The sequence below is a fragment of the Perca flavescens genome, chromosome 13, assembly GCF_004354835.1.
Source record: "Perca flavescens isolate YP-PL-M2 chromosome 13, PFLA_1.0, whole genome shotgun sequence".
Lineage (NCBI taxonomy): Eukaryota > Metazoa > Chordata > Actinopteri > Perciformes > Percidae > Perca > Perca flavescens.
This window is the reverse complement of record NC_041343.1, coordinates 15,386,724-15,490,793: the sequence shown is the minus strand read 5'-3', so window position 1 is coordinate 15,490,793 and position 104,070 is coordinate 15,386,724. Positions and strand designations below refer to the sequence as shown.

The following is a 104,070-nucleotide window of genomic DNA, read 5'->3' as shown; positions in this document are numbered from 1 at the left end:
TCTTTTCTTAACATGCTGAATTCACAAACACACACAGTACTATCATCAATGCTGTATTTTTCTTTTGAGGCAAACTTTATCATTACCAGTTGTTTTGGTCGAGCGAATGCATGTTAAAGCATTACTTTGTTCAGTAAATGCTATTGCTATTCCCAGATGCCAAGACAATACTTATGTCAGAGGTTCTTTTGATATGTTTGAAAAAGTCCAGCAAAGCAACACTTGACCTCGTCTCTGTGCCTTTTCACAGACAAAGTGAAAAGAAATAGACGCGCTGCCGCTAGGGTCAGACTAGCAACTCTCTGTTGGCTTGCGAGCTGGAAAAACCAAATTCTGGTCAGGCCAATCACATCATGTATAGAGTCGGTGGGCGGGCTTAACATAAGGATGGCAGAGTTGTGACAGTTCCACGTGAATTCCCTGCAAATTGAAAACAAAGAAGATGGCTGCTGCTGCTGGCGAACAGCGGTCTTTCGAATCGGCTTTGGCCGCGACTCTGGAAGACTTGGAGTTAAGCTTTTCTTTGAGAAAAGAACAAAGAACGACACTGAAGTCATTCTTAAAGGAAGTTTTTTAATGTTTTGCCGACCGGATAGGCAATAGTTTAATCTATCAACTAGTGTTGCTCTGGTTGGCTATGAGGGCAGAGGGAATTTGAAAGACAACCATTTATCCCGCCCCTCGGATTGAGCCCTGCCAATGGTGAGTTCCCAGACCCAACATCTTGATGTGGGTCTGGCTTGGCTTGTCAGGCTAGAAACGACTGGCAGTAAAGCAGGCATTCCAAACAATGCACTACTGTCCAAATGCACATGGATCTTGTTGTATGTGTGTAGGCCCACATATAGGTAGGCACCGGTGTCGCTATTATGTTTCACAAAAGTGCATCTGCTTTGACAAACAGTCCACAGTGAAGCATACGTATATATATATATATATATATATATACTGTTTACAATCAATTTTACAGTAGACTACTCATCCTGAAGAATTACAATATTACACAACGTGAATCATATACGGTTCCACTGTAGACACACTGTAGGTGCTTGTACAACACACTGCAAAATGCTGAAGCACGCAACTGTGCGATGCCTGCCTCAATCTCTGTTTCCCAATGAGCCCAACAATGGCTGTGGCTGTTCTCTGATGCACACAGACATCGTCGAGCAGTTTCCAGGAGATATCTGTGGCAAGTCCCTTGGTATGCCCCCCCACCCTCCTCCCCACACACTTCTCTTCTTCTTCCACCGAGCCTGGCCACTGCTGTCGTCAGGGCCCTCAGACGGGAGATAAAAAAAGAGGCTGTTGTTGTCTCCTTGCAGGAGAGATGGACGCCTGTTTCTCTCTTTTTTTCTGCCTCACTCACAGAAGGGGAAGTGAAGGGGGAAGAGAGATAAAAAAACAACAGTGTGGAGGAGAGAAAGAAAGCTCTGCTGCGTGCTGTGGCGTTCCACCACACCACCAATAACCCCCCTCCCCTCTTCCACCACCAGCCCCATCCACAGCACCCCCAGTAGAGAGAGAAAGAGCGAGAGAGGAGAGAAGAGAGGGGGGCCGGGGCCATGTGATACAGAGAGCATGCGGGCACAGCTTCACCCCCAGGCAGAATAAACGGGGGCCTGCTGTGTCTCTCCTGCATGATTAATCTGGCTGAGGGGCAGGAGGACTGCCACAGCCCTGCCTGCATTAACTCCCTACTCTCCAGGTCCGCATGAATACACACACAAACTCACACACCAGCAGTAGACCCATGGTCAGACACAGGTTGATATACACATAGTGCTGCATGTGCTAGTAAAGAATAGTGACTGTCACTGAAGTGGATTCTTATTGGGGTATCAGATTCTGGACCCATTAAGTTTAACTGTATACTTGTCTTTTGCCAAGGGCACCGTCTCACTGCCGTTTATGCACTGACACAACACTAATCCTTCTTCGTGTTGCCAAACTGTAAAGGACACCATGATGTGAGGCCATTCAATAGTGTTGTTTTCTAGGTAGTTCTGGGTTTCTGTGACTCATCCTCTCACGTGACCTCTGTCTCCCAGGCAACATTGTGGATGTTTGCTTGTGCCGGTCCTGTCTTTTGTGTAATTCATACGAAACAGATGGTCCAGGAAATGTAGCTTACTCTTCAAAATTTTCCCAGACAAAGAGTATCTGGCATGTGATGGTCAAATTTTCAAATCACCATGACCGCTTCTGAGGATTGCACAGCAGGCCTGTCATATTGTCTCACAGTATTCCACTCAGTTAATGTAGACATGAGACATGATACCAGAAAAAAATGTATACTGTAACCATCACTCCCACGACGGGCAGGACTGATTTCTTCCATGGACTGTCGTGGAATGTTTTAGCCCTGCTGTAAAGCAGGAAGTGTTGTGAGGACTGGGGATTGTGCTGCAAGACCAAGCACCAAAAGGCAGGCAGAGGGTTAACATCCTGCTGTCCGCTCCACATTAACTGGAAAGGAATGAAGTGTCAAGCATGTTTTCACCACAGCGAGACGGTCAAAACCCTACCCCATCCTCCTCCCACCAACCAGTCACCCCTCAAACCTTCTCCCCCCATCACTCACCCACCTCCCACTCCCAACAACCTCCCAAAGCCATGACCAAATTATTTTCCAGCCTCCCGAGATTTGCTTTGCCAGACAAAAATCTGCAGCGCAGTCCTGATTCAGTGCGCAAGCATACTCAGCCTCCCTCGTCTCTCTCTGTGCCTTTCTGCAACCACCAAGAAAATAGGTCTTCCTTTTTACCAACTTGGCCTCTGTTGAGACGGCTCTTTGTGTTTTAACTTTACAGATGTGAATTGCTACCAGCCAAACAACTTGCCTGTCTCTGTGTTTACCTTCTTAATTTGAACAGTGACTTGTAAAAGTGCCATGTTTTGCAATAATTAAATGAATACAGGTATGGTACTAATACAGGTGTTCTGGATTGAAGGGCTTGAATGAAAGTATTGAATGAGCAACCAAGACAAGGAGAGGGAGGAAGCACAAGACAAAGAAAGAGGACGGACACTCAATGATTGAGAGAATAAGTGAAAAGGGGAGTAGAATGAGAGTGAGGAGAGACAGAACGAGGGAGGGAGAGAGAAAATAAGCCCCACCAGTGAGCAGGCCACACAGCCCTGCCAAACTGCTTGAAAAAAAAGCCCCCTCTGTTTTATTTATAGTGCGCTGTATCCATGGCAACCAGAGAGGTCAGGCAAGCTGGGCCTGCGCTTCACCCTGCTCTGGGGATTAGGATTTCACAGAGGTTCTCAGATGTGAGGAAGGTGGGCTAGAGCAGCCCGCTGCTCGCCAACGCAGCCCTCCTGCCTTTTGGTGGAGTCTGGGCCCTTCAAGGGAAGAGAGGGGGAGCAGCCGAGAGTCATGGGAATACTGTGAGAATGGTGGTTTGTGGTGATGGCGCTTGGAGGAAGGGGACTAGCACGGAAGGGAAACATACACGCATGTGAGCAGTTTAATTCAGAGGCTGCTTTGATTAGGTACCTTCTGTTACAACAAGGCTCATTGGAGTTTAATCTATTTTTGCTTTGTTTCTTATAGTAAAATAAAAAAAAAGGCCATGCAAAGTCATGGGAAACTTTGTCATTTGGCAAGATACTTTAAACTGTTACATATGTTAGTTTAATATTTATTACCATGTGGTAATATATAAGTGTAAGTGAATGAAATTGAGAGAATGGTGACAAAAAAATCAATAACTGAAATTCACAGCAGAATTTGAAAAAGTCGCTTGAGGTATATTCTTTGCAGTGTTCTCACTAATACATTTACTTTGCCAAGCATTTTCCAAGAATCAAGGCTAATTTACTTCCCCCACTTTTAAAAAAAATAAATTGTGGGCTTGTTATTTTCATCCCAAGAAAGACTCCTTCCAAAACAGCTAAGCCAGTTGGAAGTTGGAAGTATTTGGATAAAAGAAGCAGAGAGAGCTAGGGCAAGAGAGAGGGAGTTCTAGAAGAGATGAGGAAAAAGCTGATTGCCCTCCAGGAAATGGTTGGTGTGACTACAGCAGAGACCTCCAGATTCCTCCTGGGGCAGAGGACGTGCGTTGCTAGGAGATGGTTGTTGGGCTGGTGTTGCCATGCGTGGATGCTGTTCCCTGCCATGCTCCGATGTGCAGAAAGACAAGGATTCAATACTCTTTCAGGGAGCATGCGTGAAAGGGCCTTAAGAGCCATGGAGAAAAGAAAAAAACTGTGGTCCATCATAATCATCATCACCACCATCATTATCATCAGGGACTACTGGTAATTACTTCCCCTGTCTCTAGGGGGCACCCTCAGCACCTGAGTCACAGGACTAACAGAGCAAGCTTTTACTCCCTAGAACTGTGACCAATCCAACATTTGTGGTCGCCAGGAATAGATGTCACAGGCACATGATCATTGGAGCTGCCTCGGAGATGGTCACTTTGTCCTCCTTAGAGCTGAGTATGGTTTTCGAGGGGGAAGGAAGACAAGGTGCAAAGGCACTCAAGTCGCTTGGAAATCGGGCAGCTATGGGCTTGCATGGTTGCTATTTTGTTTGTGCAACACCAGTCAGAAGCACTGGTTTAGATGATATACAGTTTGGATTGGAGTCAAACATAGCAAAATACAATAAGTTCTAAAGGTTTTGAAGCATATGCAGCAGCAACTCAACAGAGAGAAAGCAGGAATATTAATGCTGAGTTCAGAGATCAATGATTGTATTATTCAGATACATGTACACAGAGATTACAATGTGACAGAGGGTGATTCATTCAACAAAATAACCATTCAGGTGCGCGAAGACCTTGACATGTGAATCTGAACTGCTTATAATTTGTACAAGATGAACTTCACTTTTAAAGAATATGTATTGAACTGACTTTTAATGTTGATTCATGTAGTCTGAGCTTTGACTTGTGAAACACCTCATATCAAAGGAAATGCATTCCTGTATCACCATTCAATTACACTTTATGGCCCGTTATATTTTTGTAAATTAAATAAAATGAAAAATATCTTTTTTTTTCTTTAACCATCTGAGAGTGTGCAAGTTTGCAGTTTGCAGTCTGCATTTCCAGTGATTTGGCTTTGGTTTTTCCTCCATTTCAACATATTCAAAACACCTGAAAACAACATTTTACAGTAATAATTTAAATATGAGCTTTGTTGGAAAGTAGGTGAGCATTTATGTAAGGTGAAATCTGAAACAGGGGAACTAACACAGAAGTGGATGATGAATATTTAAATACTTTTGGGGCTGAAATAAATCACTATAACACCCTATTTGTGTGTGGGCCTTAAGTTATGTGATGCTCTATATAAAATGATATTCAGGTAGCAGCATAGTTACAACAGAGCCAAGTCTATTGACAGAGTATGGCTTCTAACGTTGTGTCCATCTTATTTCTACAGCACAAGACAGTCTTGAACACTGCACCATTCTGTAGCAATGCAGATACAGTGTTGTATCTCTATGAGCAACAAGATGATTATATACTATATATTGTTATATTTACACTCACCGAGGTTCACAGGAAGTGAATTATATTGCACAATAGATTTTCAGTGGACGTTGTGTTAGAGTAAGTAGTGAGACAAGTACTTCAACCTGAGCAACCAGGTTCAAGGCCCTCTATTGACTCACAGCCCACCTGCTCCATGGCTGCTGTTCTGCAGCCGAATCTTCTACATTCATTTATTTATTTAAGATGGTGATGTAGAAAAGAAATAGCCACATTTCTCTTCTACTCTGACATACATTCCTGCATTTTTCAAAGACTTATTATTTAAACACAATAATGGAAGGAATAAAGGAAGCTTTAACAGTTGTTGCTTTTGCTTTTCTGAACAGCTGGTAAGGGGTGTACAGTGGATGTTTATACCTGGGAATAATCCTCTCTGGTGCACAGGAACTGATATATTACCAGAAGCAACAGGAACAGCAACAGCAGCTTGTTTGGAAATCAACATACAGTAAGAAGATCTCAGCAGCTAGCACAAGCGCTCATGACCACCTTGGCTGGACACATTAAGAATGGTTACCTGCAGAAACAAAAACATCCAACAAATTATGTTTGAAAAAAAAAAGGAGTTCTCAGATATGCTTACAAAAGCCAAGCAGCAAGAACATTTAAAGTTTTGTGGACACAAAAAAAAACAATTAAGGCACAGAAGTCTCCCATTTGTCCAAACTTTTGTTTCTACACAGCTGATGCTTAAAGCCTTAGACATATTCTTAAGGGCAAACAGAATGACAGCACCTTTATGTGTGAATGCTCCGAATCATACGGGGATGAAGCAGCGGTTTAGGGTCTAAAGGGGTTACAAGGTGATCAGATCCAATGACTGAAATACACACAAGGTCTTTTGTGCACCAAGCCTTTCTGATAAGTGGAGCCCCTATCTACTCTCACTGAACACACATCACTCCATGGAAGCAACCTGATACAGATACTGCGTGTAGCGCTGGACTGATTCTCCAACATTCACCTCATTTCATTTGATTCAACACCCAAAGTTTTCTTCACTAGCATCTCTTACATATTTTCTTCTTCAACTAAGACCAACTTCACTCAACTACAAATACTCTTCTTCTTCTTCTTCTTCTTCTTCTTCTTCTTCTTCTTCTTCAACATGGGGGACTAATATTTGGAATGACGATACAGGGGATGCTGCAATATACTAGCTGGCTTCTTAGTAGTCTTTTGTAATGTTTCATTAGATTACATTGCTGCAAATTTTTTTTTTTTATATCTATTTCATATTTATATTTAATTACTTGCTTTGCGCGAGAATTTCCAAACCAGTTTTGTATGTTATAAGACAGAATGGAACACATACAATTTGATTTCATTCAAAGAAGGTGTTGGCTGCAAAGTTCCTTGGCATCCTAATCTATTTATTTTATAATTATAAATGTGTTGGTATGCATTTAGCACAATCATTTACTTTTTTGTTTGCGTGGGAATTTTTTTTCCATTCAACATAAGACATCTTGTGGCTACACAACTTTAAAGTGAAATGTTTCTTTTTTCTGTTGTTGTTTTGGCCACACTCCCCTGTGTTTATACTTCTATCCATCTCTCTCATTGGTATTGTCCAACCATTCTGTTGATGTCTCTCTCTATTTTGCTCATTTTTCTTTTTCCTTTCCCAGCACAGGGTGATTGGGGACTTGTGTTGGTCTGTGGAGGCAGGCTGTAGCCAGCTCTGTGAGGGGCTCAACTTGGTTCTGCTCTGGTTCTGATGCTGGCTGACCAGAAGGCCCCCCCGGCTCAGGCCCGACTCCAGAACGTGCAGGATGGGCAGTAGTGGAACGGACAAAGGACTTCATTCTCTATGGTGGGGGGGAGGATGGTAGGATGAAGGGGGTGTTAGGAGAGGAGGAAAGTGAGAGAGGGAGGGGGGCTGGCGAGCCCAGCGCAAGGGATCTTATCCTCTCGGCTCAAACACATGCCACCAGCTGCTGCCCCCTTCCTGTGCTTTCATTAAAAAGCCTCCCTGTGCTCCGCTGGGTAATCCACATGCTTTACTAAAAAAGTGTGAGGTAAATAAAGTATGTCTATCCATTTCTCTGGCTCTACCATCTCTGTTTTGCCATCTCTTTCCATTCATTGCTCCCTCTTTCTCTCTTTCTATGATGTGCTCTGCTGGGCAGTAGAGAGCAGTCCATTCTCTGCATGTGTGTGTGTGTGTGTGTGTGTGTGTGTGGGTGTGTGTGTACCTGTATGTTTGCCCATGGAATCTGTCAGACTCTCAGCGTTTCCAGCACTCAGCCCAGAGCCAAGGCAAGCATTGCCAGAGGGAGTGTCTGCAATGTAGGGCGCCCAGCAAGCTGGACGCAGGCAGAATATCAACGCCACACGGCAGACACTCCTCCCAGCAGCCCACCTGCTGACTTACGTGATCCAAATGCAAGGAGGAGGAGGAGGAGGAAGAGGAAGGGGGGGTTAGGTGGAGAGAAGGTAGTGGGGGAGGATAGGTTGCAGGAAATTGCCAGGTAGTTTCCAGACCCACTTCCCTGCGTTGCGCCCAATTAATCAGGGCTACATCTGTGTTGGATGGACCTCTACCCCAAGGGGAGGGGTTGGAGCAGAGACGTTTTTGTTTTTGTCTGTATATGCACACCCGTTTTGTGTTTCTGTGCATGTGAGTGTATGTGTGCATGCTACCTGTCAGAGTGCACAGTGTGCGTGTTAGATGGTAGTGAAGGGAGTTTTGTGTGTTTTTGTAAGTATTTGCCGGCAAAGACTGGAGGAGGTTGTTGATGCTGGGCTTATTCCAGCCTTGCAGTCAAGACTAGAGTCATGGACAACCTTCTCTGGTTCCCTGTCCTCTTCCTTTTCCATATTATTCTCCTGTTTTAGTGTCAGCTACCCCACCAACCACAAATCCCCCTAACACATGCAAACATACACACACACACATCCCTCTGCGCTTTGCTGGCCTCGCTAGGAAAAGGATCATTTTTCAGCACCTGTGTAGCTCCGTGCCTGTATGTTTACTTCCTGAAGCTTCTGGCACACCTGGACTTGAGCTACCCCTCCTTCTTTCATCTCTGCTCTCCAGTTTCTTTTTTCTTTCTCCCCTGTTTGGCTGTTATGTCTCCAGTCTCTTTCCAGGTCTATTCATATGAATAACAAATTAAATTGAATAATTTGAGGCCAGTCAGTGTGTCAGTTTCCACAGAGAAAACAGCAGCTTCTGCTGGTTTTGCTTATTCTTAGTAAAGTCTGATTGGACGCACAACCATGTTTTCGTCTTTATTTTAATTCTCTGTAACACTTGGCAACTCTCTTTGTCCTAACATTTTTTACCTTCTGATATAAGATTTATTTAATCCAACATGGCTTGCGAAGGCTTGCAAAAGGCATGACAGTGTCAGTTTGACCGGATGGAGGTATGAGCACAATTTGCTGTCATTGGGGGTTGTCGTTCATACTTTTAAGAAACCCCAAACATGCATGAGCAAGATTTCATACCCCCTTGATTTGTCACATGTATTTCATTTAACTGCAGTCTTTTGTAATCCAGCGTCTGCAGTTTGGGTAATTCAGTGCTCTGAATCAATTGATTAAATCTGGCTTTTCAGTTTGAGAAAATCTTTTGACTTCACACAATAAAACCATGAGGACATGTGCTATCATGTCTTGGTGCGTATTAATGCAAGTGTATGTCGCTCACGATCCTTTGTGGAGGCCTGGCATAGTGTGGTGCAGTGCAGAGTGGAGAGGAGAGACAGCTGCCCTGACAGATGCCGGGAGGCAGGACCCCACTGGGAAGCAGAGGGAGGGAGCTGGCACTGTCTCACCCCAGCGGAAACACCATAGGCTGCAGAGGAAGTGGGCAGGGGGACAAACCAGGGACTCAGTGTGTGTGTGTGTGTGTGTGTGTGTGTGTGTGTGTGTGTGTGTGTGTGTGTGTGTGGTCTACTTTAAGAGAACTAGGGAAGTTGGTCATGTACATATGTATTTTCTGGATGTCTGATACACACACACACACACACACACACACACACACACACACACACACACACACACACACACACACACACACCGTGTCCATATTAGTCCAACCTACTGATAACATGTAGGAACAACGGAGTCAATCTACAGCCATGGTTGAAAGTGGAAAACACAAATATAAAGTAATGAATCCTTGAAGAAAAACAATACTATTGGTTCCCGAAATAGCTCACTATCCATAAAAGTAGGCTACTTATTTATATTGTATCAGTTTACTGTCAACTCATTCTCACTACCAACTCGTCAGAGACAGCAGCTTGGTCAGTGGCACTCAGCATCTGATACCGACTCACAATACACCCTTTAGCATCTGTATGAGATGCACCAGGCTTTCAACTAACTCCAACGTAAACCAATCCGTAGCAATCTTAGATGCTCAGAGAAACTGCTCGGCCGCAGCGCTGTAAGGTGATGTTGTATACAGAGTGACAAAGTCCATGGGAATAAAGCATTAATATAATACATCCATGGGATAAAGTGCGACAAAGTCAAGGTCAAGCTGTTTGACTCAAAGAAAAACAGGGCTTTCAACCAAGAATGCTGTTTCACTCGTGAAACCAAAGTCAAAGTTGATTTATTTAAACTTAACATTCTTATGTAGGCCTAACGTACTTAACTAACGTTGGTTATGTAAGAAACTTATCTATTTGAACTCAAACCAAAATAATTTCAGAAAACCTGACCAAGTTTTGTTGATACTGTGATATTGTGAAGCTGCTATTTTGAGAATCTTTCTTCCTTAATGTGATAAACTGTATGTCTTTGAAATTATTATTTGAAATATTGTCTGAAATATGAAATATATATGACTTTGAGGTGAGATATGTGGAATTATCATTGTCATATGTAACTTTTAAATGTTTCTGAAACTGTAATTTTTCATCTGATGATCATAAATGACCCTGTAACAGCAAACGTGGCTAAGAACGCCGTTTTAGTTTATATGCATGCCTTTGCCCAGGTCAGATTTTTTTCCTGCAATGTCAGAAAATGATTTATGGCAGCCAGAACGGCTCTACAGTCACACATTCTGATAAGTCACAGATTTTGCTGTAACACCGGAAAAGCCTGTGTTAGTGGGTATCCAGCCAGGTAGGTAGCAGGAGATTTCTTTATATAGGCCTTATTGTATTTTTATTTTATTTTAGAAGTTATCTGTTGTAGTTATGACTAATACTGGGGCAGGGCCTTCACAGAAAAAAAAGAAAATTAAATGATGAACAACTAAAAGCTTAAAGGGAGGGTGACAGACAGCTTGGCTTTCAAACAATTACAATTATGGGATTGTAAAGGATTCAAAACCAACTCCGAATTGGCCCTTGGTATGTCTAATTCATTCATAAAATACTTTACAAATGCGCAATGTGATTGTACGTCAGTAGCCTATGTTAAATTGCGCCCCCACCTTCTATTTAGCGCCCTGTTTTTATTTCAGTCCGTGTTTGTGTTGGCCTACAATTTTCTTTTTGTCCCCCTTTACTTGTGTAAAGCATCCTTGGGTTTCATGAAATGTGCTAATAGAATCTAAAGAAAAAAGTTATTATATTGGTTACGACAACAAACTCTTAAGGCTTTGGCTTGTGACACAGTGACACAAGATTAGCTCATGAGACATCCAAAGTACCTTATGCAACACTTGAAACACAACGATGCATCTGTAACGTATTCTCTTATTGTAAATGAATGACTTTCTTTCTGAGCAAAACATTCATTGCAACTTTATGACCTCCCGGTAACGCTAACTCTACACTACAGCACCGCTAGAATCAACACAAACGGAAAGTTACAAATAGACACGTTAAGTGTAATCCAATAGTTATTCAGTCAGAAAGAAAAAGCAAGTTAATTTGATTAGAGGAGCATCGGGAGTATTGACTTTGTTCAAAATGTATTGTTTGTTGATCATGATCTATCTATTATACAATAATTTACCCTCATTTGGTAAGGCTTTGGTAAATTTGCCAGTATGTGTTAGTCAGGATCAGTGTGTGTACAGTATAAATGGGTTCAAATATTAATAAAAACCTAACATAATATACGTTTATGTCAGACCTGAGCTGCCGAAGGCTCCATTAAAGCTTGTTTTCAACCTGTATAAATGATACCATCTTAATTAAATCCTCTCCAAAAATCTTTGAGTAATAAATGAAAGCATCCTCACAGTTATTGTCCATAAATGGTTGAATGAACTCAAAGTGACACTTTGACACGCATGTGGCGTACTTCAAGCCTGAGATTTAAAGCAGCTGTCCTGGAATTTACATCTCACTGCTGTGATGGCTGACCTTAGATCATACCTTCTTTGAAATGACATTAAAAAAATATGCACCATGGCCTGACCTGAAGTCTGCTTACTAGTATTCCAGCACAGTGTTCATATTTGGTCCATACAGCAGTGGTTCTTGTTGGCAATCCTTGCATTTCATTATGTACACAACATATACTATTGAATGCATTCAGTAAATAATATTCTTTTGGCTTTGTGCATGTATTGTGGTGTTACTGATTACATATGGACCAAACTGTCTTTTGTTTGCAATTTACTGGACAGATTGTAGCCTATACTCCATATTAATGAAGACATATCTTTATACATTTTGCAAATGTATAATAACTTTTAAAATGCTATCCAACCCTCTGAATTAAAACATTGTCAAAGCACCTGGCAGAGATTACAACTTTGGCTTTTGACCGATATATTTGAAAAAATGTTGAATGATAAACTTTTCAAGGATTTCAAAGATTTACGTATGATCCACTTTTCTAGTTTATGTCCAACCACTTTCTGGATTAATGCAAGTATAAGTACAAGTCATTTGGTTCAATAAACCTATGCAAATACTTGTTGAGCCTAAACAGCAATGATTGGAAGGCTCTGAATTTAAATGTATAGGATTCGATGAAAGCTGCTGACAGTCAGCTCATACAGAATAAACAATCAGCACTGACGCAGTATTAAAAACTCAGATGATACTAAGTTAGTAAGTAATGATGAATATCCAGATAAAGTCATTGCATTCATTTTAATTTCTGAACCAGTTCCAATCAATTGCAGTAAATTGATTTGCCTAAAGAAATGTGCCCTACAGCTATTTTCTGCTTCCTTGGCTCCAGAAACAACTAATGACTAAGTGAATTAAACAGAACACAAAGCACAGCATAACTGTATGAGTATGTAACTCTAGTGCTGCATGTCTGCAATGTAGGCAGATTTTTTTAGAAGGTTCATCTTTTTTCTAATTTATCATAACACTTATTGTTATGTAAATCAGATCAACAAGAGCTGTGACAAAGATACAAAATGTGTAATCTGTTGCAAGTGTGGGATAAATATAAAAGAGTTTACTCAGGTATACTTCTATACTTGTTTTATGTGTTCAGAAATGATGTAAGTTCTGTTACATTAGTTTGCTTTAGTGTATTACATATATTTGTCAGGAACCAAAACATATTGTCATTCAATGAGAAAAGGTGTATTGTACCAGATTTAGCAACCGGCTAATTTCCATCTGCAGTCCCTGAGCAGGTAGATACAACCACTAAATGCAATTAATACAAATAATCCTGTGCAAAATACAAAAAAAATATTACATTTAAAATTCAATCATAGAGGCAAACAGATTTCAATCATAAAATCCAACACTATGCAATATATACAAATAATTGTTCCCACTCAGCCCATTACTAGGCTATATGTTCTGATAAAAGCAAAACTAAAGCAGAAATCCAATAAACGTGCCAAGCACTTGAAGTAGGCCGGTCTGTGTATTAAGCCATATTTTGGCAAAAAGATGACTCTTTGAAAAATATTGAGGGTGCAGATGGACAGAGGAGAGTGGATGCGGCATGTGCTATTTAAGAAGTTTCTGTGGACATTTTGACACTTTTTTTGAACACTGTGAAAACCATTGGATTGAATAATGACATATTCAACGTGAATGACCACCACATGTTGCAGTGCTCAGCCAGGGAAGAAAAGCAAATCTTGCAAGCCTACAGTTAAGAAATACTTAAGAAATACTAAACTACTTTGATAAAGTACACAAGTAGACGTGATAAAAGAAAATGTTATAACATTTTTGTCACATTTTTATACTAAAATATACTTTCAGCATGGAAAATGTATAGTTATTATTTAGGTAAAATGTCTCACTTGCAAAAATGGGTCACATTTCTTTGATACAAATGATACACTTTTAAACCTTTCATTGATGTGACCCTGGTGTATAAATCTGGTGACAAACAAGAGGTTAGCAATTACCAACCTATTAGCATCTTTGCGGTCATCTCAAAGGTCATTGAAAAGGTTGTAGCAGAACAACTAATTGCTCACCTTGACTCTAAGGCCTTTTTACACCCTATGCAATTTGGATTCAGGAAAAAACACTCAACTGAAACAGCGTGCTGCTACTTCCTTGAACAAATTAAAACAAACTTAGATCAAGGTGCAGTGGTGGGAGCAGTTTGTCTTGATTTAAGCAAGGCTTTTGATACGGTTAATCATGAGATACTATTAAGCAAACTACAATCTTTCAATAAACACACAAAACTGGTTAAAATCTTACCTGAGTGGACGACATCAGTGCGTGCGGATGAACAATACATTATCCCCATTGAAAAGATGTACCCTGGGGGTCCCGCAAGGGTCAATCTTAGGGCCGCTGCTTTTTAGTATATATGTAAATGACCTTCCACTAGTATGTAATGATATTGATTTAATAATGTATGCAGATGATACTGTGCTGTACACTCATGGGAAGAATGTCACAGAGGTTACTTTAAAATTAGTGAATGTAATGCATAGGGTTGTTGAATGGTTACATAACTCATGTCTCACTTTGAATACTGAAAAGACAGTAACCATGTTTTTTTTTTAAATAGATGCAAACTTAAGGAATGTCCTGAGGTTTTAGTAAATGGGCATACAATTAAAAATGTGGACGAATTCAAATATTTGGGTGTCACCCTGGACCCAACTCTTACCTGTAAAAAACATGTTAAAAAACTGAGTAGTACACTGAAATTTAACCTTATAAATTTCAGACATATAAGAAACTCTCTTACCATTGAGGCATCAAATACCTACTTAAGTGCAAAGATTGTTCCACACTTTTTGTATTGCATGACAAGTTGGTCTCAAGCAGGTAAGACAGTGTTAAAACCACTTGAATCATTATATAAAACAGCCCTTAAGATTCATGATAAAAAAAAAACACGCCAATATCACCACTGCAAAAATAATCACTAAGTACAATATTTAAAATTTTGGAAATTTGATAATTCTCAAAAACTCAACAGAGCTACTCGGTCAGCCACTAGAGGAGAGTGCAATATTCCCAACCGCAAAACTTCATTTGGCAAATCATCCTTTTCTTTTGTGGCCATAACTCAGTGGAATACTCTCCCCACACATCTTATTAAGTGTACAAATCCTCAAACCTTTTCGAGTTTGATAAAAGCATGGTTACTGTCACAACAACAGTGTACACATTTATGAGGTGTGTGTGTGTATGTGTGTGTATTGGGAGAGGTAAGGATTTTGATTGCATAGCTTTATTGGTGTGGTGTGGGGGGTGGGGGGTTGGTTTTAGGAAGGGGGAACAACTGAGCACATGATAGTTTTAATTGTAAATTAGGTGTGACTGGTTGTAAATGTGTATATTTTAATGTTTTGTATTTCACTTGCATGGAATTTTTATTGTGTTAATGATCTGTTAAGGGACTACCGGCAGAAAATAGCACTTGTGCTACAACCTGGCACAATGCATCTCTCCTTGTTCTTATACAAGGTTAATGTTAACTTGTGCATTGTCCCTGTTTAAATAAAATTAATCTGAATCTGAGATTTGATGCTCAAAAGGTTATACAGTGTGCATGTGGGTGCAATTTTTTTTTAATATAAATCTGAACAGAGTCTGTAGGAACACCAGTATCACCAAACTTTTAGAAAACAAAACCCAGTAGACATGAAGATGTAAAGTTCAACTAACAAGCCCACAACCATACACACGCAATCAAATAATTACTGATTTATACTAAGCAGTAAAAACTGATGTAAGCGTAAACGGCACAACCATTAAGTGCCATTTGTAGCATGTAGGACAGCAGGAAGGAATGAGAAGATGACAACATAAATAGTCTGCCTGTCTGGACCTGCCTGAACTACCAAGAGCTTCAGTAGTTTAGCATCATGCACAATCTTTTCAAGAATCTTCTTACAGTTTTTACCCACAGAAGTCTAATTAATATATTTGAAAGCAGTTTTAGGTTGAAACTACAGGTGAAAACAAAAGGGGCACCGTTAAACAATCCGATCACGATTGTTTTGTGGTTTGTATTCTATCATCTACTGGCTTGACCTCTGTGAGTTGACTCTGAAAGCAGTTACAAAGTGACACTAAGCAGGGTCAGTTCACAATGTTCTAAAGGTTTAATGAGGGTTTAATGAGACACACAAGAATATATACCTTTTCAGATAAGAAAGAAAGAGGCACCAGAGAAAGGGAGGATTGATTCAAGGCAGGTTCACGCAGATAAATCTTCAGGAAAGAAAACAGTGTAACAATTTTATGATACCAATTAAAACAGATGAGAGAGGCTTTGTTCAGAGGTTTTACAAAATGGAAGGTATGTAACATATTCTCAATAGGCACTTTCGAGTATTTAACTCTGTGTCAAATGTATTCATTTAATTTGATTGAAGAAAAGGTGTCTCTTTCGCAGATGTCACTTTCAAATGTTCTAATCCAAGTATGGAAGTGTTCAAATTCGCATTGTGAATGAATTATATGTCAATCCGGCAACACTACAGTACAGTAATTACAGTGCACAATGAGAAAACCACAGCACACATAGCATAGCATGTCACAATCACAAGTGTAAATGTAACCATGGCCAAGTACCTCAGGGGTCCCCAATGCTTTCATCAAGTTGTTAAAAAAGTTGGTAAAAGATTAGACAAGCCAGATAGCAGCAGGTGGCTCCTCTGGTCTGAACTGCGGAGGCAGTAGCACGGCTTGTAGGCAGCTGCTTGCTCAGTGTCACCAACCAAAGACCCCAAGTACTTTGAACCAAGAACAAAGCATTGATTCAACTCTTTATATTTCATCTTTGGAATATTAAATTAATCCAAAAAAAACATTGAAATACTTAAAAAAAAAAAAAAAAACTAAACTAAATGCCTTTAAAATAATTGCTGTTGGTTGCTGATTGGTTGTTGTTTTTATCTTGCTAACTCTAGGAAATAATGACGCAGAAATAACCACTTCCTGCTTATAATAACTGCTAACTGATGGAGTTTTATTCTTTGTGAGAACTGAAAGTTATAGGAAACAGCTGTTTTGGTGTGCTTGTGTATGTGTGTAAATGCCTATGAAGGGATGTGTTTGTGGGTGTATCTTTAGAGTGTGTATGTGTTAGGGATGCTGGAGGCCTGGTTTGCATGCAGTGTGCAGAAGACTAATGCAGCTGCAGGGCCTGCACAGTGGGAAGTGTTGCCATGGTGAGCCGGGCTGTCGGGGCCAGAGAGACCATCCTCAAAGTCTACATGGTCATTGCAGCTGTCTTGGTTTAGTGCGTTCTAAGTATTGGTGTGTTAGTGCATCATTGTCCACAAATAGTAACTAAAATAAATATCAGAACTGTGGTTTAAATCCTTGCAACACAGTAACAGCTGTAGCAGTAGCCTAATGCACAAAGTCAGTGGCTACCTCAAACTGTGCTTCCTCCTTCCCCCTTTCCTTAGACACAGCAGTTGACAGGGTAAGAAGTCCTCAGAGATCATGTCCACTGGGACCAGTACCACAGAGGCAGAGCCCACAGAGAGCCACAGTGACACTGTCCAAGTACAATGTGTCTGTTATGGTCATCCATGTGTGACAAGCTAAGGAAGGATAATGTTATTTTTTGTTCATCAGGGGAGTGTCAAAGAAAGCAGGGTGCTGGGGAAATATGTGCAAATAGCCTGTAAAAGGAATAGTTGGCCATTTTGGGAAATATGCTTATTCACTCTCTTGCCGAGAGTTAGATGAGAAGAGCACCACTCTCATGTCTGTACGCTATCTATGTAGCTGGAGCCAACAGCCTGTTAGCTTAGCTTAGCACAAAGACTGGAAATGGGGACACAGCTTGACCGTTGAATGTTTGACTTTGTCCAAAGGTAACACAATTCACCTTCCAGCATCTCTAAAGCTAAACACATTACATATACATATGTAATACTAGTTTGTTTAATATGAAAACCTGGATCTGGTAGGTGGATTTTGTTGTGTTTGGAGAGTTTGGAGGTAGCCATATTCCCCCCATTTCCAGTCTTTGTAGTCAGCTAAACTAACCTGCTGCTGGCTGTAGCCTTCTAATCCTCTATGGAAGATTTGAAATGCCAATAAAAACAAATCAAACAAAGAAAGTGACCAGTGACCGGCGCAGACCAAGACCTACAAGCAATCAAAAAGAAACAACGTAGCTCTAAGCGACACATGCAAGGTCGGGCGGTGCTTGGTCTGTTTTGAAGAAGGAATCAAAATGGCTGCTTGGTCACAAACTTTCTTAAATAACAGCTAAACACTACCCTAAAATGTGTTTCTGGAACCTTCTGAGGTGATAAATAGGCAATACAGTTACAGAGTCTGGATTCATTTTTGATTAGCAAGGCCTAGTTTGACAGTTTGATTATGACACAGTTAATGCATTTTGGCATTTAAAATCTTCCATAAAGAAAGCAGCATAAAAAAAACTAACACTGTAGCTCTGACTAAAAAATGGCAGCAAATGGAACTTAAAGTATTTCTGAACTTTGACAAAATAATTAATCAACTAAGACACGCTTATAGCGTTTTCCAAAGCTTTCAACCACAAAGCATGGAATTTATCAGCAGATGACATTGGCTCAGATGTCATTATATCATATTTCTGAACTGACAGAAATCTCCTCACAGTGATATTTCTGGTGACTACTGTCCCGTATGTGACCACCGTCTACTCAGGATGTTGCATCTCTGCTTCCATTTAGCGAGAGCTGTGACACATGAAAAGATGTGAAGCTAAGAGGTGAAGTCAAGTGTCTGAGCAGCTGGCTATCACCCAAGTGAAGTTTTCTCAAGCGTAAAAGTCAAAATGGCATCACTGCTACCATTGGCAAAATCGTACAGTGCAGTGCAGTTGGACTGGAACAGGTAATGGCTGAAGGGTGTTCTTCACTAAGGGGGCACCTTAGTTCTGATATTAAGACCTTCTTGAGGAAGTCCCGTTAAAGAATATGATCATGGTCAAACAGATTGCACTCACTGTGTTTTGATGGCAGCTAGCGCTATGTCTGCACATTTGTAAACATATGTCAGCTGTTCACACAACAAAGTTTTCAAAAGCAAAGCAGAGATATTTTCTGTCTGATGAGGTCAGGTACATAAAAATCTGCATCCTACCAGTTTTGTGTCACCATTTTGACCTTGTTATTTTTCAAGTTTGTAGTAGCTTTTAAGGTCCAACATGTGTAATGCACTTTCAAAACACATAATTCCCACATTCAAATTCTACAGGAACTACTCATATCATATTTCGTTGCGTAGGATGAGCTGAGATGCTTGATTAATCACAAATGATGACATGAAACAGGAAGCAACTCTACAAACGTCAGCTCATAACATTCAAAATATGCATTGCAAACCATAGGCCCAGTAATTTAGCATCACAGAATAGTTTTTATGCTAATCTAAATTGGAAACAAAGAAGACATTTGTCCCCCTTGAAATCACAGAAATGTCATACACCCTGCTGCAAGCATCAAGGTAGCCATTGTGACTTAATGGTGCCAATTGTGATGTAAAGTTGCCTATTGTGATAGTAAAGGTGCACACTATGATGTATGGCAATTTGTTTCACATTAGCATATTGGATATTTTATAAGACCAAGAACATTTCTTTGTTTTTGTCTTTGGGCAGAATGAACTATAGCCATCATGAGCCTGAACAAAAGAACAATACAAACAAAACTAATATTAATCAATTCTGGAAAAATTACTTCCACACTGATTTGTTTTTTTGTGACGCTCAGGAAGCCTTTTTATTCACTTCAACTCAGTAAGGGGTTGAAGTCAGTCTTTGAACATTTCTTTTTTCACAAATGTCTTTAATTGTTTCAGTTGCCATTTGGGTGGAAGCATGATGTAAGTAAGTTTACCTAGAACATGTGGTAAGACACAGTGGCTATGAAAACGACATTAAGACAGATTTACATTTACAGTACTTTCCTTAGCACTGCCATTCATGTTTATCATTATTATCATGGTGTATTAAGAAAAGGTCCTGTAGCTTTATATTCATCATATGTCATCATATGTAAGTTCTCACATTGTGAAAAAAGTTTCTGGCTTATTGGTTTATGAATATAGGTTTATCTATACCTATATAGAAAATACTAATCCTAAACTAGTTTAAAAAAATCTAATTAAAAATCTCACATGTAGTGAGCTTCAGTGGCTTGTATTAATATGATGATGAATGACGCATCCAAAATTAAAGGGGAACACCAATAATTTTACACATCAAAGCCTGTTTAAAGATCTTGGTAAGTACTACTGCATATGTGAAAAAAGTTGGATACCATCTTTGTTGCTCCAGAGGGACATATGTGAAGTCTGATTAAATTGCCTTAAGTGACATCACATGAGTCAGCACTGGTTGGAGCTGAAGACTACAGCATAACACACCTGTATCTCCGACCAAATTGTCACCAGTTAAATTGCATTGTGGTAGGTTATTTAAAGGATAAAGCATGCATGGAAAAACAGCTGGATCTCACTGATTTAGATTTTTTTTAAACTGTACAATAGAGTCCGATAATATTTTAGGACTGCTAGTCCGAGTGTTCTTTTGTCACATTACATCATGACATTTTTTTTTACATCAATGTCGCTAAAACAAGTTCATTTTCAGCATATAAAGAGAATCACACCCTCCTGTAGTCCCATTGATGATGATGGCGAGCTTGTTTTATATACTCCAAAATTGTCTGGCTGTATCTTGGCCTTTTTTTGGGACACTGTTAGTGTATACGTACACTCGTGGATACCCAAGTGTTGTGTGAGAGGACAGACTGCAGCAAAAGTATTGGAGGGACATTCACACACATCTCCTCCCTGCACAGGAGGATCCATTCCCTTCCAAACACACACCATCGCCTGAGGGGCAGAGTGACCGCTCAAGCAGCGCCTCAACACACACACCATATGCACGCACACACTCTCTGAGGCACGTTCATGTAATGCCGTTGCAACATTCTATCCAATTGATTAGAGAATACAGAATGCCAAATGGACTGGCCACCAATTAATGATTAGCACTCACCGAGCGGCATTAAAGATTCGCTGCACTCCAAACAAAGGGTGATTTAGCTCAACTGCTCTACAAGATCACACTTAAGTAATTTTACATTTTAACAGAATATCCTCATCCATCCATCATTTGTCCATTTCAAAGTCAGACCGCATTTTCCTGCTGTTGATATTTCCTTCATGAACAGAACTGGAAGCCTCATTAGCTCTTATGTAAAAAAAAAAAAAAACACCCATACAATAAGAACATATGCACAAGCACTTCCTTTACTCCATTTTCCTACAATCTCTCTCAGTGCCCTGCTGTTTCTATCTTTGTCTTACTCTCACTTTGTAGTTCTACTATCTCTTTTCACCTGCCTCTCTCTTCTTTTTATATTATAGCTGTATACCTTCTCCTTTCTCTGCCTCACGTCATCCTCGCTGACTTCTTCCCTCCGGTTTCCCACTCTTTGTGGGCCTCGTGCCTGACACCTTCGCCAGCCCTTTGACATGCTCCACTTCATGTTACGAGCATCACATGTCACCTCACTGGGTTTTGTGTGTGTGTGTGTGTTCAAATGTGTGTACTAGGGTGCATGTGACCGTCGTTTTGCGCAGGAGGTGAGTGTAAAGAAAGGAGAAAAGAGAATGAACAAGGAGGGAGAGTTTACGCATTTAGCCTGAGTTTGTTAATAATTAATGTGTCACAGGTTTGCAAAATTGCCTCGTGCTCCCTCTGCTCAATCCTCCCTTCTTACTCTCTCCCTCTGGCTTTCCTTTCTCTCGTTCACTCTGTCTTCTCTCTACCTCCCTTGTGGCATGGGCTTCCTCACCCTCTCCATCTCAATCTTTCCCCAAACACAATGCTCAGGCTGGTGTTGCTGTGTGCTTTAAAGAGAGGTAGAAAATGCTAATATACTTGTGGGGGAACAGGCAACAAGCGTCCAGCCAAGATGCCCACCGTGACTCTGTCTCTTCCAGACCAACAGTGTGGGCAGTCCTGGTGACAGTGTGCTGCCATAACAACAGGGAAGATGTTAAGCTCACAGCGAAATTTGGTACCACTGTCAGTGAAAATGTAGGTGCTTTCACTGGCTCAAATATGTGTGTTGTAGACCTTGCTGATGAGCTCCTTGTAGCCTTCATTTTAAATGTACACGTGGAATAAACCACAGATTTGTCTAAATGTTTAAAGCCTTCTAACACAACTAAATGAAAGACATTATGTCTCTCCCTCTCTCTCTTCTCACTGCAGTGCCCGTCACTATGCCAGCCGTCTAATGCTTCAGGGTGCTGGACTGCGCAGGCGACAGGTGACACGGATTTCAATAAAAGGGATTATAGATGTGGGGACTGCAGAGAGGAAAAACAACACATTCATGTACGCATTTTGGGCAGAAGCATGACTGTGAATATGCAGTAGTTCACATAAAAATCAGTATTGTGTTGTAACATTATGATACATTTTATTTGTATAGCAGCAATTACAGATTCCTACATGAAAAAAAAACAATCTGCTTTAAAAGTGCAAACAAAAAACAATATGAGTTGGTGATAAAAGTCTTCACACAACCTGAAAGATAATTCCTCTAATCACCTGACTCATTCACAATGTGAGTGTGTAAACTAGTTATATTTTCTCAGCTGAACCAATTCTAACAAATTTCTGTGGACAACTTGAGTGCTAGCATTGGAATAATCAATTGAAAGGCAGGTGGCATTTGATCAACATGTTAAACAAAAAGTTTTGATAAAAACCAGTCATTTGTTGTACACATGGGACTTGAAAAATTAAATTATTGTTCTCAATCAGTTGAAAAACACAAAAATGCATTATATGTGAATATGTGTGTAATATATGTTCTCAAAAAGTATACATTACACCTTTAAATAAATGACTATATCATTATTAAGTGTGTGCTGCAATTAGGCTTGGACACATAGAGGCCCAGAAACAGCAATTTAAATGAAGAGCCTCTCAAGCTTTTCTAGTATTTGAAACCCTTTACAGTGTGTCTATTGTCAGGTGCTGGACTTATGGGTCTCAGTAGGTGGACAGAGGGCCATAGTGTGACCTGCTCAGGACAGCTGCTGACATAATGAGGCCAGTAAACAAGCATCTGTCTCCCCCACTGAAAAGTGAACCCGCTCAGACCTGGCCATTTCTCTTCCCTTCTCCCTCATTGTCAGTCTGATCCGGGATGGTGCAAATGGTCGAACTGGTGACCATAAAAATAAAGAAACTCCTTTAAGATTATGGACATAATGTAACCCTAACCCTCTCGTTATGGCTAGGTTAATGTGGATGTTTGAGATATTTTACGTATACAAGGAAGAGACAAAGCTGAGTTTGATGATTACAAAGCACAGCAACAACCCATGCACAAAGTGGCAAACCAACTACAGACTCTTTTGAGGTTTTGTTAGGTTTGATAGGTTTGTGTATTTGTTTAAATAGGTATTGATTCAGTCAGCCATAGCTTTACATTATGATCATAGTATGTATGTACATTTTTATCCTGATAATAGTATTATTTGTACAATGGCTTTCCACAGAACACTATTAAACTTTAAAATGAACCAGATTGCAAATCACAAATACTAAAAGTATAATTAATAACAATATTTACTCACTATTGTTCTCGTAGTTTCGCAATCCTGAATCCATCATGACTATTTGTGAAGCTCGTTAAGAGTTGAAATCCGCAGCCCTGTCGCCTAATAAAACATGTTCCCATTCAATGTAACTGCATTCTCCATAACCTTTTGAGGGAAATGTATTTTCCAGTGACTGGCGCAAGTTTGTGAAATGGTGGCTGTTTTAAACATGTGGTTAACTTTGTGAATTGAAACAAAACTACTTGGTTGGTTTTGGAAAAAAGATGGTTTGGGTTAAAATAAGTCTGTTTGTACAGTATGTAACTTGTTATGCACATAAGTTAAGTATGTGATGTAGGTTAACATTGACTTTTGGTTTCACCCGTCTCCTGGGTGAAAGTCCTGTGTTTGTTTGACCCATTCATCCATTCTGATCTCCTCCCTACGCAGACTTTCTCAGACTTAGAAACATATTCCTGATCAAAAACAAACGTAATCCGGGACAAAATACTTTTCTCTTGAAACGTAATTGACAATTATGGGCTGACTCACAACAAAGGACAATACTTTGTCTTTTAAACGCATATTTCTCAACAAAACTGTGAACAAACTTCATTTAGTGCTGTATTAATTTGCTTTATCATTTGCCATTACTGTATGTCTAACAATTAAAAAAATAAACCATGAAGACGTTTGACTCTATATTCAAATACATATATGAGTATGTGTGTTACATTCTCACCTACAGTATTACTATTACTTTGCTGTCTGCAGAGGGAGGCTGAACAGGGGGAGATTTATTGCTCCATAAGACAATAAAGGGGGTTGAGGTTGTTGGTGAGTGAGGGAAAGGAGAACTGTTGAGTCTATGTAGTATGAGTCATTGTTGGCAACCTGACTCTCCAGCTTGATTGTCTTGTTGATCTGGCTTTTGGCTTGTTGGCGTTCTCGCTATATCCTCTCCTGAGCACCTGCTCCATGATATTCATGAGGTTTGTGAGCTCCCTACTAATCCTTGATTCAGCAGTAGTGAAATTCACATTTGTCACTTTTGGAATATATCAATTACTGTATTATCAAATATTATGAATTTTGAATGTTTTGTCTTGCTAGATTGACATCAGGTAGCTTTATGTTTCATCACCCAAGTTCTGACTGTCTTTAGAGGAAGTTCAGTTGGTTTTGCCATGGATATCCATGATGGGACCTTTTACATATAAGATACTTAGTTGATGCTTTTTATCTTGAGAAAGACGAGATACATGCAAATTTGGCTGAAATATGATTCATATGTTCATACATTTTAGAATGCAGTTTATCAATTAAGGCTAGGAGCGTTATGTGTAAGATTAATGTGATTTTATAATGAAATTATAAGACAAAGAAGAAATAAGAAGTAGGTGAAATAAGAGCTTTGCTGATACAAAGGACCACTGAACAGTGTAACATAGAAAAATCTACAGTAAGAAGAAGCAAGGCTTTACATGGTGAATGTTTGGATTTTTGGGGGTGTTACAGTGACTCTGCAGTTCAGGCTATAGAGGGAAGGTCATTACTGCATTTGGGAGGTATAGGGTTGAAGAGTTGGGCTGGATGGAGTGCTAATCAGAGAAGGAAAAGAGGGAAGCAGAGCGTAGAGTACGAGTGGCGTGTAGGGCTGGAGCATCGCCTGGAGGTATGGGTTGCGGCTCCCTTGGCTGCACTATATGGCTGCACCAGGGTTTACAATCCATTACAAACAACCACAGGCAGCCAGTGGATGGAGCGATGCACAGGCATCAACAACACAGCAAGCAGGAAGGTCTGTAAGCCATGGTTTTAATCAAAATGGGGTCAAATGGGTTTGCTGGTTTCACAAATTTAATCTTTGTGAATACATTTGATGATAATCATTGAGCCTTTGTTTTGTGCTTCTGTTGGGTGCATTTTATAAATAAGTTTTGAACTGCACCAGCCCACACTCCAGAAAACAAATGAAGAACTCTGTTTTCAGCAGTACTTCACTTCCTAATAAACATGACAGCAAGAAGTAAATGATTTTGTGTGAAAGTCAGATTAAAAAATTCCATTTATTAGAAATGGTTTGTGAAAATGTCGGTAAATGAAATGAAGGGTAAATTAATTGAAATTTTGTATAAAATTCTACTACTGTATAACATTGAATCTATCAAGGTTGTTTTCCCAATATACTCTTTGGTACACACTGACTCCTACTTTACGGCATATTACAGCAGTGATGCCTCTTGCGTTTCACAGCAATGCAGAAACAGTAAGCTGCTGCGTGTTCCAGGGTTCAACATGAGACAATATACTAAAGAGCTTGCCTAGAAATCTAGACGCACCCTAGCGGCAGCAAATTTTATTTGCAGCCAGGTGGCACTCTCCGTTGACTTGCGAGCTGGAAAAACCAAACTCTAGTCAGGCCAATCACATCGTGTATAGAGTCGGTGGGCGGGCTTATGGCTGCTGCTGCTGGGAACAGCGGTCTCCTGGAAGACTTAGAGTTAAGCTTTTCTTTAAGAAAAGAACAAAGAACGGCATTGAAATCATTCTTAAAAAAGGAAGATGTGTTCAGAGTTTTGCCGACCGGATACAGCAAAAGTTTAATCTATCAACTAGCTTCACTGCCTTCTTCGTTGCTCTGGTTGGTTGTAGCGCTATCCTATTGTGTGCAGAGGGAATTAGAAAGACAAGCGTTTATCCCGCCCCTCGGATTGAGCCCTGCCAATGGTGAGTTCCCAGACCAACATCTTGACGTGAGTCTGGCTTGTCAAGCTACTAAAGAGCTGCTTGTCATCCAGAAATCTCACCCTTTATATCTTAAGATGGGTTAATTATGTTGATATAATGTGATAATGAATGTAACACCACTGAAAAAATGTCTGACTCTATGTTCAAATACTAAAAAGCATAAAAACTGCATGAATGTATCCTATCAGTGTTGCCTGTGTAACCAAACCCGTATATAGCATATTCCTCTGTGCCATAGACCTCCATTGTTTTCCAAATAAATAACAAACATACTGTAAATGAGCCACATCTTTACACTAGGTGATATGTTTCTTCATTAACATGAACATGGGCATGGCATATTATTTTTGAGTCAGTCCCACATACACCGTTCTGCTGTCATAAATACTCACTCGAGCCCCAGAGGTGTGGCTGAAAATAGAGGCCAACAAATACACTATTTACTCTGGTTTAAGTAATGTTAGCTAAAAACTACAGTATCCAGCTGTTGTAGGAAATTACTGAGCCATTTAAAAAAAATATGAAACTATATATGACCTACAAAGCTCTAAGCACCATCATATCTTGAAGAGCTCATAGTACCTTATTGTCCCACTAGAGCACTGTGCTCCCATAATGCAGAGTTACTTGTGGTTCCTAGAGTCTCTAAAAGTAGAATGGGAGCCAGAGCCTTCAGCTATCAGGCTCCTCTCCTGTGGAACCAGCTCCCAGTCTGTGTTCGGGAGGCAGACACCACATTTAAAAGTAAACTTAAAACTCTCCTCTTTGATAAAGCTTATAGTTAGGGAGTGAGGAGATGCAGCGTTCGCTTAGGAGGAGGGTGTACATCTAAAGACACGGCACTCCTTCTCTTCTCTGCTTCTCTTCATAGTCGTCAGATTAAACTACCATATAATCAAAATAGAGGGAGGCAGGCCAGTACAGCCCGATCCGGCAGGGGAGAGTTCTAGCCCGACCAGGCTCCTCTCCCCAACCTGTCTCCTGTTTTCAGACTGCCGGGGGACATCCTTGACCCTTGACCAACTGCTACTTTGCTCGTTTGAAAGCCATGATGTCTCTCTCTCATGGGTGGGCCAAATTCTCTGGGCAGGCAAAGCAGAGAAAGGGGAGGTAACCTTGCTCCTTATGACCTCATAAGGAGCAAGATTCCAGATCGGCCCATCTGAGCTTTCATTTTCTCAAAGTCAGAACAAGATACCCAGGGCTTGGTTTACACCTATCGCCATTTCTAGCCACTGGGGGACCATAGGCAGGCTGGGGGAACTCATATTAATGTTAAAAAACCTCATAAAGTGAAATTTTCATGCCATGGGACCTTAAAAGAAAGTTTTTCCTCCCCACTGTCACACTAAATGCTTGCTTGGTCTTTGTAAATTATAGAGTGTGGTCTAGACCTACTCTATCTGTAAAGTGTCCTGAGATAACTATTGTTATGATTTGATACTATAAATAAAATTGAACTGAATTAAATTATATTTGCAGCTGATTTATGTTAGGAACCAATGGGTGAAGCTGGAAAGTATTGAGAGACAGGCTTAAGTGTCGCTAATATTGGTCTTTTCATTGAATTATTGTTAATATATTGCCAGCCTTATCCTTTGAGACTATAACTGAATCTTGGTAGAGCTAGAAAACAGTAGGTGATATAAGTTATAATGGTGAGTGAAAACCACTTTTGATAATTATAAATCAGAGTTTTGGAATACAATATGCAAACAAGGGCAACATTCAGAAAATTTACATTTTAAGTTTAACATGAAGACATAGAAGAAGTAGAAGAAAACAAATCAGCAGTCGGAAGTACAAGTGTGTGTGTGTGTGTGTGTGTGTGTGTGTGTGTGTGTGTGTGTGTGTGTGTGTGTGTGTGTGTGTGTGTGTGTGTGTGTGTGTGTGCATGTGTGTGTGTGTGTGTGTGTGTGTGTGTGTGTGTGTGGGGGGGTGACAGCAGAGAGAGCAAGGTTAGAAAAGCTTGGGGCAATCTCAAGGTGCTTTTTTAAAAAGAAAAAAAAAAGTATTTGGAAAACAACTCTGGCAGCTTGAACCACACACACACACACACACCAACAGGGATTTTTATTTATTTTACGTGGGGGAAAAATAGATTTTCCTAATTAGCACGAAACACAAAGTACTATTGAGGCTGATGAGAGTGGCATTAGCTTTTTTCATAAAAAATATTTCACAATTTGATATCTTGATATGATGGTGGAGCTGGATGAAAAGTTAAAGCAATCACCAAAGTCAGTAGGATTCATCCGCTGGGGACCATTAATGTCTGTACAAAACGTCATGGCAACCTAGCCAATAGTTATGGACTGACATTGCAATCCATGGCTAAAAGTCATGATCCTCCTGTACTGACTTTGTTCTTGTTATCAAAATTAAACAACATGGTTTTCAGCAAGCAAGACACAAAAAGCCACAATAGCCGTGGGATGGTAGTTTTACACCTCAGCTACAATTACCATCGCCAAACAAAACATCCTTTATAGGTCTTTCTTCATTCTACAGAGGGGCAGAGTGAGAGTTGCACAGACAGCAGTAGAAGATCAAAGATGGAACACAGTGTTTTCCCATTTGGCCGAGACCTGGAAAAATAAGTCAGATGTAGCAAGAGAGAAAAGAGTGGAAGCAAGATAAAACAGAGTAGAGAATGGCAAAACCCGGGTGGGGACACGAAAGGGGCAGGGAGGGGACATGTCATCTGGGCATAATTGGCGGTCTTTGTCAAAGGGGGCCTTTGATTTAATAGACGGGTGTAGTGACTAAACCACTGGAGTGCAAACAGTGAGGAAAGAGCAGTGGCGGATCTGAGTCTTCTGGCCAGCCACCCCTCCCCCTCTGTCTCTGTAGACAACTGGCTCACTGCCTGTTTTCCTGACTGCTTGCCCCCAAGCCACACTGCATACCTCACACCACGGTGGACAGAGCACACTGCTACACACAACGCAGAGGCATTATCAGTTCCTCAGCCTTTAAGAGTTCACCTTGTCTGACGACAGGTGAGAAAACTGCTAAAAAAAGTTTTCAATGACAGACATGTCCTGGGATATCTCCAAAAGTGTATGCCATGAATTTGTTTTGTATAGGTTTTTTTTGTTGTTCTACTTCAGTGTTTCCAGTTGACTTTTCTGGACTTTTGCTTGTAGCTTCAATCTAATCAGTTGGCTGCCAGTTCACATTGTTAACATTGTTAAGATGTACAGAGTTGATATTTGGAATTCAGTTTATTTACATATTTTATCTACAGTATATTTTTTACATATTCATGTAGCTGCTGTAGGCTACGCTGTAGCTGATGTGTGCCTCCTATAAAACAAGTCGGGGTTACAGCGGCTATGGAGATGCCTTGTGGGGACCGCAAGAACTGTAACTCTTCAGGTTTGTGCTGCTAGTGTTTTCTCCTTCTGATGCTGGTGGAGATTGTTGACAGTGAAAACAATAAAGGCTCAGTAAACGTCTCCTTTTCAGTTACCAGTCTTGTTTATGTAAAATTACGTTCCCATACAATTAAATTGCATTCTCAACTACATTTCGAAGGAAACGCATTGTATTTTCTTCCGGATTACGTGTGTTTTTAATCAGAAATATGTTTCTAATCAAAGTCTGCAAGGGGAGAAGGTCAGGATATATAGATGGATGGGTCCAACACTTTGGACTGGACTTTTCATCCAGGAGACTGCTGTTCGTGTCCCGTGTGAAACCAAAAGTCATGATTTTACTATTGCCGCGATATTGCGCAGGTAGAACTCTATATCTTGAGTTAGTTATTTAATTTTTCTACATGCATAATAGTCATACTTATTAAAACATTCAACAAGTAGCAAAACAAGTAGATGTGCACAAGGATCAGCATGTCGTATACAACACTCAAAAAGGACACATATGCTGGTAACTGATGGCAAAGAGATTTATAAATAAACCCAAAATCAATACAGATGTCTTCTCACGTTAGGACAAGGCCCACTTTTATCTAGTGCTGTATGCATGTCTGCAGGTATCTCTGGTAAAAAGTCTAGACAGCATCTCGGGGGTTAGGAATGGATGTCTCACCTCACCATCTCAAACAGAGAAAGACATTCACCAAAATCTTGTGCTTCACTGTCAGTTGTTTTTGGCATTAGTGCACCTGATGTTCAAAACTGTTGTTCATACATCATTCACAATTTTCAAGTTTTGAAACTACCCACAGGTTTAGGAGTCTAGGCCAATAAATAAAAGCCTGAAGAAAAGAAGGAAATGACAGGCTGCACTTGAACTGACCACTTGTAGTTATAAAACCTGAGCTTTGGTATATTCAGCCTTTTTTCACAACGCACCGCTAGTATTCACCCACACCCTTGAAAGCTCAAACTGTGCATTTACTCACCTTTATGTGATGTAGTGCAGTGTCTCAGCAGTTTTACATCACATAAGTGCCTGTAGTAATGAATAATGTGTATACAAATGTAAATATTGTGCTTAACTTACATTACCATCCATATAACCTCAGGGTTTTATACAGCAATACTATGCCATGCCATACTGGTCTCAATATTTCCCCATTTATGCTTTGCCACATATGCACTATACTGTATCGCAATGTGTTTAGACCAATTTTGTGAGAAAGGTGCCAGTGCTCTGGTAATAAGGGAGCTAAAAGGTGGAACAGAGGAAGGGTGGTGGGGATGTTTGATGATGGGGGTGGCAAGGCGTAAGGCTGCGTCAAAGCTATGATTAGACCCAACCAAGCTACGCTCATATTGATTGGCACAGTGGAGACACTGGGCTGCCTTCCACCACACTCTAATGAGAAGCCGTAACCTCCACTAGTCAGCAAGGTCACCAAAGCCTACTGTAATTGCACTTTCCCTAATGGCGTCACGCACGCACTCCAACCCTCCAACCCCAGTAATGACAATTACCATTATGTCATGGGCTCTACATGGGCCTTTCAATCATCCGTCACTTTGGGAGAGAGGATGTTAGTCAACTACCATTAGAGAGATTCAAAAAGTGCAACATCATATTTGACTATGACACTGAAACCTTTTTCCTAACCATAATGCTGCAATAGACTTTATAACAATACACTTCACCTCCTCTGGATTCACTAATACTTGGCCCTTTCAAGGACAGCGTGATTATGACTATTAATGATGGTGTCTTTCCATTGTTTATTCCTGGTTTGCTTCTTTCTTTCTATCTTTCTTTATTTTCTTTCATATAAATGATATTCACAATGTGAAAGACTACACAGTGGAGGGTTTTAGGTCATTTCATTCTGGGTTTGTTTTTTGATTTGTGAATTTGAGTGTCCCTGCTTACTTGTTTACAAATGTCTTTAATGTTGAGATTAAAAGTTTTTTTTGTTGTTCTATAAATGGCTGTGGACTCCACATTATGTGCTGCCATACCCTAAGTGCATGTGTCAAACGGTGCAATGAATTTCTAGATCAAAATGTGGCAAAAACTAAAGAATTGATAACAGACTTCAGAAAATGCAGGGCCAAACCGGAATCGACCATCATACATGATGATGATGTACAAATTTGACAATAATACAAATATCTAGGAAGAGTGTTTGACTCGCAGCTGAAATTCAATGAAAACACAGACAGTCAAGTGGGGACAGCAGATAATTTATTTGTTAGGGAAGCTAAACTTGTTCAGTGTCTGCAAGAAAATCTGAAGAACTTTTTCATTTGTGTGCTGTTTTAATGGGCTGTCTGTGGAGGACAAAAACTGTTTAAATAAAATTCTGCTCCAAGATCACAGGAGTCCAGCAGAAAAGACCTCAGCTCTCTCTGAAAGAAACGAGTGGTTCAGAAAGCTGACCATACACTTTCTAGTGAATTTTTAGTTATGCCATCAGGCTGGTTCTATTATGTGCCTGTATGGAAAACAAATCGTTATGCATATTCTTGTATTCCTTCAGCTATCAGGCTGCTAAACACAACCTGTTGATCTGTGCACTTGTCACTGGCATGTTGATTCTGATGTTGTGATTGTTGTCAATTCAAGTATTTATTTACATGGATGAGATAGACTGTAAAATTGAATTTCCCCTTGGGGATTAATAAAGTATTCTGAATCTGAATGTGTCATGAAATAACAGGAATTAAAAATTGCTGGTCGATTTTTAGCTAGTTCCTGTCAGAGCACAGAGATGATATTGGATGTGTTGCAAAGCAGCTGCCATGACTCACTATAAGTATAATCAAATGAATATTATCTCTTTGAATATAATTTATTAGCCTCCTGATTCAGACTTGTATATTTTTGGCGTAAATGTAACAATTAAATGTCATTACAAAAAAATATAATTTTCAGCAATATGTACTGTTGATGATTATACAGGAATTTGAAAAGTAGTTGTTTTCATGGTGTCTGCAGAATTGATAGGGTTGCATAACCGACAATGTGGATCAGAAAAGAGGTTGGTCATTGTATTTACATCAGAAGTTTAATATAGATAGTTACTTTCAGTTAAGATTATCATTGAGGGGCCAAAATACAGCTTTAATACAGTTTGTTTGTTTGTTTATTCCTACTTGATTTAATTTAGTGAAGAGTAATTAGTTTCCAGTAGAACAATGCCAAATGGCTCTGTGGGTGTTTTTAATGGCCTACTGTGTTTGGCTTGTGTTTGCTATTCAGTTACTGTTGAAAAATCAATGTTTCTTTTCCTTGTTTTTCTAATGTGCATCACGGTCATTCAGTTTGTTTTACAGAAAAATTAAGAAACCATATGGGTTTTGAATAAATTGCAGTCATAATTTGAGTTAGTCTAGTGTTAAGTCTTTGCAGGCTTTCTGTTTGACTAGTTGCTGTGGAACAACAATCGGCCTGCTGGTCACAATTATTTATTCTCCTCTTGTGTTTATTTTGGTATATGTTGAGTGTGAGTCTTTTTGTTGATCAGTAGGGAAAACTGGTACCCTAATAATGGAATAGCAGATGTTACACTGCCATTATTCTGCAGCAATTTCTCTCTAATAACAGCTGCACCACTAGTGCTAATAATTTCTTTCAAGAAATTCTCTGACAAATTTCTTGTAGCTAACGTGACCAAACTATGAAGAACTCAGCAAGGGTCGCATATTACTAGTCAAGTAAACAACGTGTATTCTCGACTACATGCTATACTTTGGTGACATTTTATTAACTCTTTGTCAGGGTGGTCTGCCTAAATGAAACCAGCAGAATAATGTTTGATCCTTAGAACGGCATTAATGTTTCAAGGATTTGTGACAACGTTGAATCATATTTTTAAGGTTATTCTTGTGATACAATTATTTTTTAAATGACCCCAATGACCAAAAAGACATCTAATTTTTCAGTACATACAGTACGTGTTCATATTTATGTTTAGTAGTCCATGAAAGCATCCCTTGGGTAGATGAGAGGGTGGTAAAAGGTTAATGAACTTCTTTTTGAAAGATGAGTGGCCTTTTTATTAAGACGGACCCATTGAATGCAACAAGTTAATAGATTATTATATTATTATAATTGGCATTAAAGGCTCTGCTTCACAGGTTTTACTGAATTTGAGTTTAAGTGTGCTAAGGGACCACGCAAATATATTAGTGAGGGGAGCGTCTTTTTAATTTTTGCTATGTTTGTTAAGAGAGCAGGGAAGGATGTCTCAACGTTTTTGTTGTGGTGGTTTTATTTTTTATATTTTTGTTATATTTGCCATAAATATATTATTTTGCGGGGAGGGTATTGCATTTTGTATAAGTCCAAAGGAGGAGTAGGTTGTTTTTTTTTTGATTTTTTGTAAAATAATTCAGCCCCCTTCCCCATTCACAGATTACACAGAATAATAATGGACCAAAAGTATGTCACATACACATCCACCACCACATGATAATGTTTCCATGTAAAAGCAGAACCAGTGCGGACAGAGGGAGGAGTGCATCATCATCATCCTCATCATCATCATCATCAGCAGCAGCAGCAGCAGCAGAAACAGCAGCAGCAATGTGAATGTGCAGCAGGAATGAGTGTGAGGCATTAATAGACCAGCTTATTATCAGATTGATTGTAAACTGCGTGCTCATGGGTCAGCTGATAGCACGCATGACTTAATGTCCTTAATGTCCTGTATGCAATGCTGCAAGCTCCATTATGTCAGAGTTTGGACTTTTTGACTTAATCCTAGCCCCATCTACAGAGTTCATTATGGAGTCAGCCTGGAGCTGACAAGCCATAAACTAGAATAATGCTATTGAGGCAACCTGCATAACTAGTGTTTAGTTGATATGTACTTAGTACTAGTGTGATTCATAGTTTCTCTCTGAGATGATAAACTTTTTTGGTTTTCCTTTCAGTTATTAATGAAAAAGGTGACAAGACATTTCTGCAGACAATAGGCCACCAAAGGCATGTGCATACCTGATGAGAGGCTAAGGTTTATGCTGTTTGGCGGAGAACGTGCGCTCTGCCGCTCAGATTTACTGCTGTGTCTCTAATTTCAGCAGGTTCACATATTTAAGTGAGAGCCAGGGTCATAAAAAACAGGGAGGGAGAAAGAAAAAGTAAAAAAAAAGATGGCCTGGGTAGGTGGTATCTAAATCAGTGAAAGCACAAAGAGGCAGGCGTCTGAGAGGTATTGACCCTCCATTGATCGTCAGAAGCTGCGTGGTGGTATTGACCAGAGAGAGACCCGAGGAGGCAGCACACAGCTCCACCGCTGAGAGAGAGAAAAAAACTGAGAAAAACAACCATATACACTGCCTACTCTGACCTTGTGGGCCTTTGCAGCCCACACCCCTCTTCCCCCACCTCTGTCTGTGTGTGTGTGTGTGTATGTGTGTATGTGTGAGTGAGACCCCTGTAGAGAACCATGCAGAAAACTCAGCTTTATCTTATTGAGGCCTTCGAAGCTTCACTGTAGCGCTGGTAAACACTGCGGCAGATAACTGTCCACAGGGCCTTCTGCTGACTTTGCCACACACACACACACACACACACACACACACACACACACACACACACACACACACACACACACGCAGGTCTGTTCCTCACAGTGAAGCCGTCAGGTTCCAATTCCATATGTAGACCTGGACCTCTAAAATCCTCAGGATATGTCAATATATTTGTTATGATCTTGACCTTATGAATTATCACCTAGTAAATATATGTGTTCCCACTGTCAACAAAAGGAAAAACTAAAGATTTTAATCTTTTCCAAAACAAAGCATTACTTTTTTTACAGCATTCTAATTGAAAGATCTTTTGCTTGACAACAGGTGTAGCGGCCATTTTCCCAGAAAAAAGGTGGTACTCACTGCTCACACAGTAATTGGCAAGCAAGAATAGGTAGCAGAGAGTTGGATCATTGATGGCAGCAATGGTTGATTAAGGAGGTGGAGGGGGGGGAGGAAGCAAGAAAAAGGCATAGGGGGAGAGACAGAAGGTGCAAACAACATTTTGTCACTAATGGCTTTGATTCTGGTCAATAAACAAGCATTATTTATTTGTATACATGCAGGAATAAGGTTTGCATCAGCACCGTGCAGCAATAGGAAACTGAGCTTGCAGCTCAAAATCCAGGAAAGTCATGGGGTAAAAAGCAGGGGGAGAGGAGGGGGGGTCATTAAAGTGAAAACCAGGAGCCATGGGAGGCAGAATTTTAAATGACTCCCCTTGTAGCAGGACCAGCCCAACAGAAGGACTAAACCTTTCTCTCTCTCCCTCTATCCATCTCGCTCTCTCCCTTGCAGAGATGCAATTAATTCGGATAGAGCGTGCCAAGTGTGCAGAGATAGAACGAGCGGGATGCGCCCTCGCACATGCCAGGGGGAGGACATTTTCGCATTCCCCAGAACAAATACAGATTTTGAGGCTTTCGGTCCAGCACGTCGTGACCAAACTTCATCTCATCATTTCCACCATGTCTCTCTGACTTTTTAAGCGAGAGTTCAATCCTTCAGCAGCCCTGAAAGAAAGAAAAAAATCTCCCTTCCACCTGCACTGCTGCAGTAAAACCACCCAAACTTTTTAACCCTAACACGCTCAGAAGCCAATCAATTAAATATACTGCAATAACCCAAATTTTAAAACCACTTTGAGAACATGGAAGTGGAAACATTTGTTTTTTGTGATTGCTAGGATATATCCCTTCTGTTACCCAGCTGTTGATAGGCCAGGATTAGGGGACTGCAGGTGGGAAAGTCAGGGTTTGGGAATGGTGTGCTGGAGTGAGTCATGTCATGGTACACAAAGCACGTACCATGCAAAGTGCAGGAGGGAGTGTAGCTCAGGGCCAGGGAGGCCATCGATATCAGGGAAATTGATCGTAATCAACCAAGTTACAGAGACTGAGCAGGGATTGGCCGACGACCATCTTTCCCCTCTTCTCCTCCTACTCTCTCCTCTTCCTTTTCCGTCGTCTTCTTCCTCCATCTTATACTGTGTTTCCTGATGCGGTTTCCATCCAGACTGAAGAACAAATGTCAGTCTGGAATTAAAAACAAAACACATAGGGAAAGGTCTGTATACTTTGCTCATCCAATCACATAGACAATTTTTATATTCTTCATAAATTGATGTATTTTTTAGCTTTGTTAACTAATTGTGATGAATATGACTTGTCTGGGAGAATTACTGTGTGGCACATCCTCTCTGTATAAGTCAGTTTGATAAAACAAATCAAAAAGGAACCACACAGGAAGAAAATACATTCTTAAAAATGGTTGCATCTTCTCTTCTGGGGCTCCACTATAATTTCTCATTTGAAGACAGTGGCATACCTGGCAGTGCAGCTGCACCGTTAAAAGCGCTGGCCCAATTATAGCATATCACCTAGCCTTATGGTTTCCATGGCTGCACGATGCATTTTCCCGCGGGACGCACCGTGGAGAAACGAGTGTCTTATCAACCATCACCCTGGTAATAACACTCCCTCCAGCCTTTGCCGCATGTGTCAGACCTTAACGAGAACCCTGGGTGAAATCTCTCTCCCAGTCCAGCCACAGCCATTGATTTGGACTTAATCTGTTCCTATGCGTCCTTGTGTGTTTGTGCATGTGTGTGTGTGTGTGTGTGTGTGTGTGTGTGTGTGTGTGTGTGTGTGTGTGTGTGTGTGTGTGTGTGTGTGTGTGTGTGTGTGTCTGTGTCTGTGTGTCTTTGTGTCTGTGTGTGTGTGTGTGTGTTTGTGTATGTGAGAAAGAGAGAGAGAGAGTAAAAAAAAGGGAGACTATGCATGTCTTTGTGTCTGTTCGGAAGTGTATGTGTCTATGTTTCTATATGATTTAGTGCATGAGTGAGTGTGTATGTATGTATGTAAGTATGTATGAATGTGTGCGTGCGTGCGTTTGTGTGTGTGTGTGTGTGTGTGTGTGTGTGTGTGTGTGTGTGTGTGTGTGTGTGTGTGTGTGTGTGTGTGTGTGTGTGTGTAAATTAGCTTTTGCTACACTCAAACAATTCCCTTCTGCACACTCAAATGAACATCTGTATGCAATACAATATGTAAAGTATGGATCTGTACTGCATAATTGAACCATGGGTATTCTATTTTTATGGTTGATTCAGGTGTTTCTATGTACAGTGAATAACAAATCAGTGAGTGGGAAAAAGAACTTAATACATTTCATTTTTGCCTAACTACAATCTAAAAGACTTTAACATTCATGAGGGTGAAAATTATTTATTGAGATTTACTTAGTATGAGCACAGACCTGGATTTGATGGCTCTTGTGGTCAAAGGCTCGTGGCTTGAGCAGGTCTTGGCAGTGTGCACTGCAGGAGCACATCCCAGTCTACCCAAGCATACAAACAAATGCATACTAATCCAGCTATTCAATCCCATAGATGGCCCTGTTCTCCTGTTGGCGTCAGGTGCTTGGAGGTCTAGTGTATTTCAATACATTTTTGTAAATTAAGATATAAATTGTAATGGATTGTGTAAAATAATCACACACTCGCTGTGGTTATTATTCAACGTGCTATAGGCTACGTGTAAAAAGTAGTTTCTCATCGCCCACCTTGATTAAAGGAGAATTCCGGCCAATTTTTACGTTAATCTTGATCGCTATAAATATGCGAGTACAATTGATAGAAAAAAAAAACGAGCTGAATCGGTGCGGTCAACACGGAGTAGCTGAGTAGCTTCCACTCAGCTAAAACGGCAGTTGTCGGGGCAAGTTTTAGAGTGCCTTTGGGCCTTTTAACAGACACAAAATGCAATTAAAATGTCTGTGCAACATGAACAGGGCACTTACGTGACAAGATGTGTTTAAAACTGAGACATTGTTTAAATTCACCTACCCTGTCTCTATCCTGCTGGTAGCTAGCTCGCCCTGCTAGCTGCTAGCTGTTAGCTGCTAGCTGCCATGTGTCTGAGTTGAAAACGCATCTTGTTGTCACGTGAGGGCCTTGTTCATGTTGCCCAGGCATTTTAATTGCATTTTGTGTCTGTTAAGAGGCACAAAGGCACTCTAAAACTTGCCCCGACAACTGCCATTTTAGCTGAGTGGAAGCTCGTAGACGTAGCTGCAGCTACTCCGTGTTGACCGCACCAATTCGGCTCATTTGTTTTTCTATCGACTGTACTCGTATATTTATAGCAATCAAGATTAACGTAAAAATTGGCCGGAATTCTCCTTTAAGCTTCATCCGCTGGACAGGCATTGTAAGACAATTCTAATAACGTTGGTTATTGACCTGTGAGTCATTTTTATTACATCAGATGCTTAAAGTCTAACTTGTGTTTTACTAGGTGCGTGACACAGGTAAAAAAAAAAAAAACACACACACACAAGATGGCTCAAAGGCCCACCCTGAGCAAGGTCGCTTGTAAATTGTGCTGATCCTCTGTAATTTTCTCTCTGATGAACCTGCCCTTAGACATCCCTAAAGCACTGCTGGTTATCAATAATATAGTCAAATACTAAAAACTGATGGTGAAGGAAGTCCGCCAGATGTAACTTTTGTTTCACTTATTCATTGTTTTCATGTTAGATGATTACGGTCGATATTACACCGTTGTGCTGTGTTACAAAAGAATAGCATTAACAAAATTAAAGGTCACTGTGCAATTATCTGTAGTTTCACATTCCAATGAAAGCAGAAATCTGATCATGTAAATACCTTTTACGAAAGATCTCAAATTAGCCGGTAGTGTATTGTGCTTTAATTTGGAGTAACTAAAGATGTAGTCAATTCATAGAGCTATATATAATAAAGATGTGATTATTCGTCAATTTAAAGACCGACTATGATTATACAGTGGTGTGAAAAAGTGTTTGCCCCCTTCCTCATTTCCTGTTCCTTTGCATGTGTGTCACACTTAAGTGTTTCGGAACATCAAACCAATTTAAACAAAAGTCAAGGACAACACAAGTAAACACAAAATGCAATTTGTAAATGAAGGTGTTTATTATTAAAGGAGAAAAAAAATCCAAACCATCATGGCCCTGTGTGAAAAAGTGATTGCCCCCCTTGTTAAAACATACTATAACTGTGGTTGTCCACACCTGAGTTCAATTTCTCTAGCCACACCCAGGCCTGATTATTGCCACACCTGTTCACAATCAAGGCATCACTTAAATAGGAGCTGCTTGACACAGTAAGGTCCACCAGAAGATCCTTAAAAGCTACACATCATGCCGAGACCCAAAGAAATTCAGGAACAATTGAGAAAGAAAGTAATTGAGATCTATCAGTCTGGAAAGGGTTATAAAGCCATTTTCAAAGCTTTGGGAATCCAGCGAACCACAGTGAGAGCCATTATCCACAAATGGCGAAGACATGGAACAGTGGTGAACCTTCCCAGGAGTGGCCGGCCGCCCAAAATTACCCCAAGAGCGCAGCGACGACTCATCCAAGAGGTCACAAAAGACCCCACAACAACGTCCAAAGAACTGCAGGCCTCACTTGCCTCAGTTAAGGTCAGCGTTCATGCCTCCACCATCAGGAAAAGACTGGGCAAAAATGGCCTGCATGGCAGAGTTCAAGGAGAAAACCACTGCTGAGCAAAAAAGAACATCAAAGCTCGTCTCAATTTCTCCAGAACACATCTTGATGTATCCCCAAGACTTTTGGGACAACATTCTGTGGACCGATGAGACAAAAGTGGAACTCTTTGGAAGGTGTGTGTCCAAGTATATCTGGCGTAGAAGGAACACTGCATTTCATAAAAAAAGAACATTATACCAACTGTAAAATATGGTGGTGGCAGTGTGATGGTCTGGGGCTGTTTTGCTGCTTCAGGACCTGGAAGACTTGCCGTGATAAAAGGAACTATGAATTCTGCTGTCTACCAAGAGATCCTGAAGGAGAATGTCCGACCATCTGTTCACATTACTCAAGCTGAAACGAACTTGGGTTCTGCAGCAGGACAATGATCCTAAACACACCAGCAAGTCCACCACCGAATGGCTGAAGAAAAACAAAATGAAGACTTTGGAGTGGCCTAGCCAAAGTCCTGACCTGAATCCTATTGAGATGTTGTGGTATGACCTTAAAAAGGCCGTTCATGCTCGAAAACCCTCTAATGTAACTGAATTAGGACAATTCTGCAAAGATGAGTGGGCCAAAATTCCTCCAGGACGCTGTAAAAGCCTCATTGCACGTTATCGCAAACGCTTGGTTGCAGTTGTTGCTGCTAAGGGTGGCCCAACCAGTTATTAGGTTTAGGGGGCAATCACTTTTTCACACAGGGCCATGATGGTTTGGATTTTTTTTCTCCTTTAATGATAAACACCTTCATTTACAAATTGCATTTTGTGTTTACTTGTGTTGTCCTTGACTATTGTTTAAATTGGTTTGATGTTCCGAAACACTTAAGTGTGACAAACATGCAAAGGAACAGGAAATGAGGAAGGGGGCAAACACTTTTTCACACCACTGTAGGTCGATTGTATGTACGATATAGCATATCCAGGAACGGTTTGACCAGTTCCTCACAGCACCAGTTTTTATTCTAATAAAGTCAATGGAAAAGGCAGCTTTGAGAGCTCAGCATTTGTTTGTTTTTTAATAGTTAATAGTCACTGCTTAGAATTAGAAGTTAAAAAATCTGAAATTGAAAAGCTCTCCACTAAATACAAATTGTCACTGGCTCATAATTTAAATGGCGTTTCAGCAAAAATACTCAGATAAAGCCCTTTCCTGATTTCATCTGTTTGGTGCTTCAGATTAAAAAGGATCTTCAAATGAGAGCGCAGTGTGAACAATTGAGACCCTTGTAACTTCAATATGATGTTATTGTGTATTCATTATAAGGCAACATTTAGACATTATGTTTAACTTTTATGATTTACTCTGCAATAGTACTTTACACTATTTTTGGATTTAATTAAGTGTTTTCATAAAGTACAGTGGTGTTAATATTGTGGCAAAGATGCTCTCATGACAAAATAAATGAAACTATGACACAGATAGTTTCCTGAAACAACAGCACAGCCAAATATAGTAAGCATGTGTTAGCTACGTGTCAGCTATATTCTACTACTTGAATGCACGATAAACACTGTGGGTTTACACAAGTGACAGTTGTGTGTTTTTCAAAAATTAGTGAAATCAAACACACATTTGTAGTAACAACTGCTAACAGCTGAAGTCATTTTGTCTCAACCAAATATACATGTGTGTGGAGAGGTGCGTGGCTGGGTCGCGGTGTTGGTGGTTGGGAGAGTAAACATTTTATGCATTCATACCCAAAGTGAGATTTATCGTTTTGTTATTTAGCACATTTACCTCAATATGAAGCCAGATCTCAGTGGGAATTCCAATAGTTATTCTCATGAAATTAAAGATTTACAGTTTGTATGTGTTCAAGGTGGTTTGTTAAGGTAAAGTAATTGGAACCAGGCTCAAATATGTACCCTAAAGTTAAACAAAATAACTCATCGCAAACTTAAAATCATAATTTTCTGAAGATATTAGATGAAAAATACAAATAGGTCTAATGAAAGAAATGTCCAATTAAAAATAGTGTCAAATTAATCTAAAGATTTTGTAGTAATTTTACCAAATTACAATTACACAATAAACCAAAAACAATGTACTGAATCTTAATTTTGCTTTTCCTTCCTTGTTAACTTTTATATTCTATCCTACTTTGACACATTTAAATGACAGCAATACATTTGTATCATGTACAGCTTCAAGAAATTCCACTTTGTTGTTATATATACATTGATGGACCTCATGGCACAAAGAAGACCCATTGTTTGTTTATCTTTTACAGCATATGACAAGTTTCATATGTGACCAACATCAATTGTTGCAAAGCAAAAAATATCTGTTGTAGTTTCTTTAGTTGCTGGCTTTCTCATAACACACTGTTAATCCTTTGAGTTGCCCAGCATTCGATAAGTCTGTATGATGTTATCATATATATATTGTAGCAGCGAGTGTTGTTATTAGTAGGCTTGTCCAATGTGCAAAATTCAAATCTGAAAACATCTGTGTCATCAGAGTTCGTACATGTTTTACAATTGAATAGAGAATACACCAATTTCAAAAGATCAGTTCTCAACAGGAGTATTGGCTGCTTTGATTTCTGTGGTTCAGAGTTTCAGCTTTTGATGGCATTCACACAAGTGGAGCATTCTGGGAGAGTGCAATATCAATGTATTCAATCAAAATAAAGAAAAGGACCAACTAAAAAATATTTCAATATGGATACCTTTGTCGCTACAACAGTTGGCACAGCAACCAGTGCCACTATCTTTTATTTATGAATAAACAGGAGTGCATCCTTGAGTAATAACATAACTTTAAAGTACATTTTAAATAAATATGAGTAATGTAAACACTTTTAACCAGTAGAAACCAATTTAGTCTAAAATGAAAAAAGTGGCAGACTATAATGCACAGTGGAAAATACACTCTTTAACACAGTATGCCATGTATGACCTTTGTTTGCTTTTGTAACTTCCTTCCACATGTCCTCATCCCTCAGTACACAGAAATAAATGACATATCCCTAGCTATAAGTCATTTTATAATAACATTTTAACTTCCTAAAATCTAAGCGTATCACATTCTATTCAAATTAATGTTGCAGCACACTGTCTAGTCTTTCCCATGCCGTTTGCATGACACTGAAATGTCTGTGTATTTTCATACAGTAGATCTAAACGTCATATAATGTTGTTGTTTAGTAAGATTATGCATAAAAAGAACTTTAAGAAAACCTCCCTTTGATATTCACATATAGCACATTGTGTTCCTTGATGGCCATACAGTGAAAAAGGGTCACTTCTGACTCCTCAGCACTTTGGCCTGTGTACTCACTTGCAAAGCTTGTGTTTTTTCCTCGTGTTAGTCACATTTTACAAGCAACATTCCTCCCTCCTCAACAATTGGACTGCATCAGTTCCTGCTATCTCCCCCGTTCGAAGAAGGTGGCGAGCGAGCCGAGAAGGGGCCAGCCTGTGCAGGGGCATTTGGATGGGGGGAAGGGCATGTCTGCTGGCGATGAGGGTGAGTAGATCAGTGCGGCTCAGAGTCTGTGAGGCAGTGATAAGATTCCAGGATTTTCCCAGTGTGACAGGCCTGCTCACCAAGCCGTACACCCCTCTGCATGAAGAACCACCATCAGCTGACACCCCTGCCCGCCATCTCCCACCCCTGGGCTGCTACACCTCAGCAGGCAGCAGCCACAGTCACCTGCAACCACACCCCACACTTAAAGTCTTAATCTCTTATTTTTCTGTCTCAGGTGTAAATGTGAAGTACATGGATGATTTTTTTTTTTTTACTTTCCAGTTGTGTGCTTCCACACTATACACTAGTTGTGCTGTCTCCTTCTTTCTCTCTGGCTCACTTCTCTTTCTTTATCTCTGCCTCAGTCCCCCCTCCCCACTCCCTCTCCCTTGGATGGCAGGTCAGGCAGTGAGCTGTGCGGGCTCAGAGGAGGTAAGGACGCCGCGGTGCACATTAATAATGAAAGGCCTTAGCCGCCACCCCCCCACCACCACCCTAGACACACACACACACACACACACACACACACACTCCCCCCATCGCCATGGCGATGGCACTAGCCCAGCACTGTCACGGGGGCTGGGAATATAGCTACACTCTCCAACCCTCAGCTCGCCAAGCTGATCACGAGCTCGTACACAAGCCCACCATACTGGGCCTTCACCGAGGATATTCGCTAATTAAAAACACTCAGTACTTCGGCTGCGGCAGAAATCTGCATCTACTTCCCCACCTGGATATGAAAGAGTGACTATGGAGCTGTGAAAAAAATCTGTGAGAATCATCACTTAGCAGGAAATGGAAATTCACTCTTGTGTCACAGACCTTAGGCATTAGAATTAGTTATTACACCCATGTGAGATTGACCACATTTTGGAAAGGTTTTTTAAATCAGCACTGCTTTCACTTATCCACGTCTTTATCCAAACTTCGCTCCCTTCTACTCCATGTGTGCATAACACATCCAGCAATAAACACAGACAATTTATTCATGCTTCTTATGAATAGCCTTAATAGCTCTCAAGACAAAACAAGGTAGGTTAAATGTCACAAAGATCTTAAAGAAGAGAGAAAATGATTGACAAAAGATAAGATTTAAGGGGATTTTCAGGAGGTTTTGTGCATTTTAAAGAAACACTGCAATCAAAATTGTTCTTATTCAAACATGTTTTAAATCATTTTGGTTACATTTTAGCATTTTACCATCAGTTATTCCACTATAGGAAGATATTACAGAAGCAGTGAGAGAAATATCTCAGTCAAACCAAGGACATCATGGTGATCCATGCCACCACCTGATTTACTTTTAATGAGTTCTGCTCGCATTAGAATCTTTCAGAATTTTCAACACCATCCAATTATAAAAGAAATAGGAACATTTTTTTCGTATTCTTCGAAAATGTATAGTTAATGTTTCTTTTTGTCAAACCAGCAGTTTTTCTTTTTTAAAAAAACATGCAAATAGACAAGACAAACATCAGAATTGTAAATTTTGACACGAATACATGCATTCCTTTTTATTCACAAAACCAGTCCAATTTTCTAAACAAATACAAAGATTGGTTATTTTTAAAAGCTGTAGCTACCCAGCAACATATCAAAATCATGAAAATATAACAAATAAACAGACAAATAAAAAAATGTAATCTTGTCTCAGTGCGTTCAGTAGGCTAGACTCAGAACAAGTGCTGTCTCTTACAGTGCTATTGCCCAGAGCAGTATTGGCACATGCTCAGTAGGGCCACAGTAACATAAGGCTGCCAGTTTCACTAAAGGAAAAGTTTGGAAATGCAGAGGAGGGCTGATTGAGGAGATTACAGTAGTGACGGCTCTGGAGAACAGCATCTTCAACCCAGTGAAGAATCTCTGGAGATCCGCCTGATAACATGACTTTTTTGAGTTTAGTTTAAATTCAAAATCAACAGCGTCACATTTTCAAACATTTTCTTTGTCTTTCAAAGACAAGCAGTGATCTGTCTGAAAACTAGACTCTAACGAAACGAATCATAAAATAGACAAGGGTTTAAGTAACATAATGGTGAGGAATTACAATAATGTTTGCCATTAGCCACTAGTTTTGAAATATAGCTGTAAATTTACATTCTCTACACAAGTACTGTATCTTTCCACACATGAACAACATTAACACCAAACACAGAAATTAGTTGATTGTCCACACTCAGTCCGTCATTTCTGTTTCTGGCAATGAACAGTTCCATGTTTAAGCAACAGAAAAAAACCTGCTGGAAAAAGGACAAAAGGTACCAAAATGGAAACATAGAAAAGGGAATGAAAGTTGCCATAGATGCTTTTCTTTAAGCTTCATTTTTGGTTCAAGGAATAAGTAGGTGCATCCATTACCCCGAATGATTTTTTTTTTTCTGCTTTTTTTTTTTTTTTTTTTTTTTTTATATAATTTTTATTTGTTGCTTGTTTGTTTGTTTATTAGCCAGTGTCTGTTCCGGAGACAATCCAGGAGTTGGCATTGCACTTGATGGCAGAGCTTTGGGTAGGGAGTGGAGGAGGAGTCCTACTGGAACCACCGGAACGCCGCTCCTGTAGGAAGCATCACCTTCTTGCAGAAACAGAAGACAAGGAGGGGAGGGGAAAGGAGGGGAGGGAGGGGTGAGAGAGAGGAGAGGAGGTTGGAGTTGTTAATGAAAAGCAGCACATTTTTTTTAAATATAATCGCAAATCTACTACTTTAGTGAGAAGCTACAGTTTCTTCACTTGACAAAGAGGCATACATAGTGTTGCCGTCCTGTTCCTGCATTCGCCGTTGTTTAGGGCTGCAACAAGTGAGTATTATCAATATCGACTCATCTATACGTTGTTTTTGTTTTGCTTAATGTATGAAACGTAAAAAGAAAAAAGGAAAATCTGAAGTTATCAGAGCCCAAGGTGGAGTCTTTTAAATTGCTTCTTTTGACCAATCAACAGTCCAAAATTCAAATACATTCAATTTGCAATTTTACAACAACAACAACAACAACAACAACAACAGACAAAAGATGAACATCTTCACATTTTAGAAAGGTGGAACCTGTGAATGTTGAGTATTTCTAGTTGAAAATTTACCAACGATTTACATGATTGATGTCCAACAAGTTAATCGATTAACTTCTGTTCCACTCATTCTCCCTGGATGAGCAGTATGTGTGAAATATCTGCATTCTGCATTGTATTGTCCAACAGTTGCCCCCCTCCTTCCTCAGCACCACCACAGGAATGGGCTTCAGTCCCGGCTTCACACAAAACCTGATATGCCACATTTATTATTTAGCCACCACACGCGTTGCTCTCCCACACCATCAATGATTATGCAGCTCTCTGTCTCTCGTTCCTCTTTCACTGTGGTTATCTGTGCCTCTGATTGCATTGAGCAGGAGTGGCACACATGCATGCAGCTGCAGGGCTCAGCAGTGGCCTGCCAGTCAGGAGATAGAGAGCTGCTCGTGGTCCCTGGAGCTGCAGCGCGTCTGGCGTCCTGCAAAGTGCAACTCAATTCTGCAGCACGGATTCTTCCGTAAGCCTGATCTGCCTGGAGCGATGCAGGAGGAGCTCGACAAACATTTATGCACCCACACACACTCTCACACCGAACCAATATGTATTCAAGTACAGTCACACACCTCCACACACAGTGGCACGTTAACCGACACTCACAATACACCCCCCATTCACACCAAATAGTGAGACTGTTAAACTAAAATTCTCATGGATGGACGATGGATGCAGATTCACTTTTCCACCAGTACTCTACAGGAGAGGGCTTAATAGGGATCCATACATACTGTGAGATACACACACCCATGCATACAGTCACACTTATCTAATGGAAAAGAAAACAGAATATGTACTGCATGTTAGTGTCATGCACCATTCACATAACTGTATTGCCCTCTGAAGACATAAAAAAAATTTAAATTCTATCTGAATTCCAATGAAAAAAAACAATATGTAACCTGAATATAATCATATTTAAAATTCAGTGCGTCTTGTTGCGCCGCTCTCTTGCACAGCTGTAGTGAAATTATGAGTTTTTCAAAAAGGCATCGGAAGCAAATTTGCTTGACACTAAAAACAATACCGGCCCTAATTACTTTTCAGGCCCACTTAAACCATTCCACTACCCTCAAAGTGTTCTTTTGAATGCTATTGTTCATATCTTGACATGAAACTGAGTAACAGCGGGGTTCATGCTCCACAGGTATCATATACTTCCATTTTGAAAGTTTACTCCTGCTGACAAAAATGAAACATTTTCGCTCGGGTAAAAAGACTTCAAACAAGGTAATTACTCTGGTGATCTCAGCCAAATATAACCCACACTGTGCTTTATTTCTTGAATTGGCTCAATCAGGAATAATCTATCAGCAGAGACACTGAATGCCACAGTGCTGTTTGTGGCCCACATAAAGTATGCATGTGCCAGTTCATCTCAGCCTCTCAACTTCATATCAATTCTCAAAGATGTAGCAAATACATACATATTTAGGAAATTATTTTTGGCTCAAATGAATATTAATAGGAACCACAAACCTGGAGGTTAACAGCCAACATATTGCCGACATTATTTTATGGTCTGTGTGTTAAGTGTCGTTGGCCCATAATCCATCTCTGATGACCTTTCTACAGCAGTGCTCAGCTGTTAAGAAGACAGTCAGAGGGCAACAACATCTGGCGCTGCCACAGATGTCGAAAATGTGGTATTGGCCGGACTGACCACGACGTAGTGTGTGTAAAGAAAAACAACTACTTGAAATATAAATGCTGTTTTTCCTCATTATCAAACATGAGCAATCAATTGAAAAATGGCTGCAGTTCAGGGATAGAAAAACCCTTCCTTCACCAACACTGATTGCGCAGGTTCAAACAGATGGAATCTGTGGGTGTGAAGTGGCCAATCACTGAAATCAATGGATGTGTTTTTCACACAAGGTAACTTGAATTTTGTGTTAGCATAACACAAACAATTTGTGTGTAACATACAACAAAAGTTGGAGAAGAAAGCATCTTTAAATGAGTAAATCCACCACAACGTGGTCCTTAAGATTACAGCACATGTCGTAAGGTGTTACTGATGCAAATTCCTGTAAGTCACTTCAAGCCATCATGAATTCAATTTTTGCCCTAGGGCACCACTGAGCCTTCTGGTTATTGTTTTCATGGCTTTACCATCAACAATTGTGAGAATTCCCTTTTGGACTCCCACAAGAAGAAAGAAAACCTGACAGGATGAACGCAAAGCATCTCCACATGCAGTAGTGCACGTGGGATGTAACACTGTCTGCAGCTCACAAGGAGCGGAAAAGTAAACCTACTGAATCAGAACACCATTGATCTCCAGCTGGCATAAACACCTACAGTTTTTCTGGCTGAAGGGGTGAAGCGTTTTCCTCAACCTGCTCTCCCTTCCAGAAGTCAATTGTGATGGATATGTAAATACGCTGATACAATTTCTCTTACTGGACCAATACGTACATCTTGTAGCCAGTGCAGGAGTATTAACACACACAATCTGATCCATCAGTTCAACCCATAAATCCTGTATTAAGTTATTTTGCATGTCCAGGTCACTGGTGTAAATGGGGCTGCAACTAACAATTATTTGTGTTGTGAATATGTCTAATATTATGCTAATGATATATGCAGTGTGATAAATATTAAAGCTAACGATCCAAATCTTTTCACACTAACCATCAATACTCATGTCCAGTAATCACAGGTCAAAAGACATGTGGGCATCTAGGTTAAAACTGGGCTACATTTGGTTGATAATTTAAATATTATTTTGATATTAAGGTTACATATGATGGTTGTTTCAACAGCATGGATTTATTTGATTGAAATGCTGTTAAAACAACTGTTAAATGTAACAAAAATGTTTAAAAAAACATGTTTTATACACATCTAGAAGTTTTAACCTGCAAATTACAAAAAAACGGTGCTTACTTCTTTTTTACAAATAAAGCCACTGCCTCTCTTTTGTGTAAAGCTCTGTTTGGTTAATGTCCTGTAATCCAGAAGGCAGTCAACAGTACAGCACCTTGGCTACCTCACTTTCCTTCTCCCTCTTTCTGTCTTCCTTAGCCTCCTCTGTCCACTCCAAATTTGTCCCTCTGTCTGCCCAGCAACTTCCCCACACATCCATGTGTCTTGGTGTCACTCTGCGTGCCTGTCAGTTTGCATGAGCCTCTTCTGTCCTGACTGTCTGGTGTACGCAGTCTGGGAGGCAGGAAGGACCATGAGGGAATACGCTACTCCCATATCAACGTCTGATACTGGCAAAATGGCCCCCAATGGACCACACTAGTATGTCCTGTTGTGAGCTGTGTCTGATGACAAAGAAGCACAGTTTTTGACACAACCAATGAATTTCATTATGAAATTATTATATATTAATATTCTATAAGTAGACAAAGACAAAAACTCCGCTCCTGTCTTATAATATTTTCAAATATTACCCACCCACCGGTACAGTACATCCTGAACGTGCACATACAAGTAAAAACAAGATACATTACAACTTCCTAACCCCGATTCTTCTTTCTCTCTGTGTTGAACAGCAGCGCTGAGACTGACACTACTGGAGGGTATTCAAACATATAGCAGAAAGGAACTGCCTTCCCACTTATTTCTCTCAAATGTAGCATTCCCAGAATAAATCCAGACATCTTCAGCCAGTTAGCTATGAGGTGGCAAAGGCTTCAGCATGCTAACTCCCCCTCACTTGCCAATTTTACGCTCCTCTTTGAGCTGCCATGAGCTTTCAATGGAAACCGTCAACAACCTTAAAATAAGCACACTGCTGCTGCTGGACCGCACTTGTGTACCGACGCGTATACGCTCACAGGCTCGTACAAACGCATGAACGTAACCCTTCACGCAAATAATGTAAAACAGAGCCAAAGTCTTTTTTACTCAAATGTGTGTGTGCACACAAAAAGCAGTAAAAACCATCTGGCAAACTGACCGCAAGACACATGTTAAATAAGTCGTCATGCCCCTTTACAGATTGCACACTGAGTATAACAGCCACAGCAGACGGGGATGTGCCGCTCTATCTTTGATTGGAGGGGAATGTGACACTCAGGGGCTGTTTGAGCTACAGCTGAGGCTCACTGCAGTTCACTCTGAAAGCCGGGACGATCTTCTCCTCTGGCACAGGTGCTGAATATGCATTAAGGGGAAGCAGGAATTTCACTTACAGAAGCCCTGTTTTAAACACAGAAAAAACATACGGTAATTGACATTATTACATCAACTACTTGTTATTGACATTTGCGATTTACTGCTGACTCTCTGCTCTCTACTGACACAGCACATCTTCCATGAATCTCATTCTCTGACATTTAGCTTGTACTGATGACATCACGCTCACTGACAGTGCGGCCCATGCCGTATTCTCTGATCTAATCACCTGCTGGACAAGAGCTGTTGACTTAATAACAAAGCCATTCGAGACAACTACTAGACTGCTAATGGGAAATGTATGAGCGGATGAGGACAAATAAAAAAGCAGGCAAAATTGAAAATGTACTACTGTCAGAGCTCTGTACGGGGGAAAAAGGTGAAACTGCAGTAATGTAGAAAAATCAAGTTTGGGACAAAGAGGTAACAGGTTGCAGATCTCTTTGATGGTTTCCTGATTGAAAGAGAATACTAGTCTAATTTTAACTTAAAAACTAGTTACTATCCAGGTGTATTTTACATGCTGTCAGTTGTGTTGCAATACACATGTATAGTCACATTATCTTTCTTAAAAAAAGTCATGCTGTGGGTTGTCAGGTGATTGAGGTTAAGGTTTGATTCATGCCTTCTGTGTGGGTAGATGTGCAAAAGCTGCAAACTTTGGCACAAATGTTTTTTGCCTTCTCCCATTGCAATCTCGTGCTTAAAGCATTCAGTACATCTGTGGCACTGCACAAACTTTTAGCTCTCTGAAAAGTCACTGCTTCTTTGTACATATGTCACATTTCATCAATGTGGCTTTTATTTTTTGCAATTAATGAGACCCTGATCATTACTGTATTCACATGTATTTCTATTTAATGAATGGACCAACTTTAGTGTAATATTATCCACATTTCAGCCAAGTGAAAAATATAAAACCTTCATGCTGACTCTGACATCTGATGGACTAGATCAGACAATGTTTCAGTCTATGAGCCGTTTTTTCCACACTGTTTGCTTTTGACAACTAGGCCTACACCGATTTTGTGCAGACGCTATCAGGAATGATATAATAGAGAAGTGTTGCCTACACAAGAAGCACACACTTTTAAAAGCACATATATTATCATTTAACAATATTTATTAGTCTAATATTGTCAAGCTGCAAGCAGAGATTAGCCTTCTTATTTCTGGTCTGAAAAAGGGAAATTGCTTGATAGACGCATTAGATAAATTAGCGAGTTGTACATACTTTGAGATGTCAGGAGTCCAAAATGTGTGCAAGGTAATTAGGGCTACAGTACATACGATTAAAGTCAATATTCAGACTGCTATTATTCTTGGTACTTGGAGGCTTGGCAGGTTTATGGTACCCTGGAGTTTCTTTCATATGAGGTGGCCACTGGCAACATCAGCAGACTGACGTCTCAAGCAACATGATGACCTATATCAACATCAACATGCATGAATATTCAAGCCCCTTTGGGTTTGGCATCACTGGTGTGAATGACTGGTATTAGGCTAACTGCCATGACAACATCAATAGAAAATCATAAATTAAATTGCTTTCTGTTACAGACATTAAGTCTTACCACCTATATAGCGAGCTGACGTTTCACCATTTAAGTGAATCATCAACGAAGCCAAATAAAGCCTCTCATTAATTTGCAACAATGAACAATGCAACAGTGAGAACAACATGCTAGTATTCAGACACTTCAGTCTGATTCTCAACTTGTGACAAAGTCAGGTTTTTTTCAGTTGCAATGGCCCGTGATGACAAGCGTGTCAATCCTTCAGTTTCACACTATCAAAGGAACATGCCACGGTTCTTGAAAGTTTTAATTTATTCACCGTCATACAAATCATGTTCCCAATTTTGCTATGTACTTTTTAACTGTTTTAAAATGTGCTCTTCTTCGTGGCCCAGGCAACCATTGGTTTCCATTTGGCAACCTATGGGATGAAAATTGTTGCCAATTACATTGTAAAGTCTAAATTATTGTTGTGTGATGAAAGGCTGACTTTTCACATCAACCTGTGCAGGTGTAAGCACAGATTTATGATTCATGTAGGTGTAAGCACAGCCTTAGAAATTACAACAGCATAAATCTGACAACGATTAAACCAGGCAAAATCTTCACTGTGATGAACACAAGTCAAGACAACAAGTCCTCCAAATACAAAACTACTGAATCTATTGTTTGTAACTGCCCATTAGAACGACACAGAAGAGTTTTCTGATGTGACGCCATTATCAGCAGAACAACATTATTTGCCTGTGCCTTCCAAAACTGTTGCAAATCACTGTTGGAAAATTCATCAGTTTTATGATGTTTTAATTAAGTTAATTTAATTAAGTAAATCATATACACTAGTAAATGGGCTAAAACATGCAAAAAAACATTTATATGGCCTTTTAAAAGATCTAACCCTGTGTGTGCACAAATACGTGAATATGTGTAGCTGTATTATCATGTTGGTTGGATATCTTTTGCGGCAAAGAATGGAATTGTCCAGTCGATCTTAAAGCTCCATTAACATCAGTGACCTAAGCTAACTAGGTGAATCTTACATTTAAAATGGCATCACACTGTACTGTGTTTTCAGTTTGTGTCACTCAAAATCTTCCAATAACCAAACCATCCCCTTTAATTATGTAGCAGTTTTTCCGTGGATGGCCGAAGTCGGCACATAGAGATTTAACAACCAACATTTCAGCCCACAAACAAGAGGCCAAGCTGTCACCCTCAATCAACATCAGAAAGAGAAAGAAGTAAAGCCATTAGCAGTTTGAAGCACAAATCCAGTTTGTGTCAATTAGACCAGAGGCCTTCCTGTTCACACTGTGTTACATATCTATCAATTCATTATGTAATGCCAAAGTGACACTATTATTCATTGATCCCAAAAGTTTATTTCTTCTGAGATGCAACATCTGCTGACATTGTTTTCATGATTGGTCGTTCTGTCACAGCCGGTCTTAGTTAGGCCACTGAGGTAATGGAGGTAACAGATAGGAAGTTTGGAGGGCCATTTAGATGAGCAGGAGAGAAGGACACCGGAGAGAAGGACAGCATCAGCAAAAGTGGGTGTGGGGGGGGGGCATGTGCCACACTGACACCTGGCGCTCCAGATGACAGCGCTGTGCCCAGATGGACCTTGTTACATGCACACACATACCCACGCATGTACACTTACACACAAACACATACTGTACACATATTCACAATTACAGTCCACACAAAAAAAATTCTACGATTACAACATATACACAAAGAGGATGTACATGTGACCAAGCAGAAAATGCTCTACTGAAGGGAGTGCATTGTGTAATCTTTAATTTAAGATAGCGAATTAGCCTTCCAATTGAAAGATGTGGGCAGGGTGATTGTGTGGTTATGGTGGACGGATTAAAGACACCCCATGGTGCATGCTTACCCTGCACATAACCACAACACTCCTCACCACCTGTCATTTCCCTGCTTGTGGAGCCATTTCCCCACCAAAAAGCCTCCCTGTACTATTTCCCTGAAAGTGGAATTGTTTTCAGGTGTGAAGCCAAAATTTGTTTGTGATGTTTGTAGATCTCTCTATTATTATTTTTAAACAATTTCCCAGTTTTTCCCTGTGGATCAACTCTAAATGTTAGATCCCACAAAGATAAAGGTATGGCTTATTGGCTCTCTGGTTTCTCACCTGAGTTTTTGTCACTTTTTGCAGCCCTGTATTAACTCTTTGGATCAAAACCCTTTCAGCTTATTTTTTTGAACCCTAAAGACTGACCCACAATACAATGGCACATCATAACCACTACCCACTTACCTCCAGAGCAGCAGAGGGCTTCTTCTTCAGTTCCTCACATTTGCGAAACTTGCAGATCTGGTGGCCTGTTTTGCGATTCCGGCAGCTGCTGCATTGCTCGCAGTTAATCCGCCGTCGGCAAGGTGGGCACATGCCGCAACGTTTTCGCTTCTTTTTACCGGAGTTGATAGCAGAGGCCAGCTCGCTCTGCGCCGGGTACTCGGCCAGGCCGGCCATGTGTAGCGCGTTGTCCGCCAGAAACACTCCAGCCGGCGTCATGATGAAAAGCCCCGGGTTGAAGGGGAAACCACCCCCTACTCCATATGGGAAGTCAACAGGACCACCTACGGCATCCGTAACAGACGTACCCTCCAAGTCGCTAGCCCCCGAGCCTGCGTCTCCACCGCCAATTCCCACTCCCATGCCCCCAGGCAGGAGCATGTGCTCCATACCGGCCCGCTTTAACAGGGCTGCTGCCTGGGCAAAGTGCAGCAGGCCATTCTGTCCCTCTAGAACCTGTTCTAGGGTCCGGTCCAACTTGGCTGCTGTCAGTGCAGAGACAGTGGGCTGGGGCTGCGGGGGTGGCTGAGGCTTGGCTGAGTGGCTCTTAGTCTCACCATTTTCCTTGTGTCCATTGCTGGTGGCAGAGGAGACTGCTGTATACTGGGAGAGGGTACGGGACTTTTTAAGGCTCTTACTGAGGGGCTCACTGATGATGCCACTGCGGTTCCTGCGTTCTATAACAGGAGAGTCCTGTTTGCAGTTACTCCGCTCATGGTCCTCTGTCCGGCTCCCCTCCGACAATCCGCTAGACATGGTCCAGAGCGTATGTGCCTGGGTTGAGGGTGAGGGCAGAAAGGGGGCAGGGGTGGGCGAGGAGGGGGAGCAAAGACCTTTTCTCGGTCCGTTCTGTGCCCCGGTGGAAGTGGCGCCTCACCTCAATGGACCAACGAGCCAGCCGACAACAGGCAGGCCCCGGAGCCTTCTGCCCGCACTACAGCTCAGCCCTCATCCACGTTCTTCCATGGGCCATCTGGAAACTTTACACAGGGAGAGAAGAGAGGTAAATGATCACTTCACCAAAACACTGAAACTCAAGAGATACATTTCCATTTTTGTTCAGGGTCAGCTTTGGCAAATGCAAGAAGAACTGAGAAGATGAACATCACCTTTTAAGTTGATATGCCAGACGTTAAGAAGCAACATTAGCATTCATTTGTCTTTCTGGCTACCTGAAGAACATAAGTTCCGTATTCACTCAGTTTTAGCTCAGTTTTAGGTCTCCAACTCCAAGGCATGTAAATGCTCCATGGTGTTCACCAGATAGTTGCTACCTGTGTATGTCTGCTGTTTGGCCAGGTAGTGTACAATGGGGGGTTTTAGAGCTGCCTGCTGCAGCTTAAAAGGGCTTTTTGAGAGCGGTGAGACATATATACATTGTTATTGTAAATAATTCTGGGCTCACTAATGAAAAGAAAATCAATTTTCTTTGTTCTGTCTCTCGGCTTTTGGCTATATATTTCTTCCCAGATTGTTGTGTGAGAGTCTAATAAGGGAAACATAGATATCACAATGTTATACACTCAGATCAATGAGTATATGATTGTTAATAAATAACTGTAACATTTCTTAAATGAAAGGAAGGGAAATACAATTTATTGATAAAGTCGGTCTTAAATATTAGGGACATTATTACAGATAAATACTGTTAAATTCACAAATGACTAACTTCCCTTAAAAATATAAAATAATCTGTTTTTGTTCGCACCGAACACAGAACAAATGATAGATCAAGGTTTACGTGGGTACCATTTTCAAGCAGGTAATAAGGTAACAGATTAAGCTCAGTTTACACATTTGTAATTACAGAGTATTCCAGGTGAGAATATAAAAGAAATACCCATAACCACACAGTTTATATCTTGGTCAAGATTTTCAGGGCTAAAAATGTAAAACATGTATTGGCCCCTGTCTGTGTTTAATTCTGATGTGTACGTAAGCTATAAGTGTCACTGACTCCTATTGTATCAGAGCACTACAGCAGCTACCAACAGGTATTGAAGACTAGGTAAACTGACTTAGAACATTTATTTTTATTTCAGTATTTAACTCAGTTGTTTGCATAATTTGGCATTATGTAATATTTTTATATTTATTACTTGTCAAATGATGTCGAGTTTGTTAAGTCTGCTGATTTAGTGTTGAGGTTCTTTTTTTCAGGCATCTGAACTTAATATCTTTAAAGTTGTATGTCTTTTGATTGCTATCATTGTATAGAAATAATGTTCTATCCGATTACTTTTAAAGATCAAACCTGTGGCAAAATATTATATGAAATGGAGCAGTGGGGCTTATGAAGAGACTTCCCCAAGGCTAGGAGTGAGAGACTCCCCACTGGAAAGAGATGCATCCATCCACCGGCCTTTAGCGTAAGATTCCTGTGACTGCTCATCTATGAAAAGAAAAACTGTGCCGCTACTCTCCTGACCTGTCCATGTTCACAAACAAGCGTACCACCTCCCACAGAAAAGCTGAGGAAATGGCCGGGCCAGTCCTTATAAGGGAAACAAAGAGAAAGGGAGGGGAAGAGGATGGAGGGGGGGGGGGTGTGCAGTGTGTGGAAATTGGAAGGCCAGAATTAGTGGGAGGTAAAGCTTCAAAGGCAAGAGCACAGCCCCCACATTCTCACCAGCTCAGGGGGATGTGGCGCCAGCGAACCAGAGCCAGCTCCGCAGCCCCTCAGCCTCATAGTTTCAGTTTCTCCTACTACAGCACTGACCAGGGTCCGGTTTCCCTAAGGCATCTCAAACTAACTGCATCTCTGCTCAGTTGTGGTTGAATGCATAACAGCACTGCAAATCATCAGAGTGATACATGGGGGATTTGTGTCTTTATGGAATATTGGACCTGAAATGATATATTTAGTGGACAGATATAAATACTTCAATGTTGTAAGAAGTGATTTTTCATTAAGTTTTTACTGTTTTAAATTAGCTCTATGGCAGCTGTGCATTTACGTAAAGTAAATCTGGCTATCTATGTGTACAGCGACACATTTCTTGATTAATCATGGCTTGAGAGAATATCCAGCTCTGATCCAACTGCTTTATCAATGTTCTTAATACAGTAAATGTGATAAAAGACTTGAGTTTTCACATCATTAATGAACTGGCATATTATCAATAGCTAGAAAAAAATTAGTTCTCACGACAGCTACAAAGTGACAAATTTGGCAATCGCGTCTCCTGAAAACATATCACCTATCAGTTGTAAGATAATAATTCGGCCAGGGAAGTATTATGTCAACAGCTGACCTGCTGATGACACCACTGGTTTTAAAAAGGCAAATGACATTTAATTTAGCTGCTGTTCCTCCATAGGGTTGGAGATCGTGATAGTATGGATATGACACAATACTTTTTTCATACTGTTGACTTGCTTTGCGTCAATCCCAGCAACCCCTGTTGTACGAGGATAACACAGTGACACACACACTGGTTTTGTTTTTTTAGTAAAATATTAAAACTTTGACAAATGTCTGGACTTCAGGTAAGCTCAAGTTTCATTTGTATTGTAGCTGAACACAGTGTTACAATCGCTAAATACTTCAGTCATTCTTCTCAATGCACAGTGTTATACTTTGGTGATGTAAACCTATGCTATGTTTACAGAAAGACAATAATTTATACTTTATTAATCCCGCAAGTTTTCACTCTGTACCGGTCCACCACCATATTTTGTTCTGTATGCGGACCCTCTGGTTCCCAACCCAACTCCCTACAGACTGAGCTACTGTCACCCCATCACAAGCAGGTACATGTACTAATAACATATAGTTAAGGTATTTAATGGCCAACAACAATCCTATGATTTGTAAAACAAAATAAACCCATTTTAATAATTTTATTTCAAGTACTCATAGATAGTAATTTTATTGTGTGTCATTTCTACACATTTAGTTACCTGACAAAAATTGCAAACTGTACTTCCAAGTCAATATTCTGTCACAAATAAAAACAAAAATTCCACCAAACCAGTGTTGAATGACAAATTTGTATCTTACATGTTTGTTTGCACCACACCACAGTTGTTGCTTTGGTCTACCACACTGTGTAACAAATGAAAGCATGGTTACCTATTTTAGCCTCACACTCACTCTCCTCTGCTGTGTGTACATCTGACTTCCATCCAACTGACCTATCCGTCACAGTCTCTCCATCAACATCAACCCTGAACGTGGCATATAGTCTTACGCTAATCACCCTCCTCGACTTCCACTGTCATGGCTCTGCAGATCCCTTCACCACATCATTTACAGAGGAGGTTTATGTCCTTATGTGAACTGTGTCCTAAACCACAACTGCCTCTAGTACTGAGAGTATCAGCGCCATACTGCTGAAACCAGATAATTGGTGTCGTTTTGTCCTTTAAGCATGTATACTCAATTTCCTGTAATGCTATAGACTTAATTCTGTGTTTCACATTAAAGCCTTACACCTCAGGTTTCTTTGAATTGGCCTGACAAGAGCACTGTAATTAGTAGCCACATGTTAAAGCCTACAGTATAAGAGCTGCATTTCTTGCAACTCAAGCTGTCTCAGCATAAAAATAGGTGTACATATTAGCTATACCTGATATTTCCCTGAGTCTTTCTTCAACGTGCTACACAGGTTTGAAGGACAGAGATAAAGATCTGGATATAAATGGTCCGAATGATCAATACAGTCCAACAGCCTTTCTCAGATCGACCAATGAGCTCAGCTGGACGTTGTAGAGCGCAGGTGTGGCCGGAGAGGCATGATCTGACCCTACGATTTAAACATCCATAAAAAAAATTGGTGGCCTCTTGTTTAGGTAAATTCAAAACGGCAGCAGGAGCAGTCACTGTATTAATAAGACATTTGGAACTGTTTCTTTAATGCCTCATCTTCATTGTAATCTAAACTGAATCTGTTTTGTTAGTTTGTTACACTTTAAGGAAAGTAAAACGGATTGCTAGATAATTACTCTAGTTTTAATAGTCAATAAGTCATTAAGTGTAAAATATAGACAAGCCTGAGGAGATATAACACAACGTTCTTAATGTGATTATAAATGTAAATACACTTAGTGAAAATCTTGACATTAATTCCAGCCTGTTGAATCTGCTGAGTGATGTCAGTTCTTTGTCACTTTGTGGACACTTTGTGGACACTTTGTCAACAGTAGCTGACCTGCAGAACCTGAGAATGTGTTTAAAAGTGGTTAACAAAATGTCACATATGTTGATACATGATATACAGTATGGGTATTCATTTGTGTGTGAAGCTTGATTTTGTTGAATCTGCTAATAGCTTATAATTGAGTCTGGGTTCACATACACTGTAGCTGTTCTGTTAGTGACCATGTATACATTATTTTGTGCAAACAGTTATGAAAAGCAGAATGGAGTGTTATGTGAGTGTGAGATGTGGTGTTTTTATCCAGATATTCCGAATACTGTATTGATCCTTTGAGAGAAATTCTGTTTTTGCTGTCTCCCTGTTTGCTACTTGGCAATGCGGCCTGTAAATAGTTTCCCCAGCTTGTGTATAGGTTTGTTTATATCTAATAATTTGCATGAAACTTGCAGCTCAGTATCAGTGACCTGAGACAGACACTCAAATTAAAGGAAAGGTTTAACATTTTGGGAAATACATTTATTCGCTTTCTTGCAGGTAGAGAATATAGAAGAGATATCGACATTGATGTCTGTACTCTAAAGTCAGGAGACAGTTAGCTTAGCTCAGCATAAATACTGGAAACGGGGAAAAAGTTAGCCTGGATCTGTTGAAAGGTAACAAAATCAGCAGTTCTAACACTCATTAATTAACATGTGATATTCAGTTTGTTTAATCCGTACAATAACCAAAGTGTAAAAACAAAAAAATTTTGTTTATGGGTTATGCGCTAAATAAATTATTGGCCACAAACAGTTGCCAGGCAACCAGCGGAGACTCCAGGAAGTAACTGATCCTGGTCATGAAATAGTAACCCTCAGTAAAACATCAAACTGTCTTTTTAGCGGGCTGCTAGCGGTAGCTTCATACTTAGCGTACAAACATGTGAGTGATATCAATCTTGTATTTAATGTAACTGTGAAGTGAATAACATTTCCAAAAACCTTTCCTTTACGCCATAAGGCACAAATATGATTAGTAGGTTACATTCTGTATACTTGTGTATGAATTGTTGGAAAAAGCAGAGGTCTTAATTTTAATTAATTAACTAATATACAAATATATACAATATACAAAAAAGCTTAAATCATTGGTGAATTAAGTAGTACTTTAATAGATAATACTGCACATTACTTCCTAACAGCCACAGTGCAGATGAGTGAATTTTGTCAGCACTATGATACCTGTATGAGCATGGACAGTTCATTCAACACTCACATGCAGCTCTCAGCTTGAAAACACCTTCAAACTTTTTAACAGTTTCCACAAATAAAAATGAATGTCAGTCCACAATATAGTGACAACTGACTGATGGATGAATGGTTGGTTGGTTCAGTAGTAAAAGGTTAAGTCAAGTTAAGTTAAAAAGTTCGATCAATAGGTGAAAGAGAAATGAAGGAAAGCCTTTAGGGCCAGTGTGTGTTTATATTTCCCATTGATTTTAAGATTGTAGGCCAATCATCTTATTCAGAGCACAAATCAAAACATGAGAGAAACCACAAACTACCAGGAATCTAGGATGTTTTTCTATCATGGCTGCTTAAATAATTAACACACATTGACTTGGTGCCCACAGCAGCCTGATATTACACATGAAATCATTTAGTTTGGGAATGTGATGAACACATTGAAAGGATAAACTCAAGGTATGATCCTATGGAACTTTGATTAAATTAACCATTTACCCTATATCATGTTTGATAAGACAATTCACCTCCTTCAGGCAATGGAGTAGGCCAACTCTTGAATACGTTTCTGACGGCACTGCATGCGCAGGTGCCAGGTAATTGCAGTCAGCTTTTTAACGGAGGTGGGAAAAATATTGTCTAATTTCCTGCAGGTTTATGAGGCATTTGGCCCGCCACAAACTGTGTAGCAGCTGAGTTACACCTCTGGAGAAGCCAGAATACTTAATCCAGACGCGCTGTCTACATTCTCTATTCCTCCCACCTCCTGTCGACTGACGCGCGCACACGGACACGCACACCCTCCCTCGTGCATAGGTGCATACACTAGCAAACGCACGAACAGAGGAAGTTAAACATTAATAAGACTCACGGCTTCATCCATTGTCCATAGCGTCTTATTCTTCCTAATGAGGCTATATGCTCACAAAAAGTTAGTGGAGATTAACAACAAAGCCGTGCATACTGACACTTCAAATTATTCGCAAACATGTGGAGCACATGGACCTGCGATAGCCTACTGGTGGCTGATTGCAGGGGGATAACTGTAAATCTCCGCGGTGAAAGCTGCTGTACCTGGGAACTTTCTAATAAGGGCCGGAGAAAAAAAAGAAGAATATGACATTTGGAAAAAAGCTGATGAATTCTTCACCTGTCTTTACGAGAGTGGAACACTATGGTATCTGTTTAGGCTACTAGTGTATGCTGTTAGGGTTAAACAAAAGTTTAATTTAGGCTGTACAGGGTGACGATCAGGAAGAGTCTGTTGTCAAATGTAAGACTGATCCGACTCTAATGCGCGTTGATCATGATATATCGTTCATTAGCGCCAAGTTTAGTGCGCGTCATTAACAGCTGATTCACAATAAAGCATAGGGCGTTTGGTTCACTGTTGTGCCGATCCGTATCTGGAGGCGACTTTTTAAATAAAGAGAAATGAAGATTGTTCTTGAAAACCTGACAGCAGCTTGTTAAATACCCCTTTCATCCAAGCACAGTGCTGAAGAATCATTACCTGTCCATTCACCGGCGATTATAAAACCTTTATTTTGTTGTTTTCCACCAAGAGTAATTGGAGATCAAAATAGCTGGCTTTTGTCTGGACTCAGTGATCTATGACACGGTAGCCTATCTGCGGTACCAGCATATGGTCTGCAGTCGCACATTTGAGGATATAGCCGACAGAAGAGCGCCGGTTCACCCCGCTATAACTTGATCCTATTAGAAGATGACATCCCAACTTTCAGCAGACTTCAACAAAGTATGATCCCCCATCACCAACCCTACTCCCTCCCCTTCCATGTATCTGCATATTTGCAAACACGGGCCCATTTTATTCGCACCTACCAAAGCAGATCCGAGCAGAGGGGAGGGCTCCCACAGTCCGAGCGGTCCGTCTTTCAGCCTGCCGTGCAGAATGGTGACAAAAAAAGAAGAGGGCAGAAAAAAGCTTATTCTCCGTTAACAAAATCCTACAGAGTGCCTGTCTGTTAATGACAAATGTGAAAAGAAAAAAAATATTCACCGTCCGTTATTTTGGAAAAGCGTACTTTCTCTGAGGCTGAACGCGTGGGTTCCCCCAGCTTTCTCGGTCTTTGCAATCCCACCTCTACATCCCCGCTTGCAGAGAGGAACATGCAAACACATTTCATAGATTTTTGGAGCTTCGCGGAAAAACCGAAGTGGACTTTTCTGTGGTGCGCGCGCTTCAGCCGAGGCAATAATAAACCGAGAGAGGCCACGAGGTTCAGTGTGATCTCAGGACAGCTGAGGGGGGAGAGGTGTTGATTCAAAATAAAACTGAGGGCTGATCAAAGATGACTGTACTCTGCCTGAATAATTACTTGCTGTATGTCTCTTTAATAATGCTTCAGCTCGAATGATGATGATATAATTTATTCAAAATAACTAAATTATAAAGGTTAAAAAGGGTTAAAGGTGCGTAGCCGGATTTTTTTTTTAAGGGAGTGAGTTTATGCAACACAAAATTGCCTGGACGTGCGGGGATGGTTTTGTTTTATGATTAGAGGATAAAACATTAGATAGGCCCAATTAACTAAATATGTTTTAAGTGTTTATATCTGCATTGTCACATTGTTGTGACAAGTGTGACTTCGAATATTGTGTTATCTCGTTTTACGGAGTTGATGCAGGGTGGTGGAGGGTAAACACTCAGTTCACCCATCAATGTACAGTATTTGGAGAACAGAGTTTATCCACCATGCAAGGCTGACAGAAATCAGCCCCATCCCCGGTCGCTCCTCCTCGCGCTCAGCCAGAGTCCACTCCACCTCTTTCGGCTGTCCTGTCTGCTGGCAGGCGGCCAATCCAAGTGTGTGGAAATGACACCGCCAGGGCGGCAGAGATTTTCCTTCATTTCTCTCCTTCCCGATCGCAGACTGGCTGACATTGGCTAGAAAGTGGAGCAGCTCGTCAGGGACAATCAATGCGAATCGATCGAGCTGTGCGGTTGAGGCTCCAGAGCTGGAAAATATCGCGGCAGCTGAAGAGAGAGAGAGGGAGAGAGAGAGAGAACGAGAGAGGAGGGGGTGTTCTACCAACTCTGCCAGTAGCCAACCAACCTCCCTGCAAACAAATATGCTCTGGCTCTCATAAACATGACACTCACATAGTATACTAAAGTCAAAAAGCCAGCAAATGCGTAATTACGCACGGGAATTGTTCCAAACTTATAAACAGTAGATGTTATGTCCAGCCAAAATGTTACAATGTAGGCTATTGAGTGGAAAATCATCTAAAATAATCACGTAAAATAAAACATCTTAAATCTGCCAATGGGATACAAGACTTTCACTTGTTTCTAAATGTTTGCACTTGCACCTTTTTGTAATTTTTTTACGATGCTTTAAAGACTCAACACATGATTCAGCATGACGTTATTATGCATTGTGATTCATATATATTTGGAAAATACTTTAAATTCATCATGAAATAATGAGGAAAAAATAAAATTCTATTCGAAAACGTCCTCAGATGACGTCTATTTTCAGTACCAAGCAAAAGTGTTATCTTAGTTTATTAAAATGATGGGTATCTCATTTTGGAGTGACCTTTATTAGTCGCAGTATAAATTAATCCAAATTAAATCCTCCCCAAGATGTGTTTGGTAAATCTACTTGGATCTGTACCACAGAGCTGTTCCGCTTCATCAAATGAAAACGTGAACATTTTATTTTCATTATAGGTTTCTTCTTACCGTATTTTTGTTTACAGCTGTTCCATTATAGGCTGTTAAACATTTATATTGATCCCTGAAATCATCATCCAACTGCAATGACATCATCACAAGCAGGAAGTGATTGGCACGAGTGGTCACAAAAGAAGTATCCCAGTGTGGTTGTATAATAATACAAAAATTTGAAAGGGGGGGAAAAGAAGCAAAAGATTACACTTTTGTTCATTTTGAATCTAAAATGGATACTTAATTTCCTCACACATACAATCCTCTTGTAGACACATATCAGTCCAATGAATTTCCTTTGTTGGGGATCACCACATACTTCTCAAGGGCTACGAAGGGCTAAAAAGTAATATCACTATTTGTAGATCAAACAGCAGCTGGAAACACATTTCATATCTATTTTTGTCCAAATATACTTGTCACCTGTGTGATGATCACTAAATTGGCCTTAAAGATGAGGAAAGTGGACATTATGTAGCAACAACAACAAACACAACAATCACCATGGTAGAGGAGACCCCAAAACAAAACTTGTTGCAGAAAAGATTCATTTCTTTTTTTGATTATTCTTCAAAACAGACCCACCAAAATAAATGACTTGGTTTGGGGGTGTGCATTTGATCTAACAACTCACTTCCATGTGCTGTGACTTTATTTGAAAGCTGCATGTGTTTGAAATGTAGCTGTTACAAATGTTGTATTCAAGTGATATATCATTTTGTAATGAGGCAGAGTTCATATAATGTAAAAAAAAAAAAGTTAAAGACATATAGGTATAAATATGGGTATAAAGGTAAAGAGAAATAGGTATACATATAGGTATAAAGTTAGTTTGATGTGTTAGCAAGCTAACATTTCCTAATTAGCACTAAGGTACAGCTGAGGCTGATGAGAATGTCGTTAGTTTTGCAGGTATTTTGTTATAAGTATTGGACAACTTGAAATTTGAAGTCAGAAGATCACTATAGTTATTTCAATATCCTGAGAGGGATACCAATGTGTGTATAACATTTCTTGTTGAAATATTTGAGTCTGAACAAAAGTGGTGGACCGACCAACCTACACACAGTTCCATTCCGAGAGCCATGGCAAATAACATTACTGATACAGGTATTTCATTATTTGACATGCAGTACAAGTTTTGGGAAATTGATATCCATATTAAGTTAGCACTCGTTGGTGTGATAGTCACAAACTGTGTAAAAAACTGCTTTGCATTTTAGGGGTCTTTTCAGAACCAGTTCATGTCCGGTATCAAAACAGCCCAAATGTATGTAATGTGTAAACTTATAGACAAAAGTTACCCTTGATGCGACAACAAACACTAGTATAAACCAGGTGTTGCCATCTCCATGCTTTTTTGAGTCCGGAGATACTGTATGTTACTTTTGTTCTTCTATCTTATTTTTCACTGTTTCTTCATTTTGTTGTATGTTTCCATTCAGGGTTTTAGACAATTTCACTGTAATCATATGAATGAGGTGAACAGGAATAATTTTGCCTCTATAAAACCCACTCTGACCACATTCTTTTTCTCTTTTGTAGCATTCTATATGTCCTCCCTTTTGACCTTCTAAAGTCCTCTATCACTTAATATGAAACGGAGGAACATTACATTGTAGTCTGCAATCGCAAGTCGCTTTCATAGGTTGAAAAGAGGGTCAAAAGAGAGAAAGCATGAGAGAGAAGGAGAGTCATGCATGGATAGATGGGTAGGAGGGAGCAGCAAGCTGTGACTCTTGGACATGTTCTGGTGGGTGCACTGAACCCCGGAGGCTGCAGCCACACTCAGCTCTTTGTTGTTTTCGTTCTGCACAGGGAGGCACGGTACTTTCCTGAGCTGGGGAGGAGGATTAGTGTTGCATGGCCTCCATCCCCAGCTGCACACATGACCAACACCGTAGGAAAGCCCCCGAAGACGACCCAAAAGAGGTACATAAGGAATGAAGGGAGCAGGGCGAGGCATGAACATCAGCTTTCTCAAATACTGAGGAATGTTGCAAGCCCTGTAAACCCTCCAAATGATTACTGCAACACATTTTCAACATCCCCCTTATTTCAGAAAGACTGGCCTCCTGTTCTTCTACTTGTTTCTACAGTGTCTATCCCAGCTTACACATAGACATGTTCTTTTTTCTCTTATTGTTCCGCAGCACAAACACAGACTTGTTACATCCTTAACCTCTAACCTTTATCCACTTTAATAAACAGCATCAGGCCAATCCCACATTCAGCTTTATGTATGTATCTATCTATCTATCTATCTATCTATCTATCTATTTATCTATCTATCTATCTTTTTTTTATCAGCAGTGATTTCTAATATTTGACCATTTATAGTCTTGAAAGATGCCTGTGATTGCTGACTTATGATGTAATGCCTTTGTCATCTTGTTGCTGAACATTTTGAGTCCAGAGGAACTAGTATTCATATTATTAATAATAAAATTACATTTACAAAAGTATCCCATCCCAAACCCAAACATGTGTGAAACATGACATCTACTGGCAACAAACAAGGTCCTCGCTCTCTCCTATTGGCTGGTGTTTGATGCCAGGTGATGTCACTTCCTGCAGAATACCATAGATCATCTGTCACCAAATTTGACCGGCTGCTGGAGCAGAGTGTTCCAGTTTCTTCTCACAACCTCACAACCTCCAGGATGTCACTGAGTTCAAAGAGAAACAATTTCAGCACGGAACTGCATGTAAACATTTAACATGTTTTTACATTTCGGTTTTTGTAAGAATTAAACAAACAAGATACAGTGTGTTAATTATGAGTTTTAGAGGTGCAGATAGGCGTATTGTTTAGCCTTAGAGTGAGCCAAGCCAGCTGTTTATCCTTCTCTTTTCTTTCTGCTTCTGATCTTCATGCTAAGCTAAGTTAAATGCCTCCAGGCTCTGGCTCCACAGTTAATGCACAGATACGAGGGTAGAATCAATCTTCTTATCTAATTCTTGGCAAGAAAGTGAATAAGCATATTTACCAAAAGCCCAACTATTACTTTACCAAAAGCAGTTAACCTAAAGGCAGTTACATAATAAAACAATCTTGCTAAATTATTTGTGTGTTTATGGTTGTACTACAGTTTTAGAAATAGGCCTGGGTTGGGGCCTGCAGTGTAACCAAAGTAATGAGATCAAGCCAGTGACTTTCTACCATTAGACAACACATATAACTCAAGTCAATCAGAATAAAACAAACTCACTCTATATCAACTGAATCCAGATAAGGTGATCTGGAAGTGAGGAAATTATCAAGTAATTCAAGAAGGGTACATAAACAATGGGCTGTGCAAGTAGCACAAAAAGAGAAATTAATACATTCATTTTATATCAATATGCTTTTTTACTGTTATTGTTACGAGCCAAGGTATTTTGCTTGAGATGTAATTGAATCACATACAACATGGCTTGTGATTTCATTAATGGCTTGTGCTGTTAATGTGACTGCAAAATAACTGCGAGTTAATTATGTGGGAACATCTGAATAAGCTTCAGTATATAAAGTTGGAATAGGCCATTTCTAAGTGCCATTTTCTCCTAGCACTGTGCCAGGACGGCATGCCAGCAAAAACAGTATTTAAAAGGAGGGGTCAACAAAGGTAGCTGCAACAAGTCAATGCTAACCTGACTCCGCCAGATGGATCGCTTCGCATTTGCTCAGCATATCCATCTGGGAACTTTCCGTTGGAGAACTTTTGGAAAGGGGTGAAAATACTGGTTAGCTGATTGGATGAAGCATCTGTCTATCACCTATGTTGGTGATAGACGGGCCAAATCAACCAATCAGATCCACGAAGCGTATGAAAATACAACCACAAGCCCGCCCCTGCTGCTGCAAGCAAAGCATAGCTCGTAAGCTCAGCAAGCAAGCAACATGTCGGTAAAGGATATTTGCCGTTTGTGTAACGAGAATTTAGGAATAAAAGCCACCATTTCAGGTTCCCGGACCGCTGTCTGAAAATACTGGTTAGCTGATTGGATAAACCATCTGTCTATCACCACCTAACCCGCCTCAAAACCAACGCTGATTGGCCCGGTCGTTTGGCTAACGGCTCCAAATTTTCTCTATCTCAAGATGCCAGACTGATCTGCGAGTGGAAAACTGGAGCTCGCGAGATCAGGACGGTCTCACGAGGCTAGGTCAATGCCACTGCAGAAATACTCTACACCTGAGAACCAGATTTATTTGTAAGTAAATGTCATTTAAAATTAGGTTTGCACACTTTGCACTCTGTACATTTGACAGTCAGTCTGTCACTTCTGCATGTCATTTCAAAGCAATGTAATGCTTTTTAAGGCATTATATCAGATTTGGCAGTTAGTCATTTTTGTATGTTATGCATAATACATTTTGGCTCAAGAATATTGTTAATTTTGATCTCAATACTGAACTGCATCTCAGGTTTATCTGTTCCAGCAATATTGGCAACTTCAAGGACACACCACTTCCATCCCACACTCTCAATTGAGTCCCCAAAGTGTTAGGGATTTTGTGGTGTGTGTTCCCATCCTAATGAACAAACCTAATCACGCCTTGTGTGAGCTCACAGCTCCACGCTGTAGACGCCCGCTGCCTGATGAGCAACACTGGCTCCATTTCTCAAGATTTATTACTCATTCTGCTACTAATCACATGCTCAGCCTCAGCTGTCAGGAAGCAAGTGGCTCTATTGTATTGACTGACAGCATGAGGACAAAAAACATGACAAAATTACATCAACAACTGTTTAGCTTGTACCACTAAATACGTAGTGTCATTGTTTTCTCAAATGATCATGACTCTAAATGTGAAACAGCAAACACTGCCCCTCCTGTAGCAGTACCAGCCAACCAGCTGTTGCTGTCATTGCAATTAAAATCAAGGTTAGGGCCCCATCTAGTGGCATGTCCTACAGAGGCTGTCTGAGAAACTTCCTTTAGAATACATTAAATAAATAAAATAAAATAATAACTAGGAGTAGAGATGACTATCAAAAGTGTGTGCTTTTTAGGTAATAAACAAATCATACCAGTAATACACTCAGTGATCGCTCAAGCAGTGTTTTACCCCATGCTGCTTCTTAAGAGTTCAAAATGTAGCATCATGCTCCTCTCACGTCCTGCTGCTTTCAGTCATGTTCTTTTGAAAAGAGCTTTTACTGTTCTTAAGAAAGGGACAGACTAGTCACCAAAGGTTGGGTTAGAAATTCATGGTTCAAAACTCATGATTCAAAATGTTATAAATCTGCTAACATGAACAATATTCACTTCAGGTTTGCTACAGTACAGACAAGGTGTGCTAATGTTGTCTTTCATCAAAATGTCCATGCATTTAAGACAAATGATGGTAATCTTAGATATTGGTCTTACTTATTTCTATGTAGCTTTTTTGGGAGGCTTTTATGGCCTTTAATTGACAGGCCAGCTTGAAGAGAGGAGAGGGGAGAGAGGAGGGAGGACGACATGCAGCAAAGGACCATGGATTTGAACCCAGGCCACTGCCAAGGACTCAGCCTACATGGTCACTCTACTGGGTGAGCTAGAGGTCGCCCCTCTGTAGCTTTTTTAGTAACACATCTAGAGTCTGAATGCCAAATGGGAAACTTTTTAGGGCAAGGAATCTAAAAGTCAACTTTTCAATTCTATAATGTTCAATGTGAAAACACTTAGTGCCAGTTTGCATTTTTATACGGATTTAACAGGATGACATGAAATAATCCATTTAAAAATGCAAGTGTTATACATAAAAGGACTAGTATGCTAAATGCTAAGTGACATGTTTTATGGATATTTCATATTATATTCATGCATAATAATAACATTTGAGCAACTGATAAACTGTACAATTAACCCAAATAGTGAATGCAATACCTAGAGAAAGTTTGTGTAAATCCAGCTATTTGGATTTTGAGCAGATTATATTCTGTAAATGTTGCATTAGAGATTAGTTTTCCTGTTATTTTTAGGAACTTTTAATACAAGTCTCTGTATTATGTATTTTATTAATTTATTAACAATCATACATACTTAATAGGCTTCTTTTTTTACAGTGTTTTCTTCTCCCTGACACTTGGCCCTTGTTCTATTAGCTCTTTGGTAGTTTTAACTGTGTACTTTTTTTAATGCAGGTAAATAAAGGCCAACTTTTTTTTTTAAGTTGTCTTACAGCCTTAAAATCAAGAAGGCCTTGCAACCCCTGTGAAGCTTTGCATTCCAATTTTAACTTGATTTCTCACATTGATATGGTGTTCCAAAACAGTTTTCATTTGTTAGAATAAAATAAATCAAGGGTTATGGCTATACCAGCAGTTTGTGTAAAAGTCCCCAAATGGTGTCTGGCTCATGGTTGGCTAAATGAAGAATGAGGTGCCTTACAGTCCACACTTAGGGGTTAAATGACCACTTTCACATGAAGTGCCACAATATTCGGGATTTGTACATATAATAGTATTTTTGAATTCATATTTTTTTATTGAATTCATATGCAACTATATATATATATATATATATATATATATATATATATATATCCATCCATCCATCCATCTTCGTCCGCTTATCCGGTGTCGGGTCGCGGGGGGAGCAGCTCCAGCAGGGGACCCCAAACTTCCCTTTCCCGAGCAACATTAACCAGCTCCGACTGGGGATCGGCGTTCCCAGGCCAGGTTGGAGATATAATCCCTCCACCTAGTCCTGGGTCTTCCCGAGGCCTCCTCCCAGCTGGGCGTGCCTGGAACACCTCCCTAGGGGAGGCGCCCAGGGGCATCCTTACCAGATGCCCGAACCACCTCAACTGGCTCCTTTCGACGCAAAGGAGCAGCGGCTCTACTCCGAGCTCCTCACGGATGACTGAGCTTCTCACCCTATCTCTAAGGGAGACGCCAGCCACCCTCCTGAGGAAACCCATTTCAGCCGCTTGTACCCTGGATCTCGTTCTTTCGGTCATGACCCAGCCTTCATGACCATAGGTGAGGGTAGGAACGAAAACTGACCCGGTAGATCGAGAGCTTTGCCTTCTGGCTAAGCTCTCTTTTCGTCAACGGTGCGATAGATTGAATGCAATACCGCACCCGCTGCGCCCGATTCTCCGACCAATCTCCCGCTCCATTGTCCCTCACTCGCGAACACAACCCCAAGGTACTTGAACTCCTTCACTTGGGGTAAGGACTCATTCCCTACCTGGAGAAGGCATTCCATCGGTTTCCTGCTGAGAACCATGGCCTCAGATTTAGAGGTGCTGATCCTCATCCCAACCGCTTCACACTCGGTTGCGAACCGATCCAGTGAGTGCTGAAGGTCGCAGGCCGATGATGCCATCAGGACCACATCATCTGCAAAGAGCAGCGATGAGATCCCCAGCCCACCAAACTGCAACCCCTCCCCACCCCGACTACGCCTCGATATCCTGTCCATAAATACTACAAACAGGATTGGTGACAAAGCGCAGCCCTGGCGGAGGCCAACCCTCACCTGAAAAGAGTCCGACTTACTACCGAGAACCCGGACACAGCTCTCGCTTTGGTTGTACAGAGATTGGATGGCCCTGAGAAGAGACCCCCTCACCCCATACTCCCGCAGCACCTCCCACAGTATCTCCCGGGGGACCCGGTCATACGCCTTCTCCAAATCCACAAAACACATGTAGACCGGTTGGGCATACTCCCAGGCTCCCTCCAGGATCCTTGCGAGAGTGAAGAGCTGGTCCGTTGTTCCACGACCAGGACGGAATCCGCATTGTTCCTCCTCAACCCGAGGTTCGACTATTGGCGAACCCTCCTTTCCAGCACCTTGGAGTAGACTTTACCAGGGAGGCTGAGAAGTGTGATACCCCTATAATTGGCACACACCCTCTGGTCCCCCCTTTTTAAAAAGGGGAACCACCACCCCAGTCTGCCACTCCTTTGGCACCGTCCCAGACTTCCACGCAATGTTGAAAAGGCGTGTCAACCAGGACAGCCCCTCCACACCCAGAGCCTTGAGCATTTCTGGACGGATCTCATCAATCTCCGGGGCTTTGCCACTGTGTAGTTGTTTGACTACATCAGTGACTTCCGCCTGGGAAATCGACGACAATCCCCCATTATCCTCCAGCTCTGCCTCTAACATAGAGGGCGTATTAGTCAGATTCAGGAGTTCCTCAAAGTGCTCCTTCCACCGCCCTATTACCTCCTCAGTTGAGGTCAACAGTGTCCCATCCTTACTGTACACAGCTTGGATGGTTCCCCCCCCCTCCTGAGGTGGCGAACAGTTTTCCAGAAGCACTTTGGTGCCGACCGAAAGTCCTTCTCCATGTCTTCTCCAAACTTCTCCCACACCCGCTGCTTTGCCTCTTTCACGGCAGAGGCTGCAGCCCTTCGGGCCCTTCGGTACCCTGCAACTGCCTCCGGAGTCCTCGGGATAACATATCCCGGAAAGACTCCTTCTTCAGTCGGACGGCTTCCCTGACCACCGTTGTCCACCACGGTGTTCGTGGGGTTACCCCCTTGAGGCACCTAAGACCCTAAGACCACAGCTCCTCGCTGCAGCTTCAGCAATGGAAACTTTGAACATTGTCCACTCGGGTTCAATGCCCCCAGCCTCCACAGGGATGCACGAAAAGCTCCGCCCGGAGGTGTGAGTTGAAAGTCTGTTGGACAGGGGCCTCCTCAGACGTTCCCAATTTACCCGCACTACACGTTTGGGCTTACCAGGTCTGTCCAGAGTCTTCCCCACCCTCTGACCCAACTCACCACCAGATGGTGATCGGTTGACAGCTCTGCCCCTCTCTTCACCCGAGTGTCCAAAACATACGGCCTCAGATCAGATGAAACGATTATGAAATCGATCATTGACCTTGGCCTAGGGTGCTCTGGTACCAGATACACTTATGAGCATCCCTATGTTCGAACATGGTGTTCGTTATAGACAATCCATGACTAGCACAGAAGTCCAACAACAAACAACCACTCTGGTTTAGATCAGGGAGGCCGTTCCTCCCAATCACGCCTCCAGGTGTCTCCATCATTGCCCGTGTGCGTTGAAGTCCCCCAGCAGAACAATGGAGTCCCCACTGGAGCCCCATGCAGGACTCCAGTCAAGGTCTCAAGAAGGCCGAATACTCCGAACTCCTGTTTGGTGCATATGCACAAACAACAGTCAGAGTTTTCCCCCACAACCCGCAGGCGTGGGGAGGCGACCCTCTCGTCCACGGGGTAAACTCCAACACAGCGGCGCTCAGCCGGGGCTTGTGAGTATCCCCCACCCGCCCGGCGCCTCACACCCTGGGCAACTCCGGAGAAGAAAAGAGTCCAACCCCTATCCAGGAGTATGGTTCCAGAACCAAGACTGTGCGTGAGGTAAGCCCCACCAGATCTAACGGTAGCGCTCCACCTCCCGCACCAGTTCGGCTCCTTCCCCCACAGAGAGGTGGCGTTCCCGTCCCCAGAGCCAGCGTCTGCTGCCCGGGTCTGGTCCGTCGAGGCCCCTGACCTTCACTGCCACCCATGTGGCATCGCACCCGACCCCAACGGTTCCTCCCACAGGTGGTGGGCCCATGGGATGGAGGGAGTTGCCACGTAGCTTGTTCGGGCTGTGCCCGGCGGGCTCCGTGGCAAACCCGGCCACCAGGCGCTCGCCCGGCGAGCCCACCGTCTGGGCCTGGCTCCAGGCGGGGCCCCGGCTTCCTCCGGGCAGGGTCACTCCATCTCTGCTTAGCTTTTTCATTGGGGTTTTTGAACCATTCTTTGTCTGGCCCCTCACCTGAGACCACTTTGCCTTGGGCGACCCTACCAGGAGCACAAAGCTCCAGACAACACAGCCCTCAGGTTCACAGAGACACACAAACCTCTCCACCACGATAAGGTGATGGTTCACGGAGAGGTATATATATATATATATATATATATATATATATATATATATATATATATATATATATATATATGTATGTATGTATGTATGTATGTATGTATATATATATATATATATATATATATATATATATATATATATATATATGTGTATGTATATATATATATATATATATATATATATATATATATATATATATATATATATATGTATATATGTGTATATGTATACTATATGTATACTATATGTATGCACTGGACCACAATTCAGTCAATAGATTTAGGGTAATTAACAAATGATGACAAAAAAACATGTAGGCTAAAATTTAAGTTTGGGTTTTACAGCAGACAAGTGTTTTGATATAGGCTAAGTGTAGCCCACTCATCAGAAAATGTATTTATTGGCATTTCCTGTGGCACATAAACAAAAATGACGTCATCTCCAAATTGGTAAAATAACATGAATTTTTCTTTTAAAATGTGTGCTATCGCCACGTTTGAGTAGCTCAGTTTGCACAAACCCTGGCGGTTTGTCGCCACCAAGCGAAATGTCTCTGCTGTCTTTGCCATAAATCCAACTGCCTGTGATGCTCGCGTGCACGTGCGCGCGCCTGTAATCAAAACGAACCTGTCCAGTGATCATGAATGTTACACATGTTTGAACCGAGGCCCATACGCTCCCATCTTCGGGCGTACAGAAATTTCGAGAATACCGAAACATGGCGCGCCGTGCGTGCGTGGGGGCAACCCCGTCTCAGCCTCCATCTGATGGCAGCATCAGGCAGTCCCGTGAAACATTTGCGTGGGAGTTCCCTCCACCGCCATGTCGGGGGTGCATCGCTCTCTCTCTCTCTCTCTCTCTCTCTCTCTCTCTCTCTCTCTCTCTCTCTCTCTCTCTCTCTCTCTCCGTTCATCCTCCCCCACATTAACAGCTTAGCACAGCAGCAGCTCCTACTGTACAGCATCCAGCATCCAGCATTCATCCCTGCCTGGGGAGCAGCAGTCCTACCCGGCGCAGCACCGACGCACGGAGGGGGCGCATCATCTAAGTGATGCCACAGCATCAGTCGCATTTCGACAACAAATACTGAGAGTAGACTCTAAAAGGAGGGAGAGAAAACAGCTTCAGCCTCGAAGACAGCAACTGCCCATGAAGATGTCTAACGCTGACATCGTCTTAAACGCCACCGATCGGATGGTGAAATGTAAGTTAGCCTACATTTTGCGTTAGGTTATGGCTGTAGAAAGATATTACATAACATCTCCTGAATTTAGCTCCTCGTGGTTTGGCAGAATATGGCCTTTATTTTTCATGTCGTGCATTAATGGTGTATATGCGGCCATCAAGTTGTATTCACGGTGATGATAGTGAGCTGCTGGAGCTTTGATGTTGATAAACAATCCGGTTTTCTTTGCTGCACAGCCCCCGCGAAGATCGGGCATAAAGCTTAGAAGCAGCAGTGCAGCGGGGAAATATGGATTTTATTGCACACATTTATTTATATTGTAATCGTTGCTGTCACGATATGACTGCCTATATGTTGGCTTTAGCCCGGTATAGGCATAAGAGGAGAGATGGAAAAACTGCTGAATTACCGAGCTTGTGGTAGAAGCTGGGGCAGTGATGCAGCAGGATTTCACAGGCTTTGACAGGGCCAGTGGAAGAGGAAGAGGGCATGTAATTGACATTTAATGGGGATATATTTTACCGGGAGTGAGTCATGTTTTAATTTGCTGAGAAAAGGTCTATATGGGATCCCAAAAGCTGCATCAGTAGATGTTGAGAAGGATGACTTGGACAACTTGGATCAATGGAGGATGATGAAGTGCTCACAGTTGTGCCATAACTCATTTGATCAATGCTCATTTTGACAATGGATCAGGTCACAATCACCACTGTGCCTGAATATATTCACATTCTGTAGACTATATTGTCGTTCGTAATGGCCAAGTAGCTCAGTAAGCATTAACAACTTTGTCCTTTAGGCTACAGAGTTTTGGAAACAGAATAATATGCACTATGAGATACACTTATGTGACAATGAATGCAGGCACAATGAATGTCCTGTAAGCATTTAAATGTTACAATTGAAAAACTAACTTTAGGAATTATACTTACAGGTCTGAACACTCTATATTGTAGGAACTATATTGTGAATCAGCAGTCCTTCCCGAGGGACCCTAACAATCTTATGCTCAGACTAATTTTTAATGGAAATAACACACTGTGCATCCTAAATTCTGAAACACATCATACTGCAGACAATTTGTTTTATATCTGCCATGTTAGCAGATGATACACTTCATTGTTTTGCCAGGACATTCTCTCCAAACAGTGCATCTAGCCACACTATCATTTGTCACAATAATGTCCATAGTAAGAGAAAGAAGTTGATAAAATTACATTAGTAGTTGTTGTTTTGAGCAAGACCTCACAACCAAGATATAACTGTTTTTTTTGGCAAAGCTTTACTGACATCCAGGCATTCAAAAATATGTCAAACAAAAGGTTTATATCAGCAAACGCTGCACAGACAAAAATTCTGACTCAGACTTTTGCTTTTGTAACATGGTCATGTAACATTTAGCATTTTCGTGCAGGATTCTAAACACTCAAAGCATATTTTTCTGGTTCAGTCAAATAATATGCATTTGTTTCATTTTTGCTATTCTCGTAGCCTTAGGTTAATTTAAAAATCTTTCTCAATAGCTTCACCTATCTTCAAATCCCCATTAATTTGCTCTTTTGGACCATCGAAAATGGATAATTTCACTTCTATCCGCTCTACTATTCTTGTATTCCACTTTGAAAAATTAGTAAAACCCAAGTTTTGTTTTTTAATCCCCAAAAGGCTGACAAGTTAAAAAACTAGATGCAAGAAAAATTAATCATGCATCCTTCAGGTGATCAAAAGAAGTTATTAAGACAATGGTGATTTTGATAAGTCGAGACTGACATTTTTGACAGCTATTGTGTTGCATGTGTCGCATGTAGAAAACTACAGAGCACTGATTCTTCAAGGTACTACTACAAGTTATTTTTAACCCTGTATACATTTAGAACTTAAACCACAGCAAGTTTCTTAGCGCTTCTCTTTTTTCTTACATGTTTTAACCTGACAGAACATATCTTAAGAGATACAATAAGTGCTGGTCTGTGCAGTTTGTTTTCCACGGCACTGTCATTGCCGTGCTGTGGGCACCGAGAGGCATATTCAGGTCAGTTATTTCAGGGAATGGGGCCTTTAGTACACCTGTGAACTATCTTACTTTATTATAGCACCGTAGAAAATCATTTTCTTCATGTCACAGTCACTGTATCTTAAAGAAATGCAGCACGTGCATTTGTAACTGTTTTTCCATTGTTTGAAGCAACAAAAGCAGTTTCTTTAAATAAATAATTATGCAACAATATGAGAAGCACTGCACTGAGACATGATACAGTATGTCAGCTTTAAACTCAACAGGCCTTGCGTCAGGCTAAAATATTCACTCCAGCTTTCAGTAGCAACAAATTGGTTCACACTTATGTTGATAATAGTTTATCAATGGTTACGATGGCGCAATAGTTGGGTTTAGCAGAACAGGTCTGCTTTTATCTTTTTGTTTAACATTGGTCGGGAGGTACGTAACCCTTCAAACATCAGCATAAAGCAGCTGGTGGAGCTGTAGGGGGTGGGTGGAAAGAAAGCAACACAACATATGCTAAAAGCTTGACACTTGGGTCTGTAGACTGTGTGTTAATTGGACCTCTTATAAATGCACACTGTTTAGTTAGTCCAATCAGATGAAGCCATTTCCTGACTGAACCCAAGGTTGCTCATTAGCAACATAAAATGCGCTTTCATTTTTTTCCAGCTTGCCGTATGGAGATACCATTCTCAGGAAAATGTGTTTTGGCATAAAAAAGTGTACAGTACAGGCTCATATTATATTATATATTATATGTGATCGGAAAAAATTGATGTGTGTCTACCGCATGAGCATTTCCAACAGCATCTCTGTGAATCTCTAATGCAAATTGCAGTTTTCCGTGGCGGCACTGGCTGTACTCCAACAGTCAGCTGCTGCTGCTGCTGTTGCCCGGCAACATACTGTATTTCGTAGTTCAACTCTGCTCTGGTGCTGAGCAGAAGTCAGCTTTTCATCTCATCTCATCTCACCATACATCTATTTCACTGGACTTGTACAGTTGAGTCTACATATGTACGTGTCTGCAAAATGCATTGTTGAAGATCATTTGTCTAGTATCTGGGTTGCTTTTTTGGATTGTTTTGTTATTAGTGGTCTTAATCCTTTGTTGCTCCATTCTGCATAAAGAAGCTAAGTGGTATGTCCTTTTCAAAGCATCTGCATGTGGCTCTATTTCAGTTCATGTTACTGGTAAAAAGGTGGCAGCAGTTTGAATAAAAAGTATAATCAGTTCATGGTGATTTAAGTTTCTGCATTTTACATTTACTGTTTTAAGATACTTATTTTAGTCAGTGTTTTTATAGCTCATTGGCTCATCTACTTCCTCTCAATTTAATTCATCGCTGCATTTGAGACGTATTTTGCCAAGTTGTATCCCCATGCTTTCAGGCTGCCAAACAATGCCATTAACCTAAGTAAAACTTGAATGGTGACAGTGCTGAGTTGATACTAGCTGGTGGTAAAGTGTCAAAGCACACATCGCCATCACAGATACACACTGCACACCGTGAACATTCTTTATACACTCGCTGGGGTCCGCCTCATTATCCCAGGAGCAGCGACTTTGAGGAGATTTCTCTAGTCAAGCATTCATTATTAAAGAGCATGTTGATCATGTTCGGTTTAAGCCTGAGCTTTGAGACTCTTCCTTTGTCTTCTCTTCATTTGGCACTACTGAGTGGCCCTGTTTGCTATGCACTGCACAAATCTTGCAAGCATACCATTACTCTTGAATATACTGCTGCTGATGTCTTGTTTCATATGTACATAATATGTGCGTAGATGGAGTAAAGTACTAGAATATTTTACTAAAACTACTAATTAATAAGTAAAAAGTCGGAGTAAACATTTCTGAGTTACGTTTTAAAAGGGGAGGGGGTGGTATAAGATGATGATAATGTTATATGATAGAACTATTAAATTAAAGACCATCTTTAGGCTACAAAATAAAGTGCATTAACATGCACAATATTGTCTCACACTAGGGAAACAACCTCACGCCACCAAGCCCTTATATCCGAACAATAAATTCCTTATAGACAGAAATTTGCATCCTGTGCGTAGATCTCATTATCAATTTTAAATATACAACCACCTTTCTCAGTATAGCCTTAAAAGAGTTAACCAGAAAAGAGGACAAAATATCAGACAATTACACACAAATGACCAACAATAAATAAAAAGAGCTATGGACATTGCGGCAGGTGCAACAGGCTTAAGTAACCTGCCACTTTAATAACAGAATAAAGCTTCACCAAGGCAGCCAACACAGAGATGTAAACACCATATAGTACAAAGTGCAACACACACAACACGTTTCTAGACAACGCAGTGGTTGTTGACATCCTCCTCTGAAGAGTTGTTGTTGTTGTTGTACCATACTCACCTGGCTGAACATCATTCTGCGAGTCTTGTGCACCGCAAAGTCCTCCTCAGTTTACTCTAGGTGAAACTTCTCTGCTTGGTCATTCTCAAAGCATAATATGACAAGTCCACTCAACGTCTCTGCAGGTCCCAGTGTGCTTCTCAGATTCAAAATGTTTTAATCTGAAAGAGCAATCTGAGGTCACATCTGTGACAGGGATTATTGTCACAAACAGCAGAAAGGCCTCAAACACCTAAATGAAGGTAGGAATTCCCAAGCAAATATAGAAGTCACCGCTGGAGGATCCACCATGAGTATTTTAGCATTAAGCATTTTAAGGTGGTCCCAGAATGCACCTGTTGGAAACACAACATCTTCCATGTTTTATTTAGGCCACCTAGCGTGCTCGCTGGATGGTAAATTGGTATTTAAGGTAGATGCAACCTTTTTAACTAAGCCAAGGTACAATAATGCTAACCTTAACCATAACCAATAATGACGTCATCCTTTGTTTTATTTCAATTTTGTGCATTGTTGTACTGTTCACTAACTGCAAACCCTGGTCTAGGTGTGACCACACCCCCTGCACACCCTTGACACTTGACTAGTGAACGTTTACATTCAACATGTATGTTTACAGTGTCAGCTGAGTACTGATCATATTCTGCTCTGCTGCAGCTGCTGATTTGGCACCAATCTTTTGTTACTTTTCTCATACAGTTTATCGTGTGTGTGTGTGTGTGTGTGTGTGTGTGTGTGTGTGTGAGTGTGTGTTTGCGTCTTCTTATTTTAATGAATTTTGCAACTGGACTTCATGTGACTTATTTTTCCTTTCATAGGAATTATTTAAAATTAGAAAGAGTTTTCTATGTTAAGCCAGATGATCTGTAGATGAATGCCAATACATGGTCCTTGAAAGCTTGTAGTTACAGTACACAGAGATCAGCACCAGATCTAATAAATAACCTTTGCTGCCACTGAAGTAATGATCTGTGGCTGGATTTCAGACTTTCACAGGCAGTCTGTCGGGAAGGTAGCTGGTGCATTTTAATGGCCACAGGCTTTAGCAATCCAGGGAGAGTGCTGGATGAATAGAGTGCTTAGATGTTAGCTGAGTTTTATCCAGCACTCAGAAAATACTTTGCAAGTAACCACACATCTGTACTGGAATAACTGTTTGTAGCTGACAGTTTGTTGTGCGTCAATTCCTGTTACTGTTCCAGCTGCTGTTTATATACAATTTAAATTTATATTTTAAGTAAGGTATGTTGTATTTAATTGTTTGCTTTACAAATATACATTATTTACATAAAATAATATAAGAATTTACATGCAACACATGTAAAACACACAGCACAAATAACTGCAGAGTGATTAGCATCTCTGACCCACCATTTAAACAAATAACTAATTTGTACATATAAACATCTGTAAGGAATAATAGTGTTTGACATATATTTCTGAATAAATTAAGGTATTCCTGCAGATATAAATTTACAAATGGCTTTTCATACTTTATGCATTTTAAGCAAAGCCATGTTTATGATAATGGTTTTCATGCCAAAGATGTTTACATGATGCAGCAGCAGCACAATAATGCCTGCGGGCGAAACATAGATGTGGTTTTCTCAAATAGAATTTCTGCATGAATTCCTTGATATGTTGTCTGTATCATTCCTGAGTGGTTTTTGCCATTATTCTTTCACAACAGTGCAAAAAAAACTATAATCAAGAATTGTATTCTTGATGGCATTAACAGTAGCCATAGTTACCGTGATGTCCCCTCTGTTTAAATGTCACCATGTGCCTGTGCTCTGTCCTCAGCTGTCCCCTTCCCCCTGAGCCACCGCCTTACAATTAAGGAAGTGTTTGACTGCGAAGGGAAACCTCGTGTGGATCTCCTGAAGGCCCACCTCACCAAGGAGGGCCGTGTAGAAGAAGCTGTGGCACTTCGAATCGTCAGCGAGGGAGCAGCTATCCTGCGTCAGGAGAAAACTATACTGGACATTGAGGCACCAGTCACAGGTATTAACCCTATTACCAATATTTACCTGGCGCTTGTCTGCTGCAAGACGCCACATACATATATATATATATATATATATATATATATATATATATATATATCGATATATATATATATATCGATACGGTTCTGGGACGATACATGTTATTATGGAAGAATTCAGTGCGATTCGATTCAATATTGAATCGATTCGGTGTGATTCGATTTAATCTGATAGATACAGTTTATATTTTTTTTGAATAAGCCAGTTCTATAAAAGACACTTTTCATCCCTTCAAAGAAATATATATTTTGTAAAAGGGACTACGAGTATAACTTTAACTTAATTAGCTAGCTCTTACAACCAAATAACATCCACATCAGCTCCATTCCATATTAAATAAAACAGCCTCCTTTTTGCTGTAATATTAGATACAGTAACTCAAACATAGGTCCCTGTTACACAGCCATTTTGAGTACTCCAATAATAATCATATACAGTATTACGTGAGTACACACGAGCACAATTTAAATACTGTTGTGAGTGTTTGCATGCGGCTAGAGGAGTTTTATGCTAATGTTCTGACCATCTTAGAACATATAAACGTCAATATAAACTCAACACACCCAAATACATATCTATATTTCTACTAGTCTACTCACATTTATGAACGCACACATGGAAGGACGATTCACAGACTACAGCTAGTACAATTTACAATATCTACGATGTATTCCTCTTAACCACTTTCACCGCTAACTCCATAAACAAAACCTATCAGTCAGCACATGTTTATGTTTATTCTACAAACCAAAACAAAGGCGCTGATTGGCTGATCACCGCCACCCCAAACATGAATGACCAAGTCCTTCATCACACAAATGGCAAGGCTTTTATCTCCCTCGCACAGATACATAAACAAACACCTGGGTCTTTCAATGGCATTGCAAACAAGCAGCAGCTTCGTTGAATTGACAGCAAAGCTTGAGTCAACCGATTCTAAACGTTAGAACCGGGCCATCAGCCGAATCTTGTTCCATTTATTTATATATATATATATATATATATACACACTATCTAATGAAAGCTTTTTTCACCTAGCTAATATTAATGCAGCCTACAGCAGCCTTGTAATAAGTAATCTAATTTCTGATGTTTTTAATGTTCAGTTTGTTGTTTCGGAGAGGTGTTGATTCAACTCACTGGTCATTTTGAAGGCTGTGGTTTGTGGTGCTGTTGAATTGTATTGCATTATACTGAAAGGCGTTTCTGATATTTTCTCCACCCCATTTATATCAATGAGGATAGAGAGTCTGGTCTGTGGATGTGTGACATTGCACCACCAACATATTTTTTAATTTGTGGATATGGCATGCAAGAAAGCTGAGGAGGTTACCGTTGACATGGCAAACTATCCAAACAAAACCGAACTATACAAAGGTAATTAATACTTGTGTTCTTTTCAAGAAGTCACCACTATTCTGTAGTCATATAGTGAGTAAACAAGTCGGAATATACAGTATTTTGTCTGGCAACAATTGGCTGTTCACATTACCTTTTAAAATGTGGCCTATATCAGATTCCAGTGTAAACTTTTTGCGGTTTCAAACTGACCCGCATGCGCAAAAGAACAATGACATCAGACGCAGCATGCTGTCGCACTAAAGTTAAGGAGGTTATGGAGGAAGTAAGCATTTTCGCTTTTAATTCAAAATGTTTGTGTAATGGCAGCCATAACATTAATGAGCAGGTGCTGAGGAGGAGAAGAATGAAGAGAAAGAGAGACAAATTGGCTATTTTGGCCTTTTGTGGGGTTATGGCTGCAAATTCACTACAGAGGTCGTGTGTGACTGGACGACCGATTTGAACGTCAGGACCGCTACAGGCCTCCACCAGAGTTTCCTCTGGTTTCACCCTGCCCAGGCATAGTTCACCATCTTTCGGGTCCTATCGTACACGTTCACGCTCCACCTCCCCGATGGTGCCCCTGAGGGGCCGGGATCCCACCTCAGCCGGGGTGCGTCAGCCCTCACTTTAATTGCGCCACGGGGCGACCCTCTGACTCGCGCGCGTTAGACTCATTGGTCAGTGGGTTGCCGACATCGCCTTTTTACGTGAGCCGATCCCCACCCTGGCGACGCAACGCGGTTGGGGCTCACTGAGGACAGTCCACCCCGGTTGACAGCCGCACCACGAGCCCGCGGAGAGAGAGGGCGCAGCAAGGGTTATTGAGGTAAAAGTCGCATCAAATCCACCCTTGTTGTTCACACTGCTGCCGCATTGAAAAAAATCAGATCTGGGTCTGATTCAGGACCACATATGCAAGTGGCCTGAATCTGATTTGAAAAAATTTGATCTGGGCTGGATTTGATTGTTCACACTTTTGGGCCACTTTTGCCTGTAGTCTGAACGTAGCCTAAGTAACTTTTCCCGCTTTGGTCCCCCTACAGGTTGTCTTATTGGAACCACACGGCTGTAGTTCCAATGAGACAACCTGTAGGGGGACCAAAGAGGGAAAAGTTACATAGTGGTGCTTTAAAATAATAGTTTAGTTTTCTACATTGAATTTGCAGCTGACTTTATTGGACTAATGTGACCTTTAAATCTGTGAGTAAATGCTCTTTATTATTACAAAATGTTGACTTTTGTGTAACAAGGAAAAGTCATGGTCATTTGTATAATTTCTTTGTATCATTTACCTTAATAAGTGAGTCTGCAGCCATGCTTGCGGCAATGATATTGTTAACATTATGACGTAAAACAGGTATGATGTTTATAATGTTTACCATCTCAGTTTAGCATGTAGCATGCTAACATTTGCTAATTAGCACTAACCAAAGGTGGAGCAAGTGAAGGTAAAGGTAATGTTCTTAGTTTTGCAGGTATTTGGTCATAAACTAAAGGATTGGACAACTTAAAATGTTGACCTGATGGTGGCACTAGATCCAATCCAATCCACCTTTATTTATAAAGCACTTTAAAAACAACATAGTTGACCAAAGTGCTGAACACAATCTAAAATAAGCAATAACATATAGTAGTGACACAATAGAACAATAAAATAGCAATACAAAAGAATTCTAAAAAGAAAAACAGCCTCCAAAATCATCCCTCATACTGAGTTAAAAGCCAAAGAAAATAAATGAGTTTTAAGACGAGATTTAAAAACGGGAAGAGACTCGGTCAATCTGATGTGCAAAGGCAGTTCATTCCAGAGTCTCGGAGCTGCCACCGCAAACGCACGATCACCCCTGGATTTACGTTTGGTCTTAGGGATGACCAGTAGTGCCTGGTCCGCCGACCGGAGCACACGAGAGGGGTTATAGGGTACAATCAAATCGGACAAATACTTGGGGGCCAAATCATGCAGACATTTAAAAACAAATAAAATAATTTTAAAATCTGTGCGAAAATGCACAGGAAGCCAGTGGAGAGATTGGAGGATAGGTGTGATATGATAAAATTTTCGAGTTCCAGTTAAAAGACGAGCAGCTGCATTTTGAACCAATTGTAATCGTGCAATATTAGATTTGCTAATAACAGTGTAGAGTGCATTGCAATAATCTAAACGAGTAGTAATAAAGGCATGAATTAAAATTTCAAAATCATGTCGCGCTAGAACCGATTTCACTTTAGCCAGTTGCCTAAGCTGGAAAAAGCTGGTCTTCACCACTGCACCAATCTGAGCATCGAGTTTTAAGCGACCATCCAACTTGACTCCCAGGTTTGTAACCACAGGGCTAATATCTCTAGTTAACCAATCCAAGTCAACAGGTGTCATAGCTGCTGAGTCACTAGGAGCAAAAAACACAAGCTCAGTCTTGCTCTCATTGAAATACAAAAAATTCATTGACATCCAAGCTTTCACTTCGGTCAGACACTCCAAGAGAGCTTTTGACTGTCCTATTGGTACATAAATTTGGCAGTCGTCAGCATAAAAATGAAACGAAACATTGTGATTTCTAAGAATTGACCCAAGAGGCAAAAGATACAATGAAAAAAGTAGCGGCCCAAGGACAGACCCTTGAGGAACTCCACACGACAGGGGAGCTGTAGAGGACACATCATCACCAACCTGGACTGAAAAACTTCTGCCCTCCAAATAGGACATAATCCAGGCTAAGGCCAACCCCTTAATGCCCACACAGCTCTCCAATCGGGACAATAAAATATGGTGATCGACCGTATCAAATGCAGCCATGAGATCCAATAATAGCAGAACAGTAGTATCACCAGAGTCTGAAGCCATAAAAATGTCATTAAAAACCCTCAACAGAGCTGTCTCAGTACTGTGGGCTGACTTAAACCCAGACTGGAAAACTTCAGTTATAGAATTATCAGTCAAAAATTATTTCTGTAGAGACAATTCCAAGGAGAGGATGACAGCGGAGAAAGACCTAAGATGTAGTGAGAGGATGTGGACTGACAATGCTTTTGTTTGTACTTGTAGTACAAAAATAAACAGGGCACCTGACTGGAGCACAAGCAAAGATGAAATCACATAAGAGATACTGTATCCATATGAATGTAAGTTCTTACAGCAGGAAACTGTCACTTGCAGGTAGAATCATCATTATCTTGTCATATAAGTGAAATAGGCCAACAGCATTTCGGTATACTGAATCTCTTATACTGAATCTCTCATTATAAGTCCTCTCATCAAAGACTAAATCACTGGTTCCTTTTTGTGTGAGGCTTTTCAAGTAGAGTATACTACTGTGGTGCTTTGACTCTGAGGAGAGCATTATTGGGTCTTTCTTTTTAAGTTAACTAAACCACATTCTGGCTAATCCTGCTCAACACTTGTGTAACTTAGTAAAAGACCCAGTTTTATTTTAGTGAACCAGCAACATAAACATAAATCAAGGTAAAGGGTAAGTTAAAAGAAAAATATGAATAAAAAAATTTGAACGAAGATTCTGCACTGTTATCCCAAATTAGTTGACTTTACTAGAAATTTGCGTGGAAACCCATTACCTTAAAGTTTTTTAACAGGTCAAGTTGTATTGACACAGAGCGGTTAGTTGATGCAGTAGACAAATCAAGTTTACATTAGTTGTCATTACTAAAAATCATTAGTAAACATAAATAATTTTTTTCTGGAGTTGTTTCTAGAGTTGTCTAAAATAAGCATGTTAAAGCTTTAGTGCGTACATTTTTTTTATATTAATAAACATCTGTTACATTCAAGCCATTGCCAAATGAGTTGCTACAAAGCTAATTAAGACTATCAGCTCCACAAAACTCTCTGTGTATTTCTCAGTATGGCTATGTTCAGAAACTGGTGTCATCCGTCAACTTTCGCGCGCAGAAAACCGAGTGAAGATAATTACCTCTTCTGAAGAGTCCATCATGTTCTTTTAATCCTCTGTGTCCTCCTTGGCTACTAGCAGCTGCGTGGAGGAAGGGTGGGGCGCCATCATGGAAGGCTTGTACCATGTAGATGCGCCAACAGTTTTGTTTTCATTACTTAGAATTTCTCATGGGGGAGACCGAAACTACGCACTGTAGCTTTAAACATGCAAAGAAACATAACAATTAAAAAATAATAGGCTCTTTAAGTCATCACTAACTAAGGAATATATAACTAACTAAGGAATATATAACTATTGTTTTTCCTTTATGACAGCCTGATTTTAAGAACAACATATCCAATACATTTGTTCCTTTAAGTAAAAGGACACAGTATGGGAGCATTATTGTAGTCTTCCACTGCAATATCCTGTACAGACAATTCCACTCAGAATAACAGAGTAACTAGCTTCCAATCAGTACATTACCTCTACCATGTATCACTGCCCAGACCCCATCAGTCCCCACCCGGGTCTCAGTCATGGTGCAACAATAAATGTAGATAAACATGAACACTAAATCAACCATACAAAACTAAAACACATATAACATAAATGAACACCCAAAACATTAACAGAACCGTATTAAAACACACTTTAACTAGGACAAAAAACATTCAGAACATTATTTTTCCCATGAGCCTTTGCTTCGCTTTAGCGCAGAACAGTTAAAATAATTCAGCCCCTCCCATACAGAAACTTAAAGGAGAACTCCGGGCAATTTTTACGGGATTTTTGATAACTATAAATATGTGAGACCTGTCAATAAAAAAAAAAAAAAAAGAATCGGTGCTAGGGACACGGAGCTGCTGCAGCTAATGCCCAGAGCTCCCATTTAGCTAAAACGGCAGTTTTGGGGGCATAAGATAAAGAGTGCCTTTGTGCCTCTTAACAGACACAAAATGCAATTAAAATGTCTGTGCAACATGAACAGGGCCCTTACATGACAACAAGATGAGTTTTCAACTCAGACATTGTTTAAATTCACCTACCCTGTTAGCTGCTAGCTGGCATCTGGGATGAGGGAGTGTGTTCAGGCAGGCTCCGGTAATAATCATCACGCAGCAGTTCCGTGTGTATTTGTATCATATATATCCATTTTGTGTGCAATCCATCTGGCGTTGGTGAGTAGGATTGGCAGTGGCAATTGGTGTGGTAGTTTCCTTCACCCGACCGGCATCCTTGCTTCTGTTTCCTCGCCTGCCGCGGCCTACAACAATCCAACGAGCGCCTGCTGGTCTGGTGGATGTCCTCCAGAAAACCGTTCATGCCTTTGTAGCAAAAATCTTTAGTTTATTTCCTCCTCAAAAATAGGTAATTGAGCACTGTAGTGTTTATGACCATATCAGTGACTATGTAAGGAGGACATCCACCAGACCAGCAGGCAGCTAAGGAAACTACCTCACCGATCGCCACTGCCAAGACTCCTACTCACCAACGCCAGATGGATCGCACACAAAATGGATATAGATGCTACAAATGTACACGGAACTGCTGCGTGATGATTAACAATCAGCGTTGGTTTTGAGGCGGGTTTAGGTGTGACGCAACGAGAAGTGACTGTTCAGTCTAAACAACATGGCAGCTTCCACGGATGAGATAAGCGTAGCTATCGCGCAAGTTTTATCCGAACTAGAAAGTATTCCTTCATTGAAAGAAGAGCAAAAAACAACACTGGAGGCTTTTCTCGGAGGAAAAGTTGTGTTTTTGCTCTTCTCCTGACTGGTTTCGGCAAGAGTTTGATCTGATTGGTTGATTTGGCCCGTCTATCACCAACATAGGTGGCTATAGTCTCAAAAAAATAAAATTGGGTGTCCTGGCAGTGGTTGGACTTTATACAATTTAGCCATGATGTTCCATGGTTTGATTCCAACATGGACCTTTGGTGAACGTCGAACCTCTTTCCCACCCATGTTTCTAGGCTGTCGGTCTCAACTGTTGCTAATCAAGAATTGAAATGACACCCAATCCTTGGTGCTAAACGCCATTTTGCTCAAATCAAAGTAATATCTTTCTATTCTTTGATACATTCCTGAAATCCCTATAAATACTTTGACCTGTGGACATTTGATTTTGGTGCATTATGAGGCCACAATCATACGTTCTGTTTATTTTTATCATGTCATTCAGCTTCACCCAAAACTGTGTGATATTAAATATACTGTACATGTAATTAGCATCCCATCAGCTTAATTGTCTTGATTTAAAGCAAGTACAGTGTTTAGCTAAACAGAAAGGTGACAAATGGATGAAATGCACATTGACCTGAAGAGACGTCTCAGGCTTCTCATCTTGACTAGTATCAGGAAAATGAAGGCTTTATGTATTAAGCATGAAATATGGATGATAAACTGAGTATTGTGTACAGGCATTTGTGAGTGTAGAGGTCTGTTTCATGTCTTTGTGAGCTTGAGTTGTGTTTGAATGTCTCTGCAGTGTGTGTGTGTGTGTGTGTGTGTGTGTGTATGTGTAGTCATATATTATGAAGCATTTATGCACTTGTGAATCTTTACTTGCATGGATGTGTTCCATGGGTGTTTGTGCGTGTGTGTGTGTGTGTGTGTGTGTGTGTGTGTGTGTGTGTGTGTGTGCGTATATGTATGTGTGTGTTTGATTGCTTTAGTCACACAAGCAGTCTCCCACTCACATTGCTCTAAGCTTTGAGTGGGCGAAGGCCACTGTGGAGCTGATAGGGGAGACAGAAAAGAGAGAGGAGATGGAGGATGAGTAGGAGAGAAGGAGACAGAGGAAGATGATAATGAAAAATTGAAGGCAGTGAGGAAATGAGATGTAGTTTTGCACTCCAGAGCCATGGTGTTCACTGCAAAAAAAAAGTATGTATCTCCCCTGCGGGCTTGAGCTTTTTCTACCTCTTTGAGGTGAGAGCTTCTCAACTCTCTGTGGAGGACAAAGGCCTTTCAGCCAAAGACCGTAGCAATATCTCAATAAGATGAGGACAGGAAAAATTCATACCATTAAATTCCTCTTTAGATGTTTTAATACTGGCAGTGTGGCTGTAATTGTAGATTAAATATATATATTCTTGCTGTAGGAATATGAATATGCAGGAATATAATTTTCAGTCTTTTCTGTTGCTCTGCTGACTGTTAAAAGTAAAGTCCATCTTGGTCCTACTTGACACAATTTATAGACATATTGGAGGGGCCAAAGACTCAGCAGATAATAGAATAACCAACGCTTTTCTTTATAGTGACAATGCTACCTTCTCCAGTAAAGGAGTTGTGAAGTGTTTTGGGGCAGGGTTAGCCTGTTATTACAATAATCCAGAGTAATAATGAAGAAATGTTGACATGCAAATAGCTGTAACGTGTGTTTAAACTAACATACAATATGCTCTGTTTTTTATTGTGTATAACATATGTAGCTTTTGTTATTTGTGGCATGTGTTTATGGTTACATAACATCTACAATTCACTGGACATTGTACTTGATTGTAAGTTTACGGCTTTGATATCTTGATAGTAGCAACAGCAATCACGATAACAAACACAATATGTCACCTTTAAACAATATAAATTAACTGGCTCTTGAGATACAGATATTAACACAAACATCTCCATGTAGTTGCACTGCCTGCCCGCCTGTCTATTTATAAAGCTAACCTGCGAGCATGAAAAGAAGATAGACACCTCTGATACAAAGTGATACCTCTGATACTACTCTGTACTGCCATGACATCCTGCCAGAATATTCTCTACTGTTTCTTTTGTTTTCTGTCTTCGAACCAATAGATAAAAGAAGTGGATCTCTGGTTCTCCTTACAAATGCAGGCGTCTTTTATTGGAAGAAAAACATCATTGATTTTTAGCTTCATAACAATACAACTGTTTCCAATTATTTGTGAGTGGGTTTCATAAGCTACAAGAGGTTTGAGAGTTGTATCAACCCATAGTGAGGCTACTGTAATTGTTTCACTGAATGGAATAGGTCAAAATAGCCAAATGATACTACAGACCTGTGCTGAACATGAGAAATGTGTTGGGTTTTTTTTCCGCCGTCACACATGCAAAAAAAGAAGAAGATGGATGTGCACACTTACACGCAAAACCCCGAGATGCAGACAAAGATGTTGAATCAAATTCTTTGATTATGTAACGTTTGCTGTCCTTTCGTTGTTTTCCAGTCTGTGGTGACATCCATGGGCAATTCTTTGATCTGATGAAGCTGTTTGAAGTGGGAGGATCACCAGCCACAACACGGTACCTGTTCCTTGGGGACTACGTGGACCGTGGCTACTTCAGTATTGAGGTAAAACCATCAGAATATCATTAAGTATGTCATGAGGTTAACAAACTGCAGAAAGCTTTATATACTATCACTGTAACATAAGTTATACAGCTTTTTGCATGAAATAATACTTTGTTCATGTATGTGTTTTGACAGTGTGTTTTATACCTCTGGTCGCTGAAAATCCTCTATCCAAAGACACTATTTTTACTTCGTGGAAATCATGAATGTAGACATTTGACAGAGTATTTCACCTTCAAACAAGAATGTGAGTACATATAAGTGTTTATCATATTGTTTTTTTATTGTTTATATATCTTTCTCTCTGTGTCTTGCTAATTTCATGTGTAGCCTGGAGCACTTTTGGTAACGCACCTTTCTATTGACTGTCAAGTTAATTCTGTATGACAGCACAAAAAAAGGTGGATGGATTTGTCTGAGAAAAATTTAAAATTTATTTCTAGCAAAACACATCTACTTTCTCCTTTTTTTTTGTGTAGTTCTATAAAGATGTCTCACAAGGACAAACCAACATGCAATAATTATTTTTATGTGCAAAGATATTTGTCCAGTTAAACTGCTTCTGATTCTTTTGATGTGCATACAGTATTGTGTTATATCTGAGAGAATTGATTACACGTCTGTCTTCTGTCAGGTAAAATCAAGTACTCAGAGCAGGTGTACGACTCATGTATGGATGCATTTGACTGCCTTCCCCTGGCTGCACTCATGAACCAACAGTTTCTGTGTGTCCATGGTGGGCTCTCACCTGAAATACACACCTTAGATGACATTAAAAAGGTAATAACATACTGCCTCAGCACCACCAAGCCTTACTGTACATTGGTTGTTTTAAAAAAAAAGTTTTTAAAACTGGCATTTCTGCTTTTTTATGTTAAGTTGGATCGGTTCAAGGAGCCGCCGGCTTTTGGGCCCATGTGTGATCTGCTGTGGTCTGATCCTCTGGAGGATTTTGGCAATGAGAAAACCCAGGAATATTTCAGCCACAACACAGTGCGAGGCTGCTCCTACTTCTACAGGTGAGCCGTTTCTTTTTCTACTTCTTTCCTGCAGCAACTTCAGTCATTCTGGATTATAATAACTTTATAACACTGTTATTGTCTATACTTAGATATTTAACTGCATTAAAATCCCAATTTACTAAATGATACATTGCAGAGTTGCTTTAATGCATTCAATGGTCTGAAATAGTGTGTTTATGCCATCTTGCATTGCGAGCAATCACCTGCATCAAGTGCCTATCCTACACTGCACTGATCCCATTAGCTTAACCCATGTGGCTCGTTACAGGTCTAGTAGTAGTAGGAAAATAAATGAAAGTTTGCAACTCACACTGTGAATACTTTAACAATAAATCCTGCCTCATATATACGGTAAGCTAAAAAAAAATGAATCCTGTGTTGGTTGATCATGAATTAGGTGGTTTCTTCTTCACACCTTTTCTGCTTTATTAAGCTGTGTATTTAAGAGAAAGGAGAAGATAGGGGAACGGGAATGTCATGCATTACAGTAAAAGGTCAACACCCAAAATGATCAGTCTCAATGAGATCTAATTTAATCCTTCAAGAGAATTGCTGGAGTACAGGGTGAAATTTGGCTGTTAAACAGAAGCCTTGCAACCAAAACTCTTAATATCAAAAATAGATGTTAAGATTAGAAATTATTAATAGATATCAAACAGTTATTGCTACCTGAGCAAAACCACAAAGAACAAAACAATAGACATACACTTAATCCTGCATAATGGGATAGCATGGGAAAGGAGATGTGATTAAGAAGACTGAATGATTCAATGAATGAATAGATAAACATATCCTTAAAGCCTATAGTGTGTGTGTGTGTGTGTGTGTGTGTGTGTGTGTGTGTGTGTGTGTGTGTGTGTGTGTGTGTGTGTGTGTGTGTGTGTGTGTGTGTGTGTGGTAAGTAAGTAAATGGGCCACATTGCCTTGTGGTTATCAATGTTTTTTGAGAAGAGGTTGTCTTTTTGACTTACAGAGCAGATTGTTACAGACAAAAGATTAGCTGGGTGAACCTGGAGTCAAATAAAAATAGAGGCAGAGAGAGAGGAGTAAAATATAATAGCGAGACAAATTGGGAACAGGTTTGTGATGCAACTATTCAACCGCCATGACAGAGCATGTAAAAGAAGGAGGAGCACTGTCCTAACATTGTTGGGAGATGGAAGAGAGGCTGTGGAAGTAGGTGGTGGTGGTGAGGAGAAGATATTAGCTGGCAGTTGTTGTGAGAGTTTTCTTAATGAAAGTTCAGAACAATACAGACCCCTCTGCATGGGAGCTGCAGTTCTGCTCATATCACGAAAAAGTTAAGTCAGAAGATTTACTCCTCCACCAAAGACGAAATGACTGACAGTATGTGCAGAATAGTTGCAGTTCAGATTGACATTATAACACATGTAGTTCTCATTTCGGTGTGTTTGTGGGTGCACAGAAGTGTCAAAGGTGACCTTTGCTTCAAATAATATCAGAAATAGTTCCACTAAAGTGCAGACGTTTCTGTTTTCATGATATATTTTCACATATAAGATCACCTTTTTACTTTGAGTTTACAAGCACCCGTGGCAATTATCGGACACAGTAAAAAGAAAGCAGGTGATGGGTCTTAACTTCCCCTTTCACTGCTGTTAAATGGTCACCGGTGAGAAACCATCTTCTAACAGTGAGAGAGGAGCTTAGTGAGGATTATTCTGTAGATGTGTGGAGGATGCTGCTATAATAGTCATCTAACTCCCCATGGCTTTGTTCTGCCTTCACTCTCAAACTTACCTCTCCATCATTATGACTCTTGCCGACTATAGAGTATGTATGCAGCACAGAGAATCACATTCTCCTGGGAAATGCAAGAAAATCTCTATCTGAAAAAGAAGTATGTATAAGCAGGTTAAGAAACAATGGTGTACATTAAAATGCAATCACATATAGTGCAGTTATTTGACTTTAAGCTACATACTGACAATGACTGATTGTTTTCAATACATGAACTGTGCACACAAACACACATTGGGCAACATTATGTGACTCCCTATACAGGTGTTCCATAAAATCAATTTTTCTCTCAAGCATTTTTCTCTCAAGTAGTCATGCAAAAGAAGAATGTTTGTAATAGATGTAACTTATTGTAGAAGATCCCATATGTACAGAGTTTTGAACAGTAAATGCCATGCATGCCTGCTCTTGGTTCTCCTTTGATATTAAATCAAACTTCTATGTTAACAACGACCAAATGGATGCATTGTAGAAGACCATTTCCCTCATGTCAGAATGTAAAATTTTCGTGCCCCCTCTTTTGATTAAAAAAAATTAAATCCTCCAGAATTTTAAAGAGATTTTACAAAAAGCTTCATATATGTAATATGGAGACAGTGACACAACTCAATCCATTTCAATAATGTGATGTTGTAATGCTTTAACACACAAGGGTTTGTATTAAGTGTATTGTCATATAATACTAGCTACACATTCTGTTACATGTTGCAACCTTGTCAGAACTATACTATTATCAATATCAAAGCACCAACTAACCAAGTCTCATTTCTTGTGCAGTGATTGTAATTAGGAAAATGTGATTCTGCTCAGTGATTAGGAATATGGTTATAGACTGTTTTTATATTGGGGGATTATGAATGTGATGCCCGACAGATGGATGTTTTTAAGGGAAAGAAAAAAAACCTCTCAGTTTCACACTCACAACACAGCACTTCCATCTCTCTCTCTCTCACTCACAGGCTCACCAACACATACTTGTGTGTTTTCACAAAGGGGAGAGAAGGAATGTGAGCCGCAGGCAAGCAATGTGTGTGTACTGTGTTCCCTCACAGTAATCAATAAATACCGTTGGAGCGGACAAAAGATAAATTAGTACATAGTGTACTGTTGGATCTTTATTTTTATGTTATTATGTGACATTTGTGTCAGTACTGTGCACAAGAAACAAGAAAAAAATAATCTTTAATCAGTGTGATGCAAAAAAATGATTTCTAAGTTAGAAATGTAATGTAGATATGTTTTTAATAGATACACTTACATAACATTTTACAGTTCTATTAGGATGTACTGTCAGCCATAGTGGAAAGAGTTACAGCATATCCATGTTAGTGTGTAACACAGCTATTCCTGTAATTTATATATTGGCCACCAAGGGAATGTTAGCCATGTGTCCTAGATATATGAGGATGGCACAGTTTCGCCAGGTGCTCAGGATCCTTTTTTTTCTTCCGCCACAAACCTTTGAGCACTTAAATATTTTAAACACTTCGGAACGTTTGATGGGTGCATCAGTGACTGTAAGAAAAATGCCGGAAGAGAGGATTGTAGCTCAGGGAGGATGTACTGTAGGTTACGGTAGGTCTGGACAAAAATAGTTGATGGTCACAAAACTCAACCATTATGATATATTATTATTATTATTATATATTATATTATGATGATAATTTAAAAAGAGTTAGTTTCTCAGATTCGATTATCACTGTAAATTTAATATCTGACTATTTGACGAAACAAGCAATTTGAAGACGTCACCTTGGGCCCTGGGAAATGTGATGGATGTTTTAAATATTGTCTGACATTTTAACAGCTAAAGCGTAATAGATTATTCCAAAAAATAATAATTGGCAGATTAATTGATAACAAAAATAGTTGTTGGTTGCAGCACTGTACGAATAGCTTACTCAGTCAGCGTATCTCTGTTTTTTACTGCATCAGTCTTCAAAAGGGGATTACACAGTGTGGAGTCTAAGTTTGAAAAGACAGTCCATGTGGATCATTGCAAACAGTAATTAGCAGATTTAGACTATAAGAACGTTTTTAAATATCTAAATGCTTGTGCAGAAACTTGGCTTGCACCAACAAAATCTGGGGTGTTTGCCGTGAAGTCAAGGACGTGTCTGATTTATATTTTACATTTGGTACTTTTGGCTAATGCTTTCACCAAGAGCATCTGTGAGTGTTGTCTTCATTAGTGCTTTATTCAGCAAATATTTTGTTCATTCGACTTCATTAGCAATTATCAAAGTCATTAGAGAATACATTTCTTAGAAAGATAGCTAAAACAGATTAAAAAACAATCAAGGTAATGTTTGATAGCAACATAATTTAACAGGTCTGTACTTACGACTGATGGATCTAAGGATATTCTTTCTTGTCCGATATACTGTATATCTGGAATATAGCAGCTTGAAGAAACAAAGGAATCACAAAGGACTTTTCGAAACTAAGACTGATTGAGGTGTTGCTAAATTGAGGCCATTAAAATTTGAAAAGAGCTAATTAAACTGTAATCTATAATCTTTTTTTTCTAACCCAGGAGACACAGTTTGGAGGGATGATACAGTCTCTGAATGACATAACACAACCTTCTAGGTATTACATAACAACTGTGGCGAGAGCTAATAAATGGAAAGCTACATTCACACTGCAGCTGAAGTGTCCCAATTCTGATTACATGTCCCTCCTTGTGTGACACAGGTCTTATGTTTTCATTTTTTCTTTGGAGACAAATTCAGGTCCTACATCTGCTAACCCTAATACTAACCCTAACCCTTGGCTGCAATCTGCCATCTCTCCAGGACCTGTACGCCTCCCGGAGTCTGAGGCGGGCAAGAAAGATTGCAGCTGATCCCTCTCACCCCAGACACAAACTGTTTGAACCTCTCCCCTCTGGCATGAGGCTGCGGTCCATCAGGACCAAAACCTCATGCCATAAAAACAGTTTCTTCCCCTCTGCAGTCAGCCTTACAAACAAGGCCCTGTTCCCCCCCTAGCCACTACACTTTGCACTAACCTGCATCCTGTCTATACATCTGCCTATTGCACACAGTGCTTAAACTACTTAAACAACTATTTTGTATTTATTTGTCTCTGTTTCGGTATTTATTGTTTATTGTTTTATTAATCTTTAATGTGTTCGTTTGTTTGTTTATATGTATTCACCCAATCACCAAGGCACATTCCATGTAGTTCCACTACTGTGGCAACAAACTGCTTTCTGAATCTGATTCTGCTCCATATCTGCTCCATGACTATGCATCTACAGTCTGAACTGTCAGATAGGAGGTCATGTGGTTTTTATCATCTTTCCCCATGGGGCAGCTCATTGTCTTATCTGGCCAGAAGAACACGGAGGAAGACTTCAGCATGTAGCCAGTGGAGAAATAACAATCCCAATCCAAAAACAAATCCCGATAAAGAAAATTCACAAAAGATTTTATGAAACTCAAAAAATCAAATTCATAAACTGAGAGGATCAAAATCATAGGAAGACCGAAAGCAATTGCAACAACATAGGGTGAAATATGAATTTCAAAAGACAATTCAGCCCCTAACAGTCAAATTAGTAGTATTTATATTTCACCATAAACGATACCAATCATCAACTAAAAGAAAAATGGCAGCTGAAGGGAGCTGTGAAATTTGGGCAGCAGCAGCAGGAAAAGTGGGACAAACAATATTATTTATCCAAAACGTTGTCCTGAGGCAACATCAGACTTGACAGCTTAAAATGACTTTAGTCTTGTTGCAAAGGGTGCATTAGATTTCATAGAGCATATCTTATGCCATGTGTGAGTGTAGCATCGCCTGAGCTACCTCCCAGCCTTCCTTTCCTTTCAGGCACATTTCCTGTCAGGTTAGAGCTGGGGGCCAGGAAGCTCTGACTGCCGCTTATACTGGGTTAGTTTGGTTTTAACTGCAACAGGTAGCTGATGGATTAGTTTTCCACACCATTGCATCATCCTCAGCAAGGCTTCCATAAATGCATTTATGAGTGATAACTTTGTTCATTTTCTGGTGAGTGAAACTGTATGTGAAATTAGTAACTTGCAGCTTAAATGAAGTTTGGTTGTGTGATTGGAAAAGAAAATGGTAAAATGATGGTAAGATTGTGTGCTTAACTGAATTAATTTGTACTTTGTCATACTCTTTTATTTTATAGCCCAATAACCATTTTCAGAGATGTCTCTAACCCCAATTTTTATTTACTCCTTTCCAGTTATCCAGCTGTATGCGAGTTCCTACAGAGCAATAACCTATTATCAATTATCCGAGCGCATGAAGCACAAGATGCAGGGTATGTTATCCCCACAACACACATTAAAAGACACACATATCCACACAAACACAAATAAATACATATTTACTTATATAAGAACAATCTCTGCCTTTTTTACCTCCCCCTGACCGCCTTGAAGCTACCGGATGTACCGTAAAAGTCAGACCACTGGATTCCCATCCCTCATTACCATCTTCTCAGCACCAAACTACCTGGATGTTTACAACAACAAAGGTCAGAAAACCCATCTTTGATTCAGTTTCTGTTTGCATCTGTATCATATTTTTGCACAGTAACAATGTTTTTTTGTTTTTTTTATCACAGAAATGGGTCTGAGACTAGGTCCATGTATGGCTGGACCATGTATGATCAATGTGCTAAATTGTGGCCATATTGTTACAGGGATAGTCAGCTGTAGTAAACTGAAACACTGTCCATGTACTACCCCTTGACAACTTACCTGCTACTAACCCTAACACCAGTCTGCTCTCAGCACATCCACAGTCACTCTCTCCCTCTCGATCGACCACACACTTGCTAAGCCACACTATGCACTGAGCTTTTCCTTAAAGCAGCTTCGCTACTCTTATAACATTATGCATCCAACTGTGTCAACACTCTACAAATATAGGATTGAAACTACTCTATGAATATAAATATATACAGAAAATTACAGTGGCTGCTGCGGTCCAGCCAATAAATATATTCCTGTTTAAAACCCCCATATATCATATCATTTCTATGGCTATGTTAAGTGGGCAGGCAAGCCTTGAGACATGAATTTACTGTTTAATTAAATGTTACAACAATAAATAGTAAAACCTGGTGTCGTGAAAGAGAGGTGCCCCAATTCCATTTTAACTGCATCTGGGTTAGATTTCAAGAAAAACACTTCACTTCTGACAAAATGACTACCATGGGCTCCAACAGCTCCATGACTTCCCTATTAAAATGGTTTCAACAGCACAAAGTGGAGTGTAAGGTTAATGTATCTGCATTTAGCTTGTGCGAATGCATCAGGGAGCCCCCGTTTGTTTGTGTTCTCAGATGTGTCTTGGTTGCTATGGGCTATGGGAGATGGGGCGCGTGGGAGGGACTGTCGGCATCGCTGACTATCTCCATGTGGCTTTATCCCTCTTGATGTAACAGTGTCAGCAATCCCTGGCCTCAGCTAGGCCATCTAGTGGTTGAATGTCTCATTTTTTGCTGTCTCTGTTCTCAAACATACAGTACTGTATGTCCAAAAAATATTAAACTGCGTAACATCACCAAACATGAGTACTAGTAATTTGAATAGAGCATATGAAAAATTGTTGTGCATATGGCTATGACAGTATGCAGTGAAAATATTCTGCGCAGTGCACCCTATAAAACAAAATGACAGTTTGAGTACTGTGCTGAGTTTGCCATTGCGCTGAAGGGTTTTTGTTATGTAAGCATAGATTTGTATAGCACATGATTATTTCTTTTAAGCAAATGTCATAAATAAAACCTAACCCTTAAACCCTAATCTGATTCTATTCAATATTTCTTTAAGTAGCATAATCGTCTTGGAGCAAGCTATTAACAGGACAGTATGGGTTACATTTTACTTTAATGTCTCTCTTCTGCTTCCCCAACAGCTGCTGTACTGAAATATGAAAATAATGTCATGAACATCCGACAGTTCAACTGTTCACCCCATCCCTACTGGCTGCCCAACTTCATGGATGTCTTCACCTGGTCTCTGCCATTTGTTGGCGAGAAAGGTATTACGTGTTTCAAAAGCAAAGTATTCTAATCTGTCATCTTTGTAGCTTATTGCTCAATGACTTCACCTCGTTCCTACACTCTGTTTCTTCCCCAGTCACAGAAATGCTGGTGAATGTGCTGAGCATCTGCTCTGATGATGAACTCATGATGAATGATGAAGATGAGATATTTGATGGTAAGACATTTTGTGAATAGTGATTTAATAATGTATTTATATTTATCAATAGTGCATTGTAGGTTCAATTCAGACTCCATACAGAGAATCAGGTCTTTCATGGAAGGAGCTCTGCACACTTGATACATGCAGTTAATTATCATGTGATTTTGTTAATTATGTAAAACTATAACAGTTCATCAGAAAAAAAGATAAAGATTTGTGCTGTATTGCATTACAAAACTAAGACAATGTTTTTTGCATCAGATAGACAATAACAACAATTTCTGATTTCTCATCACTACATACAAGCTATGACGACATAATCTATAGTATAGAGTCACATTGCAGAGCATTACAGTATCTAATGCATTACCATGGCCTATAATAACAGTGTATATTGCAGTAAGGGGGACTTTTATCACAGTATCCTATGCATCAAGAAACATATATTTTATGTGTCATAGAACCCTACAACAAGTTTATCATGCAATACATGGGCTTATAATGACAGCATCTATTGTATCAGAGAAGCCTATTATGACAGGGTGTGTATGTATTTTTTTGCAGCCAATGCAGCTGCAGCACGCAAGGAGGTGATCAGAAACAAGATTCGTGCTATTGGGAAAATGGCCAAAATGTTCTCAGTTCTCAGGTAGACTTTATGTTTGTAAAGTACAAAACAGTAGCAAGTGTTTCTGTGTGTACGTGTGTGTAGAGTGAGTCTATGTATACACCGTTGTCAAAATGGGGGCATCAAGTTTTTTCTTCAGTTTGATCAGGGTTCAGTGAAGTTTTGTGACCTCGATGCCTGCCTCTGTGTTTCCTGCAGAGAGGAGAGTGAAAATGTGTTGACGCTTAAAGGCCTGACGCCCACTGGCATGCTGCCGAGCGGGGTTCTCTCTGGAGGCAAACAGACACTGCAGAGTGGTGAGTTAATACGAGGCTCAGCATAAGCCTTTTTCTCTACCCTTCACTCCATCTTTTTTTTTTTTATTTCCTCATCAACAAACTCAGTCCCACCATTGGTCTTACCTCTCTCTTTCTCTCTCTCTCTCTCTCTCTCTCTCTCTCTCTCTCTCTCTCTCTCTCTCTCTCTCTCTCTCTCTCTCTCTCTTCTTCTCCGACTTAAATATAGAGCAGCCAGCCAGCTTTGTTTTTTTGGCCTCTTAGCGATGCTCTGAACACATCTAAGCTAGGAGAGAAGAACCTAAGTCCCGACCAAAACTACTTTTCAATATTTCTGTCCTATTACCTAAAATCTATTACAGTTTCAGCTCAACCTCTTTCTGTTTCAATATATGTCCCGCTCTCTCTCTATGGATCCGTCTTTTTCATTTTTTACATATCTAACCAGAGATTGACACCAATTATCTCAGTATTGATGCATGGCATTCCTCGGAGTTTGGCTGCATTGCCAGTAAACATGTATATCTCATCTGGCCTAACATGAGCCACCTTTCCGCTGGGGCTGCATTTTACATTTGCATGGCTTTGTCAGGAGTAACCTGCTCCCCTCCTCCCCCCTCAGCCACCATTGAAGCCATCGAAGCCATCGAGACGACTGATGAGGACGGAGAAGGTAAACCTGTGCCCCATCTTCAACCCCTCTCAACATATTGTCAGGGCTTCCTGCTGCAGAGGCCACCTGCCACTAACACTTCATGCACACAACAGCTCACACAATAATAACTCCATCAAGTGACATTTCACAGGAAAGTTTAATACTGGTATGGCTGGCACTTTACTTTGCAGTACCATTGATTCAAACGACTGGATGATTGGATTTAAAGAGGGGATGCATTTGGGAACTGAACTGCAAAACCTATTTTATAAAACATTTGTAATGTAGGGTGAGGATTTTTTTAATTAATTGTTTTCTAATGTGTGCCTGAGTGGTGAAGAGAAAAAAACATCTCACAATTACCAGTATTTGCAGGGTGGGAAGCTGGTGAGGGATCGAGTTCTCGTCACTGTTTGGTCAGGGTACATGTACCAAGGGGGGAGGGAATCTGTTCATGGAGATAGCATGAATTGTTGCTCACTTAAAGCTCTCCTGTCCCAGGATTCTCTATGTGTATCAATCTACCAACATAGAGAGGCTTAGCACCAGCAATGACTGTAGCCCACATTTGGAATTGGTCATCACAAACTGGGCGAAAAGGGGGGGAAATAGCTAAATAGAAAAGGAACATCTTTTTCTGGCAAGTCCATGATCAATTAAAACACTGGGACTGCAAAGGCAAGTGCTGCTAAGAGATGCATGACTACAATACTTCATTGTTTTTGGTTTGGCTTATAAATGGCCTCCATCAAAAAAAGTGCTGCATGCTCAAGAAACAGACCAGAGCATCAACATGAAATATACACCCTGAAGCCTCAATACCTCGTGATATATCAAAGGTAATCAATGCTCCCTAACCAAGAAGCTTTGGTACAAACAGCAATGTACAGTACAGAAATCTTTTTATTTACATGTAGAGTTTATCTTATTTGAAATTACTAGCAGGGCAGTAGACATTTGTAGACATTGATTGTTTAGAAATTTGTTTTGATAAATTACATTTTGGGGGAAATACATAATAGGGCATGACATGCCATTACAAGGTGAGCCTGATATGTTTATATGTGTTTTCTCTTTTTAGCTATCCGTGGGTTCTCCCCCCAGCACAAGATTGCCAGCTTTGAGGAGGCCAAGGGCCTCGACCGCATCAACGAGCGCATGCCACCTCGCAAGGACGGGGTGAACCATGTGGGTCACTCCATGGGAAAGATGAATATGTCAGAGGCAAACGGCACGGATGACAACAGCAACATTTAGTGATGTGCTGTCGGAGCCTCAGAACCGTTCTGCTGTTGCTCTGTGCAGCAAGACATTGCCAAATTGGGAATTCAGGCCTCAGAACAGAGAAATAAACCAAGCCCACTGACAGAACATGAAAATCTGCAGCAAAACTAAAACGGGCAAAAAAGGTCATTTTTTTCATGACAGTATGTCATCGCACAGTTGGGGGAGGGTGGGAGTGTGTGTGTGTGTGGGGGGGGAGACTGGGGCTGGGTTTCACAGCAGAGTGCAGGGATAAGAAGAGGCCTGAAGGCTGCAGCCTGACAGAAAAAGTGTGGTTGAAAGTTGTTTCTGCCTGTTGTTCCCTTTCTCAGTTCAATTACAGACTGATATGTTGGGGGTTGTGTTGTTCTGAGTGCTGACAAATGTCTGCTCCTTCATTACAGGGCCAGACAGAAGACATAATTGCAGTATCCATGCCACACAAATCATGTTACTGTTTCATAAAGTGTATTATGAATGACTCACAAATTCACTTCATGAGGAAAAGAATCTTGTTTACCTACATGTTTTGCTAGTATTACCAAGTCACACCACTCTTAAAACTTGCAGTGCGAACTTAGCAGTGGA

The 104,070-nt window shown here is 40.4% G+C and overlaps 2 protein-coding genes across 5 annotated transcripts; one reads left to right on the top strand and one right to left on the bottom strand.

Annotated features, from left to right (window-relative positions):
- Positions 1-44,755: 44,755 nt before the first annotated feature.
- Positions 44,756-63,162, bottom strand: cxxc5a (CXXC finger protein 5a). Of its 2 annotated transcripts, none has more exons than XM_028595767.1 (4): positions 62,992-63,162; positions 62,814-62,871; positions 54,605-55,623; positions 44,756-46,178 (listed from the first exon to the last, which is right to left on the bottom strand). In XM_028595767.1, the coding sequence occupies exons 3-4, from the start codon at positions 55,397-55,399 to the stop codon at positions 46,134-46,136; spliced, it is 840 nt and encodes a 279-aa protein (XP_028451568.1). In that variant the 5' UTR covers positions 55,400-55,623; positions 62,814-62,871; positions 62,992-63,162; the 3' UTR covers positions 44,756-46,133. The 2 variants fall into 2 exon arrangements, with proteins under 2 accessions (XP_028451568.1, XP_028451569.1); XM_028595768.1 differs by having other exon boundaries at positions 44,756-46,175; positions 62,992-63,160.
- A 12,256-nt stretch (positions 63,163-75,418) lies between these two features.
- Positions 75,419-103,660, top strand: ppp3ca (protein phosphatase 3, catalytic subunit, alpha isozyme). 3 transcript variants are annotated; one of them, XM_028595408.1, is made up of 14 exons: positions 75,419-75,709; positions 81,886-82,086; positions 91,563-91,687; positions 91,823-91,934; positions 92,322-92,467; positions 92,567-92,706; positions 98,690-98,767; positions 98,889-98,983; positions 100,372-100,497; positions 100,596-100,676; positions 101,226-101,310; positions 101,488-101,585; positions 102,187-102,237; positions 103,301-103,660. In XM_028595408.1, the coding sequence occupies exons 1-14, from the start codon at positions 75,655-75,657 to the stop codon at positions 103,474-103,476; spliced, it is 1,569 nt and encodes a 522-aa protein (XP_028451209.1). In that variant the 5' UTR covers positions 75,419-75,654; the 3' UTR covers positions 103,477-103,660. The 3 variants fall into 3 exon arrangements, with proteins under 3 accessions (XP_028451209.1, XP_028451210.1, XP_028451211.1); XM_028595409.1 differs by lacking the exons at positions 75,419-75,709; positions 81,886-82,086 and adding an exon at positions 84,254-84,300; XM_028595410.1 differs by lacking the exons at positions 75,419-75,709; positions 81,886-82,086 and adding an exon at positions 84,611-84,674.
- Positions 103,661-104,070: the final 410 nt, after the last annotated feature.

Bases quoted from the DNA above. Each gene is read 5' to 3' on its own strand.
- cxxc5a (XM_028595767.1), bottom strand. From the start codon at position 55,399: ATGTCTAGCGGATTGTCGGAGGGGAGCCGGACAGAGGACCATGAGCGG. The intron at 46,179-54,604 runs GTAAGTGGGTAG...TGTTTCTGCAAG, and splicing joins AGCCCTCTGCTGCTCTGGAG to AAGGTGATGCTTCCTACAGG.
- ppp3ca (XM_028595408.1), top strand. From the start codon at position 75,655: ATGAAGATGTCTAACGCTGACATCGTCTTAAACGCCACCGATCGGATG. The intron at 75,710-81,885 runs GTAAGTTAGCCT...CTCTGTCCTCAG, and splicing joins CACCGATCGGATGGTGAAAT to CTGTCCCCTTCCCCCTGAGC. The intron at 91,688-91,822 runs GTAAAACCATCA...GTGTTTTGACAG, and splicing joins GTGGCTACTTCAGTATTGAG to TGTGTTTTATACCTCTGGTC.